The sequence below is a fragment of the Harpia harpyja genome, chromosome 2, assembly GCF_026419915.1.
Source record: "Harpia harpyja isolate bHarHar1 chromosome 2, bHarHar1 primary haplotype, whole genome shotgun sequence".
Classification (NCBI taxonomy): Eukaryota; Metazoa; Chordata; class Aves; order Accipitriformes; family Accipitridae; genus Harpia; species Harpia harpyja.
The window spans coordinates 84382700-84526211 of record NC_068941.1 but is presented as its reverse complement, the minus strand read 5'-3'; the positions used below and the strand labels follow the sequence as shown (position 1 = coordinate 84526211).

The following is a 143512-nucleotide window of genomic DNA, read 5'->3' as shown; positions in this document are numbered from 1 at the left end:
ATCCAAGCAATGTCAACATGAATTGGTACAGAGCACGGCTCCTGGTCCTCATTCACTGCTCCCAGTTATTTTATGAGACTCTTCTGCCCACTGACACAGCTCCATGGGAAACGCACCCACTTACAAAGTGATCTGGTGGTGGAAATAGCAAAAGGCACTCCTTCAGTCCAAGAGGAGTCCAGAGTCACCTTCAGTCTCCAGGAAAATGCTGTAAAAACCACTCACGAAAAGCACAAACATCTTCCCTAGCTGTTCACAGTTGAAATCACTGTAGACCAAACACGGAGAAGCACGGCTGCCTCTCTGCCCACGTCTGGGCTACGTTTTAGGTGCCTACCAGGTGGAGCTTTCTCATTTTGTACAGGAATTTATGGTTCTGATAAATGGAGGTGCAATTACCTATAAGAGCCTTCAGCAGGAGACACAGTTGGTGATGGGTCAGCACAAGCTGAAAGCAAAGTAACCAGAAAGGTCAAGAACATCTTGTTCATTGACCTCATTCATCCAAAAGGAGATGCATGAAAGACCAGCCTGCTGAGGGACATCTCCCAGGGTGATATTTAGCATGATGCATCAACCAAAGGAACAAAGCAGGTGATGAGGGGTCCCCCCAGCATCCTTACAAAGTCCTCTGTGCTCTTGCCAATATTATTACAGTCCATTTAGTGCTTGTTGTACAAGGACTTCCTTGCAAAAAAAGCAAAAGTGGAATTCTCACATTTAAGAATATCTGTAAATATTAATGTGCAAATATACATGTATTATCTCAAACAGCACAGCTGTTCTCTAACAGCTTCCCTCAGCACCAGTTACCAAATTCCATTCTCTTGAGTTATACGAAAGGCAGAGAAATTTTGTAATCGCTGATGAGCTGTTTAGAGCTCTGCTTTCCAGAGCCATTGAGATGACAAGGGGAGATGTTCTCCGCTGGGACTGCTACTATTTATCCTGAGCCATGAAAGGTATATAGGTGAAATAGCAGCACAAGGGAGGCTTATACACCTCTTTAAGTCTTCAACCACTCTTGAAAAAGCATGAGCAGCTTGGGAAGGTACAGATTTGCTCTGCAGTACCAGAGCAAGTCATCTCAGCATAGATATAAGGAGAGAAGAGGAGGGTACATTGATACTCCTCACAGTATTTAACCCACACTACATCCAGCCAGACATGTTTTCTGAACCCCCTTATGACTGATCTGTTTAAAGCTGCTTTTACACTGAGCAGCAGCTGCACTTTTGGGTGAGCCCTACAGCCCGGTCGCTGGTGACACAGGCTGTAGCACCCTTCCAAGGTCATTAGTGTAGTACGTATGAGAGGAGGATGGGGCATATTCAGATATTTCCCCAGTATGAAGGGAACACAGCCGAGATGCACGAGAGGCAAGACCCCAGAAGACCTTGGTCTGACAGCATATGCTTTGCCTGGACACGTGGAAATCAGACTTCAAGTACAGCATCACACCTCGGTGCAGCGCAGAACTTTTGAGCATTTAATCGCAGACAAATGTTCTTCTGCACCCAAACAACTATTGCTATTAAATCATCTTTAAACAATGCAGCAGCTAGTGCTTGCACACAGCAAGCCCTGCCACACACGGACTGCAGCAGGGAGGGGCCAAGCCTGCTTTCAATTTAAGTGCTTGCTATCAATCTGGTTTTCCAAAAAACACTGAAAAATAGCTTCTGCTAGCCTGATGGAAGATTTTCTGTGTAATACACTACCCTCTGCTGCTCATACATGCTAATTACAATGCAGTGTCAATATTCCTGGGTTTCTGAGCAGGAGAGACCTGGTGTTTGGTGTTAATCCTGGCATTAAACTCAAAGGGTGTGATATATTAATTACTGCAATCTAAAGAAAGCGGTGGCTTGTCTGTTTGTGATAACTGGATTTATTTAAAAGGCATATTTGGATCCTATCTGAACTTTGAGAGTTCTTTTCCTACACCTACACTGAACCAGAATTTGTTCTGCACAGAAATTAAGGCTAAAGACTTTCTGCAGCAGAGTTTTACTGGGAGGCTAATGGAGCCACAAACAGCAATACTTGCAAAATGTGTTTCCAAAGTGGTTGTTCAGTCAGTCCACCGCTTTTGCTGCAGTACAGGAATTGAAGTTCATCACACCAACTACAAAAAAAGCAGCTTTATTCCAACAAATAACAAAATGATGATAGTTTAAAGACCACTGGCAACTGGCAGTTCTGGATCACACCCTCATAGATTTACTTGATTTAATTTGTCCAAGAAGAGGCACACAGACTCATTTACCCCAGGTCCCTTCTTGCTCCCTCTCTGCGCCCTGCCCAGTTCGGGCAGGCTGGAATCACCGCTGCCTGCTCCCACGCACCAGGGTGAGGGCAAAGAAAAGATGGGATCGTTGCTCTTTCTCAGGGATGGAGGAGAGCTTGCTCATACATCTCCTCTGTGTTAGGACCTGCAGAGCATTCCACATGAGCCTCCTCTCACCTGAAAACGATCCCGTCTGAGCAGCTGTAAGCAAATGGATATTTCTGTGGAAATTAATTGCTGGAATTGTATTTCCATCTTCCCTAATGCTGCACTAAACCAAACGGCACCAAATCCTCCTGCCTCTCAGGAGCCATCCATAAGCTTTTGGCAGGGATGGGAAGGAATAAAAATAAACCCCAAAGCTAAGTCTAGCCCACCAGTCTGATAATACAGAGGATGAAATCAATGTATCAACATCTTCTGATTGCTAAGTGCCTCTACAGTCATTGCTCCCAACTACACTGGTACGGATCATACAAAGAGACTGAGGGAACTTGTTTGGTTCAGTACATTAAACAGTTCTTTAGTAGATGTTTCTGGTTTTTCAGACCCATAAAAACTTAATGACCTTCTTTCTTACTGCTTTACCTCCCACCACAGACCCAGAATCAATTCCCAGCAAAGTATTTTAATGGCATCTCCTTACTGCAAGGAGAAAGATAACTCTTGCTAGACTGGACAGCTACTCCAGAAGGCGAGATATACACTTCTGCTCCTCTAACAATCCTCAAAAATTTCCCCAGAACCACAGAAGAGCTGACCCAGAAGAAGGAGCTGAAGGAGGGGGGATTTCAGCTCAACACATTCAGGGATATGATCTCTCCAGTTCCAATTCCTCTTGGCTATTGCAGCCACCCTTAGTTAGACATATTTTTGCAAAGCTTCAGTGACACGTGATTAACTTTATGCTCTGGGCAAAGTCTCCTTGAAGGCAAATGTGCTTTAAATGCACAGGCAGCAGAAATTTATTCTGTTCGCAAAGCCAGGTACGTGCATAAGTCTTTGTTGATTCAGGATGATGTTCACAAGAAAAAAAGCAACTGAACGAGTACTCTTTGTGTGACCCTGCTCAGAAGAACTTGTGAGATATTTCCTTCTAAATTTCTTGAATTGGCTACAATCAACTTTCATTCCATCTAACTGTTTTATCCTAATTTCTGCATAACAGCTCAACACCTTGTACTTAATGTGAATAGAAACTGCAAAGTCCCTGGCAAACTGAGTGTCTGGTATGTATTACTTGTGGGAATTGATTTCTTCTTAGTGCAATATTGATGGTTTTATGAGGATTTTTTTGTTGCAAGAGGTAGGAAAGATTACAAGTTGGTGTCTAATTGGTTATAGTGTCATTCTTTTATGCAACAATCTCTTCCTCTTACAAGATAAAATTGCTCAATGCAGGTAACAAAGCAGGCAAAAATATTTCTTTTAATTACTCAGTAGGCATCAAACACAACACGCTGATCAGAAACTATGAGCTACAGAAGCAGGAGGAGAGTCTTCAAGTAGATCTTATCTCTCAACCTTCACTGGAGGCACTTGAGCTTCTCTGAGGAACAGCAGCAGCAGCATGTAGAGGAAGCAGGAACTGAGGAAACCTACAGAAAAGCACTGAAAAGGACTTCCCCAGGTCATCTAGTCTGTTTTCTGGGGAGAACCTGGATCACCCAAAATCTTCCTAACATGCTGCCAAAGATTTTTGGCCCCAGATGTAATGGAGGGCAGGTCTTAGGTGCAATGAACATGAAGTGAAGGAGGATGATCCATGCCCCCCACAGGAGGCATGAGATGTTTGACATAACAGGGATCAACAGTATTCAGCGCACAACCGAAATGGCTCAGGAAAAGGCTTAAAATACAGCAGGACATGGTGCAAGATCAGGGTGGAAGCCCCTTGGTGGGTTGGAGTACTTGGGCGGTATGCCTCTATGTGGATTTGCCCAGGGATACTCAAAGAAGTCCTCACATTGCTGTTTTTCTTCCCTTTTGGAGACTAGAAATAAGTTCTCATCTCTAACTGGACACTTCTTATGTCTCTTTCGGTACCATTCCTAGTCAATTTTTGGTTTAAAATTTAATGGTAAGACACACACACACAGCTAGCAAACTTTGTTTCCTTAGGAAATCAGGCTAAAAATTCAATTAACAAACTTAGCAGTGTCAAACTCTACCTTGAAACTTCAGTTACTTCTTAACTTTGCCTTTGCAGGTGCTGAAGACAATAAAATTCCCAACATTGAAGCCCTAGTCAGATATTGAAAGGCAGCCAAGCTCCTAAGGCTGGGGCACTGGAAATAATCAGTTTCCCTGCCAAAACCAGAAGAAAGTTAACAAGCAATTTAAGTTTCAAGGCAAGCCGTTTTCACATGTGTTGTTCATTTATTTATCTTTGCTAGATAGGTTTTTGTTTCCTTTCGGTCCTTAACTTTTAACTGTACGAGGCTGCCAGGGAGGAGAATGATGTGTTGTGGGGAGGAATTGGAAGAAGACTCAAACAACCTTAAAGTGCTTGTTTTAGAGGCAGAGGGGCTGAATCAGGTCAGCTCTGCTAGATCACAACAGCCGGATAAACACATAGGACTAAGATGATACCACAAAGTCATCAGCCCACCTAACCCAGGGACAAGCCACAACATAAATCAGGCTGCTCAGATTCACTGGTGATGTTGTATTGATTGTGTCTTGTGGTTGCATTGCCTGAGAAGAAATTCAGATTTAGCTGTGCCAGCTCTGCCACCCTCAGCCATGAAAGCCACAGGCTCCTGCGCTGGAAAAATCCATCTGTAAAGGCAGAAACAAGATGCAAGCTCCGAGCAGACTGCCCTGCAAAGGTCTAGTGAATAAGCCTGCTATAACAATGGTTGTCTAATAACCTCCTGTTTAAGGAAAAACTCAAACTATTGCAACCATTTACCCTGGTGAGAGTCCTAGAAGGTTCACAACCCTTCCCACTCCCCATGAAACCCTTTAACTCAGTCCCAGAGCATGATTACTCAAGTCCTCTTTAAGTCCCTCTAATTCAGGTGCTGCTGCTTTTCCTTACGGGCGAGCTGAGACTCTCCACTGACTGATTCTGCTATTCTGCCATCTGAGCAGACTCCAGAGGAGGGGCCATGGAAGTCTTTTTGCTGCTAAATCCACCTCAGCAAAGGTCTTTGGAGCAAAGTACACTTTAGAGTGATTAAAAGGTAACTCATTAGTCATTTGCACTTCAGCTCCCAGAATTTTTTTTTTTCTGAATTCAGTGACTGAGGAGGATTAATTCCAGACACGTATGTCCATGTATTCCCCCCTTTCCTTCCACCACCACTTTCGAACCCTCCTGGATCTCAAAACTTAGATGATTATGTCCTTCCCATCATGGTAGAGCATGTCTTAGGACTGAGGCATGAGAGCTACCCAAAGAGCAGGGCTACAAGGAACAAGGTTGGAAACACTAAGAGGAGACCCAGGCATCTCAAGGCCACCAAGTCTCAGCACAGAGGGTGAGGACTTAGAAGATCTGCAGAGAAACCCTTTGAAGATGCACGGACAGGCGTCTGACAAATGGACCAGAAGGAAAGACCAGCTCAGTTCTGCACCAGAGTAGTTCTTCTGGCCACAGTAGCAGGAGCTCACCCAACGTTTATTGGATGCTGATTCATCATCAAAGTACTGTGATTTCCTACAAGTTCCCCTTCCTACTCAAGCCCACATCCTTGCCTTACCTTCAGCTGTCTCCTCTTGCTCTTTCTTCCTTCCATTCCCACTCACAACCTCATAAGCCACACGCTGACGGACGGCAGCTTGGCCAGGCAGTGAGCAAAACGCTGATTCTGGAGTCAGGGCAGCTGCCAGAACAACCCAGGAGCAAAAACCACTTCAGCCTTTGGAAGAGGAACAAATGGGAAAGGAGCATCAAAGGCACTAGTACTACCAAGGTCACACAGAGTCAAGGAGAGGGAGCCCTAATATATCTCAGATGCCTGATGGGCTGGAGGAACAAGCGGCTGCTGAGGCTTTTTGCAGGGCAGGGGATGACTGTGAACGAAGGTTGCCATCTGTGGTAGTTTCAGAAGGTATCGCTCCACAGCTCTCTGTTCCTCTGCCAAAGGGATGAGGTGGACAGACAGAAGCAGTAAGGTTTTGGATCATCTGCTTTAAGACACAGAGCTCACTTGTTGGAGCCTCATGGTTCAGTTTTGCACCTAACCCACCCACTCGGTCAAGAGGCCAAGTAACAATTGGAAAGTCTGACCAATTTTTGCAGATCAGTTGTTATCCACAGAAATTTGTCACCTTGGGGTTTTCTTTTCTCAGAGATGTAATTCCAGCTGGGATGGGATTTCTCAAAAAATTCACAATTCTTTCCAGCTGTGCAGTCTGTGAACATGTCATTGTGCTCCAATATTAGCATATGTCTTTGAAACATTTCTAATTAATATTAATTGTTTGGGTGTTGTTTATTTATAGAGTTCAGGATCATCATGACAGACCCATTTAACCACAGAACCTCCAGTCAACAAGTATATTCTTCACAATTAAAAGCCTTCTCCCAAACCAAACACCTGTTTCTAATCCTTTAATTTGTATCTACATGTCAAACACTGATGTACTGAAAATGAGCAGTACAGCGCTAGACAACCACCTCTTCATTGGTCCTTCTAGAAGAGCAGCTCCCTGTCTCAAAGGCCACCTTGGAGAAATAAGCCCCGACACAGGTCATGTGTCCTGTAGGGAGAAGCAGCTGGTCTGCAAGATCTGGTGGCAGGGAAAGGCCACTGCAATGAGAGTTTAAGCGGCTCCTTAGAGTGGTTCTTCATTCTCTGTTTTGAGATCCCTTTTGAGCACGAAGCCATGTGTGTACCACTGACAAGCAGCATGCAGTTTTCCAAGGTTTCATGGACAACAAGCAGTTCACAGATCGTGATTCAGGTTCTGCTGCTTTGTACATTTGCATAGTTGTGTACATCTCCAGCCAAACTAACTATATTTTGGAGAAAAATAACTTTCCCTTGCTGAGGGACTAACCGCAACATCCTTATCCACACTGATTAACCTCTCTCTGTTCTTTCATCCCTTACTGCATTGCTCCAGTGACGACTTCAGAAGATGACTTAAACTTCAAGGGACTGCCCTAATCTTGCCCACAGGGAACAGAGTTGATGATGCCTCAAAATACTTGCTCTAGCAGTAGCTATGGAGTTGTCACAGCTACAATACACTCTATGGGTATAAGGCTTTAGGCACTGACTTTGTAGACTCATACATGTATTAGTTCCAGATTTTCTATGCATTAAATTAGGCCATGAAAGTACTTACACCTCAGAGTAAAATCACCGTAGACACTGAAAAGTACCTGAGCATTCATAATTAGCAGGGAATTTGCAAACCCCCTTGTAGCCAAAGTCTTAGGCAAGTCTACAGGAGCTGCCTGTAGTCTGGAGTATTCCACATATCAGGACCACAGACTTGAAGCTTTACCCTTTCATACAACAGCTTTTGCCATCACTCTTCACTGTGGTCAGCAGCTACCACATGAGCCATGCTGCCCTAGTTCACACGCTATAATAAACGTGGCTGGGATCAGACATGCTGATACCACACTTATTTCTATCATGCCTCAGGACCCCACATTAGCAGATAACGTACGTACACACATACTGCCCAGAGATTGTTCAACACTCAAAAAAGTAAAGAAAGGGGACAGAGTGGGACAGAGATATTGAGAAAGGTCTTCCTGAATCCCACCAAACTTCAGGAAGTTAACCGCAGTGACTGGGAAGCCTGCTCACCCACCGGTAAGTCGGGCATCTCCAGCAGGTGATTTGCCCCTTCTGAGGGACATGAATTACACCTGCAGTCTCCAGGGGCTCAGGTGCAAGAGGCCATCAGTTATTTACTTCAGGCAGGATTCATCTGACTAAACACAGATGTCTACGCCGAAGGCACCTCCACCTCAGCCCACCTCCCCAGGCTCTTCATCAGCAGTGGAGAGAAAGCACTTCAGGCGTGGGTCTTCTCATCCTCACATTGATGGCCCAAATAGAGCCGGTGCATTACCCACCATTTAAACACTCCTGTTTCTCTCCACTGTATAAGCACAGTCTTTGGCAGGGGTAGCTCAGCAAACATCCCCGCTGCAGACACTGTGTTCCCATGAGATGAAGCCTGTCCTAGCCTAGCCTAGCCTAAGCGTGTTCCCTGCCCAAATTCCCAAAAACGACAGTTCTGCAAAGGCTGAGGTGCTGCTAACCCAATCTTGAGGCAGTGAAGATGAATATGATGATCTCTCAGGCATTTTTCCAGCCTTGCTTTCTAAGACCACATGCTTAAATCATCCACAGTGTTATTAACCTGCTTTAAATACCCGTGTACTGGCACCTAAGGGACACCTGTCCTGCAAGAGAAATGTTCAGAGTTTTGCTGAAATCAGTTATTATAAACACACTGGGATTTCTCAGGGTGTAAAGGCTGTATTTAATTCCTATTTACAAAGTGACGAGAAGCAAGACTCAGCAAATGGAAAGCATTATTTAAACCAAAGGTGCAAAGGTCAAGCCATATACATTGCTTCGTGTACAGATTTACACTGGAAATGAGGTGCAGCCAGATAACAGAGCACCAATCTAGTAGAGCCAGTGGAGGAAAAAACTGAGGCTGAATTTAGACCTTGGTGGGTTTCTGAAGGGATTAACTGGTTTCGATGGCTATGAAAGTAGAGAGCTGACTTCACAGCTTGGGCAATCCCTTCCCACACCGCATGCCCACAAGGAGCTACAACATTCAGGCACTTTCCATGAGCAGGTTGCTTACAGCATTTTAAAAAAGTCCCTGCTCCTGCCCAGCACTCCTGCAGAGATTGATCTCCTTGCTGCAAGATAAATGTTCTCTCTGCAGCTATTGCCACTGCATTAAAAGACTGATTAGGTCATTAAGCCTATCTCAGGGCCAATGCAAGATTTTCCCTAACGTATACTTTCTAGTTCTTTGTCCAGGCTGATTTTAATGACTTCTCCACTACTGAGGTTGGCTGCGTGGCATAAAATCACCTTGAAATGATGGGGGTAACAATGTTTCTGCCAAGGTAAGCTGCTGTTTGCAATTTTTTTTTTTTTTTTCCCCTGACTCCTTCAGATTTTACAACATTTTTCAGGGTCTGGAAACAGCTGAAGTGCTGTCATTAGCAGTAAGCAGCCAAAGCAAAGGAAGGAGAAAAAAATGGAAGCATTCTTCTAACCATATGTCTGTTCCCCATGTCTGTCTAGAGAGTGCAATTAGCAATAGATAATCACTCAGTTTAGAAATGCTAGACCCCGTAGGCAGCTTTTGTGACTGAACACAAGGGATATGCAGTATTAAGTAGTTACTCTGCCTCAAGAGATAATTCTCAGTAACACTTAGTGGGTCAGAAATCATGACTGCGATCAAATTTAGCTATTACATCTTGGTCCAATAAAAATATATCAGGTGCAATTTAGAAACAGAATAAGAAACTTGCATAAAAGCAAACATAAAAGAGGAACTTTCCTGTCACATTTCCCTGCCTATCTTTTTTAGGTTTGCTCTACGTTAGAGAAACAGGAGGTCGAGACCTTTTGCCTCTTTGCCACATTGAATTTGTTGCAAGGTGGGTCTTCCTCCCAGCTCAACCAGCTGGTGAGCTCTGTGGGCAGAGGAGAGGGAGAAAGAAGTTCAAGCTCTCCCCTTGGAAGCTTTCCCTATCTACAGAGAGGTGTCCTGCTTCTTCCCAGGTACCTCCTTCCTCTCCTCCCCTTACTGCTTCTTGGATGGAGTTACTGCAACTGTCACAGACCTATAGACCCATTGCTGGGAAGCCCTGGCAGCAGATGCCAGGGGGAGGAAAGCCCCAAGGCTGGCCCTGAGGCTGAGCCCAAGAAGCTCATTACACAGATGACTTCCCTATTGAGCAAAGTTTGCTGCTAGGGAGGCCAGAGAGATGGTTCCTGTTTTCCAGTCTGCTAAGACAGACGGTGTGACCAAAAGCAACTCTTCTGTTTCTTGTCCCATTGCTCTGTGCCTTTGGAGCAGGGCCAGCACCAGCACTAGATGTCTAAGCCTTGGTCGCTGCAAGCGGATCTTGCCGACAATTTATATCTTTAAGCACCACTACAACACAAGCTCACTAATCCTCTCCTGGCTGTAAGAGCAAACAGCATGGATTTTTCCAAAGTGCTGAAAGAAGCTTCTGCAAACCAACTCAGTTTCTTGAGATAGGAAGATACATAACTGCAAGGAAGAGCAGTTTCCCTCGCCCCCATCCAGGAAGCTTTATTTATGTTCTTGGTAGTTCTGTAACGATGCCCTTGACTAACGTACAAAGTACTCGTGGCCAGATAGCAAGGTACCAGGTAACAAAACTAAAAAACCCTAGTCTCAGTTTTAACAGGTGACACTACCATCCCAGATCCATCATTACTGCTGCTTCTGAGAATGAAAGTGGGCTGGCTACAAGAAGCCAAGAGAGGGCAAGGGCCTGCTTCCCCAAAGCCATAAAAAAAACCCCAAACCTCAGTCTCCTACCAAGACCCCTGAGAAGTTCAAATGAAAGAGCTTAGGCTCAGGAAGCAAAGGCAAAGTTGGGTAAAGCTTGGGAACACCAAGGGCCATTCCCAGGATGCTCCCACCTTGACTTTCCAGGCAACCAACTTGTTTTGCCCCAGATAAATCCCCCTGAAGTGCTCACCCTGGCATTGCGTTACCGACAGCCTTAGAATTCGAGCAGTATTGCACAACCCCAAAACTGCTATCCATGGTCTTGCAGTACCTGGCATGCTCCAGCCAGACTCAGGGGATTACACACACATTTCTCCTGCTCTACGCCCTCCACCTTCTTCCGAAAACCAAGGCAGATGGATCTATTTCAACTCTGATGTATTTTATTTTGGTGTGTTGCCCACCTGGAAGGGCTTTCATTTGAGGAGTTTTATTAGAAGACATATGAGAAGCAAGCTTTGGTGATACAGACAGCAATGTACGAATGACTTGCCTTCAACAAATGTTATTTGGGCTTTCCTTAATAAGGCAATAGGGTAAAAAGCCTTGAGATGTGTTTATCGTTTAAGTCTGGAATAAGTTTTTATCAAGGAAACTATTTGGCATCTGCAACTCTTCGTTGGTTCATATGACAACCTGTTTCGACTTGATATTGTTAGAAATCAATGTGCAAGGTTAAATATGACATTATAACTCAATGTTTTAGTGCCATAAATGCGACTGTAGTTATGCTAAATCAATAGAATACGGTAGCCCAAATTTACTGCAGAGTCACAGCATAAATAGTTAATTCATGGATATTGCTTTACCTGGTTTAGAGGTAAAAGGGTTGTTAAGAACAACGCTCTGGAGCTGTTCCCCAAGGCTGTATTGCAACAGCTGTCATTCATCTTCCATCCAGCCTGCCAGGCTTCTGAGTATGTTGAAAGAGACTTTGATTTTAGCAATAAAAATAGGTAGCTCAAATTTTGCTTGTTTTGTTGCTGTGCAAGCACAACTCCCCTAGAATAATTTCCTGTGTTTCTGTTTAAAGGGACGAGCCTTTCAAAACTAACAGCTTAGCAAACGTGTTTTTAACTTCATGAAAGAAATGGAACTTACTTGCTTCTCAAAAAGCATCTCACTTTGTTGTTTAACTTTTTATTACTGCTTATACAAAAGTCATTCATATTAAAGCAATTAGCATTAATATGCATGCAACCGGTTTTGCAAGCAGTATGCCTTACATCTGCAGCTGCCTTCCCTCTTGTGTCTTGGTAAAAATACCTCCCATAAGTCCCTGTGTCTTTGGAAACCATCTTCCATATATGTTACTGTGTTAAGAAAGATGAGAAGAGGTTGGAAGTCAGATACCCTATTAGCTCACCAATGCTATGTGCCTTGTAAATGTTAGAAAGTATGATATAAAGCCTACCTTAAAGGGAGATCATTGCGGTATGTTGTTTTAATTTTTTAATTTTTTTTTTTTTTTAATCAAAGCTAATTTGAAACAACTCAGATGAGTTACACAAGAAAAAAAAAAAAATCTATCTTTTCACAACTACTATCTCTGTGCCTTTTGGAAAGGGGATTTTCCAGGTTTTTGTTTGTGTAGATCAGTGAGATTTGTAGGCACCTGGATGTTAAAAAAGAAGTGGGTTTGTGCTTGCTTGATAGTTTCCATGAAAATCTTGCTTTGGGTCTTTATGAAGGTCTTGCCATGTTAATTCTTCTGGAATGGCTGAGAAAACTCATCTCTGAAATCAACTTTATATGAAAGATTATGCAACTTCACTGCAATGTTTGGAGGTAGACTAGATTATGCAGGGGTTTCTTTCTGCTGGAAAACAGGTTTTTGTCAAAAGTAATTTCTATTCTACAATGAAATCTTTTTTGTAGTAACCTTTAAATCCTTTTGCAGCAGGGAATTTCCAAATAAAGCAAATATTTGAATCTACTTTGCTTTTCAAAGAACAGATTGCAGAGTGAAAGCAGAAGTCGAACGGAAACAAAATTTTTTTTACTTAAATTAAAAGTACATGTTGGTTTACTTTTATACTTTCCTCAGGGGGTTAGAAAATAAATAGCTATATAATAAAATGAATTAAAACAACATCAGTAGGATTCCTGACATGTTCCTTAAAAAGAAAAATGAAATATACTTGTGTGTGTAGAGCTGCATTTATAGATTTTTTTTTGTTACGGTCATTTATTTTGAGAGAGAGGAGGGTTGTTTGTATGGTTATGGCTTCTTACCAGGATTATGGTTTCTCATAAGATGGTATTGCTCCATCATACAGGGCTCTGGGTTACTTCAATAGGTTTTGATATAACTTCGAATTTCACAGGAGGGGGCAGGGGAAACTGGAATAGAAAACTTCAGCCGACTTTTCTTTTCCCCTTTCAGTCCTCCGTTCCTGTTCACATATGTTTACAGCCACTTCCAAGGATGATAACTTCTTTGAAAGGGTTGCAATTTAAGCATTTTTATACACCCCAAGTGTATTGCACCTATATAACTCTTATTACCATATAACTCTTTCTAACTACAAAACTCCTTTAGGGAACATAATATTGTTTGCATTAACTCAGGAGCTAGGAGCCAGCAGGCAGGATCTGGGACACCTCGTGCAGGGCATTGCACATGTCTACATCCTTTATTCTGGGATGAAACAGGCCCAAGAGCCCTTTTATTCCTCTTAATGGCCAAATAGATTATAAAAACATTTCTTCACAGGAGTGGCTCTAGAGATAAGAAATGTTTATCAGGATTCAACAGGAGTGAATTTAATTTCAGTAAGTGTTATCTCTAACTTTGCTATTGTGCACCTGATGCCTTCTCACACTTGGCTTTGAAGGAAATAACGTAACGCCATTACTGACGATGAAAAACCAATAGCAGGAGATGAGAGACTGAAAGCTTGTTGCGCAGATGAATATTTATAGCTACATTGTGAGCATCTATTTTCTTGGATTACACTAGAAGATATGAGAACAACACCGAAGGAAATTACTTCATTAATTTAATACCCATATATTTTCTGTACTGATTTCATTCATCTAGGTTTGGTAGCATTTTATGTGGATGGTAAACTCCATTCTATCATTATTCTTATTATGGCTAATAATAATCATTATTGTTATTGTAATTAATTGCCAATTTCCTCCTAAAAATCTTCTATAAAAACAACCATGGGAAAGATACAGTAACAATAGAAATAGATATACGGGGCATTTAGAAATTGCTTAAGCGGTCACACTGCCTAAGATCTCGTGCTAAGGACTTTCTACAGCTAAAATATGTCTCTGACTTTCTTAATGGCATTCCGCTCAGCACTGAAGTGATGAGATTACATTCAAATTAGGAACTTGTGTCCTTTTTTTAAAAAAAGAACATAGAGATCCTGCCTCAATTGCCTTGAAAACCTCTTAAAACTGCTCCAGGAGGGAAGAGAGGACTTAGCTGTAATGAAAGGGAAACTGATTGCATGAGCACTGGACACAGATTTTGGTGGGTCTATCCAGCTCCCAAACTGTTTAATGGGAAGCAGAGTGCAGATCCCCCATCTGAGGTACAGAAGACAAAGAGACATATACGGGCATGATTCAATGCCCAGAATTGGTACCTTGGCCCATCTGGGATGCACTGGGGTATCAGACAGCCTCCTAGAGCGGGCACAAACCACGCAGGACCTACAGGAGCCCAGTGCCCTTCTGTCTAATGGGACATTTGGGGCACCTCAGATAGCACCTGGTCTCTCCTTTAAAGTCACTGGACCCTCCAGGGAGTTTTCCTTGATCAATGTCTCCTCAATCCATGCCACAGCCAGGCCCATCTCTCTCCCATGAAGGTGGGTCTAGAAAGCAGAAATACCTTCTACTGTAGTCAAAGTTTGGTTCTCCTGATGCTTAAAATGCCATTTTAGCTGCAGGCCCTACCCAAGCTCCTGTTGGTAACCTGATGTCTCCTGGAGCTGGACCATGGCACGCTACCCTGACCCATCTCTGCCCTGAGAAGTCATGGCTCTTGCCCTCACCTGTGCAGGGCTGCCCATGCTCTTTCCTACAGCTTTTCTGTTGCCCACCAGCACCTAAGTTGGAAATATTTAAAGGATACTAACAGTTACTCAGTTTGCTAGTTTTCAGCAACACGTTCCTCATAGCCTGCCTCACTTTCCACTATAAACTGTGATTCAGCCTTCAGTGTCATGTCAGTACTAAAGTCTGTTGACTAATTATGCAGTTTTTACAGATTTTGCCCTAACTCTCTAGTTGGACAATCCCCATGCTCAGCACAAGTAAATAACATGGCACAGAACATTAGCAGGGGACAAGTTATCTCCCTGTTGTTTTTATCACTACACAAACACAAGAAGTGATATCAGCTAGAAATAATGTCTTTTAAAACATTACGCTGAGAGGTGTCTTTGAAGGGGTCTGGAGTACGCAGACAGTCCCAAAATTCAGCAAAACCAATGGGTTCTCCAAAGGTTCTCCTCTTAACAAAAGGAGCAGTTAAGGTCCTTGTTTCCCTAAAGACACCATGGAAATGGGGTTGCGTTGAACCTGACCCATCTCACTGATGGAGCAGGGAGCTGCAGCAGCACAGGGAAACAAACACCTGGATTAGGTGGTCTCACTGCCAAGAAAACCATGTCTTGAAAGAAGTAGACACAAGTCACAAGGAAGTGATTTTGAGCTTAATACATGATGAAGCAGAAGGAATGGGCTCTGATTATTGGCTGGCTGCCAGGCTGGGCAACCCAAATAAGATACCAGAGAGCAAAAGGCAGGGGCAGGGTCTGGGTGCCCTGAAAGGCTGCACCAAGCTCACCATGAAACAGCCAAGTTTCTCTATGTTTTCGTATACAAGAAAACCACTGGTGACCACTTCAGTGCGTGGGAGAGGTGTCACTGCCTGGGACAGGTCCTACTGTGCCAGTGTCTCTCGTTTTTCCACTGGTGCTTCAGACAGCGACCAGTCCCACCACCCCCACCATATTGCTTGGCTCTCAGGTCACCATGGAAATCCCCCAGTCTCATCCACGACCTTCCTCAGCTGGCTTTTCTCTCACCTCAGTTGGTGTGTGCTCTAAGATGTAACCATATTTTAGACATGTCTGTGGGGAGACTGAATTACCATTACTTCTGTTACAGGACCACATAGACACACTGCAGTATTTACAGCCCCATTTCTCAAGGCACCATACAGATGGGTTTGAAGAGACAGTCCCTTTCCTGAGCTGGATACAGATGAAGGAGGCAAAAAAAAGACCCAGGAAATTTATTATAGTTACTCAGCAGCAGAGCAAGGAAAAAAAAAATGCCAGTCCTAAGCTTGGTGTTCTGCCCAGACAATTTTACCATTCCTGCCTTTTAAGACATTTAACTTTCCCTTTAGCTGGCATTTTGTTGAAACAAACTTTGTGGCCCATAGCAGCAATGGTACTAAAATATGACAATTAATCACAGTCAGCCACCAAGTTTCCACTGAGTTCAAGCATTTAAGTCACAATTAGCAGACACAATATTTCAGGATATCAGTTTAGTCGAAACATTGAAATGCTGAACCAAATTTGATCTATGACATTGGCAGAGATGCAACCAGCCCATTATCATACAGCTGTATTCATCATAATTTATCTAGTCTCCATCAAACACCGCTGTGTTCACCAGGCCATGAAGGAAAGGACTACGATCCCTGAATCTCCAGTGATGATGGTTCAAGCCTAGTTTGCACAGCAAATTTTACCATCCTGTTTCACACATGCACAGCCAGTAAAATTCCTAAGAATAAGAACTTTAGGGCCAAAAAGGTCAAGTTTTACAGTAACAGGCTCCGGTAGTGCCAGACCAGCTGTACATTCAGCTGCCAAAGGTGCTGCCAAAGCAATAGCAACCAGCTCTGGAGCAAGGTGGATCTCACCCGCAGCTTTCTTACAGGTGAGATACTGCTCTGCTATTTACACCATTCCTCACTAGCAGGATAAACAGCCACTAAACATGAAAAAAACAGGGGAAAAAAAATACCTTTAACTGTCAGGGAGCACCCTTTCTCCTTTCACTTCTGTCCCTGCAAGACCAATATAGCATTTCATAGAGGGGCTGCTAGAGGACAAAGATGATATTCAAGAGATGTTACTGGGTGATAGAATAACTGTTGAGGGCTCAGACTCTTAAATCAGCTCACCAGCACATCACAGCTCCTTCAGGATCAGCTTCAGGTGCAGCTGAAAGACTGGCACAGGTGAAGCAGATGGGGCTAAAACTGCCTGTCGAGATGCACGTCCTGCTTGGGCTGCAATTGTACCTGTCTCCACAAACACAGAGGTAAGGGGGTCCTCACCTCTGAGCTACACGCTCCTCCTGAGTCCTCCTAATTGCACCTCACAGCTGGCCGAGGCATGAAGCTGCCCTCTCCTCCCCATCTGATTCCCTGGGCTTTATTCAGCATCACCACCAACTTCATAATGCATTTCAGATCAAGTCATCAGAGAGAAATAAAAGCAATCTGGCACATCTGCTATAGCACTTGTGTCACCATGTCTATCTTAGCCCACACTAACACTGGACTCTTGCAGCCTGAAAGGTACTACTGGAATTATAGGTGTTATACACTTGGCATGGCACCCGCAAAAAGAGAACTATAAACAGACTATTCTCACAAGAGCATCTCATGACAAGAAGCATTTCCCCCTCTCCCTGAAACAAAAAAATTAACTAAATGCTTGAAAGGAGAGAAATAGAAAGGCAAATCAAATAAAAAACATCAAAAAAATACTAGGACTGGTTCGTCGTCTGGCAGTCACCGGTGAATAACAGGGTAGAGGAAGAAAAACTAACCCCAAAGCATGCATGACGATGTGCCCAGTGAGACTAAAGTGTTGCTTACAAATAAGCTGCATATAAAGACACATAGCTGCATTGCACCGAGCAGATCACGTGAAGCAAATTTATTCCCTTCATCTTCCCATCCTCATGGGCCTCCACATGCCTGCTGAGCCTTGCCACTCCTTTGTCCATGAGGTCTGAGCAAGGTCATGGACAAGAGGCAAAGCCAAGACTGCTGGGTCTCTCTTCTTCTCGGTCCCCTATGATTTAGCCCAAAAAGGCAGCACATCATTGTCCCCTGCTTGGTTACCCCATTGGGGCTGGCTGGCCGGCCAACCACTGCTGTCATTCTCCATCTACCCGCACCTACCTCCTGAAACGGAAAAGAGATCTTGAAGCCAAGCTGTTCATCCTGCCATATGGTGTTGTAGATGTTTGCCTCTCGTGTGAGCCTTCACTGACCCTCTTCCACACTGGGTGAGAAGATGTCTGCAGCCTGAACCCAGGCTGCTTAGTATCCATCAACACGCTCTGCCTCTGAGCTGTGCCATTCCCTGCTGGGCATGAGCCATCTGGACTGTGACATCTTCACGGTGTTGATATGGATGTCTCCGAGCTCTCAAAGCAATGGATACCCCATCCAAGTCTCTACATGTGACCAAAATGACCTACTTTCCCCACTTGTCTGGATTTAAAAGTCTTGTAAACAGGTTGCACAGAGCCTATTTCTGGCTTGGCAAACGCATGCTCTTCTCCACAGCGGATTTTTTTAACTGATGATGCTTAAGATGATTTATGGGTTTCCAAGAGCCGAAGTCAAATCACATCACTGGGTTATTTTTGTATTATTATCCATGAAGCCCATTCAAAGCTCCATTCAAAGGGCATCTGTAAGCAGTTGGTGAAGAGCTGGAACCCCTACTGTAATAAATGAGTCATTTCTCAGTGGAAAACAAAAAACTTACCATGTCAGCAAGATGACTGTGCGTGGTAGACCATTGAGAGAAAGATGAAACGGGATTAAGGGAATGGAAATACAAGGAAATATTAAGGGAAACGGAGAGAGCAAAACATATGGGTGGAAAGAGCCTCAGATGGAGTTGTATAAGGAATTGTTCTTATGAAGCTCTTGAAAAACTCCAGAGCTTCAGAATGAGAGAAAATGATCCTGTTTATAAAACTACTTTGCACCTCCCTTCCCACCAAGCTTGCTTCACAGACTGAATGGCCAGGTGCAGAAGAGGTGGTGCAAGGAGTCTTAAAGGGAGACAGCCCTTGATAGACATATTGATCCCTGCATAGGGCAAACTTGCCAAGTCAGGACATTATTTTTGAGAAAGTACTTGGCTCGGAGCAGACTGGATGGCAGATGGGGCAGGTTTCCACGTGAAGTTCAGTCCACCAGCCTACTAGCATGGTTCTCCAAGGAGAGAGCAAGGATCCAGGTAGGAGCATCCAAAGTACATATGCCAGGGAAAGCAGTCAGGAATATTTTTATTTTCTTGCTGCACTGTCCATAACAAATTTTTGATCCTTAAGGACAAAAATTACTCTTGCACTGGGCACTGTCAGCCTTTCCTAAGCCACCTAGCACTCCTGCCTGATTTTTGGTTAGCAAAGTACAAAGTGGCTTTAGCTTTGCGTGAGCTAAATCTGACCTAGGCTACATCCGTGTCTATGCGGTCAGGGGAGTAACTGTTCTACATGGGTTGCCAAATCAGAGCCAGGCAATCATCTGCCTAACACGCAGTCCTAACAGCATCCAGGATGAAGGCAGACAACCTTCACAGCTGGCAGTCACACACTGTTGCTCACAGAAGGAAAGATTTCCTTCCAGGACAAACCAAAGCTTGCTAACTTAGAAGCCGAGGCACAAAGGTTCATCTGACTCTCGAGCAGGGCTCAGCTGGAGGTAGTTCAGTCTAATTTAAAATAACGAGGTGTTAAAATTACCACTGGCTCCTAGCCTGTTAAAAAATATTCTTGGGCTCACTAAAACTTTCTCCACCTCAAAGAGGAGGTCTTACCTGTGTCCACTTTTGCAGCTGGTTCCTTCCTCTCCAGCTGTCCCCAACCCAGGCATTTCTACCAGCCCTCCTGCTGTCCCCTTCCCACGTGATGACTATACATTTGGAAGCATGCTCCCTACTTTTATTTTCAGGCCAGAGAAACCACTGACATTTTGTTGTTCTTAAAAGTATCCGTTCCTTTAATTCACTGTGCTTTTCTCAAGAAAATCTCCTGGCTGAAGTTTTTCCAGGTACTTCTATCTGTTCAGAGGTGTTTGCTTTCATCACTTCAAAATGTGTTTCATTAGGAGGATCCTTGCTCTAGTATGACAAGGAAAGCCTGAATGATAGACTCACCTTTTACAGCATCATCTTGTATTCATTTCTTTTAACAGAGGCTTTTTCATAGGGCTGATTATTTTAATTTCCCTTCTCTGAGCTCTTCTTATTGCTACCCATTGCCTTCCCCAACAAGGTGTTCAAAGTTACACTGGCCTCATGGTATGGGTCTCAAATTGACACAATGCTAACTGTGACATTTGCAAATCTGTTCTTAATGTAATCTACCATCTTGTTTGCTTTTGGACCTTTTGTTGCCCACTTTTTGTTGCCAAAAATGATGACAGAGGCTTTTCCCCTACGTGGTGGCTGCTGCTGTAAAGCCCACTGCTCCATGTGGGTAGCAGGAATGGCTCTTTCCGAAGCAGGGAGCCCAGCAGATCAGTACCCAGCTCCGCAAACACAGCATTTTTAAATTTAACACCTCAGCTCTTTTGCAATGATCATGGATGTAATCCTTCACAATTACCTCAAAGTGGCACTTCTCCCATTCAAATGATTAATCTTGTGCAGGGACTGCCAGGAATGCATCAAAGGAGGGAAAAAAAAGGAGGGATAAAAGAAGAAACAGATAACTAAAAGGAAAGAGAATACAAAGGAACTTCTGCACTATCTCTTTTGTGTCTCTGCCTCCCTTATTTTTCCTCTCAGAATTATACATATGGCCCAAAACATGCAGGTTGTTTACAGAAAATGCTGAAATAGTTTGCAACAGCAAAGGTGATGAATAGGTCCCAGGAAGGTGGAGCATAGGAGTGAAGGACAGTTCAAGGCCACCGAGCTATGGTTCATGCTACTTTCCACATCACGTTGTTTTGGCTTCTTGCTCCTCCTTTCTCATTTCCCACTGTAGAGTGGCACAGAACATGAATGATTTTTCATATTTCTGGTTTCAGTATCCCCATGTCCAGCCTCTACCCACCTGTCCTTGCATCACTATTGTCACTTCAGAAGCTCTTTCCCTTCCTCCTTCATCCCTGTCAATGATCTCCAAATAACTTGGACCAATGGTCCGCAGTCAAGATCAGGGTTCTTCTCACAGACAACCACTCACCTCCATCCTCACACCTAGAGCAGAAAACACTGTGGATGTTGCTGCGTCAATGATTCTGCAGGTTTAGTGCTCTGCACTAGCAGGCTGGTCATGGTCTGGAGCAGCATTTTGAAAGCTTTTCCCTAGACGACAGCACTCAAACTTCACATCCTCTCTCAAATGCTTGGCGTTCCAAAGCAAACTCTTTTGGCCACCTTGCAGACAATCCATTCTCCTTTCCTGCAGCCATCCTAGCTGACATTCTCTACATGTCTTCAGTTTAGTGTCATCTCCTCTGAGCATGAGTACTTTAGTCATGGTAAGAACTCACCATACCGCTTACAAGGGCATTTATGCTCCCTCTCCTGGAAGCACAGCTTGGGAACACTAGTGTCCTCTTTATGGCTGCATCATACCAATGGCCCAGCTAGATGCTGCCATTAACCTAGTTATGCCATTAACCACTCCTGTACCTCTTTCTGTGCCATAGCATTTGGGTTTTGAGAAGGTTGGTCCTTGTCCATGGAGAGAACTGCTGAATAAATCTTTATCCCACCTGTGCTCTTTGTTCCCCTTACCTAATACCAAAGACTTGTCTTCACAATGTAGCTGTGATTTAAACAATAGGTATCAGAATAAACTTGCTGTACAAGTTTCTTATATATTGGCATATGGGCAATCTTCCATGCTTCTCGGTGAGGTGCCTGGGTAAACTTTTCAGGAATGAAGAGATGTGGCAACAAATAAATCAGGTGCAGAAGTACCAGGGTGAAGGGAGAAGGTGAAGAACTTTGTGTCTCCTTGCTAGCGTGACCTGTTGTGACACATGTATTTCATATCCCATGACATGATTGCACACCTGGACAGTTCCTGAAAATTGACAGTATGGACAGATCCAGCCCTGCCTAAATCTGACTGTCTTCGTGCAGCTGTCCTGGCGGGAACAAGCACCTACAGAGAAGGCAAGATGGCAGCATGGTATTGATAAGGAATGGAAATTTTAACACCAAACTGGTCCGAAGCCAGCATGAATTAGGGAGGAATGCAAAGTCCTTACCCAAGACAGGAGGGAGACCGCTGATGCAGACTCTCACAGAGAAGAGAAAGGTGAACTCTTCCAAAAACATGTAAAAACCCACCACAACCAGCGGCCATCCAGTTATCCCACAGCGCCTGCTTCTCTGTCCTGTTTGCTGCAAGGTCCCGTCTTGCTGTGCCAGCCTTGTAGGTGTGCACAAAGATAGCTGTGTCCTCGCTAACTTGGTGTTTGGAAGATTACCAAGTCCCCTGCGCTGGTTCAGGGTGCTTCAGCAGACAGAGAATATGGTAGGGTCTTACCAGTCTCTCACACTTGGGAAATGAGCTGAAATATAGGAGCTCCTGGAACTCATGTTTTATTGGGAGCTTGGCACACACAGCTTTGCAGTACTCCAGCCAACGGGCTCTGAAGGGCTGGATCACTCCAGATGAGATAACCTGGTAAGATGTGACCACAGTCCTTCCTAGCTAACTGTGGGAAATAGCTTTTCTGGTCATTGATGTGATTTCACTCTGCGTCCAGAACATGTGCAGAGCTCATCAGGAGCGAACAGAACATGAAGCCCTCACTTTATCTGTGCCTCAGCAAAGTGTGCTGAGCTGGCTGCCCTCGTTGATGACAGGCAAACAAAGGAATATGATTGTCCAGTTCTGGTCCAGTCTAGTGGTGGACATCATCCCCCAAACCTCTGAAGTCAATGGGAACATTTCCCATAACATCAATCCTTTGGTCCCCTTTGGGCACTGTATGGACAGCTTGTTTCATGAAACACTGCAGTGTGTCAAACACATACAAAAAGGGACAAGCCTTTTAATATCCCATTTATATCTTCCTCAGGTGTGGAGTTAACCAATGAAAGAAAAGCCAAGAAATTCACTGGACATACTTTTGCAAGTGCCACCTTCAGAGAGGATGGGCCTAGGGAGTAAAACTGGTTGTGAAGAAGCAGAAGCACAACTTTGATATTAAGTGTGATAGGCAAGAGCAGTAAGATTTTTTTTTTCTTCTCTTTTGACACAGCTTGAAGATGAGTCACACCACTTCTAGATCAGGCAATGAGTACTGAAGAACAATCAAGCTCTACCAAAAGAGACAATTCAATTGTCCATATAGACAAAGAGCTTAAAATACCTAAACTCTATTGAAGGTGCTACAGAATCAGGCTGAAAACAGGAAACTGAAGTGCAGGATTACAGTGGGGATAGAGAGCAGAGAAAAGCAGCTACACTTTCAAATAGCAACTTTCTGAAATGAATGCTGCCGCCAGCCTGGGTTCACTGCAGTGACCACATAGCTGACCCTGCTTTGAGCAGGAGACTGAGCTAGAGGCCTCCTGAGGTCCCCTCCCAACTTGTATTATCCTGCGATCCCCCAGGCACCCACCTCCTGCCATCTGGGTTGTGTACTTAGTTTGAGTTTCTCTGGGATAAAGTGTTGGTAGACTTTTGTTAAAACCCTCCAAGAACAGTTATCCATGTTACAAATCCAGACCGCTATTATGCACGCTTCACAGGCTCAAACAAAACAAAGCACACATCAGGAGTGAGCCCTGGGATGATATATTGAAGTCTGCAGAATAGAAATAATTTAACAGGTGTGTGAGTGTTGAAAAAGAGAGAATCATCACGGCCATTGATTGTGACCTCCTGAACACATGGGCCAAATCTTTTTAGCTGCTGATCTGCAGCAAACACTTCTTTGCTATGAACACTTTGCTCATAAATGCAGAAGCATTACAAAAACCTTCAGAAGTTGAGATACCTTAAGATCTTAACCCCTTAGGAGGATGCCAATGTAGGAAAGAGGCACTGTAATCCTTTTGCAGACCCAGATGCTTGCTTATTAACCACAAAAGGAAAAAGGAGGCCCCAACTACAATTTAGGACCTCAGAGAAAAGCCTTTTCTTCTCCAGCCATCCCTGTTCTCTCCACAAGGCTCACAACCTGCAATTAAGTCTGGATCTGGAGTTCACATCAAACTGAATAGGGCCGTGAGACTGACCCAGACTCAAATAACTTTGTAAATCTCTTGGTGATGAAAAGTGACACAACCTACCCTTTATGTCACAGGCTCAGGAGGAATTTGAAAACACTTCTAATGTTTTGCTGATTGAACAAATATATTAATAGCTGAACACTTGGATTCATATCACAAAAAGCCAGACTGATCACACTGGTCTGGCAGCACAGACCTCCTGAACAGAAGTAGAGCACAGAAACTCAGATGCTGGTCACTTTGATCAGACAGGCAGCTTGCCAGACAGACAGACAGACTCACAAAGGAGGAAGCTAGTTAACGAACGCAGCCTTCTCTTCATCAAAATTCACACGCACGCCCCTTTTATTTTTAATTCAGTAACATTAAAAATGGGATTCGGCTCCAGAGACACCTACATTTTGGCATCCAGATACAGGAGTTAGCTGGTTGTTTAAGCTAAGTCTCAATGGAGATCTAAGGGTCAAGTCACCAACCAGCTGGTGCCAGTTTGGATGTCCCAGGCTTCCCTCCCTGCCCTCCATCTGCTCTCCTTTAGCCTGTAAGTCTTCCACAGATGCTGTATCATATTCACAAGCCCCATGTGGAAGTTTTGGCTACTTGGTATCTCCACATGAAGGAAGTTGAATCCCACTCCTACATTTGGCAAAAGCTGGATTTTTAGGTGCCTGAATCTGCAGCTGAGAAAAACTATTCTCTTCCCCTTCTGTGCCAACTGTTTGCACCATCAGATGTCTCTTCCCCTTCTGCTCCATCTTACTGCTTCCTAAAATCCCATCTAAGGAATCATTTGCTAGTTGGTAATGTTTCTAAAGAGTTTTCAGGCTCTTTGGGGGGGATGGGGGAGGTGGAAATCAATTACTAGCTAAGTCATTAATAACCAGGATACCAATATCCTTATACCTGATGAGCAGGATTTAAGCTGTCCCATCTGTGGAAGCAGTGGTTCAAATCTAGGTCTACTTCTTTAATATTTCGTATGGGAGGGCTTCACTGGGCCATAAGAAAGAGAGCAGGAATGGTTTGATGCAAACAGTGGGTGAACCAGAGGTCATCGATGGTTCAAATGACTCACCAGACTTTGTAGACTTCTGCCCTTGAGGGACCTTCTGCTACCCGGGATAATTGGCATTTATTAGCTGTTCTTTAGAGCCCCATCTGTGGAGAACATCATTTTCAAATCCTAAGGCTGGAATCCACTTCTCTAATCAGAAAAAGGGACACATAAAACAAATAAGTGAACAGGATAAAAACATTCACAAATCAAATGCCAACAAGCTGCTAATCTCACCCCCTCTTTTATCACCTGGTTCATTAGGCAAGTCAAACAATGCTTTCACTGGAAAGAGTCCAGGCTGCTGGGTCTTTGCAAAATCTCCGCAAACCCAAGCTCTCAGGCTACACAGTGTTGGTATTTCTGCAGGGTGTTTTATAGGCCTGAAAGGAGACAGAAACTTGGGTGTGCTTTTCACACGGGCTCACGGCCAAGAAGATCCTGCCCTACACCACCTTTCCCTCCCCAGGAAGCTTCCAGCTAAGCATCCCCTTCATCTGTGAAAGACTGATGTGGGGGAATTACCGGGTGAGGAGAAAAGCTTTTAAACTTGGAATGCTTTCTTTGCCCAGAAGGATGTGTGCGGGTTATTGCTTTCCCCTGTTACAGTGCAGGCAGAGAAGCAGATCAGAAAGCAACAAAATGCAGCTCTCCACTGTCCTCCTACGGACCACGTGGAAACCATCTCTTGCCATCATGTAACCCCCAGACCTGAGGTAGCTGACTCGCATCGACTGAAGAGGTTTGGTCAGGAAAGTGAGTTTTCAGTTTCTTCCATGTTCAGATCCTCTCTGGGAACTTTGGCCAGGTTGCTTAATGGCTTCAAAGACGGGAAACTGCTGCAAGGGGTAGAAGGGTCCTCAAACCTCCAGCTCTTTAACCCTCTAAAAAATGGTTTGCTTGCTTATTCTTTCGCCAGAAGGAACTCTTCAAAAGGATTTTATGGCTATGCCTATCTCCAGAGTATGCAATGTAGTTCCCCTGATTTCAGTTTCTGAGCTCTTAGGTTGCAGGCAAGTCAGGTTTTCGAGATTTTCTCCACAGCCCTGGGGTAAGAACTACCAAACTGCCACTCCCAATGAAGGTATAGTCATTGCAATAGGCTGGCAACCTCGCAGGGACATTTGCCTCCTGGAGCTGGGCATTTAAGGAGCAGAATTAAATGACAAGGTACACAACAAGAGCTTGAGAGATGGCAGTACAGCTTTTGGTCTAAACTTTAGGCATCAACTTCCTCTAATCCAAACCATTTTCAAGCTTCTGCATGACTGACATTCAGGTAATCCTTATAGTCAAGAGAAATGAAACAAACCCCAGTTCATTACAACTATCCTCTGAAAAAAATAGTTTCAGGCTGTAAATCCCAGCACACAGACTCTAACAACATAAAAACAATCTATCCAGAAGATGTTCTCCCCATCCTGCTAGCATTATTCACACATTAAATCAGAACTGACAACGCAATCTTTTCAGCTGAGCTGTTCTCATTCTTCTTTTTTTATCATGATGAAATAATTTCCCTTTTTAACAACTTCCAAATGTCCATACTGGCGCATTATTGAAATGACAATGCAGGTTTCCAAGAGAATGATGTGTTTGATTTTTTTCAAGGCAATAAATAGACAAGATGTTAATGAATTGGAGAAGTATTAAACATTTGTTTTGCAAAAGGAAATGTTTTTAACTATATAAACCGTTGCAACAACTATTGATTGTATTTCTACCACAACAAGGCAGGCGGAGGCTGATTTATGACAGCAACCCACCCTAACTATCTAACCAGATTTAATATAGTTGCCATCCCATGACACAATGATGTATATTTTTGTGGCAATCTAGAAAATAATTTGCAAGGCGTAACAGTTTGTTCTTCAGCCATCAGCCATAAAGCTGTCAGGGGAGGGTCTCCAGCGCTGTCTGTGGGACAGTGATGTAGCGAGGAGGACTGCAAAACCTCATGGGCTGGGGGGAGAACGGGGGGATCTCAAATTTATGGATATGAGCATTTTCAAGAGACTGTGTTGTTACTGGTTTTATTTTAACCATAAACCAAAGGTAACAAAGTCTCCATAAGAATATGCAGTGTTTACCAAACCTCACTTTTCACTGTCTGACAAGAAAAAAAAAAAAATTCAAATGGGGCCTTACTGTGTAAGTTGACAACGTAGTGTTTAGTTGTCTGGAGATAGCTGGAAACAGCTTTCCCTCTGGGAACACTGAGGTCAAGGTTAAGGAGAGGAGGGTGGAGTTCCTTAAGTGCCTCAAGGAAGAACACCCACATTCACAGGCTGCTGAGACACAAAAAATTGTGCAGGAGATGCCCTGAGATACCTATAGAGCTTTGCAGATCCAGCCACCACCTTCACTCTTGGGCTGGCCAGGTTATAAGGAAGTTCCCACTGGATGAGAAGCCTGTTTTCTACCCAGTCCTCATTAAGTGCCTCACACAAGAGAATTTCCACCTGTTTATCATAAGCAGAGCTAATAAATACCTTGACAAGCATTTGTTTTCTGTGCTCCAGCCCGGACTGAGTTGAATAGGTGAGCAGTAAATACAGACAACCCCCCTTCCCCTCCACCATTCCTCTGCTGCCTTCCCTCTTCTGTCTCTGAGGCTCGCCAACACCCCCGTTTCATGATGGCTTGGGGTTTTTTCTTTCATTTTTGCACATTGCTGTATCACCCCCACTTAGGGTACCCTGGCTTCTCCACCAAATCTCAAAGCAAATCTGATCCACAGGAGCACTAATATATCCAAGGATGCTCCAAGCAAACTTCAAGGTGGAAAGCAAAGAGGACAGGAGGACTGCAGGTACCTACTTCAGGCTGAGGGACTGGCACTGCAGCAGGTTTCCCTAGGGAAAAATCCATGTTTGCAGCCTCTAAGGATGCCCTATTTGCCAGGAGCAAAAAAAAAAAAAAAAGAACAAACAACAGCAACAACCCCTAAAGGTAACCACAGAACACAGCCCCTGCTGGAAACAAGCCGAACATATTTTTCTTTAGTTGACTAATTCTTGTTTATTTTTTGAAGGCTGCTGCTATAAAATTCACAATCCAATTACAATTTCCAGGCTGAAAGAATGGCTTCTAATTACATTGTTTTCCGTCATTGCTAGAATCATTGCAAGAAAGAGTGGATTAATGCTGTATGATTTTGTTCCCTGTACAAGAATCAGATCTCAGCATTCTCAAATGATTTATAAAAGACACGTTAAATAACCTATTAACAGTGTTTTTGCAACAAAAATGGGCTATACAATAAACAGGACAAATTGAAAAATACGGATTTGCTGCTGTGTTTCAATGCATCAGAAATGAGGATAACATAGCGCGTACCAAGTAAAATAGTATAAACTTGAAAATGGAAGGAAAACTCAGGTGACTTTTGAAATGTGGGACTGGGCTTCAGGAGAGCTGGCTTGTCTGGCCTGGCAGAAACTTTCAACATGACTTTGGATAAGTCACTTGGCCAAGGGGAGGAGGACCGCAGCTCCGGATAGAGCCAACCTAGTTGTCCTGCCAGTGTAGCTGTCTCCATGTAGGTGTGAACGTGTGTGCCTTGGGTGTCTAAGTTTCTGTTATAATCAGTAGAGATCAATGATCAAACGTGGATCAATGATCAAACATGTCTACGTGACCATTTCGGAGGTTCTGTTGTCCTTGCCTTGTTTCTCATATGCATTCCCCAAGCACTCAATTCTGCCATGTGTCTAAACTTCAGGAGATGGACATGGATCTTGCCCCAAATTCCATGTTTGAGGACAGGGCTGAACCAGTGCCTAGGCTGGCATCTATAAAGCTTTCACAGGATTTACTCCCAATTCATCTATACCGTGGGAAAGAAAAAAAATTTAGTGCCTGTCTTGAACAAACATAACAGTTGCCTACAGAAAGATAAATAAAATATATCCAGTTAAATGACTGAAATGATTGGAGTTAAATCTCCTGCCTATTGGTTCTCCTCTTTGCAGCTAGAGCTATGGTTAATAGTAAGACTTGCAGTCTGAAAGCAGAAGAGGAAAGGAGAGGGTGACCTTGAGCAAGACACAGTCCTTCAGGCCGTGAACCTTCAGAGACACTTTTACACGCCGGTGCATACACACATCTGTCATACACAGCACATACACAGCAGCTGTTTTCAAACACGGGTCCTAGCCCACAAGACGCTTTGCAGCCTCTTCCATGCAAGGGCTGACACCAAGGACCCTGAACCAAATCGGTCTCATCCTACAGCTCGCACTCGGAGAAGCGGGACCGGTCCAATCCCTAATGGCACCGCTCACCCACTGCCCTGGGCACCTTCAGCGTGTAGAGCCTGGTGGACATAGCAGTGTGGAAGATGCTTTTCTTCCCAGGAGCTCAATCTCCTCCTGCTTCTCTCTAAGGAGTCAGCAGTTGGCGACTATTTCATAGAGATTTTTATTACACACTGGTTGGGTTTGTTCTTTTTTTTTTTTTTCCTGTTGTAAATAGTAAATTAGTCCTGACAATTCATTTTTCTCCTCCCTAACAGCCCTACCTCTTCTCCCCCTCTTCTGCCCTCCAGCCTTGGGCAATTGAATAAAAGCAAAAAAAGAAAAGTCAGAATTGCTAAGCCCTTGAAGAAACAGTCTAAGCCATTTCTTGTCCACTTCAAAATGAAGACAGGTATTTCTCTAAGGCAGGTCCCATTTGACTGCCAAAGCCACACGGTTCAGACAACATTACTCATACCAGCTTGAAAAACAAGAAGAAATTTCAACATTACGGGCGTACTGAGAACACAGGGAGGAAACCAGCTAGGTTCTTTACCACATCTCTCCAACTCGCATAAAAGGATATGATCATAAATCAATATAACATCCAGAAAGGATAAAGTAGTAGTGTTTTGTTTTCATCTTCTATTTCTCCAGCACATTTTAAGCCCCTGAGTTCAGAGCGGGAAACAAAACCATGTTTTAGTGTCAGAACCTGCCACCTAGAGAGCAAAACGGCAAATGAAAAGAGGTTTGTAGGCTGTTTTGTTTTTTTTTAAAGCAACTATCTCATAACATTACAGATGTGCTGAAAACTATAAATTTGCTGTGCTGTCTTTTACAGCAACAAAACAGATTTTAGGAGACCCTTAATTATGTATCTGCACAGCACAGACATTGTTATAGGCTGTTGTGCCTACTCCCAGCACAAACACTGCTGTATGCGGTTTAGTGATTATAGGACAGAAAAACATTTCTTCTCCCAGTTCTATAAATTTATGTGGTTTGTGTAAACAGAGAGTGATCTCTTTCCTTTTCTTTTGAGATCACATAACTGTTGCAGAAAGCAAGTCAGTTTTTAATGAGAAGTTTTGGGTGCTTTGAGTGGCAGCAAACTGTCAGGGTCTGAGTCCTACTAGTGAGCTATGGATGCTCAGCAGGTCTGACAAGTATCAGGCCGAAGATCTCATGTGCCAGAAAGCCTAGACTGTAATCACCAAAAAAAAAAAAAAAGGGGGGGGGGGAGAAAAACACACAGCCCCAGTGCACTTCTGAGAAAGTTTCCTGAGGTTTTTAACTGAAGCAAAACTCTCAGACTTCCATTTCTAGGGAAATATCCTGTTTGCATCTCAAATTCAAATGGGACAAGTTGTCAACTTCCTTTTGAAAACTGAAAGTGTTTCAGCATTTCTGAGTCAAGAAATTTTCCAAAATTGGTAAACTTTGATTCCAGGTCAATTCAACACTAAACCGTATTCTCACAGATACGAGGAAAGGTGATATATTGAAGTAACCTCTCCCTAAAAATGGTACCTATCAGGTTTTAATTCCTGTATGAATCATCTCCATTACACACTCAGTCGCAGGGCTCCCATGCTTCATTATACAGACCAGGCAGGAGGAGAGGAAGAGAGGCAGATGAGCCGTTGCTATCAATTCAGAATAGTGCATTACTTACTCTTCATCGTGAATTACCTTACTTAGCTTCCACTGCCACCCATCTCAGTCAACCCCCTGTGAAAGCTCCTTAGTGCTTTGGGCTACACAGAGCAAAGGTTAGATGCAAGTTAAACAGGAATTCCTGTATGTTCTGCTGCCTACAGCAACTCACACGCCTTAACTACAGGAGACCCATGTACCACCCAGCGCCGGGATGTATCTCTGATAGAGAAATACAGTTTAACCCCTCTTTAAATAATTCAGAAGAACCAATTATTTAACAATATGGCTAAAGACATGTAGCATAAACCCCATTTAATTGCTAGTGGGGTACTGCAAGTTGATGTCCAAGAGACTTTTTTTTTTTGTTTGGTGCTAGAATTCCTGCAGAAAACATCAAACCTGGACTCTTCCCTCTTCACCAGGTATTTCTAGTCACCATGAAGCCAGGGGCTGCCTCAGCATTCACAGATGCTCTGGGAAGAACAGCCCACTGCGTAAAACACCCTGAATCTGCTACGGCCAGGTGTCCAGAGCAGCACAACTCCTCCTATTGCTGCCTTCAGAAATCACCAGGAGGCTCCTGCCCGTATTATCAGGCTTCCACATAGCCCTTCTTAGGAAAAGCTTTTATCTAATCCTGACCAGTGACAGGCAGTGGGAAAGGGAGGGTAAAGCTGATGGTTAACTGAGCAAATGATTATGTTAGTGCAGGTAATACTAATTCCACAGTTTCAACACAATTAAGAGCTTATTCTTTGGGCATCACAAGTTGGCCACTACTTTGAAGCCATCAGCACAGAAGCCAGCCCCCGAAGTTCTTCTTGAAACCACTATTGTGTCTCTCAGGGCTCAGATCCTGGCATTTTCTGACCCAATTTGCTCTGCCCTCACCCCTCACTTGGCTGCTACCAGGGGATCCAACCACTAGACCTGCTGGGGACCAGTGCCCAAATCTGAGCGGAGGTCAGTCACCACCCGAGGCCGAAGGACAACATGACTTCGTAGGTACTTTCAGTCTACCTAATTAGTAGCCATATACCAGAGTGCAGCCTCTAATCCACTCGTCACCAGTGAGGCCCATTAGTGAGCGCTCCTCTCCTCACCTTAAAGCTTGAAATCTATCATTTGATCTGCAAAGAATTAAGTTGCATCTTTGATTCAACTAAAACCACCTAGATCATCTCAATACAGCAGCCAAGTCATTTTAATTAGCACTGTGCTATGGCCCTGTGGAATTTCAATCCACCACAAAAGGAAGCAGGTAAGCAAGAAGATAAAGTAGCACATCCAAAAAATGGGACAGCTTGAAGGGCTGTGGTGAACTTCAGAAACTATGACAATAGCTATTGAGAAATCCACCACTAGTCATCTCAATAATCCCATACAGTTTTAAGAACATCTTGACACTGGAGTATAGAGCTGGCCATCTTTCAGCAGCCTCTCCTTCCCTCCCCACCTCCAGTGCACAGAAGAGACCTTATTTGACCAAATGAATTGGCGTCAATGTTTTCTTTTGGTTTAACTGGTGAGCTTCAATAAAGTGAAACTTAAGAAATCCCCTTGCTAGAATCTCACGTCAGAGCATCATTTTAAGTACAAAGGTACAGAGAGTAACTCACCACTGTCTTCCCCCAAAATACTACATAACAAAACATACATCCTGGAAAACAGCATAAACACAGCAGAAAAAAAATCAGGCAGGAATACATTCTAAAAAACACAAAAGGCGTCGTATTCATTAGGTGTGACAGACCTCTCTAACCAACCTCAAAAAGATTATTACCATCATCAAACTCAAGGAGCACCTACTAGTGAGAGTGTTAGGTACCATTCGAAGACAGATACTGCCCCGTAAGAGGAAAAAAAAAGCATTAAGTGGATCTACATCTTCTTCTCTTTGTTCAAGAATATCAGCATGGCAATGAATTCCCCTGCCCAAAATGAACATCTAGAATTTATGCCTCAAAAGTGCAAGTGATTTCTGGACAGACACCATTGCCAAGTCTAGATCAAGGAAAAAAAAGGACTATTTCAAAAACCTTAATGAGAACTCAAACAGTAACATTAGCAATGTTTCTCTTGCACATAAAAACTACTTACTAAGTTGTAAATTAGCAAGAGGTGTAAGGCTCAACCCTAACTTAACTTCTGCCTTTAAAAAAAAAAAAATAAATGAACAATTTCCCAAATCAGATTACTCAAAATATTTATTCACAAGTACATATGGTATTAAACAGATGTGAACACGTTTTCCAAAGAGACATGGTCATCAGCAATGCAAGAGGCTCTGATGGTATTTGTCAAGTGCACATTTTCAGGCAGCAAGAGAAAACTGCGAAAACTAAGCCTTTCTATCAGGCAAGGTCAAAGTTTCTTCCCCATCCTTAAGTGATGGTCAGCTCCAGGCTAGCACAGACTGCTTCCCCAGGTTTGAACAGAACCAGGCAGCTACCAAAGCGCAGCACCAGATGACTGCTGCAAACATTAGAATCAAGGTCACATTTTTAAACCCATCCTCAAATTTCAAGATACAAGGAAACACTTTCTCAAGGGACAACAGTCATTGGAGTTCGTGGCCGCCTTCTTAAATAGCTGGTGCCTCTAACAGAGCTTCCACAGAGCAACCCTAGCAGGAAACTTACTACACCTCAGTTGTCCTGGAAGGTCATCTGTTATAACACTGGTGGCAATGATGAAATTCAGGCAGTTCACCAAGAAGCATTACCCATCTCAAAAGACATGTTGTGGAGAAGCCCACCACTACGATGAGTTACTTTGATTAGCAGGCTCATAAGAAGACAGGCTGCAATAACCTGACATTCATTGGTGAAGAATTGCACTCTTACACAGACCGAGACATGTTAGCACTGGTATTTCTCTAGTTAAAGGGCACCGTTCGGTCTTTTTGCTCCACATTAAATCAGGCACCACCAGAAAACTGAGCAGATCTAGTAAGAAAATTCCTATCTGTTGTCATAGGCTTTATCAAATGATTTACCACTCAATACTGCTTTCAGCCGTCTAGTGACAGGTTGTCAGGTTCATTTTAGTAAATCATACCAAGGTGAATAATACAGCATCTGGTCTCTGTGTCCTACGGCCTGTATCATCTGACTGATGCCTGACCATATATGAAGCGTATTAATACACATTCAGTGCAGTGGAGATATGACCTGTCCTTTTATGCATTTCATCAGGGCTTAGGTCTAGGAACTGTAAGTGTCAGTATCAAGATACCTGCCTACTGCTTGCATTAGGAAGAGAAATTCCACAGGCATTTCAGTAAGAAAACTAAGAAGAGTTTTAAACAAATAACAACACAAGTTTTCGTAACAGCACCTTTATGGAACACAAGGTTTTCTTTAGACAAGTGCCACGTTACATGAACTTTCAGTCCTCTATATGACGAGAGCAATCTTGGGTTTAGTCCATCCTGATAAAACTTGCAACATTCATTTATAGGCACAGTGCTTGGGCTATTTCCAAAGTAAAAAAAAGGCTTTCCATTACAGTGCTGGGAGTGGTTAACAAGAAAGTTACCTTATTATATTCTTTTCCAGAGAATAATAATTCTCCTCCATTATGTCCCAATGTTATTAGGATTTCAGAACACACAAGCAATGCAATCCTAGTTAAGATAAAGAGGAAATTAAGGTAATGTAAGCTAAAGAACAAATCATTTTCATAGTTACAGACAATTTTGAATATATATTTGCACGGGAAATTAGATTCATTTTAGTGAATAAAAAGTCCATCTCTCCAAACAACAAACAGAATTCCTTGCCAGTAGATGACTACACTGTGCATGTGTAGTCACGTCAAGGCTCATCAGCCTCGAAAAGAAAGTCTGGACTTCAGGTATATCCAGCTACATGGATCAACAAGCAAACCCTTCAGATCCAGCAGCTTTGGTTTAATGGACGGAAACTTTGGCCTATTGTTCAAACGTACTTGCCAGGAACGAACACACAAGACTGGATTTTTTAAAAATAAAGCAAAGTGTGATATGTGCATAAAGTCAGTGCCTTGATCCTTAAAAGCATCTCTATAAGCAACTTTACCTTAAAAATGGGCAGTGCTTAAGTTACAAAAGATTATTTTGTTTATGATGAAGAAATGGCTCTGCTTCAGGAATTCAAAAGATGAATCAGATTTAGTAGTAGATTTATTAATTTCTGTGATTTACAATGAGGTGGTCATGTCTGAACCAAGGAGACATCAAAACAGGTTTAGCCAGGAGGTTTATGGCTTCCAAGTCAAATTCATAGACCAGTGTCAGTCATTTGAGCAACTGAAGAGTAGCAGACAAAAGATAAGCGGAGGTCAGGTGCTGCACTGATGTTTTGGAGACAGTATTCCAAAGTGTCTTCTCTTACAGCAATTTCCTTTTCTCAAACTCCTGCAAGTAGCACACAGACATTACCAGTGGGGAAAAAAAGAAAATGCTTCTATTACTATTTAATTTAAATTACTTTGTATTTATCTTAGCAAATCTGATTTTAGGAATTAAAAACTGGAATTAAAAATTAAAATATAAAATGCATAATGTGTGCAAGATAGGGGAAAGGAGAATAAGTATTCTCCCACCTCACATTAACAAACCAGCTATGAAAAACCAGCAGTGCTAGACTGCAGTCAGTGCACTATGTTCAGATTGCAATGCTGTCAAGGTACCATTTGCTCCCAGCCGTAGCATAACAGGCTTCAAAACCACTTAATTCTGCACAAGAACTGCAGCAGAATCCTTACAGTAAAGGACTCAAGCCAAGGAAGCAATGAAGTCAAGATTTTCACTTTAGTAAATGAAAAAACACAACAGAAGAAGGGAAGAATCCCACAGCAGCCTGTGAAGATGCTATACTATAGGGTCACCACAGGAAAAAAAAAAAATACCTAGCACAGCTGAATCATGCATTTCCTCTAGCTGTGAAGCAATGCCTTTTTCTGGATATGAATTAAGAAAAATGCAAATAATCCTATTCCATACATAAATTTTTCAGCTGTATGCATTCAACCGTAATTCTGAATTAGTACTTTAAATAGACAGACCTGTATGCCAAGGCTTTCCTTCCTCAAATATCCTACTTTCAAAGAATGTTCTCATATTTTAAATTAATTCAGGTTCTTTGCATCCACAAAACACAATTCAACAAGTTGCTACACTTGAAAGCAAAAGTCATCTCTTCTCTATTTCGCTGTGTTTACTTTTCTATAAAGGCAACATTATATAAAACTACATGCACGTATTATCTAGGTAATAACTGCAGCTCCTTCTGTCTATAGAGTTCTTATGTTTAAGCAAGTTCAGAGCAACAGAATATTTGGGTAAGAGAGGTACTCCCAACTCATATTCCCTCAGAAGTAGCTTCTTGCTGTGGATGAGTATGTATACCAATTTCTGAGCAACGAACCTTGTAGATGGTGCTACCTAGCTGAGCAGGAGACATGCTGACAACAACTCCAGCGCTCTGAAGAGCCGCTATCTTCTCTTTAGCTCCACCCTTTCCCCCAGCAATGATTGCTCCGGCATGACCCATCCGCCTGCCTGGAGGAGCAGTCAGACCAGCTATGAATGACACTACCGGCTTGGCATTTGGACCCTGTGAAGAAAGAAAAGATACTGTGTTACGTGGGGAAGGGTAAGATGAAAAGCAATTCCAGATGGCAGATTTTTTTTTTTTTTTTTAAACATCAACTAGCCAGGCAAAGCTATTAAACATCTAGAAACCTCAAACAACATGGAACCAAGAGTCTGAAAAGTGTGGAATACTTTTTCTCCTGATAAGCATCATAAACCAGAAGCAACCAGAAACTTTAAAACATCTCTCTACAGAGCCATGTATATTAAAAAAACCAGAATGTTCACTACAAATATCATTACAGGACTAAAAATCTAAAGTTGACACTGCTCTCCAGTTAGATTTAATCTGCATAAAGCTCCTAATTTCAACTCTGTCTCTTTTTAATAAAAGTATGACTGTTTGGGGTTTTTTTGTAAATAGAGATTAGAGATTGAACTGAGTTTTCCTTGACATGGCAAAAGAAGATGGCTAACTACCAAGGTGTCTGGAAGCAAGCTGTTTAAGACTTACAGTATTATTTTCTTTCAAAAATGCTGCTGCATCTTCTTCAGCATTTCCTCCAATTTCCCCAATCAATATGATCCCCTCAGTATGAGGATCCTTCAAGAAGACATCAAGGCAGTCAATAAAATTAGTTCCATTGAAGGGATCACCTCCAATCCCTGAAAAAAAATTAAAACCACAAAAAAAAAAAAGACTAACTCAAGATAATGATATTGCATTTACAGTGAAATTTCAAAGTAAACTTCAGCAGGAAGAGTATTCCCAAAGGCTCGTAAGAGGGGCAGCTCTGAAGGCTCTTCCCAAATTCCTGCTCCAAATATCTCCCCCACAATTTACAGAAAGCTTTGATATCTGTATAATCACCTTTCAAACCATAAACAAAATACTATGCCTTATACAGAGGCTCTGCATAAGACACAGCAGTACCAAGACCCCAGCTCTAGAATTTTGCTGTAAGAAAACTGAATTTACTTAACATACCCAACTAAATGTCTAAGAATGCCCTATCCCTTTATAATAACAAACTTCTCAGGAAAATGTGTTTTCAAATTGACATCGTATTTGCTGGCAGTTCTCTGTTCAAAGCTGGGTTTTAGGCTTTTTTAAATCTGATGTGGAAATGATAACAGAGAAGGGTTATACTCTTCACAGCACATAGGGATCTCATTTCTCAACATAATTGCCATTCAGCAACTTCTATGCTTGCGAAAAGAAATTACTTTGGATTTCTTCTTGTAAAAAAAAAAAACAAAAAAACCAACCAACCAAACAAACAAAAAACCAACAGATTAGTATAGCTGTTTCTGAGGAAACCTACCAATGCAGAAAGACTGCCCCAATCCAACTTGCGTTGTCTGATGAACAGCTTCGTACGTCAGGGTTCCAGATCTTGACACAATACCTTTAGGAAAGAAAAGGAGATAACCTTAACACTAACATAGCTAAGCGCATGACTGGAGGCAGCTGTCCATATATACATGAAAATCACCTTAATAAACCAAACATGAGATGCCAGGTTTTCCAGCTATCTTTGCCAAAACATGAAAATTCTGTATCAGATTCTATCTGTACTATTTCTTCATTGTCATTTTTTGACACTTAATTGTCAAGACAACCTGCCCAGAAAGTCAGTAATATTGACTGAGACAGCATTCCTCATGCTATAGCTTTACCAAGAAAGAAAACTGAAAATGAAATAGAAGACAAAATAGAAGAATATGCTTCTTGTCTTGTATGCTAGTAGCTGATGCACTGAACTTGAAACAGAGTTGCATCTCAACAGTTAACAAAAGAATTTGGTATTAATCACATCTCCAGTATGGCCAGGCACATGAGAGATCCTCCAGAAGAGAAATACGCTGCACAAATGCAAGTTATCACCATTATGGTATTTGTTGCTGCAGCTCACCGCTCTACAACACACATTCAGCATTTACATTGCAATATTAGAAGAGACCATAACCCTAGTTTTAAACTCAGGATGGAAGGTAATACAGAGCCTAAATCAGGGGCAAAATATTTGCAAAGTTTTTTTGTTCATTTTTCCAAGTCAAGATTTCTGTTAATACTAGAGAGGGAAGGTTTCCAGGAAAAACAGACATCATCTTCCATCTACTTCAAGCCATCCAACAAGGAATATAGTAAGTACATCGCACGAACAGAGGAAAAATACACCACTAGACTAACAACTTTCGTTTTATTAACTGTTTATACTGTTGGACAGCTCAAATGTCTACCAGCAAAGGTTTTTTTCTTGCTATGTTTGCAAAGAGCTTCCTGTTTACTATTAAGATCAGATTGCCTCAGAGAAGCTACAGATAAAGGTCCAAAGACTGTGGCTATTTTTATAGCTTGCATCCCAAAATTATCAACTGATTCTTGGATGCCTCACAGTAATAGAAAGCTGGGGAGCATATCACCAAAGGTCATAAGTGTTAGACGAAGCTGGGAGGATGGCAAAGTTACATTTTTATTCCCTGATCCTTGGATCACCACTGAAAAGGTTTGCAGCAACGGTGGGGCAACTGGATTCATGCATTTGATGTGCCTTGCATTCAGATTCTAGTATCTTGGGACTACAAGACATTTCATATAGATATTTAGAAAATCTTAACAGAACTTTGATCAGAAGGGAGCTCAGGGCTACATTGGTTGACGTTACCTTTTACAGTCATAGAGCAATGTCTTAATGGCATCTACAAAGGGCATAATTGCAGTCATCTGATTTTTCAATTCCAGGTTTATAGGTACTTCTGAAAGCTGGAGGTGTAACATGAGTGTTAATGCATCCTCCAGCATTCCCTAGGTACAGCTTATTCTCAAGTCAGAAGTGGTTAAATAGCAGAGATAGTTTCTTGTGCTAGAAAAACTGCAGAGTCCACATAGTTCAAGAGCACTGAACAGGTTTTCCCCACAGTAAACACACTTTTCATCAAAAAAAACGGTAACGTTGAGAAGGGTACTGTGCTCCAGTTAAACTGGTTACCCCACTGACAGATAACAGCAGCGTATGCCGTCTACAACAATGTTTTTGAAGCTCTATTTAAGTATGAATGCGTATTTTGGAAGAATTTTCTTTATAGCTCCTGAAAGGCATTGTTTTAGAAACAATCAAGTTGTTATTTCTAAAGTTTAGAACAAGGAACCAACAGAACTCAGGACAAGAGCAACAGGCTGCGTAACTAACACATGAACAAGTCACTGCCTTTCTGACCTTAATTCCACTGTCTGAGAAGTCGGTCTATTTGTCACTTCCATTCGCCATGGGACAGTTGTCTAAATTATCATGTTATAAACTTGCCTGCAATCTCTTCTCTTTGCTATAATACTGAGCTCACTATAGGTGTGGGATCCTAGTCCTCAGGAGCCAAGCTGTTGGAGGGAATAGAGCTGGAGAACTTAGTGCTCTCAAATCCCAAGATAAATAGAGGTATCCTCAAAGGAGAGTGTTAAAGAAACTAAATCAACCACATTACCTAAGGAAACTTCCAACTGCTTTGCCTCTACCACCAGTACTCAGTGTCTGTTATGGCAGACTGACTGATTTTGGCCTTCAGAACTGATAATGGCAAAGTTCACTTACAAACTGAAGGACAGACAAGCTGTTATACAGCATGTCAACTGTCTTCAGGGCAGGATGTGACTAGCCTCATGAATAAGAAAACTAAAGTACCAAACTTTAGTTTTAGATGACGCATAAATATTCAAAAACTCACCAATTCTTCCCTTCTTGTGAATGTGACCAGGCATGATACCAATTTTACATTCTCCAGGCTAAGGAAAGAGCAGGAGAAGTCAGATGGAACATTCAAACCATCACTAAGAATGGTTCAGCCTTGGAACAAATCCAGAAGTCACTTACATTGATGACTCCAGGGCAGTTCGGGCCCACTAGTCGAGTCTTATCCTGCCGAAGCAGTCTGTGTTTAACCCGAACCATGTCCTGCTGGGGAATACCTTCAGTAATGCATACAACTAACGGCATTTCTGCATCGATTGCTTCATTGATCGCAGCAGCAGCAAATGGAGGAGGTACATATATAACAGTGGCAGAAGCACCAGTTTGTTCTTTGGCCTACAACGGATGTAACAAAAAAAGATATCGAGTATTTAGTGGGGGTGAAGAGAACATTTGACCACTAGTCATTTAAAATATGTCCATTCACAGGCATAAATGAATTAAATGTATATGTATTAATTTACTATCATCAAAGCAAGTGTTAAATTCACTGAAGATGGGACACATGCAGCACAACGAGGGAACTGAGAACTAACTACTGTCTGGAAAGGATCTGCCCCATGAACACCATCATAAATACCCTCAGATAATAGTTTGCTAAAAATTCATCATACACACCAGAATCAATCAGAAACTAGTTGCATGCATAAAGTAAGTGTATCCAGACTCTGTGAACTTCACAGTGGAAGCCAAACTCATGGTTGACCACACAGAATGCTCCCTCTTTTACAAGCCTTCTATTTCACTCCTTGCACAGTGACATCCGTGGCTCAAGTGTTTGTTTCTTCAGTGTGAGCAATGGAATAAGGAGCAGCAGCATTAAATTGTCTGCCCTCCAGTCACTGCTGCAAATTACCTCCTTCACAGAATTAAACACAGGTAGACCCAGATGAGTTTGTCCCCCTTTCCCTGGAGAAATTCCTCCAACTAGATTGGTGCCATAGTCCAACGCCTGCTGGCTGTGAAAGGTGCCCTATGAGAGAGGAAAACAAGTAAAGTTAAAAGGCATGTAATAGCAAATAAAATGATCCCCAAAAAGTTGACATTATCTGTAATTCTGAAGGCAATTTATGGTACTTAAATTTACAATGAGAAGGGAAGTTTTCACTACATATATACAATCACCTATTTTGAAGAGTGCATCAACATCTTTTTGATGCATTCAGAATATACTATGCTTTTTCTTTTATATCAGAGCACTGTGGTTGCACACTAAAGGATATTTTGTTGTGTGGTGCCAATACACCTGCAAACATTGCAGACACATTTTATTTTCCACATCAAGTCTGGCAGATGACAGACACTATAATGAAATAGAAGAAATTAGCATTCTCATCCATGACTAGCTGATAGTTTTAGCAAAAGCAGTCTTCTCCCCTTGCAAATGTGTAAAAGAGTGAATGTGAGAAAATTATTAAATATCCTGAAATAAAAACAGAAATTTCATTCATAAGCATTGACATTCAAAGGCATTTGTGAAAGAGGCACTTCTAAAATGGTAAGGTTTTTGTAGGTTTTTTGCACATCTCCCTTTACTAAAAAACCCTTTCAGTTGTATACAATAAAAAGGCCTGCTTGAGACCAAAACGAATAACAAAAATCAAAAGTAATATAATAGAGATGACTCAAAATAAGTTTTAAGCTTCTGCACAAGTGAAAAAAAAAAAATCTAGTCTATTGAATTTAAGAAAAAAAAAGTCTATTTGGACCAAAGAAAGGAAACTACAGTGCTGAAGGGACCTTCCTGATCATGAAGTCCAGCTTCCTATCAACACAGACAAAGCCAGTATATAATCCCTTTTATACTTTATTATGGTTTTTGGCCAACTAACTTTCTGAACTGAAAGGACGATAGAAGAAATAGTTCAAATACATACCTGTTTGCCTGTAAAACCCTGACAGATAACCTTTGTATTTTTGTTAATATACAGATTTTTCCTTGATGCCGAGTAGGAGCAGTGTCGTACTCCATTCTGTTGCACTACAGAAAAAAAGAAAAGAGAGTGCAAACCATTAATCCACTGCTTTGTTAGACTCCAAGTCAAGAAACGTCCACGTGCATATATATTAATGCTTATATCAAAAGATTAATTGATCCAGTAGGTCATGTTTTCAAAAGTAGCTCTGAAAGCTGTAATTAGTACTTGTCATTCCAAGACATTAAACACTTGTAGTTCACTCCGTCAGTGTGATTACTCAGTTTGCTAGGAGTCAGGCTAGGTATTTCTCATATTGAGTATTTAATATCAGAATTCCTCATGGCAAACAACAGACAGAAACAACATCTTAACCACTATTTTCATTTGCAAATGAACATGTCTCTGTCCTCTAAGAAATTCTGCAAAGTGACAAAGCAGAACTAAAAATCCCGATATCCCAGAGGCTGTTACAACATAGGTACTATGTTATACCTCCTGTGAACATAGCACAGTCCGTACTAGACAATGAGAGATACTGAAGAGGTCGATGGTTCCTCAGCCCAGGTGAAACCTAATGCCAAGCAAGACATACAGCAAGAGACCTCCTTCCAAAAGATGCCTAGCTACAGGAGCCCAGGCATCACTGCTTGAAACACCCTTGAGCTTGTGAGGAAATACAGCTCTCCAGATACTCCACTAGAAAGATTTTCAATTTAGTTCTCACAACTCTGGTACTGAAAAAACAAAACAACACAATTATAAAGAAAAACAGCACAGCGCATGCTGGTATCAAAAAGACAAGGAGAACGACTGCATCTCTGCTGAAGGGAAAGATGTGTTGACTTCAAATTATTAAAACAGAAATGCACAGAATGTTACCATGCAAGAAAGCTTGAGATGAGGAGGAAAAAGAGGTCTTCTGGTATGAAAAGGATGCACGCATTTGCCTATATTCATTGCCATATGCTTTTTTCAAATACCAGAGCTTTGATGGGATCAGAACCAATTTACGCCCTGTGTTTCAGATTCACTCTAAGCACAAAATACGGTTTTTATATGGGAGGCTACAATCTTAATACAGAAACTGACACCAGTATGTTACTATATAGCTCTTTAGCTCTTTTAACGCTTTACCACTTAGGATTTGAGGAAGTAAAAAGTGAAGCTGAAATAAAAATAAGAGGTCCTGAATCATGGCCCCTGGAATGCTCCACATACTTATTTACTCAGGCATGCCTGAAGAAGGGAGGGATTTTTTTTTTTCTTTTTCTATTTTTAGGAAGGAAGTAAAAGCTATTAAGTGGAAAAAAGGAGAAAGGGATTCTTCAATATAAACTGCTAATGCACAGAATTTATTAAGATGCATTATTGTCTTGTAATAACACTATTTCTATGGGGTACAAAAAAAGTGCAGAAAATTTAAGATCCACGTATATACACATTTCTATCATAGAGCTACGTAGGACTCTCTCACAAGTATTTTTGCCAACTAAATTTTAGTGATACGCTGCTTTTATGCTTTACTTCCATTCAAAAAAAGTGAGAAGAAAAATAAAGCCATGCCAGAAGAAGCCTACAGACATCATTACTATTGCTAAATCTAAAGTTCTTACTCTGTTCTTAAAAAGTGCTGACAGAAACACAGGACTTCAACTCCAACCACCTCCTGCCATTCCCTAAGGAGCTGTGGCAGCACCTCATCTTCAGACCAACATCAAGTAAAATTCAGCTAGATTTTAAAAAGAAACGTACAGACTAGCATGCAGTAAACTTGTAAGAAAAGTGGTAAAAGTACATGTCAGCTTACTGACCTGCAGGGTTTTAACCTAAATCACGTCTTTATCCACAAGTACTGTTACAGAACTTGTTACGCCAGAAAGAAACACAAAGCAGTAATGCACAAAATACGTCTGAAGCTAAGATTTAATGAATAGGGTTACAAGGCTGTCTGTGGAAGGGTAGAGAAACGTCTTGCTGTTCAGTGCCACAGCTACAGAAGACAGCACAGTATGGTCTTCGTACTTGGCCAACAGCTTAGCCTTCCTAGGCAAGGCTGCAACACCCTGCAGGCTGCACCCGACCTGCAACACCAAGTCACTCAAACGCACAACTGGCAAACAGCAGCCTGCCTCCAGCAAAAGAGAGGCAAAATAAGCAGAGAAACAGCTGGCCTGCTGGTTAGAACAGGGCATCAGTCTACCTGATCCCAGCCATTCAGGCAATCCCTCACAGGCACAGGGTATGACTGGGTGAAACCCAACCTTCAGAAAAGCAGAGGACGATCACCCTGTGAAGAAGCTGTTACAGTCAAGACCTACCACCAGCAATGCCTTGTGGAAAATGGTCTGGACTTCCAGAAGTATGGGAGTGCATGTTCAGCAAGCCCTCTGATGGGCCTGCAAGGGTAAAGAGTAAACAGGCAACACTAAACTAATTCAAATCTAAGCTTTACACATATTGTATGTGCTACAACACTGACAAATCCACCTGCAAAATAAGAGAGGGCAGCTTGCCAGACACAGAGCACACACACAGTGATTTCAGTATTCTTAAAAAAAAAAAAAAAAAAAAATTGACAAATAGTCACTCCTTTCTCTATACCATAAAAGCAATTCTACAGTCCCAGTTCAGCTGTCCATTCCATATCTATTTTCAGATATTTATAACCTTGCAAAAAAATGGTTTTGAAAGCTTAAGTTTGTCAATTCTCAGTTTTGAGAAGACTGTATAGATATATTTTTCAAGGATAAGAAGCTTTCGAGCATTTTCCAAGCTATCAAAGTACCAAAAAAAAAAAAAAAAAAATTTAGGCCCTGATAACTAAGACAGCTTAAAGTCCAAGCTTTGTATGGATTTACTCTTGAAAACTGTATGTGCTTCTTACATTACTGAAGAGCCCTGGTTCAGAGAAAATACAGCTGGTTCAAAAAAGCCTGGCTATAGGCTTAAGCCATTTGCTGTCCTCAGAGAGAGGCAGCTTAGCATGGGGACGTCTGGGGAGCGATACATTTTTGAAGAAATTGGAAAAAAAAAAAAAGTCACCTTGCACTTTCTGGGATGGATGAGTCTGAGTTTTGGGGGGTATTTAAACTGACATGATACAGTTCTGTATTTCTGTCCATGGCCCTGTCTGAAGCAGAAAAGTTTGCCCCAGTTATCAGCACAGTAGGAGCAGCAGGTGCATCGGTCAAGATGAGGTTCTGCTATACGTGGCACAAACAGCAACTCCCGGGTACAAACAGCTGGCAATTTAAATAGTTAAGACAGATATAAAACAAGAAGGAAACAGGTGGAAAATGGAAATGGCATACCTCAGTTCACAGCAGGTAAGAGTCAGAAAGAGAATCCAAGTCTCAGTTTCCACTCAGGACCTTCATTCACTAGCTCATACTGCTTCACAACTTCCAACACCCACTCAGGCAATTAGTTTTACTAGAACAAATTAGGGTGCCCACGTGTAAAAGCATGCTGCTTCAAGAATACAGGAGAAAAAAAAAAAAAAAAAAAAGAAAGTTTGCTCTTCAGCCGTGAACCAGTAAAAGCCAAACTCATTGGTGATGCTATTTTAATGCACACGTCTAAATTGCAGGCCAAGTTACAAAGGTACAGGCTCCAGATGACGTCCTAGAGCGTAAGGACAAGTCTTACCAAATCCAAATCTTACCAAAAGCACAGTGGAAATACTGTATTTTGTCAAATCAGAGTTCTAACATAGCATTGCTGTGTCCAGCAAAGGCCCGTAATACACCTTTGGAAAAGACTATTAAAAACAAAATAAGAAACTGGGTAATATTTCCCAGGCAATGCTTTCATTTCTGCCCCATGCCTGTTCTGCTTTGTATAGCCTATGGCTTAAAAAAAAAAAAAAAAAAAAAGTTATACAAATAACAAGATGCACTTATTTTGGCTTTCCAGTACTTTAGCTTCTACATAGCTAAAAAGAGACATACTGTGGCAAGAACCTATTTTAGTCCATTGTACAGGACGACCAAGTAGTTATGAAAAGTGCTCAAATACCAAAACCCTGCTGTCCCCAGATAGATTTGAAAAGTAAGATCTAAATTTAGCAGAGGGGTATAAGCCTGTATATAAAACGTCAGTTGTTTTACAGTAAAGAAACGTTACTAGAAACTAAGGGACAGAGTTAATTCCAACACACACGCCGCTGGGCAGAGGCCAGAACTCACTGCAGTTCAAGTAACAGGAAAACCCAGCTACATTTACTTCTTAAAAGAAAACTCACCATCTGTAGCCTCGAGCAGGGCCTTAAGCTCACTTGTGTATTACAATTAACAAGCCTTTCTAGAAATACACCCTATTATTTATCATGAAGTCCAAACATGAATTTACACGTTAAAAAGAAAACTGACCCACTTGCAAGGTATTTTAAAGCTCACATGGAACGTAAATACTGTTTACATGAGCTTTCAGGCACTCCTTGAGCAGCAACACCTCCCAAGCACAAATCTCACTTAAAACGATACAACCCAAGCCACATTTGCCCAGCTTATTTGGGTTGTGCAAGCCAGCTGACAGTACGGATACTAAGGGCTTAATCTCTTCCTTACTCAAACTATACTAAGCTGAAAAATTGTTATTTTCAAGACTTCTTGCAAGATTTCCTAGAGCTACGGACAGGAATCCAATCAAAGTGCCTCCCTCTTACCCACATTTATCCCAGACAAAAAAAATAAAGTTTGGAAGCTAAGGTAGCATCTGAGGGTGCTCATAAAATGAGCACAATGTAAAAGCAAGGTGAAACAGCAGAAATTCCATTCTAGAAGGACCTGAGCAGATACCTACATTGCCAGAAGACTGAAAAGTAATAAGTGAAATTCTTCCTCTATTACTCCTTGAAATAGCCAGAGAACTTGAAGATGAAAGAAAACATTCCTTTTCCTTTCTACTACCTATATAAGGAAAGAAGAAAGCCTTAGAAATCACATGGGCTCCAATACAAATGGGGAAGGTGGAGGCCAGTGCGGGGGAAACTTGGGGAAGGATTGAAGTACAAAGGAGCGCTATTTAAAATGCTAAGAAGTTTTTTTCCACACACACATCCCACCACCCCCCCTTATTTTCTATCAGTTACAGACCTGCAGTTTGTTTCTGAGAAATCCTTTCAATATTTTGTACATTTTTAATTTGCATTTTTATGATCATCTCCTTTCTCCTTCCTCTGCCTACAAATGCATGGCCTGAAGAGGACAGCACAGAAACAGTTCTAGACAGCTTCTTACATTACAGAAGAGCATAGACATTAAAAAAAGTTTGGCAAAGACCAAAGTGCTGCAGCAAATTTCAGAGTTTACTGACTAGAAGCTTGATATTAACAAGAATACTCCACACACAGTTTCCCGCCCTAGTTCTTTATTAGGTTTTAGTCTTCATTATCAGGCTGTATGTATATATTCACACACACAATTACATTTGGATAATTCTCTCCCCTCCCCAAACCCATCTACAGAATTAACCCTTAAAGATATCAGTTACATTAGTAGAAGATGATTCTTATTGACAAAGACCTTTCCACGCTATTGAGGTACTGCTCAAAATATCTTACTCCTTTGTTTAAGAGGATTATGCACTCAGAGGATTTCTAGGTATCACTCCCCAGCCTCTCTTCTCTCACCCTTCCCTTGCCAAATTCCTGTTAATTATGGAAACCCCAATCTATGAACATGGTATAGGAGCTGAGGAATTAAGTAAATTAATCAGCCTGTAAAGGACAGATGCAATGACTATGCTATACCTACCACTTTAAAACAAAACCAGGACTCGTGGGAAATGACATTCAGAAAAATGTCAGTCCTTTCAACACACATCTCTTTCCTAATCAAAATCCCCACTCATTGCAATGGACATTACTGGCTATAGCGGGCCACGGTATACACGATGGCATTTGAAAGAAAAGCTTTCTCCTGAATTTATGAAGCTGAAACAAAGTGAAGCACCTCAGTGAAACTGCAGGCCCTTGAAGAAACAAGCGTGTTCTCCTCAGCACAAATCAACTATTTCTCGTAAGCCAACAAACAGTTTTTCCCCATGTATACTCCACTAAAAACATGTGCAGCTAAAGGTTTGTGAGCTTTCCTCCCTCCACACTGTTGACATAAAACCAACTAATGAATTCTTCAGTTTGGATTGTTATTTCTGCAGCAATTATTTGCCAGGGCTATTCACATAATTTACTGTAATCTTTTAATCTAAGAGCTCTCCAAAGCCTTCTAACATGCCCAGAACATAAGATCCCTAATCCTGACACTCCGACCACAGTTAAGGTGCCTACAAAGACTCTCTTCAAAGTGTGGTATAGACCAGCATAGGTCTTTCTTGACTCTGTCCATATACAAACAGTGCTTTGAGCTGAACTTTGAGCAAGCACTTGCCATTCATTGATATATTTCATGCTATGTTTTCACAACTTCCTGAACTGAACCTTACGGATACATGCCCTGCATGTTTGCTTCAGCAATGCACCAACAAGAATAGATACTGCATCTCTTTTGCAACAGAGCACAGTAGAAACTCATGATTTTAAATCACCGAGAGAAGCAGATGTTAATTATTTGTTACTGAAAACGTATGTACAAAGTCCAAATTTCAGGTTTCAGCAGCCTTTTAACATTTTGTAAAGAGTATCAAACCAAATGAAGAAAGGTTTCCAGTGAAGGACTGTTTCATCTTGCAGGAGTTTCTTTGAAAGATTTCATGAACTGTTGCAAACAGAACACTTCTTGAGCTGCTTAGACCACTTCTTCCCCTCTACCCCCCAAAATCATTTTAAGCACTCTTTCCTGAATCTCTTACTACTATTTGTAAAGGGAACAACATGGGCTTTTAACACGTAAAACTGCACCCAAGAGTAGCTTTGCTGGGAGTATAAATTAGGCTAAATGGGAGATGCTATATTCCCATCTGTTCCCCTCCATCAGAACCAATTCTCATTGGGCTCAGGGGAGCCAATTCAAAGAGCTGAACTAGCAGAAATTAAGGGTACAGTAAGAAAATAGTTTTCTGTTCCTGCTCATGGAGAACAAGAGGTAGGAACGGATACCTGAGAGGATAGCGGGTGTGCCACAGGAACAACTTGGACCAGCTTGAAATGTTGTGGGATCACGTTACTAGACCCTGACCTGCAAGTTACCACCACCCTGAGACAAAAAAACTTTGTGTGCAGTGAAACGAGGTAGGTTTACATCTGCCCATTCATTCTCAGCTGCAAGAACCAAGAGTAATGCACCAATTCCTCAGTTTAGATCCCAAGAAACTGCTCTTGTGCCTAGGCATACCCATACCGATTTCAGTAGAGGATGCAGTGTTAACTGTACAAAAAAAGCACACTGAAAAGAAAGAAAGAAAAAAAAAAAGGCACTTTATTTTTTATTGTGATCTTCAGAACAACACATATAAAAACTTTTAAGCTGAAGTATTAGTCTCAGACTGCTTGTGCTCTCCAACAATTAAAGGCCAATAATCTTTCTCTTGACACCAAAAACAACTTTACCAACTTGTGTTGAAATCACAGGATGATTTAGGGACCTCAGGAGGTCTCTAGTCCAAACCACTGGTGACTCAAAGTGACTAGATCCAACTCCATCAGCTTCCTCTAGGCCTTGCCGAGTTTTTTTAGTATTTCCGGGGGATTACAACGGAGAGAACAGCTTTTCTGGGTACCCATACCTGCGGCCGACCACGCTTAGTCCCAGAACTTCCCCTAACTTTTGAAAACGGTTTTCCTCGCAGCCACGCGTGCCCCCTGCCCCGCACCTCCGCCGAGAGCCCGCCTCCCTCTTCCCTCCCACCTAACGATCCCGAAGAGGGCCTGCCGCCACCGGAGAACACCGCTCTGCTCCCACCTCGGCCCTGCCGCGCTGAGGCTGAGCGGCCCCAGCTCCGCCAGCAGACCGAGGCCCAGGGAGAAGGGTTTCCTCGCCGCACCCAGAGGCCTGGCGATACCCCCGGGGACAGGCGGTGACCTTGCCCGGCCCCCTTCCCCTCCAGTGACGGGAGGAGGAGGAAGAGGACGAGGAGGAGGAGGAGGAGGAGGAGGAAGCGGCGGCGGACCGGGCCCCGGCGGCGGACCGGGCCCCGGCGGCGGGCCCACCTCCCTCAGGCCCCGCGGCCCTACTACGGAAGGGCGCCGCGGGCGAAGCAGGCCGCGGCGGAGAGCGGTTGCCAGGCAGCGGGGAGGGCCCCGCGGCCCGGCGCCGGGGGTTAGTGTGCCGGCGGCTCGGTACTCACGGCGGAGGAAGCGGCCCAGGAGGCGGGCGGCGGCGCGGCTGCAGTGAGACATCGTCCCCTTCGGTAAATGACACCGAGCCGGCGGAGCGGAGCGGAGCGGAGCGCGGCGGGGCGGGCGGGCGGGAGGCCCTGCGCGGCGCCTGAGCACTGCCCACCCCGGCGCGGCGTTGGGCAGCCCCGCCAGCCGATTGGCTCAGCTCAAGGCCCCCCCCCCGGGCGGCAGCCAGTCAGAGATGAGGCGGCGGGGTGGGACCGGAGGAAGCGCCGCGGGGCATTGTGGGTGTTGTAGTCCGAGGTGGCCTCAGGGGGAGGCGTGGGGGACGAGGCCGCGCTGTGACAGGCCTGCGGGCGACACCGCAGGGCGGGAGGAAGGCGACAGCCAGCCCTGGTAGCTCCTCACTGTGCTAAATTCAGGCCAAGACCGGTTTTCGATGGGAGTGGGCTGTGGCTGCCCATGAAAAGCCACCCTGGTACAGGCATAGGTTGTGGGTAAAGGTGAGGAGAAGCGTTGCCAGACAAAGCCGAATGGGGGGCTGCACGGCGTGGTGTGGCTGCGGGGGCATGCAGATGCCAAAAAAAGTCACATTTTTCAGGGAAGGGTTGGTGTCTTCTAATTGAGTAACTGATACGTAAACCCATATACAAGTTAACTGGTTGACCAAATGAAATATATTACCTCTCTTAAAGAGGGTAGATTCAGGCTAGACATAAGGAAGAAATGTTTTACGATGAGGGTGGTGAGGCACTGGCACAGGTTGCCCGGAGAGCTGGTCGATGCCCCATCCCTGGAAACATCCAAGGTCAGGCTGGACGGGGCTCTGAGCAACCTGATCGAGTTGAAGATGTCCCTGCTCATGGCAGGGGGGTTGGACTAGATGACCTTTAAAAGCTCCTTCCAACTCAAACCATTCTATGATACCTGACCTCATTTGTTAGTAATTTGCTTGAAGCAATGTAGAAAGAGAGCAAAACCCCCATCCCAACTGTGCCAAGCGAGCGCTAAGTAAATGCTGCGAGACGCGAGGACGACCCAAGGAGGACACAGGCAATGGTCGCGGGAAGAGCAACTCGGCTGTAATGGTCAGCCTGATAAGCAGCAGTTCTGAGCACCCACCGCTTTACTGGGGCTAAATGGTTTGAGATGCAATTGTTTAAAAAAAGTGAAAGAGAACTGCCAATCCTCCTTCTCATTCACCATGGACAGTTTACTTACCTGGCTGGTCCTGGGGCAGGAAGAAGAGTGTATTTGAATAAATCAAACAACACAGTTCTTAAACAGTAATTAGTGTTTTCTTTCCTCCCTACAGAGATTCTTAACAGCAGCATTTTCTTTCTGCTAAACTTCAGGGGACATTTGTTCTGGAAGAGAAAATGGTTAATGAACCACAAGAAAGGCTCAGCTCCTATTTTTTGACAAGGGAGTTTAGGCAAACATTCACAAGAAGAGCATGTGTCAGGGACAGTGATTACCCGAGAGGCATCTCCGGAGCAAACAGAGGATGTGTCTGTACCTGGGACTTCTAGGAAAGTTAGAAAAACCAAGAAAAGCTGTGAAGTCTGCTCACTTAAAAAATGTGCAATTCTTTCAGCCACGAGTAAATTGACCTTAGATCAGTGTCACAAGAAACCACTGAACTCTACAATGAGGCTTCCCACAAGGGATTTTAAAATGCTTTAACTTCTACACATGAGCTTCAGACACAGGTCAGTTCATCACCTATGCCATCAGCTGCCTTCAGAAACAACCCATGCATAGATTTGTGTATCTGTGGGCATAGATGGAGCAAGGGGGACCCTGTGGGAGGGGGGCAAGAAGAGACAAAGTATTCCTTCAGGACAAAAATAAACTTGCAAAGTCATACTCTGATTTCATCCTGATTATTTCATTCACTTCATGTCCATAAAACTGAGGCCGGAATGAGCCTGTACTAAATAAATGAAGCATCCAAATGTTCAGCTTCTTATGAGGTATATATGATCCCGCTAGGAGGACATACACACTGATTTTATAAGGAACCCGCTCACTAAAAGATTTATACCTGGATCCATTTCCAAATCAATTTTTCCTTGACTTGCGGCTTTCACTAAGACTCTTGTGGGGATTACAGAATTGGAGTTAGATGCCACTGTATTATCATTCTGTATACAGGAAGATTTTGCTTTTAGCGGTTTCTCAACAAAACCCTTTTTTCAGGAGGGGGAGAGAGAGAAGCTGATCTAGAAAATAACACACAGAAGAAATGAGTGAGACTGGATAGCAGAAAGCCAAATGGCACAATAAGAACTACAACTGTTTCCAAGTGATCCCCCTCACCTTGGTTCATAGGTGACAGTGACAGGCAGGACTGTCCCACTGCCAAGGGTCAGAGAAGAGTCCCACTCCTGTCAACAGGGATATCTGGAGCTTTTGACCGCAGCTGAATTATACAGCGGGTTGTTCTTTCTCTCCTTTTTATGTTGAGCTGTGTAGTGTCAGAAGTCCATCTGTTGCATATCAAATGCACTTAAAATAATTCAGGCATGAAGTCAAACAATATGACCAAATAAGGACAACTGCAATTTTTTAGTGTTTTTAGTAGGATTGTGTAAGATGAGGGTTTGGGGTTTTTTTCCAAATCTCGGTAGCAGAAACGACTCTTTAGTCATTTGCATTCAAAACCTAAATGCATATAGAGTCTTTTGAATCTTAATATTGATGCAAGTCATTATCACCCTAACTAAAAGTTTCAGGGAAACCAGCTGTACAATATATAATTGGCCAGACATACATGGAATTGAGAAAAATTAAACCTATTTTCATTTGTGCTAAGGCAGTGGTTTGGTTCCTGTCAGAGAACACTCTGTCCCACCAGCATTAATTTAGCTGATTTAATCAACTGCCTAGAAAGAAACCATTCGGCCCAGGGAGAAACAATAGAGCAATTAGCAACACTCAGGTAGCAATGACAGGGGTGCGTTGCAAAGTTCAGGGCAAACCCAGTTCTAGTGGGGTAGCCAAAGGATTAAGAAAGATTTTAGAATTTCATCTAAGAACAATAATTTTCAACCACTGCAGAAAGCCCAAAGGTCAGATAAGGGGTGGAGTCTCTCCCGATGCATTTTTAAGTAAGCAACTTCATTTTAAGAGCAACACAGATCCTGCAGCTGAACCTTATGAAAATCACACACGCAGGAACAAGCTGAATTCTAGTGAAAACATTTTTCTTGCTTTCTTACTCATAGTTGGGCTTTAATGCTGTGTGAAAGCAGATCTTCCCGATAGTAAACACAGGACTTTCTGCTTAGTATCCCTCTGCAGAGGACTTGACCTTCTGCTAGCAAAAAACCCAAAGGAGCATCATGTTAATGTTTACCTATCCCAGGAGTTCCAGCTCTAGCAGAAGACAAAAGCACACCATCTGCTAACATTTTTCCCTTTCATAGAACTTTAAATGAAAGGGGGATTCACTGCATGCAACTTCTTTTGGTACTTCCTTAAAACTAGTGGTAAAACATTTCTCTTTTCTTCTTTTAGATACTGGCTGGGCAGCTGAGGGACCTGGGTGTGGTGCTTGGCTGGCTGCACACTTCCTCTGGATCATCACTGAAATCACTCAATCTCTCCCAGCCTTGGTTTCTTCTCCATAAGAGAAGTTATTGCTAATCCTTTGTTTACTTGCACCATCAGCCAAAAATGCGCAATGCAAATAAATTGCCAACCCCTGAAATGTCTGGATTTACCAACACTGAGAGCAGCAAAAACAATTTAGACATCTGGGTTTTTCAGGGTGTCCTGTTTACAGCCCAGAGTCCAGGTTTGATGTTATACTGCAGAATAAAAACTGACTGTGCTCTAGGCACTGGCACTTAGAAACATCAAGATATAGTTGTCACCTGCACCAGCCCTTCCCCGTGTCTCTCTTCTCCACGAGGCCTTGATGGATACAGCAAGTGCCTGCCAGTCTCAGCCTTTATCTGCACGAGGAACTCACCCCTTAACTCGCACAGCATCCTCTTTTCCATGTGCACATTTCCATATGTGAATCCACGTATCTCCACTTCTGGATTTCATACTGACCTTGGTCTTGCTGCAGATTAACACAGGAGACGTGTTTGAACTGCAGCTCCATACACTTGCTTGTGGACTGGCATCTAGTACAGCTTGAGCTGCCCTGCAGCACCCTGTCCTGCTTCCTTCTGCCTCTCCAGGAAAACTTGGGTTTCCCGTAAGTCCTGTATCCCATTAACCAGTCCTCCACCAGAAGTCTCAGATACCCTAGGGCACCCCACATGGCACTAGACACCTATATTTAGACACCTAATAAGAGTCTTTGCTGTCTGAACAGTATGCAGCTAAGGCTGAAATTCAGGTCCAGCTTCAACCACCTGAAAGTGTCTGCATGGCAGGTGTGTACGTGTGTGCCGTCCCAGCTCTCGTTGTGCCAGTGGAAACCTAGTCCACGCAGTCAGCAGAGACGAGAGAAGTTCACGTGCTGTCTACAGGTGTCTGCTGCAAGAAGAAGGTTCAACTGCTCTTTTGGAGCCCTTGGAGTGCTGGACGATCTCCACTGGTTGCAACAAGAGCTTAGAAACCCACCCACGTGGAGGCAGCCCACGGTGGATCTGTCTGCTGGAGGTGTTTGAAGCTGGACCTGACTCCCACCCAAAAGTATTTTGAACCCAGTGAAATGTGTTGCTAAATAAGAGAGGCAGGGACAGGCAGGCTAATGTGGAGGTTGGGGAAAGGTTCAGTTCCAAACTTCTGAAGTAATGGGACCTGCAGACCATCTGGAGCGGTCTGTTATAGCACGAAACTGAAAAGCGTGGTTTCTTTTCTTGAATAAAGCATTTAACACTTTTTTCTACCTCACAGTCATGACAAATGACTTGGAGCCCCGTTACTGCTTTGCCAGAGAGTGACAATGTAAAATGATCAGGGGAATCCCGCTGCCAGCACGTATCACAGGGTATTTGCTGTTCATGTTTACATTTGCACAGCCAGAGGTTAAATGCTGCCACCAGTTATCTTAGGGATTTGAGCCTTGCTTTTGACTGACAGCTTCAGTAGATGCTGTTTCCATAGCTGGCCCATCAATACATTCACATCTCTGTTAAATGTTATCGTAAGAGAGCGGCAGAAAGCAAGATGCCACCTTCTTTGCTCCGGTCCAGTAGTTCCTCCTGCCTTTTCTGTAATACTGATCTGTTTGGGTACTTGTAGGACTCCATCAACCTCTTGCCACTTCCTGAAAAGGAATCTCAAAACCGAAACAAGTTTCTTGCACCCCAAGGTCTTCAGCGTTCACTACAGCACAGCTTCCCAGGAATATGAAGAGCCTGGACTGTCAGCACCTATCTCTGAGCAGGAGGAAATGCTGGTCAGGAATGTCGTGCTCCTGCAGACCTCTCTGTAACAGGACATGCAGCCTCATCATGGTATAAAGACAGCAAACCTCAAAGTTTTCTAAATAGTGATTGCATATTAAATGGGAAATAAGAAGTGTCATTTCCCTTCTGTGTAGCAAGGAGAAAAGGTCTGTTTGGAGCTCTGTTCAAGGATGTTTTGGTGCCAGCAAGAGACTTGCTCCATCATTTCCCACCCAGCTGCTCACTGCCCTTGGACTGCAGCCCCTTACACCACAAACTTTGTGGTGAACTTCACGCCAGGCAGAAATCCTTTGGGATGATGGCAGAAGTCACATGCTTGATCCGTATGGTAAACTCAGACATATTAAAAAACTTACGGTTGTATTTAGCCTAGCAGCTGTACAAACAACACAGTTGGTAGAGCCACAAAATGGACTTTAATATATTTAATATATTTAATAGCATAAAATATACCCCAGACTTCCTACTCAGAAGCAGGTTTGTCTCCTGGTGCTGGCCAGAGCTAAAAGACATCCCTTTGACAAATGCAGGTTCTAGCAGGGAGGGTTTAGCAGGAAGGCCATCCTTCAAGGGAAAGCCTGTATTTAGGAGATGATTGCTAAACCAGGGACAAACTCTTCAGCTGGTTTAGCCCTTACATCAGCGTTGACTCCGGACCTATGCTCCTGGCACCAGCTGATGTTTGATCACTGTCTCCCATTCTTACCCTCGCTGAAACAACCCTGCAGCTTGAAATGCTTGTGCATCTTGTTAGCTTTAGTGGAATCATCACCTCCTATCACTGGAAGTTAGGAATGTGCAAACAAATCGGTCGTTCCCCCCCATCTCCCTAGGATCAAGGCAGGGACCCAAGCGTGAAGCTAAACCCTGGCCTCACCTGTACCCAGCTTCCAGCAGCTAAATGCGCTGACCCTTCTAAAAACAGGCTAGTTTGTGGTTTTCTGTACTTTAATTTACGGGTTGTAAGAAAAAATCGTCCCAGCATCTCAGCCCTGGGAGAGTCACCAGGAAGAGCTGGACCACTGCTCTCCTTTCCTTTGTAAAGAGCACTGAGAAAATCAGAGGTGAGGATTCCCTCTGGAGGGATTAGCCACACTTGTGCTTTAACCTGCTTTATTTTTTCCCTACTGCCTGTTATTTTGCAGTAACAGAGCTACGGCTGAGAGCATCTGCTAAGGAACTAGTTAGAAATGGGCTTACTGGGACTTCTGGTGTAACTCCAGATAGCAGAGATAAGGACCAGTTGAGAGTTTATGGCTGGGAGGGAAAGGTGGGTGTTGGTGGCATCATCTCGCTCCTTTTTTGTGCAGTCCCCATACTGCTTTCAGCAAATGAATTTTATATTCTGTTCTCTGCTTCTGAAACAGCATGCAAACTTTTATGCTATTGCTATTAGTATAGGGTTTGGGTTTTTTCAGCATTAGTAGTGCCAAATGAAAATAAATAAGCACACAAACACTATCCGCTTCTTCCCTAAGCAGTGCCATGGCTTGGTATTTCTAAAGAGCCTGACATTTCTACGGTGCTTCACAAACAGGAGGTCAAATTTCAGCTTGGCACCAATCGGTGTCACAACATCAACATCAGAAGCACTTTAGGGGGAAATCCCCAAGGATGGACACCCAAGTGGTACCTGCAGCCTGCCAGCTCCAGACTGACCCTTTCAGTTTCATCACAGCTTGGATTTCTCCAGGAAGGAAGATGCTGCTGAACACCTGTGGTCATCTTCATCTAAATACTATTTTTTTCCCCTTTGCTGTGTGATCTGAAGCAAGTCTGGCTCTGTCACATATCAGGGGCTTATCGGAGCTTACTCGTTTTATTCAGTAAATTTTGCTAGAAATGCTTCAGCAACTCCAGGTCTTAAAGAAAAGCTTGACATTTGATGGGCTTTTGTAGCAGTTCACTGGGCTGCAGCCGGAGCAGCCGTACATGTCCCACTGCCTTTCTCCCTCCTGGAGACGGGGCAGCCGAGCACAACGATCCAGTTTATTAAAAACACAGGTGTCAGAACTGCAACTGCCCCACGGTCCTGGGAAATGTTCATGTCTTGGAGACCTGCTCTTCCAGATGATCAGGTTGTCCTGCTGGTCATGAGGAGTGGAGCAGATCTCAAGATGGGAGGGGTTCACAAAAGGAAAACAGGCGTTGACGGCAAATTCTGCTCTCAACGACCCTGCATGGAGTTCTCCTGGTGTTGGAGCAGGATACAGGATCCTGCGGAGCCTCTGCCATCCAGGAAGAAGCGGGAGCAAAATGGGATGTAGGTTCCTTGAAATGTGTACCCCAGAAAAGCCTCTCCTCATGGCTTGTCCACCTGTCGTAAGGAATTGGGGTTAGCTGTTAATTCTTTGCCCTGAAAGAGACTTCCACTGAATAACGATGAATCCCTGTGCGATAAATAAACTCAACTCTCCTTCCCTGGAGGCCATGCTGGTTTTTAAGGCTTCAGGATTGTGGGGTGCAGCTCAGCATGAGCTAAGCTCAAAGTGGATGTAACCCTGATGTCTAAGGGCCAGAGCTGCAGCGGTGGAAATGGGCACCTACCCTTTGACCTCAGCAGCCCTGAAACACTTTGGTTCCTCTGCCTAATTAGGCATGGAGCAATTTTATGTTTTTTATCCCTGTGGGGTTTAAGAAAGCTGTACTTCTGAAAATCAGCATCAAAAAACAAGAGAGTGGTAAGGAGTGGGAACAACCTCCTTCTGCGTGCCCAAAAGTCACATCGAAGAAGAAGGTCTCAACCTAGTTAAATCTAGCACAGCCTGTAACAGATCAGGTCTGGTCCTGTGTCCCCAGAGGTCACAAGACACATGGAACAAGCTCCTTCACCACGCAAAGCAGCAGATCCAGCTACTTCCATCTTTTCTTGTTCCCCCATCATTTTCATCATTTGCTATTTCATGGGGAAGGTGCTAGGACAGCTACAGGAGGACCACTGGGCTGGGCTGTGTGGTCCTGGAGCAGGAACTGGTGGCTTTTATTACCCCCCAGCTGATAAACCTCTGCCTCTAGCAGTTTCATGGGGATATTCCCTTAGTTTCAGTGATGTTCACCTACCTCCCCTGGGGACACACGTATGAAAGCACAAAGCAAAGCTTAGTTGCGCTCTTATTTAATTTGGAGTATATGTTGAAGCCTTAAGAAATGCTGAGCTGACAAATTATGCCTTTTTACTTTCTTTTATTGGATGTCATCAGATCATTTGAAGTAGTCGGACAGGTCACCTGCGCAGTCTGGAGATCCCACTGTTGGCTACAGCAACTTCACAAACACATCTGTTGAACTTTTTCATACTAAAATTGCTTTTGTTTTCAGGCATTGTGGAATTGTGAGGAGTAGAAGTTCTGGCCAGCATTTTTCTGGAGGCTTAACAAACCCAGAATAAAATGCAAATATAAATTTATCCCATAGCAGGATTTGTCTTGCACCTAAAGAAAAAAGTATTTTGCTCAAATTGGAGTTTTTTTGTACTGAAGTCACCTTTGTCCTTGCAAAAATAACTGACAACATAAAAAGTACCCAGCTTCTTCGTAAAGTGAAGATTTTTCTTTGAGGTTTTTCCATCTGCTGAAATCTTGCCAAGTCAGCAATTTCACCTTGCGGTGTTCTGCAGGACCAAGTTAATGTTCTACTGAAATTCTTTGCTTTGGGATTAGTTCTTAAAATTGAATGTCTACAAAATGTAGACAAATGTCTAAACTAAATAGACAGGCGCTAATCCTCGTTCCACATACTTGCAGTTAAATTTGGAGCACCAGCAGTGAAGGTACTCCAATTACAGCACTTGAGACCTTATGGTCTCTGTGAGATCCCTCCGGCTATATATCCTTAAAAACTGCAGACACATCTTCAGCTATCATATTTCACACACACAAAATCAGTTTTGACTAAATATACCTATTCTTATATTCTTAACATTGTTTAATATATATTTTCCTATTCATCTCTAAAGTTGCCTTGGCACTGGTGAAAAACCCACAGAATTAATGAAATTCAAATCTCTCTTTTACAGCAATTTCTTCTATTCTTATATTCTGGAAAACCTTTCCAACAGTTGCAGTGGAGAAAAGCAAGGGATGGCTGACCAGCCCTGCTCCTCCATGGACAGTATAGTCACCACATGACTCAAATGATGAGGGTTTTTTTTTTCCTGCAGCCCCATCGTAGAGAAAAAGTGCACGTTGGTCATGAAGGCTTCGCCTTTTAGTCATAGGGTGGTCATATATATATATATATGGTCATATTTATAGTGTGTATTTTTCTCTATACTGAAATAGCCACAAGCACCACTAGATGTCACAATTGCTTCACTGTTTGACTTTCTCCCAGAGCTGTTTCACTGCACAGCCTTGGCTGGAGAAGGACCTTTGCAGGTTTAGCTGAAGTGCAAAAAACGAGGGCCATGCAACTAAGCAGAACCAAGTTTTTGTCCTCAGAAAGGGCAGGATGCTTTAGGACAGACCTTTCTTGAGCAAAGACTTCATGCGCTTCTGAAATCCTCTGGTTTCAGGCACAAAAAGACTCTGCAGCTTGGTCTATCTGAAGGAAACTATCTATCTCAAGCCTGCGGGACCTCCCTGACTCTTTGAAGCTACAGCAGAAAATCAGGGAGGAGAAGAAGTTTGAAGAGGGACACAGAAAACTTTCCTGAAGGCAGGGATGCAAAGTGACCACAAGGATATGATTTTTCTGCTTTATTCTGATAATTTCAGTGTTGGAAGTAACTTTTCTGTACTTTCTCTAGAGTTAGGGTATGGCATGTGTGTTGTTGCTGTGGCTATTGATGCTTTCTGGTCCTGGAATGCATGAGCACCTGCCTCCTCCTACTGAACTAGTTAAGAACAATAACATCAACTGAACATAATTAGGCCAAACTCAGGGCATTTTCTGTCGAAGGGAGCTAATTATAGTGTCAAACTGCTACAGAGGTTGGCTGTATCTCTGCCCTATTTTAACAACTTCTGGCAGAGAGGCAAATGATTGCAATGTGAAGGAGCGAGCACAGTTGCTTTAGCCCATGTGAAGCTCAGGGGAAGAATATTCTTCCTCCCTTCCCAGGGTAGTCTGATTTCTGTCTCCTCTGGTGTCATCCCTAGGAACCTCTTCATCTTCAGGACTTAGCACTAAGGTTACCACAAAACTAAAATACACCTTTTTTGGAGGGAGGCTCAAACTAATTACCTCCCACAGGCCTTCGGAGATTTTTTCTTCCTCCTCTAAACACACTGTAGTCAGTGCGCCAGCCTGTGTCATCATTATGCACATGAAAATAATAACAAAGCTGAAGATAATTAATTCCTTTATTCACTCTGTTGTGACCAGTATTTGCTCCTGTGGATTCCTTTTTCACTCCAATGACAACATTTATTACAAACAAAACCAAAACTGAATTCCTGTGAAATTGCTATTAAAGCATTCCCTGAAGGTAAAAAAAAAAAAAAAAAAAAAGACTAAAAAAAGTTTAAAAAAGTAAAAAGAGAAAAAAAGAAGGCAAAAGTGATCATCAGAACAACTGCACCTTATGAAAAGCAGTGGACACGTTTGGTGGGAGTGTTCTCACTGTGCTGAATTTGTACAATATACATCAACCTTGCACAGCTTCTACTTTCTGTCATTTCCACAGCATCACATCTGCTTTCTCAACAAATGCCACCCAGAGCCTCGCATCCCTGCCCAGCGCCACTGCACGTGTTGCTTCACAGCAGCGACCGGCTGCTTTTTATTGAGTTCATCTTAGAGAGCCCGAGGCTGAGGAATGTTAATTCCTGTTGCTGTTTCCACACAGAGAAGGGAAGCTCCCGTGTGTCCACCAGGATAACTTGCAGGCATCTCCTCTCCAGCCCAGTGCTGAGGAATTTTTGTGCAAACCAGACGTGCACAGCTCACACGTGCGCAGTGCCACGTTGCCACCCACATAGACCTGCTATAAGCTTTCCACGTTGCTTTTCATACACCGTCTATCAGCATCCAGCCTAGTGTACACACCAGAATGGTCTTTCAGGCTTGACTCATTTGGCTGCTCCTACTCTGCATCCAAGGCAAGGCTTAAACCAAGGAAAAACCTGGTTTAATTTCATCCCTAAAATGGAGGTGAAATGGACAAGTCCAGGAACTTTCTGTCCCACGCCTTAAATTATTCAGCTAAATTCATTCATATCCTGAGCGTCCTTTTCTGAAAGCTGAGGGCATTTAACAGGAAAAAGATTTAAATTCCCACAAAAATAAATGGTACTTTTACCTTGAATGAGCTTTGGATCAGACCTCCAGTGGGTAGCAGAGGAAACCCACTGGAAGCTCTCCCACCTCTCTGGGAGGTGTCCCACCACAGAGCATGGGAAGCACACAGGCACAGAGTGCTTTTCCTGAGCAAGGGGCATTTTTCGGCTCAGTAGGGTTTCCGCTTGGTTACACCACTTCAGTGGGTACTGCAGAAGATTATTAGCTGTCTGCTCTCGCACTCCACTGAAACACCCTGGGACATTTACCATCAAACAGAAATATTTGTGTTACTGAAAATAGCTTGGATTATTCACAGGTTTAGAATTAGACCAGCCCAAGTCCTGAAGAAGGCCACAGCGAAACACTGCTCATCATACATCTGGAGGTGACAAAATATGATTTTGATTGGATATGCTTGTGCAGTAGTAAGAATATCATACCTTCTGTGGTGATACACACAAAGACATTCAGAAGATAAGTTTTAAAATGACCAATTTCTCAGTTATTTACACCATCTTTGTGACCAAAGAGATTAGGGAAATATCGTATAAAGGAGAGCTAGGGTTGTAATCTGATCTCAGGTAGTCATCATCTTAAAAGTCTTAACGACTCAAAGATGCCAAGTAAATTATAACATGTGAAAAGGCACATGTAGCCACAGCGGAGACCTTGAACACGTTATCTGAGAGTGCAGGAGGCCAAAGCCACCAAGACTCCTAGCTGCAGGGACCGAGTCATCTGCTCACTAGATATACCCATCCAACACCTTTATCCCCACAAGCTGGAGCAATGCCCTTGTATTCCCCTTGGCTCTAGTTCCCCACATCCATCTCCTGTGCACTTGCCTGTTGCCTTCAGCGGCAGCCTGGTGTCCCCTTCTCATCCACAGTGGCCTTCTCCCATGCTGGCTCTGCTTCCTCCACGTTGGGGTGGACCGCAGAGGAGGAGATGGACCACGGGTTAGGAGATGGCACGTGGGGGAGGAGGTGGCCCACGGCTCTCCACTGATGGGCTGCAACGTGAACCCAGAGTGGCACGAAGGTGGCTGAACTGCCTCACCCATCTCGAAGCTTGGCCAGATGGTTCCCACCCTGTTTGTCTACATTCGCCTAATTTGCATGACTTGCCTGTCATGAGATTATTTATTACGGAGGCTTTAGTCAAATTCCTCTTCCGCACTTTAAAGCAATGCTTTTTTTGTCTGTCTGACTTCAGATGCAGACTAAAACCAACTGAGGCCAATAGGTCTACTCATGCTTACACGCTTTGCTAAATGAGCATTCTTGTTAGGGCCAGTGACACATTCTTCTGAGATAATACCAAATCACAGCTCACCCAAGCCTGGTGCCAACTGCCCTTCATGTCCAGAGGGAAAAGAAACTCAGGCCATAATTTACCCCAGGTAGGATATAAAGAAGAGAAAAGGAAAAGGAAAAGGAAAAAAAAGAAAAAGAAAAAGAAAAAGAAAAAGAAGAAAAATAAAAAGACAGAAAAAAGACAAAAACAAACCCAAACTTTTTTCCCCCCTCCTATCCTCAATTTGTAGCCCAGCTTTTCCTAAGTCAGTCTAGCAATTCCTAAATGAAAACATTAATAATCATAGCTATAGATATAGCCCATCTCCTGCCCCATGTCAGCCTGGAGAAGCACCATGAGAGACCCAGGGAGGCTTACTCCCCTCTGCGTACTGCCCAAGCTGTGCCACATGGACCAGCCTGTCTTCAGGGCATGGAGGGATGGAGCTGTATCAGAGATGCCCTAGGTGATCATCTTCAAGACACCAAAGGTTCATGGTGTATTTTGCCTCCACTGTGTGGACTGGCCTCCCCAAGCATTGCATATATTTGTCTGGAGAGTCCTTGCCCCTCTCCAGAAAAACAGGATGGTTTCAAACCATCTGTTTATCAACAGGGGTGACGACTAGTATTGCCAGGTGAAAACTGAGAGCTCTCCTTTCTTTTGTCTTCTTGTATTGCAAAAAACCAAACCTATGGCTGGTCAGGTTTGGTCACAACCCAGCAATGCTCTTTAGCAACCTGGCTGCTGCCATCCAAGTGCATTAAATCAGACCTTCATGGGTGGTGAAGGCAATGGCAGGACTGATAGGGTGGCAAGAACTGGATGTAGGGAGCGACTGGCTGTCTGGCAAGCAGCCCCATCCCCAGCACAGCCACATTTCACCATCCATCTGATGGGGAGATAAACAACATAAATTTGAGTGTGTTGCCCTCCGTCTTACTCTACAATTACCATCTGGCATTTCTGCCGTGCCCTGGCCTGTTCCCAGAAAGCATCCCCAGCTCCCACCCAGGTTTTGTGGGACTTTTCAGCTCATCAATCTCCATATCCTCCCCCTGAGCACACCTTGGTGTAGAACAAGCCCAGTAAATATGTCCCATCAGGGGTTTTTCTATGTATTACCTAGATTTTTAAAACCACATCTGACTCAAAATTTCAAAACATCTTCCTTCTCCATCTTTGGCTCCATCTGCAGCTAACACTGGTTTCTTGTTCATTAGCTTCACCCATGTCACTGGAGTTGTTCCTGCTTTGCGTGGAGGTGAGGAACTGTGGGTCATCGCCCTCTGATCAGTACAAGCCTTTTACTAGACCACACTTTCCTAGCAAGTAAGCAACAGCTTGGACTGACGTGAAGTACTCTGTGTATTTTCTGGGGTAGATCTGAAAAAAATCTCTCTGCATCCTCCGTTGAATATTCTGAATGCGGGAAAATTTTGTATCCATCCTTTTCACTTTGACCTATCTGTACTAAAATTGTATTTTCTGCTTCAGGTAATGCAATACTTTGCTAAAGGGTTATCATGGTTCTCTGATGTTGAGAGATTGCGAGGCAGGAGGGGATGTGGGTTGCATTTATCTGGAGTAGACACTCTCAGGACGTGATGGGTCCTGCCTAAAATAGACAGGGTGAATCCATTTGGCTCTTTCCATAGGGCTCCACGTTTCCTCAAGCTAACTGCTCACGTAGCTTTGGAGTGGGAAGTTATGTGAGACAAATCCTGTTACTGATGCAGTAAAACTAGGAATATGTTGCTCCTGGTCTTGCTATAGCTGTCTGTTTGATCAGCAAAACGGGTATAGAGATAGATCGATAGACAGATAAATGTATTATAGCAGACAATATTTGTCCATGCTTGGCCAGCCGTCTGGCTAAATAGCAATATTGATCCTGTAAAAAATGACATCCCTAAAATATCTAACTTACTCCTCAAGCAGTAAATACAGGCCTTAGGGCATGGATTTCTCCACTGAATTTTTCTTGGGAAAGGCAGCCATCCACCACAGAGTAACTGCATAATGTGGACCCTCTCTCACACTGGGTGTTTCTTGTGTATTTCTCTGAAATCAGTCAAATGAAGACCAGAAAGGTATCACGTTTCTTTTCCCTCTCATTTACTGAATATTCAGTTTGGAACTTTGAGTATTATTTAATCCAGAAAAGTTCAAGTTTTCTAAGTGGTCATTGACCGAACGAAGCTTATTTGTTCCTTTATAACCAAAATGTTCCTAATCTGGATGATTGAAATAAGCTACAAGAACTCACATTAAGTATTTTGTGACTGCACCACTTTTATGAAGCTGAGTACGCGAGCTGTGTTAAAACACAAAACGCATATAGAAATGGCATATGAACCCCCATGTGAAATGCTGCCTGCCTGGGAGCTTAAAAACTTGTCCATCTGACTTCCAGAAAAGAAACATCATATCTTTCCAATTTTTTTACAGGACCCCAAACTAATTTGGTTGAAAAACAGTAAAGGGAAGAAATTTCCCAGGCAGGATAGGTTAAAAAATACCAATTCTTCTATAGTTCTTCTACAACTGAGGGTGTTCAAACTGCTAAAAGTTTCTTGCTGACTTGTTTTTAAAAGCGATAAAAAGGGGACAGCCCTTGACCAGCTGCTGAGACAACGGTGTCAGTCGGGCAGAGCATCCGAGGAACTGGAAATGAAGCCCGACGGGCACCTGTGGGCATCGGAGGTACCGACACGCCAACCCAACCTGTCCCATGAGCTGGTGTCCCTGTGGACAGGGTGAAGGAGCTGGGCTGGAGAGCGTGCAGCTCTCTGCTCTCCCAGAATAACCACGATGGAGATCCGTGCTGGAAAACACACACACGCACCCACCCCCCGCCCCGTACAACAAACCTATGGATTAAAAGTTAATTTTTTAATGGTCTTCAGCAATTTTTCTGACCTGGAGGAAAGGGGTGCTGCAAGGAGGGAGGAGACCCTTCATGGGGCCCCGGTTCTGTAGTTAGCAGGGATGAACGCAGAAAATACTGCTGCAGGGGCTTCGTCGCAGGCAGAGCCTCATGGAGTATGAATTACAGCAATAGCTATCGCAGAGAAACACAATAATAAGAAGGATCTAGTTCTTCTGAAACACTCATTCCTACTCAAGTTGAAAACTAAATTTTTTTTAGTAAAAAGCCATCTCTCCAGCCCCACATTAAGCTGTCTGATACCCTTCCACTTCCGATATGCAAGAGATATGGCTAAGTAAATAAGGGATTAATCAGTTTTATAACACAACGTTCAAAACAAAGTAATTTGTGAAGCATCTTTTGCACTGCCTGGGCTTCTCTGCTTTCCCAGCTAGTGCAAATGCCCAAATGCCACCTCGAGTTTCAAATATTCCAGTAAAGTAAAACTCAAGTGGATTCTCTGCAGATACCTACTGACATTATTGCCAAATCAGTTAAGTAATAACTACAGAGATAATTCTCTATATTCCAAATTACTATTCCCCAATTTGTTTTCCAGGATAATCCTTTCCTTAGATAGAAAGGTCACTGCTAATGAGATATTAATACCTTTAAAGGATCTGTAGATGCTTTTCACTTCCTTTAATCCCTCCATTGCCCTCCAACAGAAATGGGCTCCATCCCTGGCAGAATGACCAATGCCTTGTTCCAAACTTAGCGCACGGAGCTGAACCTATCTGTGGTATCCAGATGCATACAAGCAACACTGTCAAAATCCTGGATCAGGGCAATGATTTTGTTGAAGATCCTGCCCTGGGCTCCTAGGATGAGTCCCTGCATCCGAAGATACAATTGGAGGCTCGGCTGGCCACAGCCATGCTTGTTTTACCGCCAGCTACTGCTAGTCACCATGTTGAAGGCACGATGGGCTGGGTTACAGAAGACCAACCCAAATACAAAAGCCCCATCCTTGGGGACCTCATGCTGTTTATGGGGAAGCCAGTGCCGTTTTGACTTCACTACCATGCGTGGAGAAACACTGTTAACTACGGGCTATACAACGGAATGCCACCAGTTCCCTGGTGAACGTTTGTCCAGGTCACTGCAGGAGAGCACAGAAGGAGGGTAGTTCAGCGGTGAATCCTTCCAGCCCAGGTATCCCTCCCAAAGCTTGGTAGATCCATGGGACACATGGACCTCTGTGCAATAATACCTCCTGTCCCCCAGCAAGCCTTTGCCAAGCTTCCAAAGATCAGGTGAGGGAGCGACAGCGGCCTTGGGCTGCTGGGGACCCTCCTGCCCAGGAGAGTCCAAGGAGGGGGCTTGACAAGGCTGTAGGTAGCCAGGGCTAGTCACATCAGCAAATTCACAGGAAAAATGTAGAGCCTCAGCAAAAACATGCAGTGCAGACCTCAAAACCCTGGCCAGAGTCAACACGTGTTGCTTGAGCTCTCAAATGAGGATGGAGGAAACTTGTCATAAATGATAAACCATGACCCCAGGAGCTTTCTGCACACAGCTGAGAAACCTGCAAGTAACCTGTCAAAAAAGTAAGTGGGGGTCTGCAGCAAAGTGGCTGAGTTTTCTCAAGATGCTCAGATAGTGGATCATATCCTGAAGCCCCATGACCATCTCAGGAGAGAGAAGCAGTGAATATCTACTTGCTCTTCAATTACACAAGATTTTTGGTACTTTAGTTATGAGCTGTTGGATTTGAGTCTTCACTGATCTGGTCCAGCCCTCAGTAAGCTATACATAAAAGTAAAGAAGAGAATGATAATCTCCCCTTCAAAAAACAATGCTCATGTAAGGATTAGAGGAAGGCAAGACTGTCTCTTTTTCAGCAAGGAATTAAGGTAGTAAGAAAAGCATCACAGTGTACCATCTAGATTTACAGCAGGGTTTTTCAATTTAATTTGTCATTACCAAATACATTACGTTGGGATTAAACTGTACAGGTTATTAAATACTGATTACAAGAAGACAGTGCACTGTGGCAGGCAAATAACTTACAAGTTACTGAAATTAAGGCTTTGAAAATGTTTTAAGGGAATTAATGTTTAATTAATGATTTTGATCTATAAGGCATTCCAGTAATAGCTTCAGTAAGAGATTACACAAGCCTGTGAGACATTCATAAGTAGAAAGGATACTTGATGTTAGTATTTTTTTTAATTAATCCTGCACTGGAAGACCACGACGAAGGAATTTAGAGTTTGGTGCACAATAAAAGGACCATTCCGGTTAGCAGGCACTTCAGCTTCTGTGATTTTTTTTTGTATGATCAAACTTACATGCACATTTTTTTAACAATACAGCATGAGATGAACGTAGAATGTAGCGTGATTAAGAATATTCCTAATTCAACACCCCAAGTGAACTTGGATATTAAAGTGTAGGGAGGTTTACAGATATGAGATGGTTGACTTAATTGTCACTTTTTTTCTTCCACTGAATTTCATCTTTCTGCTACTGACTTCCAGAAACAACATAAATCAGTAGCAGCATTTAACTTTCCAACATGATTGATGATTTGTTAGAAAACTTATCTTACGCTAAGACATTCTTGCACAGAGTCTTTTCTTCTTTCATTAGAAAAAGTAGTTTATGTAATTTCTTATAGTCAAACCCAAGTCACTGATCCTTTACTGTTTTGCTCACTACATTCACCTCAATAATCTGACATTATTTTCACAAGGCTGTAAGTGTAATTAAGGGGGTTTAAAAGATGTTTGTGTCAGTAGCTGTAAAAATACAAACAGGAAAATCTACTGAACTGAAAACAATAAATATCTGGTATCAGTTTTCCTACAGAGATGATGTTACAAAAACTCTTCTACAGAAAAATTTTCATTAGGGAATTTCATGGTAATTTATAGTGCCCTGTCAGGAGATAAATCCCACACGAGATTCAAGCTATCTAAATAGCGGATCTGTCAAGTTCTGTAATTATATAGGGGCTTTTTAACTCTTCTGATCCTGATGGGTTATGGAGATACGGGGGTGATACAACTCCCATTAAAGTTACTGGAAGGGGAAATGAATAAACTTTAGAAGTTTCAGGTACCAAAAAATGGCAGTTTATAGGTCTTTAAGATCATCTTCAAGCTGAAACGCATCACCTTTTTGCTGATGTACTAAGCAAAATAAAACTGCAAAGAGGTTTTGGAGGATTCACAAGGCTTGATAAATTTGAAAAATCACTTTGAAAATGAGGATTTCTTTCCTTTTCCTCCTTCTCTCCTGGTGCAGCTGGACCAAAGCCAACGTCACTACGCAATTTTTGGTTAAATCCACCTGGTTACTAAATGGATGTGGCTTTATGTTTAAAAGATATTAATACTCGTTACAGCTTACTAATATTCATTACAGCTAATTTTTATCACTGGTTATAATATGCTTATTTGCTCCTTATCACTTTGGCTATAATTGGTTTAGTACACAGAGCACACATCTTCTATGCTGCCTGCTTAATTATTTTTCATCTCTTTTTATGTCACATTTCTCAGAACAATAATTATGTCAGATCATAAATCCCGTCCTACAGTGACAATCATAAAAACCTGACAGACAGTAATAGTTGCTTTATAACATGGAACAGGGTGATTCACTTTAACTAAACTCTTCATTTCTTTCTACTTAGTTTAATTAATTCAGCTTAATTATTTAACCTATTAACCAAAGGTTAATTAAATTGAATCTGAAGCACTCTCTTACTATACTTATATTGCTTATTTTTTTGGAACGGGACTAGTGTTTCATTACCTCTCATGCTCATTAATTTTAGTGCTGCTGTTGCTCTTTCTTGAAACATTTGTTTTCTCCAGGGCCAAGTTAATCCATAATTTAGCACTAATGGTAAATCAGTTGTGCATTTCCCGCTGTGCACAGTCCAAAAGGCGACGCCAGGGTTTGTGTGCAGGGGCTGGATTGCATCGTCTCACTGTGGTTAGCAGCGGGTAACAGGACCCCCTGCGGGAACGCACCCTAAATAAATGCACCCAACCAACACACCTTGGGCTTTAAGAGGACACCTCCTTCCACTTGCTTTTGATTATTTTTTTTTTTTCCAATGCCATCTTCTAAAAATACATCCCTGCAAGGGAGCAGGGTGGGATAGAGGTGGCAGCCCCATTTCTAAAGGCTTCTTAAGGCTCTTTTGAAGAGCACCTTGAAAAATGAAAGCCCAAAGCAAATGCCACAGTGCAAACCAGCCAAGGTGTTAAAATCAAATTCAACCAACTCAAGCCCAAGAGCTGTTGGGAGCAGCCCACTGGTATGGCCACAGCTGAACTGCCCCTACCCAGGGAGGTCGTGGGTACCTGCCCCTACCTGAAGTTCTACCATGGCATGCTCACCTATAAACCGTTCTCTCTCCAAAAAACATACATAATGATAACGGTGATAGTCTAGAAAAGCAAGGACCAGGCACCAGAAATACCTCTGCTGCCTGTACAGTTAATTTTCATCAAACATGCTCACAGCTAGGCAGCTAAGCATCAGCGTAAGCAGGCTGTGTCGGTGACAGGGCAGAGCCACGGCACGCCAAAGCCACCCCGGGAGGGGACGGACTCCCTGCGCCCCATCTAGATGTGCCCCACACATGCTGGCAGACAAAGATGTGGATGGTCATGACAGGTCAGGGAGCCTCGCAGCTTCCGAGGGAAAGGACCAGACCATTCTTAAGAGCCCCTTAACTGAAAAATCCATCCACTGACTCGGGAAATCTGAGCTGGGGCAGTTTACACATAGGAAATCTGCGCAAAGGCTCCAGTACTGGTTCAGACATCACATTTGCTCCAGCACTTCAGGGATTTTAATTCCATCCTGAGATTTTAATTCTACCTCTTTAGTACAGTGAACTCTGTACCCATACCCCGCAGCCCAAGACCCACTCAAAGTCCCACCCCAGCAGGGGCATCCATTGCAAAAGCACCCACCAGCACTACCTGCATCCCAAGGGCCCAGAGAAACTCAAGAATCAGACCTGCCACCTTCAGGCTTAGATTTAACAAGCCCTTGCTAAGCACAAAGCTGAATGAGATCACATCTGGTCCAGGGCCAGAAAGTAATGGTGCGGTAATGGTTTTATTAGCTTTTTGAGAAGGAGCTGTTTGATTTGAGAGAGAGAGAGAAGACAGTCAACAGCAACATTCGCTCCTGCTAATCTCATTTCCAGAAGCATGCTGAGTGAGGAGGCGCTTGGGCACAAAGCTTTGCTCAATTGCTCTCTGTGTATCTAGGATTACATTAGGAGCCCAAGACACATCTGAAAACAGCCCATGGCAAGAACTAGGGCTTTGCAAATGGCTTCTGCAGCATCGGGTTTGCGGGAAGAGATATTCCAGTGTTTCCACCAAGCTGTTGGCTGGATGGCAGCCAGTTTGCTCAGTACAAGTGCTTCAGAATTAACAGAAGAGATGCACAGGAAGGGGAAGATTTAAAGAAGTAGCTCCTTTGGAGCTGTATTTAGATGCACAGGTTTTAGACAGGCAAATTTAAGACAGTCTCAAGGTAAGCACTGCAGCTAACAAGCATTGATTAGATAATCTGGTAATTTAAAATAATGTATTTACCTTAAGCAAAAGGAAATCAAATGCAGAAGGGTGAATTTCACCTGGGTGAAGAGCCCTTGTAAGGGGAAAACTACAGCAGAAGTTAGTCTGACAACAATCTGCCCCGTTGTCCACGAAATACTTTAAGAACCGAATTACCACTAAATCTGGTGTAACAGTTCTTTATTTCAGTGTCTACAACACAAAGAGAGGGCTTGCATTTTGACATCAGAACCATGCAAAGCACCTATACACCAAGAACAAGATATTGAACGAGTGTCTCTCTCCTGCTACATGTGGGAAATTTAGGCAGGAAGACTCGGTTTTCCTGTGCGTTCCGCTCTATCCTTCCACAAATCAACCAGCTGTGAGGGGTGATAATCAACCTTCATTCCTAATCAAATAATTTGCCACTGAACGGTATTCCACACTGCCCTAAGCTGCTCAAACGTGCTTCTGTAAACTTTATCAAGGACCCAGTTCTGCTCTCGGTTTACAAGGACGAAGTCCCAAACACCTCCAGCTAAAGGAACAGATTTTAATCAGAGGTACTGGATTAATGGAGAGCAGAATTTGGCTCAAAGGATGAACATCTCCTCCATACAGAGGCCCAAAAAAGGCCCTTATTAATGTTCCAGACAGAGGGATGTAGAGACCACCCTAGGCTCAGAGAATTGTCATGTGCACAGAGGACAACTAGACATCCTGAACTATTAAAAAACAGTGGTATAGAAAAATAAAAGGCATAAAATACCGAACCAAAAAGGTTCCAAATAAGGCATCAGCAGGTCCCGACTGGATGCGCTCCTGTTACGTGCACTACCCTCCCAGCCAGGGGGGTTAGGATGATGCATTAGGATTGTATTTTTGACCTCGATCACTAAGCACTATGAGCAACCAGAAGGGTTCAAGTTCTGTTCAAAAAACGAAAAAAAAAACCAAAAAAACCCAAAACACAAAACAAGGAGTATTCTTTTTGGTAAGTATTTCTTAGAAAATAAAATAAAAACATTAAAGCAATTTGTTTAAATGATTCTTTAAAAAAAGACAACATTCCTGTAAAGTAAAAATATATATATATATATAGAAATAGAATATAATTTTTGTTTTGTTTTTAAAAAAGACATTCAGTATCACGTCAGCGGATTCTGATCAACTTCCCGTCCGTCTTCTGCAATAACCGCTGCTCGTTAAGGCAAAACGTCAGGTTGGCACCATTACAACAGCTGAATCAAACTGGCCGAAGGCGAAGCAGAGCAGGCAGCGTGCTGGCATCAGCGAGGCTGCTTCTCCCGCACGCTGACCGAGCCGTCCTCCATGCCAAAGTACACCACCTCTGCCATGTCGATGAAGAGTCCCGTCTCCACCACACCTGGGGAACAAGAGTTCACGTGCCGGTTAATGCCACAGCCACCCCATTGCTTGAATCCTCTGCTCCGCCCATGTTTTTGTTCATTAAAAGGCGCTAATGCCTCCATCAGAGGTTTGGAGAGAGGTGTCCAACCTGGGTGATGTTGAATCAGCCGCACAGGGAGCCTGCGAGGTCTTTTCCATGCTGCCACCCCCAGAAGAAACTCTCTCCAGAAAGTGAGAAACAACTCCCAAAGCTCCCCCTGACATTCACACCACACCAGCCACCACCATTACACTAACATAATCATGAGCATGGCATTTTCAGCCATCTGATGATCCACAGGAGCAAGAGGAAGCTACACGCAGCCACAGGTTTACTCACTTTGCCTTTAAACAAATCTAAAAAAGTATCCTGTTAGAGAACACCTGGATAACACTTGTTCAAATGTTAAGACTCAGCAGATCTGATGCTACCTTTGCAATTTGTAGCCCATTTGCAAATGTACTTTTGGTTGCATTTAATTATGGGGTGCTCCTAACTTCACAGTGATCACTGAGCCACAGCCAGAGGCCAGAAAGGTGGAAAGAAATGGAGAACAAGGGCTACTGCAAGTGCAAGGTGGCCAGAGCCCTGCTATCACCACTGTATTTAGGCTTTAAGAGTTCTGCTGATCCACTTCTTGGTAGGGAAGATGCTCTTCTCCCCATAGCGAGTCCATTTCTGAGCAGCAAATGGTGCTGAGACCATCTCCACGCCAACACAATGGAGCAGGTCCCATCGTTTACCATTCATCTTCCTTGCAGAGACGCAAGGAAGAAGTCCTTGCTGTTTTGTTTGCAAACAGCGTAAATGGCCACTGTTTTTCTCTTGCACAGAAACAGCTCTAGTGATGTAGACATTTGTACAGCCACGGGCAGAAACTGCATTAGGATACGGAGCACTGCACCTGGGACAGCCCAGACAGGCAGTGGTCACTGGTTCATTTAGATTGGTCACTGGTTCGGTTAAATCTGCTCCTGCCAAAGGTCCAAACCTGCCAACTACTGCTGTCTGCAAGCAAGCGCCAGGTAATTATTCAGATTGGAAAGACACCGGGACAAGTCAAGGCAGAGGTAGCATCCTAGCAGTTTGCTCCTAGAGCAGGAAAAAAAGAAAACGGGTGTATTTTCAGTAAACCACCCTTCTAAGAAGCATTGAGGGAAGCAAAGCCACCAAACAGAAGCAACTGGAAGTTACTGGCAACTCTTCACCCAGCCTACACCCATGGCCTCTGCCTGCTCCTGTATTTTAATTGTGGTGCCAGGACAATATATTGCTGCTTTGTTGGGACTTTGAGCTTTGTGCAACAAGATCCCAACCTATTCCTGCATGTTCTGACAATCCACAGTCAGCGAAGGCAGTTGTGTTACAGACTTCAGGGGCAGGCAGGTATCTGAGATAAACTCAGAGATAAAGAGATACAACAACATGTACTCGAAAGCTGACCAGATTCAAGAGCAGACTTTGCCAACATAACCAGAGAGACATCCAGATGTGGCTGAGCCAGTCTATCTGCTGATTCACTGAAGTCCAGAGGGTGCCACTGCCCCTGGGCAGACCTGGATCATCCAGAAGCAGCTCTGGCCTGGGCAGCAGGTCTTCATGCAAGGCAGGAGTCCTTGCAGAGAGGCTGTTTCATTTGCAAACAGTGCGATCAGTCACTGCTTCTCTCTTGCACAGCAATAGCTAGGATACGCTGCACTCCCACAGCAAGGTGAGCCCATAGGGCTACACAATGGTAATGGGATGCAGAGCTGTAAGCAGCTCCTCAAAAATACTGTAACCCAGTGCAAACCCTCCCTCCAGAGTCCACCAGTGTTTCCATTAAAAGTCCCTCTCCAAACAGGCACAAAGAGAGTAAGGAAGAACACAGGACTCAGGATGCTGTTTCCCATTAGGCACACAAGTCACCCAGCATCACCCCAGGTTTTTACCACCATATGGAAATGCCACATGGGTACCATTGCAGTAATTCAGCAGATAGATCTCTCGAGTAGAAACAAATGTAGGGACCCATAAGAGGGCAGTGAATGAACACACACACACATTTCCTCCTATCCAGTGGAGAACTCCCACAGTCAGGGTTATCTAGCACAGACCAAGCCTTAGCCAGCTTTGGGGTTTTTTTAAATCATAAACATTACCTGGTATCATTTTTATAGCGGTGTTCACTTCACTCCATTCATGAACTTTGTCAAACTTCCAGTCCAGGATGAAGTTCCCGTTGTCTGTCACCACAGGGCCCTGAGAAGCAAACCCATTTGTCACCACCATGAGCTCCTTGTCTACCGAGCCCAGCCAGGGACTGTCACAGCCCTCACCGGGACCAGCCATCTCCACTGCAACAGTTTAGAGAGAGTCATCATTCAAGTAAATCAGGGCAGTCCACAATAAGCCTGTAAGTAAAACCATCACCCAAGGCAACTGCTCGTTCCTCATTCTCCTGCGTACAGATAATCATGCAGAGGTTGGAAACATCACTGCAACAGGGGAGCCTCTTCACAAGAGCAAAGCTAGATAAATGTCCTACAAAGGCTATTACAGGCGATTGAAGCCGAAGTAAGACCCCTCTGCCCCAGCGCTAACAGCATGCTGCTGGATGCCACGGGGAGTTGAAGAACTGCTGGACTTAAGCATCCCAGATGTGCCCAGCACTCCCTCAAGCCCAACAGAAGGAGCAATTGGTTCCTTTCAACAGAGGAGAGACAGCTGGGGTTGAGGACAAGGTGTTTCAGCAGCGCTGAGCAGGGTGTGCAACCATACATCCCAGGAGGGACCAGCATCCTTCAAGGACAGGGCTCATGCTGGAGCAGCACTGATGTGCATTCCCCGAGCGACACTGGTCTCAAGTTCACAGAGAACGACTGGTTTGCTCTTCTCAGGCACCCAAATGCAATCCCTAGAGCCTCTTGGGATTAGACACATTAAAAACAAATACTCAGCCTTCAGGCATTAACTCCAGTCATTACTGCAGACAGCCCTCCTTTTCCCTTGCCATGCAACGTGGGCTGGCAAAGCCCCGCTGCCCAAGCCAGGATAGGACAGTGGCAGCGGAGACAAAGCAGCTTCAGTTTTAATTTAGTCTGGCTCCGTGTGGAACAGAGAGGCCTGGGATGGAGCATGAGCTGCCCCCACAACTCAAGACCCTCTTTCGTAGTGCAGACTGCCTTCCAGCCCCCCAGTATCCCCACAGAGCAGGAGGTCAGACCCAGACTGGCAATCCCTCTTCTCCCTGCTCAGGGATGCTTGCTTTAGGAGACGTAAGCCAGAGAGGCTTTCAATGAGCAGCCTGAACACCTAAACACACAGTTCATTAACTGTGTATATCATTAGGAGGAATTACACAAGATGCCACTCGTGGGAGTGAAAGCCCAGATTTACTTAGGTGAAAGGCCAGAACTCTGGTCCTCCATTTGCCCACGTTCAGGTGGCTCCTCTGGGGATGCAGGGCTGATCAGGGACACGTACCGCTTTGCTAACAGCCATCCGCAGCTCTGCGGCACCTCCAAAGTTTTTGGTCAGGGCCCTGGTGACGGGGACATAAGCCATGGGGATGACTTCGATAGGAATTCCCTTCTTCCATCGCTCCCCGAGACTCTCTGATTTTTTCCTGAGGGCACAGTTTGAGGTGGGGTTAGCATCAGACATGACATTGCTAACCCCATTAACATTATCACATTCCCTCTTGCAAACCCCTCAGGCATAAGGCCCTGGAGAGCACTGCGGTCAGTTCACACGTGCACACGTGTAGGAAGAACCAGTTTAATACATGATGCTCTATTCACTCATAAGCCCTGTTTTGACATGTTTTGGACAAGCAGGACACGAGTTGTTTTTAATACAGCCCCGCAGCTGTATGTACAGAAGGGGAAATTTATTCCATGCTGACAATCACTGAGCTCAAAAAGCAGAGCAGCCATCTCCCCACAAGCTCTGCTGACTCCTAAGCAGGCCTGCTGAGTTGAAAATTAAGAAAAAAAGCTAAATTGAATTGCTAAAGCACTGGGAGCCAGGCTCATTTCCATCTATTCCTGCTCCCCTGACCCACTGGAAGGACAATAATGGCCTAACACAGAACCATCCAAATCCTCCCATGGGACAGAGAGGTATAATGAACAGTAATATTTTCACCTGTAATCGGCAATAACGATGAAGCATTTTGCATATCCTGCAACTATCTTCTCCTGCGTCAGGCAGCCACTGAAAGGGGGAAAAAATAAAAAAGTCAGAGAACGTCAGACTGCTCCTCAATGTGCCTGATGACCTTGAAGTCCAGTCCCCTCCATCATGTTCTTGCTGGTTCTGGTGCTGCCGCTGCCCCACACCAGGCCTCCTTCCCCTGCCCCATCACTTTATCCTCCTTGTCCCTTGCACACACTCCCGGTCAAGAGCCACCTCCCACTGCAGGTGCACGCACGGCCCTGCACGGGGTCCCATCAGCCTCTCCAGCCCACCCCAGAGACATCCGTAGCCAGAAAAGGATGCTCAGAGGCCACCGCCACCAGTGCCGCACGCAGACGGACAGACAGCAAGGCTCACCCGCCACCTTTGATAAGGTTGAGATCAGAGTCCACTTCATCTGCTCCATCGATGGCAACATCGAGCTGTAGGAAGAGGAGAAACTTGGTGTGGAAACCCCTCCTGCGCAGCATCCAGGCATGGCTCTTGGTGCAGCTCGAGGGGGTGTCAGGTCCCAAGCAGCAGCCAGAAATGTCACTAGAGCTGGGACCACCTTGATGCCAGCCTGACCAGAGATGAGTGTCTGATCAGCCACCCAAGGATACCAGCCCCCGCTAAACCACAAGTATGTGAGAGCAGGAGAAAGGAAAACCAAAACCAACTGCTGGCCTGCAAGGCACATCACTTTAGCCTCTAGTGTCACTTAAGGACCAGCATGCAAGCGAGGGACTCCCGGGGGAAATCTCGGTGGCAGTTCAGCAACATAACACTCCTGTCTCGGGCCAGCAAGCCTCAGCCTGGAAGAGATGCCAAACACCTAGAGGAAACACAACTTGGCAGCCTACTTGCCATCTAAAGGGACAAGCACTAAGCCAAGTCTAAGGCTTGGGGAAAAAAATAAACTAAGCTAGTTCTTGCTCGTGTTCTGCAGTGTGGCTGCCTGAACTCTCGTCCTCGGGGGAGGACAAAGGAGCCTGATGCGTTACGAAGGACCAGGTCAGAGGAAGGTCAGGTGAGGTCTCACCTCCGCAGTCCCACTTACCTCTGGATGTCGGTCCAAGTCACTTAGCGTTAAGCCGTTCTGCAGGATCAGCTGTCGGGCCTGTGCACCAAGAACACAGCAAACACCATTTACTGGCGGCAGGAAAGGAAAACAAGACTTGTGGTGTCATTCCCCTGGCTGCGGCAAGGATGGAGTCTCCCTGGGAGAGCTCCACTGCTCCACCCGGAGCTGGTGGAGAGGCTGCAGTCAGCAGCAGGAACGCACGGCAAGGAGAAAAAGACGCTTCCAGACCAGATTATTTTAATCAAATGAAAACCCTGCTGCTGATTTGAACTAAAACACTCAGATGGTGCAACAGGACTCCTGGGTTCAGGTCTCTTCAGACTAAAGAGCAGGAGGCCCCACCAGCTCGGTGGGAATCACTTGCATTTAAACATTAGAGCAGATGTGGGATTTTTGAGTCCTGTGTTGTTTCAGCTTGGACATCATTCTCCCTTGCACCCATCCAGCCCCTCTGATTTCCTTCAGCTGAAAAATGGAAAATGAAATATTTACACCATAGCAATGCAGCACTAACAAAAAGGCAAAAAAGAAAAGCACAACTCATAGAAGTGTGGGAAGCCTCCCAAAACAGCTGTTTGGTGGCTCCAACCTACTTTTACTGAAGTGGCCGTGTATTTCCCTCTAGTGGCAGTACAACACAGAGCACCTGGAGTTACCCTCCACTTGGTCCATCAGTTTAAACAGAAGTTGAAGCTTAGAGAACCTTGAATTGGTTGAATTTTCTGTGTTACAAATCATCACCTGAGTGAGAATCCCACCTTGCACGGACTCTGCTCAAGTCTGAACTTCCTACCATGCGGTAGCTAGACCAAGAAACAACAGTGCGGTAGCCTGGATCAACTCATTCCCCTGAATTTTACCCACTAATGCTAACAAAGTGCATCAGTCACATGTATTGGCATCCCAGAAACAATAAGATGACTTAGCAGGCGGTACTCCTGGCAATGAGATATGATTTGAATTGTTTATTGTGGTGTTTCGTAGCATGCAATTTTAACACCCATGGGCTGTGGGCTCTTCACCTTCACATTGGGATTGCCCTAAGCACTCACAAAATAAAAAGAATAAAAATCAGTGGGTTTACGTTCATTACATGGTGTCCACATAAAGAGATTTCAGGGATCTGGGAATTGAAAGCATTGAAAAACACTGTGCTGCACATGCAGGCCAGATCCTGAACAGGCTTAGAATCAGCAATGTGGAAACGAGGTGGCTGTCTTCAGGCTCTCTGCTTGCAAGGCAATGGGAGCAGACCAGCAGGAATCAAAAGCGAGAGCTCCCACAACTGGGGGAAAAGCGTTGGTAACTGCGCAGCACTTGCCAAGAACGGTCTCGCTCTGTGCTCTCGGCACACATCCAGGCGAAAAGAACAACGCAAAAGCCAAGGGACAGATACTTACCCCGGCTCTAGCTTTACTGATGGCGACGGAATAACCCAACCTGACAACAGGGAAGGGAGGACAATAAAAGCCTACTGAAACCAATTCTTCCTTGCCAGTGACCTCAGGTAGCCATTTACACCTGTACGTAGTGAAAATAAGATGCTGTTTTGCTGACCTGGGAACGCTTCACTCGGAAGTGGTTGAGGTCTAAGGGACCGCAAAAGATACAAGGCGGCCCCACGTCTGGGGGATTTTGGCTCCTGCAGGTATACAATCGATCTCTTCCCTTTAACAGCAACCTTTTTGTTTTACTGGTAAGAAACTCTGCAGTGCTACATGAACTATCCCAACATTTCAAGGCAGGACATGCTCCAGCCCAAATTCACTACAAGAGCTTTATCAGTATTTTCTGTAAGACCTAATGACTGAACTCAGCACTTTTCCTAGGTTCAAATGGGACATGGTATCTCAGGATGGGGATCATTTTAGACAGATCAAAGACAGACTCTCACCACAGTCTATATATGCAACAGAAGTACTGATATAGGTTAAAAAAAGAAAAAAAAAAATCTAGTTTTCACTTTTTGCCCTTTGCAGCAGTTTGTATTATACCCCAGTTGGCCACTGGTGGTTTGCAACAGCTAGGAAAAAAGAGAGTCCCATCGCCCCACACTCACACTTAAAAAGCATCTGCAGGGTAAGAGGATGTTAAGTTTTCATAAGATTTTTGAATAATTCAGGTTGGTCTCTATCCAATCTCCAGGTCAAAGCAGGGTCAGCTACCAGGTTGCTCAGGGCTTTACCCACTCAGGTCTTGAAAACCTTGAAGGGCAGACTCTGCACAGCCTGCCTCACTGCTTGATTGTCCTCACAGTGAAAAAGTTGTGACAAAAGTACAATCCCAAGGTCCACACCAGGACCGTGAGAAGGACACGTGCCCAATTCCTAGACCGGGAAATTGCCACCCAGCCTTGAAAACCCCACGGGTGGTCCCCATCACGTCACCTCTCCCTGCAGAAAGGGGACAGGGTGACAGCTGCTCCTCTGCAGCACGTTCCCACCTCAGGGTATAGAGGCAGAGAGACCAATGCCAGTTGCCTGAAGGCATGGAAGCAGCTCAGAAGCTTCCCAGCAGCTCTGCATTTCACCACCAAGCCGTGTTCTCCCTCTCCCTGCAAACCTCTCAACAGCTAGTTTGGTATGAACCAATCCCTGCAAAAGCTGCACATGAAAGGAAAGAGTAAGCTGATTTCTCTTCTGCAAATTCGTTATAAAAGCCAGTTGATGCATTTCAAGTTCCTCCTGAAAACACATGAGCTTGCTATTATTGCTTGCAGCGTGATTTTCACAGCTTTCAGGGCTTGATACAGAATCAAAGGAGACTAAGTGTCTCTAATGAGTTTTGCATTATGAGTCTGGTTCACCACTAAAGAGCATCTTTCTGTAAGCAGGACCCAGAGCAAGCCACGCACCAACACGGACATAACCAGCGTTACCGCACTGGTTCAAAACACACCTCCTAGCACTATGGCATCCCTGCAGCTCAGGTCAGGGTAACACAGCACCATCACCGCTGGCTTCATGAGGTCCATCTGCAGGCTGCATCACGACTGCTTTCACCGGTTAACTCACACCGCAGCGAGCCAGTCCAGAGAGCGGCGTGGTTGCCTCCCGCAGCCAAAGGGAAGATCCCCTGCGTGAGTGTTTGGACTAGCAGAAAGCAAAGGAGGAAAGCGCTTACCTGAAAAGATGTAGGGATGCAGACAATTGTCAGGTTCTCCTCTTTAACCCGCTCGGCTGTAGGAAAAAAAGCAGAAGCCTCTGTTTGTTCATTGCAGAAGGAAGAAAACCATCAACTTTCACTTTAATAAATCTCAGTTCAGAGCAGCCCCTTTGAATCACTGCAATTACTTGCTTGGCTTGCAAATAACTCAGTCATGCTCAAAATGCAAACAGGTGCCACCCTGCATAGGCTAAGGCTCAGTTTCTACAGTCAGAAATGTTTAAACACCCACCATGGCTCAGCCCAAGACACCACGAGCCATTAACCTTTGTGTCTCCAGCAGCAGAGGAGCCTTGTCAGCAAATCGTCACCTGGGAAATTAGCCCCATTCCCCTCTCACTCCATTAGACAGGTTTTGCTGCGCTCCTTGTAAACAGACAGCTTCAGCAGCTGTCTGAAAGGTTTTCTGGCTTGTTGCCTTCGGGACATCACATTCATTTATTATAGAACATTTAAATATATGGCAGAGAAAGGACTAATAAAATACAGTATTCCATTAAATGGAAGGAAATATTACCTCCCCCAGGTTAACCTCAAATGACTAAAATCTATTACTAAGATATGATTATGGACAAAATGTTATTTTAGTAATTACAATACTTAGGCATAAGCCAACAGCCCGAGAGTCAGCAACAGCTCTCGCGCCAGAGCAAGCACACGGGCTACGTGCTTCAAGGTAACACTGCTGCTGGAAGGATTGAAGATGCAATACGTGAGGCCGTATGTTGTTACGGCCCACATCCCAGCGCTAACACATTCAGTAGACATGAAAAGTCAGAATTCACAGCCTGGAACAGGCACTCTACTTTAAATACTATACCCATTTATTTAGAGACTAATTCTCTGTTAAGAATCAGGAGTGGTTGCAATACTGAGCCAAACCCAGAAAGCTGAACCGCAGCTCCCAGACAAATAAGCGTATCACACACACAGCGTGGGGTGAGGCGGGTGCCACGGGGCAGGCACAGCACCTTCTCTGCTGTTTCCCCGCAAAGACCTCAGCCCCGCTCGCCTGCGGTGGGCTGGGGGACGGCTCTGCCCCAGGGAGCTGGAGGTCACACGGGGACTTCCCAGCCACGCAGAGCCACCCAGGTGGGACACACCGAGCTCTGCTTCTGAGCAGGAGCCCCAGCTCCGTGTCCGAGCAAGACCCCTATGAACAACAGGGCTGACGCCACGCTTCCCACCCGTCACACACGGCTGCTCTGTTTTGCATCCAAGGACAGCGAAGCAGGACAAGGTACGGCACCTCCACAAGCAGGTCTGCCCTAGGGCTGTGAGTGCCCTGCGAAGACAACTTTAAACCTCTGCACCCTCTGTAATGAGGCGTGAGGATAATTACCCTCACATTCGCTTTGCAAAAATGTATTTGCCTCACTTGAGTATTTTGCTGAAATTTTCTGAATCACAACTTGAGCAAACTTGCACCTGGGGCAAGCAGATAAACCTAGCTGTAGGGTATAAAAAAAAAAAAAAAGCAGCAGGATTTCACATTCCTCGTTTTCATGACATCTCAGCAGGACCCTCAACGTGAATAATGTGATGTGAGCAAGCAGCGTCAGCCACATACAAACGGGTTAATGGAAGCAGAGCAGCTGCATGGCCCACAGCCACAAAGCAAGTCAGGACTGGGCAGAGCTGGAATGAAACGGAGGGGTTTAGCTCCAGTTTGTGGCAGGTGCCAGTAAAGCGCTTTGCCTGGCTGTATGGGGAGAACAGGTGGCAAATCATTACCTCCTCAGGGCTCTCTATGCCATAAATTTGGAGCTCAAGACCCAGTTTTAACCTTCAGCTTCGAGGAGGACACAGCAGTCAGTGAACAGACCCGACACATCAGCAATAAGTCGGCATCCAGACGATTTAGCATGTTTTTCAAGTAGTTGGGCAGCCGGACAAGGGTACTTTCTGCGGTGGGAGGGACACGAAGGGGAGCATCCTACCTAATCGATGCACCGCGTGGACAATCGTAGAACCACTTCCAATCCCAAGAACTTGATTGTTCTGCAAATCAAAGAGAGACAGAGGAGAGCTGTTACTGGGGGCTTGGAACAAGGGCTGTCCACTTTTCCCAGTGAACTTGACATCATAAACACATGCAAGAGGAACCTTGCCCAGAGATGCATGCTGACACACGTCGTAGCACGCTGCAGGCAAGGAAGGGAACACGCTGTGCCAGCGAGGGCACGACCACTGTCTGAGGCTAAGGGATTTTAAGCAACTTGCCCTCTCCTCAAAGGACATGTGCTTGCTAAACACCACCACGGTCTGACTCTCAGGGTGTTCAATGCACACTCATTGCTGTTTGCTGGCACTCCATGCACCCTCTCCTGCCGGAAAGCTGGGAGTTTCAGACAATACCACAAAGGAAGAAGCTGAAACAACCCCAAGATAACATCTCCCAAGGAAGCCGCACAGTAAAAGCATGGGTTTGCTGCCAACGGTATTGTTAGTAAACAGTACGGATGCACCAGCGGCCAAAGCAAAGAGCACAGCAGCCGTTCCTAGAGAATAATAAAAACCGCTCTCCAAAACAGAGTCTATAACTGCCTATATGAGAGTCCAGCAACACATTTGAAAGGTGGGTGAGCCTGGCAGCATATGCTGAAGAGGATCGTATTTTAACCACAGCTCAGCCCTAGCCTTTCTCTGCATATGGTCTGGCTTAAGAAGGATCACTACTGCCTCATCAGTAATACAGTTCTCAATACGGTTAGACACGGTTCTAAAAGGTGCTGCAGGCTGAGGGTGGATGGGTGCAACTGTGTTACCTCCGCAAGAGGATGCTCTGCAATGTAAATCACTATTATCAGCTCAGTCTCCCATCCTCTGAGAGCTACCTGCAGCCTCTTGCACATTTCCAATTTTCAATGTACTTCCCCTTCTTTGGATGGGATCCAAAGCTTAAATTGACTTAAGGAGGCCCACTATAACTACAGAGACTTCAGATGAGAGAGACTTCAAGCCAGCCAGAGATGCAGGCACAGAGCTGTTGTGCATTATCTCTTGGACACTAGACAGGTCTGGAGCTCCTTCTCCATGTGCAGCAAATCCAGAGTTCAGCAGCTGTGGAAAAAGCCACACCTGCAGCATTTCAACCAGCTAAAATCCTACCAGCATGCAAGCTTGCCTGGAAAGGTGGAGCTCAAGGCAGGTCACGCTCCCCTAGGATTAATGATTCCCCTTGCTTCTGCAGGTTACAAGTTTAAAAACCCAAAACTTCTCCAAAACCCAGTGTACAACCAGAGACTCAGCTTATACCCCGGCCCTCACTAATCACCGTGACTCTGCAAAAGATGGGGAAAGCAACAGATCGCAGCTGCACGCCTGCACCATTGCCAGCAGAAACCCAATAGCTCCCGAGGTTTCTCGGTGTCACCTGCCTGGCAGGCAGAGCCAAGCGCGGCCAGCCAAGGAAGCAAGGGGCAAGCAAAGCTGTGCAGAGGCTGGCAGGACACGGGCAGTACCGGTGTTCCCAAGAGACTTGTTTCGACCTGGGAAGAGGCAGTTTCTTCTCTTTGCCCTCATTTCTAGAGGGTGGGACAACGTCTTGGAGCAGCAGCCCTAAAGGGATGGGGAAAGCCTCAGCATCAGCCACTCCACTGTAATGAAGTGGGAAGAGCTCACAAGGGTCACAGCCCATCTCTGGCAATAATTTTGAAGGCATTTATCAGTAATGACAGGTGAAGCACCCTCCCTTAGGCAGTGGCAAGACCTTGCGCTAACTGGGTTTCCCAGAAAAACAGTTTAAGCCAGTCTAAACCGGTGCTGTCACAACCCCTGCCTTACTGCGGCTCCCACCTCCTCAGCTCCAACGCCAGCCGGACCAGATGCAAAACGAGCCAAAAAACATCCACTTTTAAAAACAGGGACAGGGCGAACATTGGCGAGAAGCAGAGCACAAGGTCAGTGTGCAAGGGGCAGGTCCAGGTCACAGCACTGAGGAGCAGCACCCCATGCAAAAAAAAAGAAAAAAAAAAAAAAAAAGACTTTTCAGCTTGTTTACTAAAACCCGAGCAAGCAGAACCAAGGCACTGAGCCACAGCACAGCTGAGGACCCACATATGGACTCCACGAGCGGAGTCAGCAGTGACCAGAGCGTTGTCCCTGCTAACCCAGGGGCCGAGGGATGCTGCCCAACATTGGAGATGCCAACAAGGCAACGCACATCGAGTGGCCGTCAGCAGCACCACAGGGGCTGGCCGGTCCAACATAAGTTTCCAAGACTAGGATTTACATGGGCAAAGAGCAGGAGATAAACATTGCGTAAAGCCCAGTTTCCTCTTATGAATCCTCAGCCCTCTGGGGCAGCAGGACCTATGGTTCTCACCCATCTTTCCATTTCTAACAGAGACGCTAACAGGGCCTGCCTTCGGAGGTGTTGTATAAATGCAAAGCCAGCTCTCCCCAAGCAGCTTATGGCTCTAAAGCCCCAAGCCCCATGCCTGCCCCGCTCCTCCAAGCCATCATGGCATCACAGCCCGTGGCTTCTGAGGTTGGTCATCTCAGTGTCCGCTCCAGTACTGGGGAACTCTGCTCCTACAGCTGCCCAGGGACAAGTGCTGTGGGTAAACACACCAGTGTGGCTTTAATTTAAAAAAATAAAGAGAAAAAATCCTAATCCCCCTCACACCCCCAGGTTTACAACTGCCACAGGCTGCGTGAGGAGCTGCTGTGATGGCACCGACAGGGATGGGTGCGAAGGAGGATGCCAAGCGAGGAGCCTGATCCAGTACCAAGCCCCTGGTGCCACGATTTATGGCACAGTTAAGCGGAAGAGATTTGCCCAGCATAACCAAACCCTGAAGTCAGTGGCATCTCCCACATGTCCCTGCCATGCAAGGGAGGGATTCTGCAGCTTTGCTTTCGGAGACTATGTTGCTCCCTCCGTTAACAGCAATTAACGGCCAAACACAAAACTATCCCTTACAAACAGCGGCTGCGCCCTCCCAGTGCAAACTGAAGGGGACAGGGGTTTTCTCTGACAGCTGAGACCATCCAACTCCTTGGCGGTGGCTCTAATCTGCTTCACCATCACTTCAAACCAACTTGCATGGCAAGCATTGCAATATTACCCCAGCCGCTGGATATTTTACTTAATCAGCCTCGCTAGCCAGGCCCAAAACTTTAATCAGCTGGGACACGGCCAGAAACATTACCCTAAGTTTGCCTGACCATAAAACAGCACAAAGGCCAGCTGTTTCACTACGAAAAGTCCAAAATTAAGAGTCATGTTTTAGCCCAAATCAAAGGCACCCAGCTCGTGACAACCCGCTGCAGCAGTCATGCCTCAGCTCCACACCTTGCGACACAAAGTCCTTCCTCCTGCAACCCCTCAATGTGCAACTGTGGGGCTTGCTTTGGGTAAGAAAGGGGGGTTTTATGCAATCATCGTTCCATCCCCCAGGCTTCCCCACCCCACAGACCGCTTTTTTGCTCGTTGGCCTGGCAGAGGGGTAGGACTCCAATAGCACGTGGCTGTGCTCTCTGCAGGCAGGTACAGCCTGCTCAGAGGAAAGGGAGGCTGCAAAACAAGTGAAACATTTACGGGACATCAGGGAAGCCATCAGCAACTGAACCTCAAGATGCCAACCCAGTGGAGGGGAGAGGGAAGGAAAATGGAATTTTTTTCCCCTGTGACTGCTAACATCTACCTCCTTGGCAGCGACTCTACGCCCGTTTGATCACTGCTGTTGCAAAAGGGCCTGCACAGCAAACATTTCGATAAGCCACTGCGCGACTTTAACCGTTGCTCTTCCAAGCATTCGCGATCAGGCTGTGCCAAACCTCAAGCAGCTCCGGTCCTATCTGACCTTCAAGGAGTTGATTAAAGCCCCTTGCTGCACGTCCCTCCCTGCAGAGGACAGGACACGACCCCCTGGTCAGGGGCTGTCGCTCCTCGCTGGGGTGCTCAGAAATAGGGTGCAGCAGCAGAGCACCCCGGACTTGGAGAAAAGAGCAGGACGCCGCGTTAGCCTGAACTCCCACCGCAGCCCAGCTCGCAGGAGGGTGCACCGTGAAAGTTTGGAGGTGCAAGGCACGGAGCCGCTGCCTGGGAGGTGCGTGCTGGGCGAGCGCAGAGACGGGAAGGGAAAAGTAGTTTTCTCCCTTCTCTCCGGGCTAAAGGAGCGCAGTCCAAAGCGGAGGAGGAGGAAGAGGCTCGGCGTCTGTTCACCCCAGGGTCCCTCCTTGCACCCCGCGACTGTCCATGCCGCAGCCGGGGGGGGTGGGTTGTCCGTGCACCCCGCAACCCGTCCGTGGATCTCGGGGCTGCTCCGTGCAACCCGAAGTCCGTCCGTGGGAGGCTCCGTACACCCCACGGCCGCTCCGTGCACTGAGGGGGGGGTCCCTGCACCCCAGAGCCCGTCCCTGCACCCCGGGGCCACTCCGTGTACCGGGGGGGGGGGGCCGTGCACCCCGAAGCCCGTCCATGCACTGGGAGGCTCCGAGCACCCCACGGCCGCTCCGTGCATTGAGGGGGGGGTGGTGTCCCGGCACCCCAAAGCCCCCCGGAGCCGCTCCGCGCACCCCGGGGTCCGTCCGCCCGTGCAGTGGGAGGCTCCGCGCAGCGGTGGCTCCGGCGCCACGCCGTGCCCCCGCGTGGGGCCGGGGTCCGGGCCGTCTCACCTGGACGTGCTTGTCCACGGCCGCGCAGGCGGCCAGCCTCTTGGCCTCCTCTGCCATGGTGCCGCCGAGCCGCCCGCGGGCCGAGGCGCGTCTCCCCGCCGCCGGCCCCGCTCTGACCCTCCCCGGCGGCCGGGCAGCCAGGGGCGTGCTGCGGAGCGGGCCGAGCCGGCCGGGGAGCCGCATGCCGCCGCGGCCCGCCCCCGGGGGGCTCTCCCGCACGGGCTGGAGGCCTGGGCCGAGCCCGCTCCCTTCCTCCTCCTCCTTCTTCACCTTCTCCTCCTCCTCCTCCGGGAGGCTGGGACTTGTAGTGCTGCGAGCCGCGAACTACAGCTCCCACAATGCACGACCGGGCTCGGCGCGGGGAGAGGGGTTGCCCGCTGCGCCCAGCCGACCCGCAAGCCCGAAGCAACTTGTGTTATCGATGGATATACACGCATATAGACCGATATACGGGGTCTGCCGGGGATGGAGGGGTTGAGGCTTTGCCCTAAAGTGCAGAGGAAGGGGAAATGTTCCACCTGGAAGTGCGGGGGGAAGCCCCTGCACGGTGCCAGGCGGTGCGGTGAGCTCAGGGGGGTTGCACCTCCCAGAGGTGTTAAGGAAGAGCCTTTCTGGCACTTTCACTCAAAACTTCGGAGCACGATCTCGCTGGGAAGTTTTTATGCGTGTTGGGGGGGGTTAAGGACTGGCGAGGCAGAGCCTGCCCCAGCTGGGAGCGGTGCCGTGTCGCAGGACTCACAACTCCGAACGTGGACATGACCAAAGATGCCGGCCCTTGGAGCGTGCGGTTATCAACCAGCACTCACTCGGCCTTACCCCAGCCTGCAGCAGGGTCAGGATAAAGCCCGACGGAGGTTTTCTGTCAGGGAGCACACAGAGCCTTTTTGTTGTTGTTGTTCCCCTCCATCCTGGGTTGGCATCTGCTGAAACAGTTTCTGAAAAATTGGTATTGGAGAGGCAAGTCAACCTTCAAGTACCTGTGCACCAGCATTTTGAGTCCTGGGAGCCACATTAAGACCATGCACCGGCATCTCGGTTTCTCTCCAGGCTGCAATCCCACCAAGATGGATGAGAATTGCAGGTATTTACCCCTTACTACTCACTCCAAGGTCAGACCACAATGCACAGAGAATAATCTTTTTTTTTTATTATTTGCACAACAGGAAAGCCGCTGTTGGCTTTTTTTTTTTTTTTAATTCTGGGCATGACTGACTTGCTTTGTTGCCAACCTCTGTGATTCTGCTGTGATTTTTAAGGGCTAGAAACGTTTCCTTTTGTTTTCCCGGTGTCGGCACACCAGTCTTTGAACAATGGGGTGGTATTTCAACAAAGACTCTATTATCATTACCCAGGCTTATCTCAGTGCGGTAAGGCCTTACCTTTCTGCACAGAGCAGGTGACTTGCTATTAAGAGCAGCACGTGATTGCTGTACAGTCGCCCAGTGTTTTCTGCTAGCTGGCAACGATCTTTCCTGCAAGTTACACATTTTAAAGTGTAAATATGCACATCTAGTGGGATATATATTTCAGAAAGAATCAGACCTAAGTACTGTGTTCTTCCATGATGCATTAATGGTAAAAGTGAAGGAGCAGCTGACAGGGTTTGGGGTTATTCTGTTCAGTATCCTAAATGTTTGACTGCTGCTGAAACAAAAAACAGTCATTGGGGTTTTACACTGATCCAGGAAGCCCATCCTTACATGTGGGCATCTCTCAAATCCCACTGGAGCGGGGAGCGTTAGCCCAGAAGTTAACTATGGGGTGATAAACCTGTTTGTATCCTCACAGCAATGGCTGATGGCTTTGGCTTGAAACACATCTTGTGGTGCGTCTGCCTGGAGGAACACAAACGTTTCCACTTATAGATAATGGGGCTTTCTGTTAGCAATTTATCAGAATCTGCTGGTGAGTTACAGTTTCAGTGTATGCAGGAAAATCCTTCACTTATGGTGTGCTGAGCCTTGCCTATGCACAAAAAGGCAGTGTCGGACATTTTAGAAATTGATTGTCTTTAAGTTTCAGCAACAACCAGCTCTGCAAACAGCTCAAAGTCCTTTTGTACAAGCCTGTGTTTGTCCCGTGTCAAAGCCTCTCCGGGAGCCAACTCTCATCCTTCTCTGCTTCAGTACGGAGGGAGGTGTTTGAAACTGCTTTGTTTGAACAGACGTTTTGCTTGTCGAACAGGGCGGTAACTGTGAGGTGTTAACCCGAGCTAGGTGCCACACTGACGAACAGAGTAGCCTGGGCCATCAGGCTGGTAAGGGTGGCTGCATGATTATGGGTGCTGGATTCTGCATCTGAGGCTGAAATTACATGTTAGGAAATTACACGGTAGCTGAGATAACAGCTTGCTGTTGACAAAAAGGGAAGATCCTGCTCTTTACTCCCTTCACCCACCATACACTCTCAAGCCGGGTACAGAGTTTATGCTGGCTCTGGCAGTCCTGTGGCCCTGTGCAGATTCACCTTGCCGCACAGGCAAAAAAAGGCAGTTTCTTTTTGCCTCTTCTTGCTGTTTTTTCTGATATGTAAAGCAACGAAGAAAATCAAGGTCAGCTTTCCTTGACCTTTCCTGAGGAAGGCAGCAAGATCAATCAGCTGGGAGTGGGAAAGCTGTTAAGACCATCTTCTGTGGCAGATTTAGCCCAGGTTAAACCTGTTGGAAAAGCACACGCTAACCTGAGTGAAATCCTAGTGAAGGCACAGCAGCCTCTGGGCATCGGGTGTGTTTATCAAATTATCTGTACGTCCCTGTCATTTGGTAAGGCATGAAACAGCTAAAAACCAACAATACCTATGAAAGTAAAACTTCACCAACACACTGGAGAAACCAAGTGGAAGATGGAGCATTTCTAACTCATCTTTCCAGGTAAACTCTCTTTCTGGTTGGCAGTGGCTCTCCAAGCCTGTCATGTTCCAGCAGTTACATTCTTGCTACCTAATTTTTTATCCTGCAAACTCCAGTTCAGTGACCTTTCTTCTGAATAACACCTGCTTCACTGCTTGTCTCTGGTTTGGTCTGTTGGATGAAGAATTGCTTGGTTTTATTCTGCTTGTGAAAAGACATCAGCAGGGGTGCTGGTATACTAATTGCAACATACGCAGCTTTTTGGTGGTCTGAATTCTCCTGGGGGAAAAGGCAGGCTATAAATGATCATTTTGCAGGGGACTACGACTGGCCCTTGGTACAGGGAAGCCGTGAGGTGGCACGCTGGGCTTTTGCCGCTGCGCCTCGCCGCTCTGAGAGCAAGTTATTCAAGAAAAGCAGGCAGATCTTCAGCAGTGTTATGTAAAACACCATTCCTATTAACATCCATCCATCCTGCAAGAACAGGCTTTGATTTCCACATAAATGGCTGGTCAAATTTAAAGTTATTGTCATATGATTGAAATAGATCTCTTATGTCAGTCAGTCAAAACAGAATGGAGAATGAGTCATGCTTTGCAAAAAGCAGGAAGTTTGGTTTTGTTGGCACAAATTTTTAATACAGAGAGAAAATTACACGGCTGTATTGCAGTGTTTGTCTTAGGGATTTGTGATTAACATTGTCCATGCCTTAGAGAATGTTTCCAAAACAGAAAAGTAAAAGCTTTTAGATAATGATAGTTATTCCTTATGCCTCAGTGGTAGGGCATCTAGGAGGAGCCTAGAAGAAAAAGTGTACTCTCGTGAAAACCGTTAGAGCCCTCCTAAAATAAAAGGCTGCAATTGGAAGACTGCTGATCTGGGGCAGGGGGTGGGAGGAAATAGAAGAAAATGAGGTAATACTCATGGGTGTGATAGGAACACTTGCACAAGGCTGTTACTGCTTTGCCTTAAGTGTAATAAACCTTCATGAACCAGCACAAAGGTAGAAGTGCAAGTCTACTTGTGAAGTATTCCGATATTCTGAAACTTGCTGGGGTCTGTGGTCTCTAAGCCCCTTGAATAACTAGTGGGACAAGAGATAAGTTACTGTAAAAACCATGGCACAGAACTAGTTTTTCTGCATGGTCTATAAATATAATGGAGTTTAAAATTTAAATACATTAGAGTTACCCTTCAACATGACTGTTCAAAACATCGCTATGCAAGAAAGATTAATTTAATGGGAACAGGTGCAGGGGAGGGCTAGTGAGATGAACGGGGGGAGCAGAGAGCTAAAAGCTTAAGGGAAGAATAAAAGCCTTTGGCTTGGTTTGCCTAGCAAAACAGAAGGAATTTGATTACTCTTTATAAACATATGAAAGGGTAGACACTCAAGAGAGAGGAGTTATCTAAATAAAGAAAATATTAGCACAAGACCATATGGGTACAATAATAAAATGTCATTTAAGTTACTAAAAGTGACATGAGCCATTTGGCATGTGGCACAAGGTAAACTCTTTCGGACTTTGTTATAATGAAGTAAGTTAAAAAAAACTCCAAACCTCTGGACTGCAATTCAGTGGTTGTCTGGAGAGCAGTGTTCATGACCTGACTTTGCATACATCTGGTGCTTTAACAGAGCCGTATTTCCAACTCATCAGAAAATAAGAGTGCAAGCAGGAAGAAGAATTTAGGTAGAAGTCTAAAAATGACAAATACAAGCTCTTTAAACACAGTTCACTGAGCGAGCAAAGAGCCACAATTTCAAAATCAAGAGAGAAAATACATTGACAATTCCTGGTTTATTAGTGGACTGGAGAGAGTGATTAAAAATGAAAAATAAATAGCCAAAATGGGGAAAGCGGGAAATAAAAAAGTGTTGGTATAAATAAGAAGTTATGAGAAGCAGAGTAGTTATTGGAAGTGAAGCACATCAAAGGAAATCCATAGCTGGCAAGGCTAAATCCCAGAAAACCCTAGTAATGCTACAGGCCCATTACTAGATGGACATGATTAAAATGTCAATAATGATGCAGAAGTGTTCATTGAACATTTATGATCTATGTTTGTAAAGAAGCAGGAAGATATGTGGGTGGATTACTTAACAGTGATGTGATAAATTTCAGTCCATTAGTAACCAATGAAGCTCTTGTCTTCTAGGGTAACTGTGGCCCAGTAGCTCTGAAACAGCTGGCTGTGGACACCCCTTGTCTGTTGACAGTCATCTTTGGTAAACCTTGATATACTAGGGCAATCCTAGAAAGCTAAAAAAGTGCCAGGTTGGTATCTGTCTTCAGAAACGACAGTTGTATCATATGTAGTAAATGTAGATGGAAGAACAGTTCCTGGATAAGGACCACAGAAAGTTCGTATGTGACTCAGATTAAAGAATTAGTAATGCCAGTCAGAGGTCAAATAGAAATCTCATTTCATGCTTCAAGAAGACAACAAATAATTCAATTTCCTCTGGAAGGTGTAATAAACTTTTTAAAGGATTTTTACTTAGAATGGCACAATATTTTAATTAAAAAAACAGGGTAATAAAGCATCAGTTAAGAATATATTAAACACTGGCCACATAGATTATTTTTTTTTTTAGAACTGGCTATGAATCATTACTGAATAAGGCTACTTCTAATGGGATCCCTCCAGGATCATGTATGCTATAATACGCATGTCCATAATCAATATTTTCATTAGTCATCTGGAAGTAAATACAAAATCACTCCTAATAAAATTTGCAGATGACATCCGCATCAGCAGGGTGGTACAATCAGGATGACAAGGGCCATTGTTCAAAACATGGCAAACTCGGTCTGGATAAAGGGACTGCCACGTAAGACAGTCAAATGCGAAGCCATGCATCTCAGGTATGCGTATGTATGTGGAGGAAGAAAAGCATCGTGCTGTGTGCTCTCTAATGGCCTACAGTCAGTCTTTGGAGGCACACCTAGGGATATACTAGAGCCTTTTCTAGCCCTGGATACAGATGAACACAGCACCCTAATCTCCATATTCTGAAATGGAATGCTGAAAAATAAAGGAAAAGGGGAGGGACAGAGATCTGTAATTTAAGGGCTGGGGGAGATGCCAGAATTGAAGAGTTTGTAACTAATTTGCTTTGTTACCAAGAAGATAAAGGCGTGGCTTGATAACTACATACCTACCTCTACAGGGATGAACACTGACACAAAAAGACTCATGGTAGCAGCACAAGTCACGGCATGATCGATCGCAGGCCACGGGCATGCAGTTGGTGTGGGCAACAGCCTGCCTCGGAGATGGGAGCTGAGGGAGCTGCCCCTCCTGCTCTCCAGAGCAAAGGAGAAAATGGTAACTGCTGGAAGGGGTGGAAAAATGGCCCCTGAAGGATGCAGAAGTGTTACCCGCTTGATCGTCAAAATCTGTAAATACATGAAGGAAACATGAGTTGAATGTACCACAGATGGCCGGCGAGGCTGTGGCGACGCTTGGCCAACATGCTGGGGCAGCCGTTCTTGGGCCTACCGGTCACCATGTTGTGTCAGGTGCGTACCGACCCGGCCAAGCTCGTCCACCACAGCCAGGCCAGCCGGGGCAGCCATTAACTGGGGAACGAGCTCCTGAGGGGAGCGGTTGATCCCGCCATGCCCTTTCCTGAAGGAGACAGGGCCCTCGGCCCGAGAAGGTGCCTGAGGCAATCTAAACCGCCGACCTCGGGAGGGGGATGACGGCTACGGGCACCTCAGCGGAGCCTCTATGTGTTGGTGTGGGTATCGAGCAACGTATGCGGGCCCTCGCCGGTGCCGGCCGTCCCCTCAGCCCGCCCGGGGGGACACCGGGGGCCGCGCGGCCGGGCGCCCTCCGCCGTTCCCGCCCGACGAGTCCATTCCGCCCCGGAGGGGGCCTTCACTCGCCCCCCCGTCCCCCGCGCCGGGTGGTGCGCGCCGCTGGCCCCGCCCTGCCGACACGGGGGAACAGCCACGTCTCCAGCCCGGCGGAGGGCCGGCCGGGAAGGGGCGGGGCCGCACCGCCCGGCGCTCCAGTCAGCAGCACGTGTGGCGCGCCGGCTCCGCCAATCCCAGAGCAGGTCGGTGAATCATGCGCTTTCGACTGGTCGGAGCAGCGGGTAGAGGGGAGGGGGAGAGAGCGGCGTGACTCCGATTGGCCCGGCGGCCGTGTTGACAAACACCGCTCCCTCCCTCCCTCCCTCGCCGGCGGCCGCGCCAATCAAGGGGAAGCGTCGGGCGGAGCGGCGTGGCGCCGGCCCAATGGGCTCCCTCCCCGCCGCGAAGGGGCTGGGCGGCGGTGTCGAGGGGCGGTTGCGCGCGGAGTGCCGGTACGTGGCGGGCGAGCGGGGCGGGGCGGGGTGCCGGGCGGGGCGGGGAGGGCTGCGGCGGGCGCCCATTCTGTGGCGGCGGCGGCGTTGGCAGCGGCGGCAGCGTTCATGTCCTAACGGCTGGTTGGCGGCGGGCGAGGCGGGGCCCCTCCATGCGGGGGCCGCGGTGCCGCAGCGCTCTGGCCGCCTTCGCTTTGCTGGTGCTGTTAGGGGTGGCGGCGGGCGGCCCGGAGCCGCCGCCGCCGGGCGATGCCGCGGCCGTGGAGGCCGTTTTCGGGTTGGGGGCGGCCGCCGCTCCCGCCGCTTTGCCGGCAGGTTCGGCTGACGTGACGGTGGAGGACGATGAGGCCGGCGTGGCCCCGGCGGCGCCCGGCGAGCAGGAGCCTGAGGAGAGCGGAGAGGCCCGGACCGGCGGCAGGTGGGCGGGGGGGGTGGGTGACTGGGATGAGGGTCGGTGACTGGGACTGCTGGGGGGGGGGGGTGTCGGTGCCTGGGGCTGCTGTGAGGCGTTCGTCCCTCTGGGCGGGGGGGTCAGTGCGTGGAGATGTTAGGGGGGGTCAGCGCCCGGTTTGGGGGTGATTGGGGGGGGCCCGGTAGCCGGGGCGGGGGTCAGTGCCTCAGGGGAGAAGGAGGCAGGGTCCGGGGCTGGGGGGGGTCCCGGGGATCGTGTGTGGGGAAGGGGTCGTGCAGGAGGAGGTTGCGCTGCGGGGGGAATAGCACTCGGTCGGGTCAGAAGGGTTGGAGTGGGAAGAGAGGTGGGAGAGTTGGGCTGTGGGTTGTTCGTGGAGGGAGCGGTGCGTTGGGGGGGGGGGGGCACGGAGAAATGAGGGTGCTGGGAGGTATGCGTGGGGTTGAGCTGTAGGGACGCGCAGGGAAGTATCGGAAGGTGGGAGGAGAGGGGAAGGGGGGGAAGAGATGAATCTCGTGATGCGGCTGGACGTAGCGCTGCAGTGATGGACAGGCTGGACCGAGGGGCGAGGGAAAGGCTGTGGCAGTGAGGAGAGGGTATGTCAGGACCTCACCATCGCTAAGGTACTTGTGGTTTTCTGTGGTTGTTAGTAAGAAGAAAGCGTGCCTTAATTCTTAGACAAATAAGCTGGCGGATGTCATGCTATGTGACATCTGGCCGGTCTGCTTAGCCTGGTAATATCAAGTCTCGATCCCTTCCTTGCCTTGTTACCGGGTGCCGGTGCTGTGCCTGCAGGAAGGAGACCCAAAAGCACCGCATCTGTACTCTAAACTCTTTCCAACACCTGCAACTCACAGTTGTTCAGAGCATCATACCCCTTCCTGTCATCTTTTCTCTTTCTTTTAAAGAAAATGCAGTTCTCCTGTTTACTTAATTGTTTGTTAAACACAGACACTGATGTAGGCTTGCAGGGAAGCCAAACACGCAAGACAAATTGCCGAACAAGTTTCAGAATATAACGAGGGGGAATAACCGCATGTGGCAAGAAGCTCTGGCAAAAGGAAGATTTTAATGAATGACTCAAGTGCAGAAATGTTACTGAGCTGTTTCCAGTCTCTGAATTGGCTGAGAAAGATGAGGTGATAAGCCACAGCCAGAGTTTAAAGGAAGAAGCGCATGACTAAGTGCCTACTATATTTGAGGACCTGTTCTAAAAATGAAAAGCCCAAAGCTTTTTGCTAGTTTACCTGAGCATTCACTTAGAGCAAGAAACAGGCTGATAACTTGGCACCGTCTTTTCTTTCAGGAAAATCTATTCACGTATTAGCAACAGGATCGTTCTTTTGTGTATCAGGTCATCAAAATCCTACCTAGTTTATTACAATTCTACTGTATTCAGTTTTCAATAAGACCTTCATTTATTTAGCCCTGAAAATATTTAAAAATGAATTTTCTGTTTGACTACTAGAACTAAGTAAAATAAACTAAAGATGTTCAATTTAGTAATTTAAGCCTGAGATTAAATGTAGCTGTTCTCTAATTGATTAGTGCATAGGAATAGATTTGCTGTCATCAAATAAAATAGAGTGGCTGCCTGGCCATAGTATTTGCTTGCATTTCTTTATTTTTTTCATCTGTATTTGCAAGATCTATATTCACCTCAGCTAATTGTTCTTCAGCAATAAAATATCCATATAATATAGCAGGTCAGTGTAATCTGAAAAAAAAAACCCAACCCAAACCTCAGCTGTTTTTGCTCTAGGCAAATGAATGTAATCATCTTGGTTTTGAGGATTTTTTAATTTCCTGGAAGAAAATGTGAGGGTTAGTGAATTACCGTGTTCTTTACATACAAACATGCAGGTTTTGAAATTGGAATAGCTGTTTAGAGTTCCAGTTTGACAAACAACCGTATTTGCAATGTCCCAAATGGTTTTTGAGGGTTGAGGTTATTAGGGTTTTGGTTTTTTAATTGAAACAGCAGTAGTGGTAAATGTTGATGATAAGTTCTGCTTTGTTTTTCGAACAAAACCAACTTATTTGAATAAATACAAAGTTTTTCTGTAGTGGAAGGGTGTAGGTGAGCTAAATAAGTGTTCATCCCCTATCCTGTTTACATCTTCCCTTGCAATCTTAGCCCTTTTCTTCTGTTTGTAGGTAAATCAGATACCTTCACTTCTGTAAAGTAGAACAGAGCTGTGCTTAGACCACCTGATCTCAAAAAGTGGGCTGTGTTCATGATGGGATATAAACAATGGTTTTAAGGCCCAGGACTGGCCTTTTGTCAATATATGTGGAAGTTTGTAGTAGGTATTTTGCATAGTTTCAAGGGGGAACATTATAACTGCACTTCAATAACAAGCTTGTGTCTGTGAGTGAAAGAGGATAGGAAATGGTAGGAAAACATTTTCATTTAACTGTAGAGGCTGTTTGTACATGGTCGGGATGGGGGAAGTACGTCCAGATGTGTTTTCGTATTGACAAAGTGCAAATAAAATCGTGGCTATGTAGTATTAGCTTAGTCTCTGCCAGCTGCTGTGATTACAGATACCTTTGTATGCACTATGTTGTACTGGCCCCTTGCTTTAGTCCTTCTGCAGGCCATCTGCAAGGGCCCAGAAGGGATTTTCTTCTCCATCACTTGGTTCATAATATGTTCTGGAGCAGCAGCTAGAGGCAAGGTGAAATGCGTAAGTGTCGTCTTCATTTTACTGATGTTCGTTGTTCAGGTGCCTGGTTGATGGATCCTGGGATTTAAGTAATTGCCTAGTTTGGAGTGATTCCTTTCTGTATCTTTTTTTGTTCTGGTCCAGGCTTATAGAGACTATTGCAATTCTGGTTTTGCGTTGGTGGGGTTTTTTCCCTCTCTATATCTGTGGGATGTGATTCACTCCTTAGTGTAGCCAGTGATTTACTGCAACAAATGTCTTGCTGTTTCAAGAGTTTGCAGCCTGGGTGCTGTTTGTCTCTATCCTCCTCGCTTCCTTGGCATTATAGTTGTGACTTTTGCCCTTTTAACCTTTGACCTTAAGTTGGGTAATATTTTGTGTTTTGTGTGGGATGGTATGCAGAATTGAGGTCTAGTTTGGTAGTGTTCTTGGAAAACTTGTATGTTGTTGGAAGCTGACTTCTTTGGTCAAGGTAGTCTTTAAGCTTTACCCCCAGTCAGGAGGTAGTGTTGATAAAGCCAGTGATAAGGTATCGTTTTGCAGAGAATAACAGAGTTTATCAGGTTTAACCGAAATAGAAGCTAACACAGGAATTCCTTTTCCTTGCAACTTGTCAGTTAGGTATCCCAAAGATGCACCCAGAATATCGTTATTTCAGTTTAACGTAATGGAGTTGCAGGTACCTCTAACCTCTTCAGCCAGCAAAGGCTTGCAAAGAGATGGTTAAAAGGACAGCTCTTTATTCTTGAATCGTGGCCATATTCTACTGGTGTTTATAAGAATTTGCCGTAAGAATTGGGCACAATATGCTACGGTAAACTTACGATAGCACTGTGGGGTGACAAAGAGCAAGTTGCCTGCCTGTTTTTAAGCTCTGAAATAGTTTCTTGAAGTAGTTGCCTAAATTGCTTTTATCAGAATGTGTTAATCTAGTGCTTGACTAGACTACCTGAAAGATGGGAAGATCTCTTGTTACTACCTCATACTCTCAGTATGCAAAGCTGCAAGCAGTGAAATCTCACAGAGAAAGGCAGGAAGCTTGAAAAAAGGAAAATCTGATAGTGAGAATGTGTAACACTAGCATGGGTCTGGGGCACATGTAGACAAATTGCAGGTCTTATACCAATTAGAGTTCAAGTGACAGGATTTTAACTCACTGGAGTCGGTCAGAGATGGGGAGAACAGGTATTAAGATTTTAATTTATAGAAAAATAGAGTAAGTAACGCAAGGAATTTGTTACAAGAGTAAGGATTTTTAGCAGTTTTTTTCTGACGCGCAGGATTATTGTTGAAGAGCAACATGAAGATGGGACCGGAAGCATGATTGTTTAGTTCAAAATGAGTCAGTCAGTCACTCATTAAAAAAGCAGAGAGAAATGTATGCTTTTCTTGCGCCTAGTTCCAGTTCTAAAGGTAGCCACATGCAAGATTTAGGTACAGCTGAGCTGGTCCTGTTCCTATGTCTCACCAAAGTGTTTGCTCAGTAGGTGGAGTTTGTGAAACGAAGTCCATTATAGAGCTGGTGGCCAAGGGCACTAATAAAGAGTACCGTTGCACCCAGGAAAAGTAAGGATTTTTAGGGTATGGAGAAGCGGTTGGTTAAACCAGTTTCTCAAAGTGTGTGCTATTGGTACAAAGGTTCCCTTTGAAGGCATGTTTCGTGCCCCCCCCCCCCCCCCTTCCCTAATCAGCTAAACTTAAAACGTAAGTGTGGTTACACCATGATTTGGGTGACCACAGGTCATGATGGAGGTACAGATTCCAAAACTACCGTCTGGGTGGCAGTGGTGAGGCTTTAATAATGAGAACTCTTGGGGAGGGTTGAGGTTTGCATCTTGTGGGGAAAGATGCGCGAAGGTAAGATACAAAGGCATAAAACATTTGGTACTTGAGGGAGAAGTCAAGCAGGAGGAATTAGATAAAGGAAAACAATGGGGGTAGATGGGAAGGAAACATTTCACAGTACGATTTTAGGATTTTTCTTCTCTACAGTGTTACTGCCAAAATTCCCTCCATTCTAGCTACGTTTCTACCTTTTTTATAACCTAGTTGTCAGCTGGATCAACATAAAATTTAAATAGACCCACTTGGAATAATATTTTTATGCAGTGCTAGAGGACTTCAGATAAATTATTGTACCATAAAGCAAACAGATTCTGTTAAATGTGTGTCCAAGGCCTTTAGTGTGTGAGCACTTGTTTACGGTGCTTGAATAGTCTCCTACAATCCAGTTTATTATTAACCCGGTCTTGGTTTCTGTACAGTTGGAATAATTGTATGTACTCAGCTTATAAAAACTCATGTATCCTACTGTTCAAATATTTGCACAATTGGTATTTTTCTAACAGTTTCTTAAACTAAGCTTTTGGGGGAATGTGGTGCTTGGCCACCTTCAGAAGTAGGAGCTGCTATATTATTTTTGGTACAGGTGAAAGGTGTATTTAATTTTCTCTTTAACAATGTAGTGCTGTAGTACAGTATAAGGTCCTGTAAAATGTGTGGGTTACTTTTATGTGTAAAACAGCAATGTTTTACATGACCTTTGTTATAGGTGATGTAATAAGCCAGTATCCTTGAACATGTTTTTATCATCATGATTTTACTTTTTCCCTCTTCAAAGAAAAACAATAGCCCCCATCATTTCCTCCCTACTTCAGCTTACTACACTGGTGGCTTTGGACAAGTGAATATATTTGGCTTCAGTGCTACACAACAATCTAGTGTCCCTTACTGTTTAAAGTAATGATTCATATACATGTCTGTGTGTGCACTACCTCCCCCCGCCGCTCTTTCACACCCTACCCCCCCCCCCCCCCCCCCCCCCCCCCCCGAAAATAGTTAATCTACCCATCAGGTTTATTTGCACAGTTCCTTATTCTCATTGAAACCAATGTCTATAAAGGTCTTTCTGGGTCACTAGATCCAGCCCCCCTCAGTGCAAGCAGTGTATAAAGTGATCAAGCTTTACTCCCACAGCCTTTGAAGATTCGTGAGCCTGCTGCAAGCCAAAACTGCCAACACATCCCAGCTTTTTCAGGTCAGAGTGAAACAATCAATCGTCAAGAAAAAAAGGCCCTTCAAAAATGCCTTGTCAGTGTTTTGTCTCTGATGTGTTGTTCAGTTTTTTGGTTGGGTTTTTTTTTTTGCTTGTTTTTTATTTTAATGCTTGAATTCTAGCCCAGCCAGAAAAGCTTATTTTAATTGTACACTGCTGTGTAAGAAACAAGATTTACTAAAAATCATGAGCTTCAGGCGCTGTAGAAATTAACAGCTAGCCTGCCATTACCATGTATCCCCAGACAGATAGGCTACTTAAAGCCTAAGCTGCATAAGGCAGTTTGCTTGCTTTGTTGTCTGAAGACGTTGGAGGTTGTTTCTAGTGTCCCGTGTATGCTTTAGGCGAGACTTGTTTTATTCTAAGACTCGACAAATCTCCAGGATTTCCATGTTTCCTCCAGAGGTACTGAAAACTTAGTTGCGACTTAATATTTCTTACATACTGATTTGCTGGGTTAGTAGTTTTGGGTTTAGGGTGTTTTGAAAGGATGTATTAAAGATTAGTGTGGAAGGGACTGGAAAAAATAGGATCTATACTGTTTGTGTAAATATCTCAAAAGAAAATAATTTCATTCAGTGTCGTAGTGGTAACACCTGCATGTGGGAGCAAAAAGTCAACTATCTTCCCCTGAAAGTGTCTTATAGCATGTAAATTAGTTTATGACATCCATCCAAAGACTTCAACTTTTCTACTCTCTCTTGTTGGTCTAGGTAGAGCTACCAAGTTAAATTGCTCTTTTGCGGACTATATAGACTTAACTTTAAAGTTGGAGGTGCACTCTATTAAATATAGAAAGCAGCTAATAGATAAACTCCATATGGCTGTAGTTTTGACTGTGAATGCTTCCAACTTGCAGATCTCTAGTAATTATCAGCACTTTGGATGGACGAATTGCTGCACTGGATCCAGAAAACAGTGGGAGAAAACAGTGGGATCTGGATGTGGGATCAGGTTCTCTTGTGTCATCCAGTCTCAGTAAACCAGAGGTAAGGCTAAAGCTTTTTCCTGATTAAGTCTTTAAAACCAGAATTTTCTGTAATAAAATGAAGGCAACTTTCTCTGTATTTGATAGATGTTAAATAATGCAGCAAAGTTAGTATGGATAAAGTTTAACAGCTATTCTCAAACTTTTATTTGGAGTGCTTACATCATGTTGCCATTTCAAACTAGAGTGTGTCAGCATTTTAGTCTTGCAGTTGACGTATGTGATAACTATCAAACTAGATGATGTAACTGAGTTTGGGAATTGTATGTAATTGCTGATTGAAAACAAGTTACTTGCAATTTGAAGCAAATGAAAGGATCATCTGCTTTGTATTACTAGAGTGTGTTTTGGCAAGTACTGGCTGTTTCCTTTTTTCCCCCCCTTAAGAAAAGCAAAAGTCCTTGTGACTTAATAAAGAAAGAATTGGGGTTTTTTATCCCAGATAAGCAGGCTGCCTATGAAATAGAATGTGTTAGCAATGAAATAGTGCTGAAGGTCACCCTGAAGTACTGAGTGGTAAAGGGTTGCATCAATTCTTGCTGATGAACTGTAAGAAGGAAATCTAAAGAATTAAATTTCTTGTTTGGTGCTATTTCCACCATCAGTTTGAATAAACTTAGGCTAGAAATTAGAAGGAAGTTTTTTGCCTTTTTTTTTTTTTTCTGCACTGAAAAAGTGAGAACCGTGAGTCATTCTCTCCTAGGATTAGGAGGAATAAATATACCAACTAAGAGGTACTTTGTGGTGATGACAAAGTGCACGGTCCTTCTCTGTCGTGGATGGTTGGATTTGATGACCAGTCCTATATCGTGCTTTTGCATGACGACCATTGGAGAATGAAAGTTGAATTCAGGGGTGTTCGGACTGTATGAGCTTCCTGCTTGTGGTTCTTTGCTGCTGTCTGTTTACATGACCTCTGTTTTGGTATAAAGAAGTCTAAGGAAAGATTTGGTCTGTTGCTGTGGTAGTGTAAGTATGAGAGCTAGTAATAGGTATCTTGGATTGCAAAAGTAATGTGAGTGTTAACTTGTGTTCCTTTGTTTCTGAGAGAGAATTTTATTTACGGATGCAACTTTCTGAGAGTTGTTCAGATGTATTTTTGTGTTTAAGAAAAAACACTGTAGGAAAGAAGAAATTCCCCCAAAAAATATGTTCTAGAGCAGAATTGAAAAGAATACAAAAACTGTAAAGAGCTCTGTAAAGAGGAAGGTGTCAGTTATAAACTGTGGTCCTTCACAAATGTTTTCAATGCTAGATACTTAAAAAAATTGGTCTGTTATCTGTTGCTGCAAATAGTTTCTGATGACCACAGTGAAAATAGAACCACTGGTTATAAAACACACATTTGAAATCTGTGCAAATATAAACTTCATTTTTCACTACAAATCAAGACATGAGCCCAGGTTTTAAAAGATTTCAAGAATGCAAGCATTTAATACTATAGAAGTGGTTTTGCAAATCTAGATTTTGTCACTCAACTGGTCTGTCCAGAGTTTTGATCTTTTTCCAATGTGGTATGACTGTAGAAACTAAAGGTTGGTGCTTAGACAACAGAAATTGTAGTTTGTCCGTGCAATATTTAATTCCCTTTTGTGGCTACAAGTTAGTAGGTTGTGGGTGTCATAAGAATACACTTTTAAAGAGCGTTTGTTATGCATAGAGAAAGTTTTCAGATGGATTTTCAAATTGTTTCATTTCTACAACTGTGGCCAAAGAGACTGATGGATTTTGGCAGTTAAGATGCAGAGCCTGTGAGAGAACTAATTTTGGAAGTAAAACTTCATTCTGGCCTTTTAGAAGCCGTTAAGTGTTATGAATATAGACTTACTGTCATGTAAACAAATGCTGTTAAGATAAGACAGAATTTAACAAGAAACAAAAGTGATGAATACTCCAAATAAACTACACTTAAACATTTAAATATTTAAATGTTTAAAATAAATATTTAAATGTTTAATCTGCTGTCAGTATCAGCTGGAAGACTTCATGCAGTGAATCTAGACACTACTTGAGTGAGTAATTGGCCTCATTAAAATTGTTGGGACAATTTTGGTTTGGGTCAAAATATTAAATTTATTGAAGTCTCAGAGTCTGTCATCTCCCCACTCTACGGTATTTCCTTTCTGATTTGGGCATGTGGCATGCTGAGTTTTACCCTTTCAAACTAACTATGGAGGCTTTTTCTTCCTCTTCCAACATTTTGAGGTGAAAAAGGTCTCTGTGCTTTCAACCACAGTATTATCTTCATCATAGAACAATATCATTATGTAAGCTGTTAACATACATCTTGAGAGAAACGGTAGATGAGAAACTTTTTGCGTTACACTTGCAGTGTTAAAAGGTTTGTGTTCTTTCAGAGTGAGGAAAGTGTGTGCTGCTGTGTCTCAATTGTTTTGATGAGGTTTTTTTACCTATCTTGGGTGAGAGTGCAATGAACTGTAGTTCCAGGTCCTGGTGCGAAAGCATCAATTTAATTTCCAAGTGCCTTTTAAGAAAAGACATTAGATCTTCAAACTTTCAGTGTTTAATAGAACTGTAGTTACTTTGTTTGCCTAACTGTAAAATGTGAACTTGGCTGTCTGGAGCTCATGTGTTAATTAGGAAAGCGAGGTAGTAAAATTTCAAATGTTCCAGCAGCTCTGTCAAACACTTCAGATCTTGAAACTACTGCTTAAGACACTGACAAGTGAGATGTTCATCATTTGTCATGTGAACGGATCAATTAGAAAGGAAAGGCTGCTGAACTACTGATTGTGTGTCTGGGTAAGTAAAATGGTAAAATTCATTCCTTGGCTCTAAACTCCAACAAACAATCATGGTCAGGGTGCCAATGCTGAAAAGGTATGACTTTGCATTTTGGTCTTGCGTATAAGAATTTAAAAAATTTGTTTCCCTGTCCATTGTGTTAAAATGAAAAGCCCTTCTCTATAAAAGCTGTATGTTTACAACTCCAAGATTTCTTGTTACTTGCACATAAAGATTGCCTGTTGAAGTTCAGGGTAAGGTCATTGAATCTCAACTTTTCTAAAAGGGAGCTTACTTTTAATGAAAACACTTTAATTTACTCTTTAATATTTAGCTTTGTAATAGATGTATCGTCTGTACTTAGACAAAAGAGAATACTTTTGGGAGAATCAGCCTTTTAAAATAATGATGCTTAATCATAGTGAAAATAGAGAACTGCCTCTCAAGCAGTGGAAATGGTTCATAGCCCATCATTATGAGACTGTTGTCATTTACTAATGAGGGTGATGCGTTCTTTTACCTTCACACCTTTATACTAAATTACTTAATGGGCTTCTGCATCTTTCTTTTATGAGAATCTATTAATGAGAGAAATGAAAGCGTGAGCTTGCCTATATATTCAAAAGACTGGCCAATAGTGGCTAGCATGACTGATGGGACGGTGGGAGGCTGGAGAAGAGACGGAGACAGAAAAAAAAGCCTACCGTGGGCTGGATAAATGGTAGAGATACTCCTGTGAAAAAGCTGGTAGCTGATGTTTGATGGGAAAGGGGAGAATAAGTGGGAGACTTGGTGGTGGTGATGATGTGAGACTAACAGCTTAAAAATACATTGACGACTGTGACGCAATTTTTCTTTGCACTGTCAGGAACGCTGCAGGGAGTTCAGCCTGACAGGGCAGCTCCAGTTGTAGTAGTTTCAGTGCTCTGACCAGATGCTACACTGGGATGTACTCGATAAAAGTAACTGATTTGGCTGTTACAGACTAATCCCTAAGTAAGCATCTTATTTCCTTATTTGAGAGACTGGGGATCATGGGACAAAATGAGTTTCAGTCCACAAGGCTGACGTTTATAGCAGTCATAGTAAACATACCACTGTATCCTGGAAAAATGAAATAATTGGGTTATGCTGTGTCACAAAATCTGTCAACATTCTTATCCCTCTAAAGGGTCTCAGTGTCTTTGAATTGCATTGTATATATTTTAAATTCTTACCATTTTTTATTGTTATAGCCACATAAAATAAACTTTTCTACAAACTTAGACATCTGTGTGATCTTTTTTGGACGTAAAAATGGCATGTTTTTGTGGAATAGCCCAGTATTATATTTTTTTCCTCCAGAGAAATGTGGAGATGCAAAGTTTTATACTGAAGTCAGCTGAAAACTAATTGCATTGTAGGCAAAGTGAACCCATACATATCTCTAGCAGATTGTTCCTTTTTTGCCCTTTGGAGAGGATAGGCTGATGCTTAGAGCAGTGAGTTGGGAGAGGATTTTTGAAATTTCCAAGGCTCTACTAGTGACAGGATTTAATGTACAGTATGGATGTATCTTTTTTGTTTCTTTTTTTTTTTCTTCCCTTTATCAGCATCATAAACATTTTCAAATTTTCGGTGCTTTGGTTCCCCAAAAGAAATACTAAGTTCCAGGCACCTGGGAGTCACTTTAAGGTGCTGACTGCCTGCACTTCCCCGCGCATTGGAAAAGGTAATCTCTGTACCTAGTCAAGCCCGAGAAGAGCCAAAAGCTGTCCTGGGTTGCTTTGGGAATGCAGGAAGAAATTCAGCAGCTCTCATCCTTTGGCCTCTTACGCTGTGGTGTAGAAGAAATTGCAAAACCCACACTGAAGAAGGTCAGGGCAAGACAAGAGGTCAGAACGCCTTCTGAGGGGCTTAAATCGTGATTTCTGGATTCTTTTATGTGCCCTCCCAGAGGTTAAGGGAGAGTAAACAGTTTAACAGTCTCTTTGAATCTTGTGACATCAGGTTTAGGACAATCATACCCACCACTTAGGGCACCCCTGCAGCAGCATTTTGTTAGCCTGGATAAAAATGAGGTTTTTGTTTGGTCCATGGCTTTCTACTTTAGTTATTTTTCAGTTAAGTCACTGCCTGTAAATATCATCCAATGAGAAGCTGAGATATGTTTGTTTTGGGCATGGGTGGGGAATACTTAAGACTGTCAGTCAGACTTGTTTGAGGATTTTCACTTAAAAGGTTATTATAGCAGCTGTTGAATACAGTGCTGAATATTATCAATTTCTATTAAACCTGTATACGTCTGCTCTGACTCTGCTAACAGTCACTGGACAAACAAAAAGGAGATTTGTTTCGAACTACACAAACATTTTGAACAAATGGCTTTCTCTTGGGATTCTGCTTAAAAACAACTGGCTCTGTCTAGCTCACTAGTGTTAATCTTAACTTTTAATGTATTTGTGCATCTTAAAACATCTGGCATGAGGCACAACAGCAACAGAAGCAATCTTTCCTGCTTAGCACTTCGAAGAGTCTTTGTGCAATGTACAGGCTGCTTACAGGAGCAAATCCTGTGCAATGGGGTCAGACTTCCATATACAGAGAATAACAAGTTGGTTCTCTTAAGCCTTTGAGTGTGTATGAAACTTTCTAAATCAAAGTTTTACTCAACAAAATGAAGAATAAAATTTTAAAAATTTCTGTTAATGCTGTAAAATTACTTTCCAGCTCTAATATGTTGTGACCAGTTGTAAAGCTCCGAATTGCAACTCTGTTCAAGCAGGCAGAGTATAAACCAGTGGACTTGTTATTGAGATGACTAATCTGAGGAAACTCTGTTTCCTTGCAGGTATGGTGGTGTAATTTTAGTTGCCTGGAAGAGTATTCTAGTAGAGTTCTTTGTGTTCTGTAGGTGATCCTTATTTTTGTGTACTACTGAGACAGATATAGGACCACCAGATACCAAATGCTTTGATAGCTGAAGGTATCACTCCTGTAGAGGAGGACTAGAGCATTATCCAGTTCTCTGTTGTACAGGTTTTCAGTAATAGAACTGGAATTAAATTGTACTAAATGAAATACAAGATGTGGGGATTGATAACAACAATTTTGTTGAAGGTTGGAGGTGACCAGTTTCAAACTGAGAATACTGCGTACTAAGAGATCCCATGACAGGTTATCAGCTGCCATCTCGATTCCTCTGCAGGGGAAGGAAATGTGATCCTGTGCTGCCTGTGGGTAGAGAGAGAGATATTAGTGTCTTAAATGCTCCTGGCAAAGCTCATAATGAATAAGAAGTGAGTGTCCAGAATTGTACTTCAAAGGAAGATAAATTCTAATTGCAATTGAGGCAGAGAAGGCTTATTAGGGCTATCAAGGGGAGTGGAGCCTGTGTTTTGCAAGAAGAGAATAGATGTGACTGCTCTTTAACTACATTGATATATTATGATTCCTGGTGGCATAAGCGGTTCTTTCCATTTCTGTTGCTGGAAACATGCACAGTGTTCATGGGCACAAATAGGTGACAGGCTTGGGAGAATTGCTAGAGAGACCTGTGGATTTCTGAGTACAGATCTTTGCTGCTTTCTTGGTGAAACTAAAAAATATAATTTATAATTCTCCTGAAAATAAACTTCTAATGATGTTTAGTGGACAAAAAGTCATCAGCAAAAGACTAATTGTTTTAAAATATTTGGATAGCCAGAAATTGTGCTCTTCTAGGAAATGCAACCAAACTTTTTAACGTGAAGTGGTAAATGTGTGGAGAAGGGGAATTGCTGATGGATGCCCAAGCTGAATTAGTGGTTAGTATGATGCAGCATCATGATTTTTGTCAAGGTGACAAGTAGGGCTATTGCTTAGACAAGTGGTCTTATGTATCTATCGAAACTGCACATCTTCAGTCATCTTAGTCCAATGTCTTGTTCAGTTAAAAAAACAAAAGACTTCCTATAACTGCAGTTTGGTGGCTTTCTTGCTGACACTTGATGTAGTTAGCACTGATAAAGCTCTGATAAAGTGCTGACATGTGTCCTCTCACTCGTACTGTAAGGATGTTTGGGGGCATGACAACTTCCGTTATGAGACACATGGGAAGCTACGGAATGAGATCTTGTGGCTTGTGTCATATCAGAGCTCTCAACCCCACTCCTCACAAGTGATGCTCTGCCTCGAACAAAGCCAGGAAAGTTTCTCAGAGTCACTCTCGGCTAGTGTTTGTCACCAGCTTTCTTCTGCTCACAGACATGGTCAAAGTGCTGCAAATCTTGGAAAGGACGTTTACCATCAGCTCACTGTCTCTGATGTTTAGTTATCTGTATAGTAGCTTGTAATTTAATTACATACGGTACACTGAATGTTTTGTATTGGCTGTTAAGCAGTTCTAGTGTTTACAGATATTAAAATGGATCAAATCTAGTAATGTCTAGACAAATACCTATTTCAGCACAGGGAATGGATAACTTGGATATTTGGAGCTCAGCTGCCCAATATACAACAAAGTGATTTACTCTGCCCTAAAGCCTTTTTGAACTTCCAGCTTACAGCTTTTTCTGTAAAAGAAATTGCCTGTTTCAAGTGCTAAGCATTTTAGTTTAGCAAATCATTCTTCTAGCAGCACAGCCACTGACATCTAATTTCCGAATTTCTTCTGGACTTTGTCCTCCATACGCAGGTAACTATTAATCTATCTGTCAGAGTCACTGCATGTTTCATGCACTCTACTTTCTTTGCATCCTTGAAAGAGGAGACAGTGCATTTGCCGTGTTCTGTTCTCCTCCGGTATTGGGCTCTTTTTCCATAGGAGTTGCTCTGTGACTTAATTTTTCAAGACACATGGACTCTGTGTCCTTATCTAAAAAACCACCCTGTCCAGGCAGGGCCAGGGGAAGAAACACACAAGGTCTGGCAGAGATCAGCTTAAATCCCGAAGTGACATGGGCTTCTGCTATTGCCTGTTCTCCCCACTTCTGAAGAGAAGCATGTTGCTTAGCTCCCAGCTGGTGCTCTAGGAGCCTGGGTAGTCTGCAACAGAGGTTGGAGCAGGGCGGGTAGAGGTGGTGGTGGAGTTAAAACACCATCTTCAAACATCCCAATACTGGCACAGTACTGATTTTGATGTGGTGGCTAATGAGCTTCTGTATAGGGCCTGTTTCTGTAGAGGCAAGGTTTTGGGTAATTTTAATTTTCTTCACTGATCTTCTCCCTAATGTGCTATTAGTTTTAAGGAGCTCAGTGATGGGCTCAGTAGCAGCAGCTCTGGTTTGTCTCAGAAAGGACTGCTCTTAAGTTCCAGAAGACTGTTGCAGTCTTTTCTTGTTAATAAAACTTGCGATGTTAGAGGGGGATGGAATAGTGTCAAAATAAAGTCTTTCTTAAAGCACCGTGCTTTTTTTTTTTTTTTTTTTTATTATTAAGGAGAACAGTTTTTAAAAGTCTGTTACCATGGCAGCAAAGCAGGCTGGCATCTCTGTAGTCAAAATCCCAAGTCTTGTTTGACTATGATTAAAGTAACAGTGGTGGTTTAGTTTTCTAGCCTTCAGAAGAAGGGTCTGTTTGATTGCACAGCAAACAGTACTGGGGCCCTGATCTCTTTTGAAGGTGGGGTGGTCTGGTTAACACACTGAGGTTCCTCCGTTTCCCTGCATGGCTGCTCAAGGGAGGGCAGAGGCCAGAGTAGGACTAATTCTTTTAATGGCAAACTCAAGACGAACAAGATGCTGTACCCCTGACACTGGAAAGGAGAGTATAATTCTCAAGCTACTGGGCTGCTGTCATCTGTTGCTTTCTGCACTGTTTGTGTAAAAGGCAGTTTTGTCAGGACCCTGGTAGCTTACACGCGATCAGATTTTAAGATCTGAAATGTAGAATCACGACAGAGGTACCAACTATAGTAATTTAATGAAGCTGTTGGAAGGACGTTGCAGGTGCTGCTTTGAGGAGAGAGAAAAAGGAGTGTTCAAACAAGTTCTTTAGTACTCATCCAGCACAGGATTACAGCATCACTTCGTGTACTTATCATACGCAAAACACAGGGCCGTGAAAGTTGTTTATGACTTGGTGCAGTCTTCTCTAACCAACAAAAAATGAAATAGAAACTACCAGCTTGTGGAGTATGAGGGTTAGTGGAAGGAGAAGAAAGACCGTAATAGATACAAACTTGTCATACGGGTCTTGATGTGGGCAGGAGCAGGGGACCAGGTTTGGTCACTTGACTGATCCCGTGAACTGTTTCTGGGTGAGCTATACAGCCTGATGGTGAAAGTCATCGTGAGGTCTGAGGAACATCCACGCTCACTGTTGCTGTGCAGAGCTGGTGTGCCCTTTGGGTCTGTCACACCCCAGCTGAGACGAAACCTATTTCCATGGCTTCTCTGATGTGCCGCTCTGGCACAGGCTGGCTCTTACCTCTTCAGAGGAGGAAGGCCACGTAATCCTGCCTCCATAAACTGCTCCATAAAATACTGATTCATCAGATGTCCAAGTGCAGCCTTTCTCACGGTCCTGGTCTCGAAGATGGTCTGGGCACTTACGCTGGTTAACGGAAACAGGAGGTGGTCAGGAACAGGTACGCACTTTGTAAACAAGTGTAGTGCTGAGATCAGAAGTGATGGCATTCACAAGAAGGAAAGTTTTTCTAGACAAAACAACCACCTGTCTGTTGGTGTTTCCTGCTTCAGCTTCCTCATTGCCCTTGAACATGTCTAAGAAGGTCATTTTACTGATGTAAATCATGGACTCCCCTTTGCAGTCAATTTTCTTCTTCCTTGGCTGGTTAAACAGCACTGTATGCTCTGAAGAATACTCTGCTCTTTTACCAGTGCTTTAGGCAGTGGAGTAGCTTAGCTCAACAGCCTTTGTTTTTCAAAAGATTGTACTAGTGCCTGGGTCTTTGTTCTCTTCTTAAGGAAGCGGTGATGTTCTGCGCCTTGCAGAAAGTTTGAAGAAAAATATCTCCTTAGACTCTAGCTGGCCCCTTCATCCCAGTGTACGCGTGTTTGATTAGGGTTTGCCTGCTGGAAACAGCATGCTGTCATCCTTGTAGTGCCCTGTGCTTCAGGATTTCTGCAGGTAGGTAAAGGGAAAACAGATGAATCAACATCCTGAAATCCAAGCTGAAGAGGAGAAATAACCTCTTATACTGGAAGGAAGTCATAAACCAGTGATACCTCCCTGCATGCATACCAAAAAGAGCAGACGATAAATCAGTTCCAGATCAGCCTGAACTAGGGACATCTCAGGACCTTGCCCAGTGTGTGTGTGTGTGTGTTTAGAGAGAGAGAGAGAGATATCTCCTGAAAATACTGTAAACATTTATAGTATGGATACCTGTATTACTGTACACCCATGAATTTAAAAAAAAAATGTGGAACACATAATGATTGCTTTCTCTTTCCCAGATTTGTTTGTGTAGACTCTTGTTTCTACCCTTTAGAGTGAAGCTGCCGTATATGGCTTTTAATATGTTACCTAGATTAATTTTAAAGGGGCTTAAAAGACATAGTTCTTGCTGAGAAGTAGCTTTCTTAAGAACATGCCTGATGTTGACTTTGATCCTTTTTGTTACAGTGATCCTATTGTAGAGGTAACTGTAGAGGAAAAAAAATTGTTACCAGTATCGTTTAAGATCATATAGGTTAGTCTTAGTTAATTAGTAACTGGAATTAAGCTCTTGCAGTTTATGTAAGAGTAAGGTTTGAAAAGCAAAAGCTGAAGTGTTAGAAAAAGAGAAAGACATAACATTTCCTGTTCTAAGGAAAAGATTTTACCTGTGCTTAGTTATTTCCTCAGAGTTACTGGAAAGTCCAGCCCATCTGAAAATGATAATATTGACTGTTTTGGCACCAGACTTGTCTCAGATGTGCCTGCATCTGAGCAGGCTTGATTTTTGCTTCTTGTGATAAAGAGTGTTAGGCATGGGAAATGAATGTCACACTTACTGTTAAACAGCTCATGGAAGCTTTAGTACTTCAGCTTGTTTTGATCTCTGTTTACACGATATTTTCTTTCTTTTTTTCTTTTCTCCACTGCTACAAATCAGCAGCTTTCTTCCTGCACCGATCAACCTGCTGTGGAACCTCGTGTGCAGTGCCCTCCTTTCCAGTAAAGAGTCTAGACAGCAAATTCCCTGGTAGCGTATGCCATTTCGGATCGTTATGCTTTTTTGCTTTTTTGTGAAGGCTTTTTAGAAACTGCATTACCTCACCCGTCGGCCTGGAGATTGAGCAGCCAGCGCCGCTGATAGGGCTGCGGCACCCTGCGCCGAACCAATGGAGAACTTCAGCTTCAAACTCTTAATGAGCAAAAGAGCAGCGTCTCAGTTAGGGCTCGATAGTTAATGTGGGGGGTTTTTTTAAGTGTTACTTCTGAAAGACAAGCCACTTAACAATTATGTGCCATATTGCTGACCAGTGAAGCTGAACAAATAGCTATTTACATTGACAGATCAGAGGAATGTGTAAGTGCATCTTGGTAACCTACATTTTCTGTGCCAAGAGATTTGCAGCTGACTGCCTGGGTGACTCACTCCTTGGATTAGGAGATGAGGTAATGCTTTTGAGATACAGGGTGATGTCATTCCTTTACCTGAGCTGCATGCCGATGCTCGTTGCTAGTACTTTCAAGGAAAGTCCCTTTGCTGTTACTGATGTACTAGAGAATGAGCTGCATAACTCGTATAGGAGTTGTTATTATTAATGTCCTTCTAAAGCCTCTGGCTAAACTGCTCTTTTAAAAGATGTCTTTTAAAAGCGCAAGTGGACACAAATGCCTTTTGTTACATGTGTATGTGGGCACCTGCAAGTATGCACATTTGCATACCTGCCCCATTCTTCAAATAAAGCTATTTTAGTAGAAGACGACCTTTGTGGTAATCAGGTGCAGTCCCTGGTCAGCACTATGGCATCTAATCCCATTTATAGATAGATTCATCTTAAAAGAAGGTGATTTTTTTTTTTTCCCCTCTCTTCTCAGTTTCTGTTGTGAAATACCACGTTTGTGATGGTTAGTAGCCTAAATGTCTGGCTTGCGCTTACATCTGCTCGTACTCTGGCATTGTCCTTCAACAATAGCTCTTTCTGCTGCCTGTGCTCCCTTTCCTGATGTGTTCACCAGCAGCAGCTGTGTCTTTTCTCAGCCTTCCTTTCCCAATGTCACGCAGGTCGTGCTGCTCCTGTAGGCACCCTCAAGGTTGGGAGCACAGGCAGGTGATCAGCAGAGATGACCGAAACAGTCTCGTCTGTCCTCTGCAGCTTATGGGGACCGAGGTTTTAACAGAGGAGCAGACAGTGCCCCACTGTTGGGGAATTTTTGAAGGCACACAAGCCATGACCTGATTTGACCCATGCCTTGGGAGTATACAAGTGCGTGTTGCTGAGTGAGCTTCATGCGTGTTGAGAATTTGGGTGTGTGGTTCCCAGAAACGGCCAAAAAACCGTTTTGCCTGTTGTTCGCTAGTGGAAAATTTCCTATTCAGGCCCTGGAGCAAGAGCTTCAGGACAAGGGAAGCACTTAAGGTGACGTGTGTCATGCTGTCCCCAGAGCTTGCAGAGTTACCCACCAAGAGTCTTCCTTGCTCAGCAGTGATTCCTGGGCAGTTTGCACCGCAGCCTGCTCTATTCACAAACCGAGGGGATGGTCTGCAGCCCTTGGAGCATGCTGCGTGACAAAGCCATTGCGGTTCTGGATTCCAGCAAGTGTATCTGAAGGTCTGAACTTGCAAGTGGCTGTCTAGCTGCCAGTGGCACACATCTAGTTTGATTGTGCTATATGAATTCAGCTGACTGATGGCCAGTAGAATTTCTTCAGGATCTGACTTGAAGTCTGTTGATGGCTAGGTTTGCCGGGCTTGGGCTGTGTGTGCTGAAACAGTAGTACAGGAGCTGGTTTGGCTTTTGTATGCTTGGAAAACTGCTTGTAAAAAGAAACTTTGCTGTTCATTCTTATTTATGTATGGAATATCTCATATTGCTGGAGGTGAGTGTGGGCCTCCAAACTACTTACAGGTATCTGGACCACGTGCAGGAAGAAACCTTAGAGAGGATTTATTAATGCAAAGTAACAGCTGCACAGTCTAAAAGTTGTCATCAAAATTATTATGCATTTCTGAAATTATATATTACAAAAACATTTTATGATCTTTTCTGTGCTGAATGTTTTAACAGGATACTCTAACATGGTTACAGCTGCAACTTTGGCACTGGCATCTTTTGTTTTTAAAAAGGTGTTTTTCAAAATCTGCATGCCTTTGTTTCTCAAGATCACAAGGCTGCTCTTGAATATAAGTGTTTATGTAAACCTTATTTGCTTTATTTTTCCACTGATCAGGTGATTTCTACAAATGACCCCTCCCTGCAAAATTTTTGCTTTTTTTTTTATTTCTGTAAACATATGTATAGACCTGTGTGTGTGTGTGTATGTTTCCTGCCCAATGGTAGGCCATAATGCAACATTTCTTGTGCATCACAGATCTCACGCAATGTTTCTTCCACGATGTTTGGCCTGTTTTGCCATAAGGTGAATATCTGGGAGGGAAAGAACATAACTCATTTTGCTTTGTAAAGCGCTTCACAGCTACTCTCGGCGGTTTACTTTTACCATCCCTTCAATTACACATTGTGCTCCTGAGAGGAGTTTTTATTTTAATTGTCAGTCATCATGAGGATTTTCAAACCCAGAAAGCATCAGTGTTGGATCCTTTAGGGATCTTAAATAAGTCGCCAGCATTGTTGGGTAACTCACCTAAATTTTCTCTCTGAATGAGGTGTGTCAAACAGTCATGACATGCACGCATTTACAAGATCTGTCTTTCCCTTCCTGTTTAGGTGAATCCCAGCTTTGCTTAATGCACTTTGCTTGTCTGTGACCCAATTAGTACAAATAAAAAGTCTCATGTTATAGAGAATTTTAATCATGAAGGAGAAGTGGTTTCAGATCCTCACAGTGGTTCCAGAAATAATAACCAGAAACCTTCTGGATCTTTTGTGTGGCTTCGTAATACGCATCTGTGCCTTGGAGTCTGAGCAGGAACACTTTGTTTGAAGTGACTAATATACATGTACCAGAAGTAGTCTTTAAATCCTAATGTGTAAAGTGTCTGAATTTAATGTAATTATGTTGTAGGATACTGCCCAAATGGACAGAGGTTCTGAAAAAGCATTAAAATCTTCCATGTAAATCCATATACTCAAAAGCTAAGATTATGTGGACTACGGTTTCTCACTGTTCTTGATGGGCACAGCCACTGTGGCTCCACAGTATTAGTTACGGTCTATCATGCTGATAATGAGTTTCTTAATAAGTCCCTTAGTACTCATTGACAATGACTCATACTTCCGAACTAGGATCTCCTTGAAAATCTCAGTGTTAATGGCTGAAAAGCCGTATCCTGGTGAAGACTTTTTTTTTTTTTTTTGACTTGTGTGTTTAAACAAAAAGCCAGGCAAATTTTAAAGGCATGGTATCCTAAAACATAAGAAATTCTGGGGAGGAGAAGTTAGATTTAACTGTCTGGGAAGGCAAAGGTGAAATACGAGCTCTGATCTCAGTGATAATTGTGCTCTCTGCTTTACAGGATGGTAGATGTTCTGGAGTAGTCATTAATTGCAAAAGAGCCTCAGCTTTTCTTTTAAAACCAAATTCAGTCTTCTGATCTAGAGAGAGTGATTGATTCTGTGTTTAGCAGTAAACTAGCTCTAGAAAAAAACCAATGAAGTAGAACTTTACCTACAATGCCACTGTCTTGAAACTACCACAAATAATCTGCAAAACTTGCACTTTAACCAGTGACTGTCTCTTCAAGAATGCTTCTGCCAGTATTATATTTTCTACAGTTTGGATTAATACTAATCTATCAACTGATTGAGCTTTAAAATATTTTGCTTAAAGTGGAAGAAGTGTCACATGCTGAACTGTTTTTTAGTTAAGAATACTGAAATACGGATTTGATTTGAATGCCTTAAAGTTTTCTGTCTTCAGTATAACTTTGAAAAATAAGACTCTGGGATACAAAAACATAAAATAGGATACTGGAATATAATGCACTGTACTTGTTTATACAGCATTTCTGTTTCCATTTGTGATCTGTGTGTTTTGATAAAATTGTGGTTAAATGGTAGCTAACCTTCAATTCAATTATTTTAGGTATTTGGAAATAAGATGATAATCCCTTCCTTGGATGGGGACCTTTTCCAGTGGGATCGGGATCGAGAGAGCATGGAAGCAGTTCCTTTCACAGTTGAATCTCTTCTTGAGTCATCCTACAAATTTGGCGAGGACGTTGTCTTAGTCGGGGGAAAGTCTTTGACGACCTATGGGCTGAGCTCATACTCAGGGAAGGTAAGAGCCTGAAAAGTTGCCTTCTGGGTGTGTGTTTCAAGCGCTGTCTTACAAATGGGTTGCTCTTGAGATTGAAACTGCAGTACAGCTCAAGTGTACAACTGCATGGCACAAAAGAGCAGAATCTGAGCTGCCTGGGCAACAGCTGCAGCGGGCTGGAGTAAGGCTAACAGCTGGTGCAGTTAGATGGTATGGCTGAGCCCCCACTGCAATCTTCTCCTGCCTGTGAGCTCCTGCTGTATCCCCTGTGCTGGCTTTAACACTTGTCTCCCACTTTGCTAAGCTGATTCAACTTGCTAACCCAACAGAAAACTGTTCACTTTTTATTGGATTAGTTTTGTGCTGGGTTAGCTGTAGCCAGCTCAGCAAGGGGTTGGGGAGTGCCAGAGCTAGCACAAGGGAAGGGACGGGGCGGTTGTGACCAGAGGTGAGTGAGGGGAAAAAAGAGGGATGACCCCTTTCTCTACCGAGCTGGGAGAGGAGTTCAGCTTGATCATATAGCTCTGCTTGAACTTTGCTGTTCAGCTTACTGCATATCAAAGAAAGCTTTAGGTGACACGCTTTTTTCACAACTAATTTCAGATTTTTCACAACTAATGAGAGATATCTGGATGAAAACAAGAAAAACATTCAACATATGCAAAAGTTTAAGACTTGTAGTTGTTTTCAGTGAGTTTACTATCTCCAAAAGTTAAGTTGAAAACTACTTGCTATCTGACTAGTTCAGAATGTATTTTTCTTCCAAAATCCATTGGTTAAAAGGTGTATATTTTGAAAAAACACAGAAGAAAAAAAGGCTAGAAAAAGCACAAGAATTAACTGCGTTATTCGGAGTCCTAGAATTGACATCTCTCCCCCTCCTTAGTGTCAGATGTCATTAAAATGCTTGTAGATACTTTGTGTAGTGAAGAACAGAGATTTGCTAAATCAGAAACATTGGTGCATTTCAAAACAAGTTAAAAAAAAAAAGTTTAAGAATTTTAAACTTCCAATGTTTGTTTTCCACAAAATCAGGTTTTTCATTTTGACCATAGATTTTAATGTAGAACACTTCTGTGGCATGGTGTAGAGTAGTCAGTAGTGATAAAGAGCATAGATCCAAAACAAGAGTTCATGAAATCATTTTGATTTCCTCATTGATAGCAGAGGGCACTATGCACCAACAGACTGCTCCTCCCCCAGTGTTCAGGAAGTGGAAATTTCGGTTTCTGCTTTGATTCCTGGCTTATGCTCACAGTAACGAAGGTGCTTCATACAAAAAATAGTGCCTTACTCTTCCTCATTGAGAGTTTGGGCAGTCTGTTGTCTTTGGCAGTATGATGTTGATCCAGACTTTCTGAAGGTGTGTTCAACTCCCTTTTCAAAATGCAGTTGCCCATATAATCCAAATTCTGTTTGAGATTGGGACTCTTGCAAAGTCTGTGTCACTGTGAGAGTTAAATAAGGTCTTCTTTCCCCTTTAATAGCTGACAAGGCAAAGGTGGAAGGCTCTGCACTATTTTATATAAATCAATAGTACTTCATTTGAAGCTAATAGAGTTATGCTGAGACAAATATGGCACAAAAGCAGAATTATGCTGTGGGTCTTGTAGGAATGTTCTCTCGATGTCCATAGAAATGGTGGAAAAAGAGAGAGTTAAGATTTCTTTCTGTTAGAAGTAGACATACGTGCAAAATACAGTCAAAAGGTAGTCAAAATAGCCCAAACTGTAGACTTACTAGAATCTTTTGAAAATTCTAGTTCTGAAAAGCCCTTATCTCTTAAACCAGGCTTTTCAATATCCCTCAAGTTGAGCATCTAAAATCACAGAGCTCCAAATAGCCTGTGAGCCAAAAATATGTTGTAAGGATTGTTAGCTTTGAATATTGCTGTTGATTACATTTGTTTGTCTTGAAGTTCTTCAGAATTTCAAAGCATGTGCAAGTCTCTTGCCTTGTCCCTTAGGTGAAGTACATCTGCTCAGCTATGGGCTGTCGCCGGTGGGATGACGATGAAACAGAACAGGAAGAGACGCTCCTATTACACCGAACCCAGAAAACAGTCCGTGCGGTTGGACCACGCAGTGGCAATGAAAAGTAAGCATAAGAATTGTTCAGAAACAGTCCAATAGAGATAAGTTCTTAATACGTAACGTTTTAAGGGTTTTACCTTCTTTTTGCTCTCATTAGTCTAGGAATTGCACAAGGGAGTTTAGATTGTTAACGAAAGGAATGCACCAGGCTGTTGGCTAGGATCTAACCCCTTTGCTCTTCATTGCTTTTGAAAAATGTCTTGAACTTCAGTTTTATAGATGATTAGGCAGAAAAGATGTGCACATATGTATTCCCTCTAAATCAAATGAAAATTGTTTTCCTTGTCCTTGCATACGTCAAAAGAGTTTGTCACTGCTCTACTGCACAAGGCGAATGTCACTAATGTTTGTTCCAACTGTTGATTTTTGTACAAAAGGAGACAGTTTAAAAGTCTTCTTATGACCTACTGATTCACTTTTAAGCTCTTTACCTACTCACGGTAACTGTCACTGTTTTTTCATACTTGATGTCTTTAGCTTTCATTTTAAGTTGATATTTTAAAGTCTTCAGTCTTATTTTTTTAAAAGTCCCATTCTTAAATCTACTTTGTTCTTTTCATAACGTAGGTGGTCTGTTCTTTACAAGCTGTAGAAACTGGTTCAGTCTGTGACTTTCCTAATGCTGTCACATTGAAGTTTTAATACATCAAGATTTCTATAAAAACACAGACATGTATTCTACTAAAAAAAACCCAAACAACTCCCACTTCATAAAATACAAGTCTAAAAGGCTGGTTGCCATACATAGATACAATAACTGCCCAACAATTTAGTGGAGAACTAGTTATTCCCTGTTCCCCTGCTCCCTCTTCTGTTTGCAGCAGGATTTGACAGGTTGTGCATCCGTAGTCTATCAGAGAGAACCTAATTAGAACTCCAATAGATTAGCAGATCAGATGTCTGAAAAGAGAAATCTTGGGTTCCGCGGTTCTTGGAGACTGATACTGGCAGGGAGAGGTATGTCATAAAAACATAGTTTTTCCTTCATACATCTCTTTCAAAAATATAGTATGGCATCTTGTGCACCAGAATCTTCCTGTCTTTGTAGTCAGAAACAGAGGTGCTTTCCTGGTGACACGGTATGGCTGCTGTGGAGTTTACAGGACAGATCTGGGTTTTTAATCCAGAGAAAGAAAAATTTTTAATAGATCAACTGAGTATATAAAATATGCCAAATTTTTACCATAAGGTTGTAAATTCTTTAAGGAGACAGTTTGGGCTCCTGGTGGTTACCAGACTGGTCCTAAGAAACTTTGGGTACCAAACATACTGCTCAGGAAATGTTTTCCCCCTTCTTGCTGTTGAAGACACAAACTTGCAATCCTTTCCCATCTGTATCTTCTCTACAGCGTTGGTCTATATCATGGAAAAAAGAAAATAATTATCCTTTCTCTTTCTGAAAACGATTTTCATTTTCTGCCCTAATTTGTTGGTTTACAAAAATTAAAGAGCTTTTGGCTCTGCAAGACAATTCTGTGTTACTTATTCAGTTGTCTTTTTTTGGTGTTAACCTATGGGACATGAGCAGTCCTGGTTTCATGAAATAACAGTCAAAGAAATCCTGTGTTACGTTGTGTGTGGGATTAAAAAAAAGGAAAAAAAAAAAAAGGCATTGTCCCTCCCTCAGCTTGAAAAACCTTATGTTTCAAATTAAATCCACGTTATTAATGAAGAGATACATGTCTTGTGTAGAATGCTGCTTCCTAAATGCTTTATACTTGTTGCTTTCATCAGCTAAATAACGTTTTCCTACTAAACAGACCCAGCTGTACTACTTGATGATTTTAATTGTCCTTTCCGTATACTAAACCTCTAATGCCATTGGCCCTATTTCACCAGTTGTTTTCTCAACTCACCCATCATCATGTTGGATAAGACTTCTCAGCTTGTTTGGTTTGTATTCTGGTGTAGCACTCCCCCTCCTGGTACAGTTGTGTTCATCTGACAATCTTGAGAGTTTACTGTGAAAATGTGGGCCGAATATAGGTAATTCAGTTTAAGAATCTTCTGGACAAGGGATTTGGGACTTCCTTGGAATATGTAAGTTGTTTCTATAAAGTTTTTCTCTTTTTCTTTAAGGTGGAATTTCAGTGTTGGTCACTTTGAGCTGCGCTATGTCCCAGATATTGAAACTAGAGCAGGATATATTGAGAGCAATTTTAAATCAAATATGAACAAGGAAGAAACAAAAATTATTTCGGATGTGGATGAGCAGGAAGCCATGATGAAAGATACAGTGATAAAGGTCTCAGTAGCTGACTGGAAGGTGATGGCTTTTAACAAACAAGGAGGACATCTGGAATGGGAATACCAGGTAGGGGAAAAGACAGAATATTAAATGTTACAAAAGTAGAAGTTTTGCAGCATCATAGATGAGGTCTTTCATCTTGGGTTTCAGGTGCTGTCTTTGTAAAGAAGCACACATCTGCTTGTAATTTTTTTTAACTGAAGTTCTGACTTTGAGCTGCTACATCTGTTACAAAAACTAAACCAAGGAATTTAAGCACATTGTTTAGCATTATTCTTACATAATATCTAGTTAATACAACATTAATTTTCCAGTTTCCTCTCTCTTCTTCAGTTTTGCACTCCAATTGCTTCTGCATGGCTGGTTAAGGATGGCAAAGTAATTCCAATCAGTCTATTTGATGACACAAGTTACACTGCGAACAATGAAGTATTGGAAGATGAGGAAGATCTTGTGGAAGCTGCCAGAGGGGCCACAGAATCCAGTGTCTATTTGGGTGAGACACCACCTGCAGCATTTTCTGTAGTAAATGTTATTCTTTTCTCTGTTGAGGTCATAATAAAGCAGATCTTTCTGTACTGGTAGATTACAGTTAAGAGTTGCTGTAACATGTCCCGTCTGATATTCTGCATAATGAAAGCTGTTAAATTCAACCCACATTGCTTTATATAGCCCCAAAATTGAGGCTTCAATACCATATATCCTAAAAAGGCACCTTGACTTGATTTAAAGACTTTCAAAAGGTAGAGATATATTCTCATATCTTCCTAGCCTGCTCTGGTCATCTTTGCTGTTGTCATTCACAGTCGGAGTTCTGTGTACCCATCTTAGAAATTCTGACAATTACAGAAGGTACAGCATGCCTTTGGCTATGGCAGAATTTAGTATCTATGACTGTTTAGCCTAAACAGTGATAGTTAAGATTGATTTTTTTTTTTTTTTCCTTTTTTATTTTTCAAAACCAAAACATTTCAAAACCATAAATCTTTCCCATTTTGATTCTGAAACATTCACTGCTTTGTAGTTTCAGTACATTGGAGATGATTGCAAGTCTTAAAACTTTTAAAGATAGGTTTATAGTTAACAAGGCAGTCTTACTGCTCTGTAAGCAATAAGCAAGATCTCCCTTCAGCATGCTAATTTGTTGCATTCATTTTTTCCTCTACACTGATTATGGTAACTTACCATGAAGAAATTTCAGTTAAGATTTTATGTGACTAAGTTTTCATCCAGCTGTCAGAATTCATTTGATGTGGTTTGTGACAATTTGAAAGAGAGTGGTCCGAGGTCCTTCTTCCTCTCAGCTGTCTGTCTGTCTCTGGGAGGTAAACGTGCTTTGGTTTTCTAAGACTTTGTTTGCCTTAGCCTTTTTCTTTAAGTCTTTACACCTTGCAGCTTTCCTGTTAGTGGTTACACAGATAAAGAATAACACTAGGAAGAAGCCAGATTGTTCCAGCCTTCCTGGTAATGGCTGTTGAGGAGTAATCTGTACCAGCATTAACAAGGGTAGGAAGTTTGAAAGACGTCTTACCTATGCAAAGCCCAAGCTCTTTATAGCTCTTAAAAACTGCTGGCATTTTTCTGTAGCACCAGCTCTCCAACAGTGAAAATGAGATGTCCTGGTCTCTTGCTTTTCTAGAACAGAGGGAACATATTACTGGAATTCGTCCAGCCTAGCAATCAGAATCAGTATCTCAGATTCTCAGAATATAAAGAAACATTTTCAGAAATGTTTTTAACCATGTATTTTAACTGGGCAATTTTATTCAGGAGTGAAGAGAACGAAATCTTAAGACTAATACGCTCTCTGGTTTATTACTTAGGTATGTACAGGGGCCAGTTGTATCTTCAGTCATCAGTCAGAATTTCTGAGAAATTCCCAACCAACCCAAAGGCTCTGGAATCCAGGAACGATAATGCAATTATTCCTCTCCCCAAAATCAAATGGAAACCTTTAATTCGTAAGTAACAATTCAGAGTTTCATTTACTGTCTTAGCTCTGAAAAGACAGGACATCTTTCTGATTTCCAATATGTTTCGAACTAGTCTAATGTTTCCAGCTGTAAACCAGTTCAGGAACTATCTCTGTGCTTTATTAATTGTTTAATTTTTTTCTAATTAAATGTTTAATGTCTGCTTTCTTTTAGTATGGATTTGACAGGGTCTTTTTTAGTAATGAAATGTTGGGTCTTCTAAATAAAATTTTTCAACAAAAAGAAGTATTTTTTGCAGCGATGTGAATACGAGTGAATTGACTTGTCCAAAACTAGTATTTTGGCAAGGGGGAGAGGTGTTAAGTAACTGTTACCTTAAAATACCCTTCTTAATGTTTCCTTGGATTAATTTCGGTTCTCATGATCTGATCCAAGAGACGTTTTCTAAGATTATGCAATTGGAGTTCTCAAATTAATACAAGAACAGAATTTTTATAACAATTCAGCTCAGAAAATTGTGTCATTTGTATGCTTAGATTCTCCTTCCAGGACTCCAGTGTTGGTGGGGTCTGATGAGTTTGATAAGTGTCTCAGCAATGACAAGTATTCTCATGAAGAGTACAGTAATGGAGCACTTTCAGTTCTGCAGTATCCGTATGGTAGGTGGAAGTTCCAAATTTTGAACTGTTTCAAATAGCCAGGTTTGCCCATTTATTATCTGTGAAATTCAATAAATGGCCATATGTTTGATCTTAAATATGTGTATTTTTTTAACATTTAATGAACTGGGAAATTATTGCCCAAACTAGGATTTCCAAATTGCGGTGTATGTACAATTAGTGCTACACAGAGCACTTCTGAGTGCCAGAAATTCCTACTGCAGAGGTATTGTGTGTACTGCCATTGCCACTGATAGTTGGTCCGAGCAGAAAAAGCTTGTGAATTATTTTTTTCAGAATTTGCTAACAGTGCTAGAGACTTAGCCTGGAGGTATAAAGTTTTCCATACGGAAGGTACTCTGGTTTAAAGCTATCAGTGGTCAGGCCTTCTGAAGTAGTAAACTTTGATGGGAGGCCTAGCTGCCATGGAGTCCACAACGTTGATTAACTGAATTTACTTATGTGCCATTTAAAATCATGGGGCATGCAAACAAAAATACCATGTATCTCTTGAGGAAACCTATTAATGAGAAGACAAAATTGTTTTGTAATTACCTGCAAGTAAACCTATGCCCTCTTTCTGTCTTTTATACACAGATAATGGTTATTACTTACCCTACTACAAGAGAGAGAGAAATAAACGTAGCACCCAGATCACTGTCAGATTTTTTGATGATACAAATTACAAAAACATTCGCAAAAAAGATCCTGTTCTTCTGCTTCACTGGTGGAAAGAAATTGTTGGCACCATTATATTTTGCATTGTGGCCACAACTTTTATTGTACGCAAACTCTTCCATCCGCATCCTTACAGCAGAGTAAGTATTTTTTTCTGAATACAGAAGGTATTATTCTAGCCTTTTCTTTTGGTTTTGAGTCTGCAATGAGTAGTATTAATAAGTTAATAACTAATGAGATAACAAAATCAAAAGTCTAAATTTATTCTTTAATCTATCTGTGAAGGCTGTCAGCTGCCATGTACAATTTGCTTAACTGCTTCAGCAGGCAGATTAGACTGCTTCAACCTTATCTGACGTCTCTGGAGATATTTACACTGAAATTATTGAATGTCATATCTAGGGGTACAAACTGGTCTCAAGTACTCAAGGAGTTGAATTTTTTTGTTTGTTTGGTTTTTGTTCTTGTTTTGGTAACCTTTGTTAGCTGCGGAAGGAATCTGAAACACAGTGTCAGACTGATAGTAAATATGAGCCCACTTGTGGAGATGTTAAAGACAGCAGCTGGAGTGATGTCAAGAACTCTGGATATGTGTCAAGGTGAGCTCAGTTCAACGCAACATGTACAGGGTTTTCAGTCAGTGTGACAACTAATACTATCTGCAGGAAAAAATAGGTGTTCACTTGTTCTTACCTGTCCTAGTCCTCTGATTTCACAGGATAATCGGCAACTGACACAAATAACCCTGTCACCCCATTACTGATGGGAGATTGCAGTTACGATTAGTCTAAGCAGTCTTGGAGAGTCTACAGGATACCTGTGATCAGGAACGTTGCTCTCGTATTTCCTGCTGATATGTGAAATGGAGATTGATTCTTGAAGGTCTTAATAGTCTTTACTCCCTCTGTTTCTGTGTTTATGGATTAAAGCAGAGAAAGGCAATTGCAGATGGAAACTGATGATGTTTTATATACTCTGCAGAAAAAGCAGACTGTATTTGGAACAAACCTTTGTTGCTGTTATGAAGGAGTTGGCTAAGACAGAAGGGTGTGTAGAGCCATGTCATGATACTCTGAAGAAAATGTGACTATTTCCTGTACATTTGTAACTCCCTGAAAGTAAGAACTAGAGTATTTAAAATGAGGAAGATAGTGAGATTTAAGAACAGTGATGTTTCGGAAGGGATGCTTAGAGGGACTAGTTGCAAAAGTAGTTATTTGGGGTGGGGTTAAAGGCAAATCATGACTTAGAAAATACTTAGCTGTCACCACCTAGTTTGGGTATAGAAACTTGGGCTACAGATTCAAGGTCCATGATCCAGTAAGCATGCAACCTGATATTCTGAAAAACTTCCTCGGTTTGTTGTGTGCATGCATAATGGATCTTGCTGGGTTGTGATACACACTGCATAATCAGCAACTGTCCATTTTATAAACAGGTAACCATCTGATTGCCTCAGTGGGTGAGCAGGGAAAAAAGATAAGAAATGCTCTGAGTTGTTCATTGTGTTTTGCCTGTACAGAAATATTTTACTCTTAGTCATAAATGACTTTATTTTTTAAATGACTTTATTTTCTATCTATACTAATGCATTTTTCTCCTCTATCCTCCCTCCATTCTTCTGTCCCTTCCTCACACCCTTCTCCTCCCAGATACCTGACAGATTTTGAACCAATTCAATGTCTGGGTCGTGGAGGTTTTGGAGTAGTTTTTGAAGCCAGAAATAAAGTGGATGACTGCAACTATGCTATCAAACGTATCCGTTTACCTAACAGGTAATGAATGAGCTTGTTGCAATATAGGAGCAGTAATGAATTGAATGGTGGGATCCCATCCTACACTGAACCATCTGTTCCTGAACTGATTTCCCAGATACTACATTAGGATGAATGACATACTTTTTAATGGGGGGGGCTGACTTAGTTTTGGCATCAAGAATTTGGCATATGTAATCGCAGCAGAAGGGTGACCTGCTTGGCTAAAATACTTGCATAGCAGGACCCTTGTGAGGATGCTGTGGCTACATGGGAACTCCTTTGATTTCCTTGATGAATAGAGCCTTTGATAACAGGACCAGTTATTTGTAGCGCTGTTAATTTGCCTCTCTCCTTCCTCTCCTTACCTCTCCTACTCCACCTTCTCTTTCTTTTCTCTCTCCTTCACCAGCTTTTCTGACTCCATTTGTCCATTTGTTTCATTTTCTGGTCCCACAACCCCTACCTTTTCTTTCAGTCATAGGTGGTCAAGCCATGCTGCTGAATTACCCTACACAGAGCTTGCAGCAGTTCCTTTTAGTGGGAGATGGGAGACACTGCTTCTGGAAATCTCAAGTTAGAACAGCAACAGGCAGGCCAGTAGAGGGAGGGGTAAAGCTATGAAATCTAGAATTACTATTTTTTTGAATGTGTTAAATAAGCGTGACTATTTAAGATTAAAGGTTTTGTTCAGACATTTAAGGTAGCCTAAATTCTTCTTTTTCAAGCATATTCAAACCCATTAAATAAAACCATCTGACTTCATTTGATCCAGTTACGGTCATATGAAGAGAGATTATTTACTTCAATAACATACCAGGCTACCTGCTTTCCTGTCCGTAGAACGGAGATAGTATTTATGCAGTCTCCTTACATTATGCCAATTAAAAAAGAAATACTAAGGTATTACTGTCTGTCTTCTTTTGTGTCAGTGTCTTCTACATCCCTGTAGAATATTGCTGTTAGTGGTCTTTTTTCTATCCTTGTAAACAGTTGAGAGCAAGATGAACCTTTTCTTCTCAGTTTTGCTGCCTGTAATTGTTAGAAAAGGGACAACTGAATACTTAGCCGTTATGAGCATGTACTGCTCCTCCACACTTCTAACCTAAAGGAGTTACTCTGGGGAATTTAAGACATATCTGTCTTTTGTTGTGAAGAGCAATACTACTGGCCTGGTTTATACTGGGCTAGCTTTGATTAAATTCCTTTGCAGAAATTTCTGTACTATGCTGTTGCTTTATGTGACCATGTCTCTGTCGTTCTCCTCACCCCAAATTGTAGGGAGCTGGCTCGTGAAAAGGTGATGCGGGAAGTCAAAGCGTTAGCTAAACTTGAGCATCCGGGTATTGTTCGGTATTTTAACGCGTGGCTGGAAGCTCCACCTGAGAGATGGCAGGAAAAGATGGATGAACAGTGGTTAAAAGATGAAAGGTAACTCATGTTTTTTTTTAACAACTGAATTTGAGATTGTACATCAACGGAACGGGAGAACTGGTAGATGATCCAGGAAGATGGAGAGACTATGTAGGAAAGAGATGGTTATTAACTTAGCTTGTCAACTTTTCAGTTGAACAAGGTAAAAATGTATCACACTTGTGCATGGCGTCTCTTGATTTTTTGAGTCCTCTGTTGTGTTAAGGTCCTTCTTTCACTTAGGAAACATCTTGTACTTCTTAATTTAACTTCTGTAATTGAATCTTTGGGTGGTTGGAAGGTTGGAGCATTGCTACTGTGATTCAATTTTAAACTTTGGCATCTTTGTCCTCTTTGTTCCTTTCCACTGCTTTCCTCCTCTTTGTTGTCTTGGTTTAGATGGATCTGATTCAGTACTGCAATGCTTCAATGAATTTATTTCAGCAGAAATATGTGAGGGATAATCAGAGTGACGATTTATAAAGCTTGGTAGAAGTAGATTAAAAATGGAAAATTAGATAAAGGAGTTAGAGGATGTTAAGAGAAAGGAAAAAGTGGGTGTATGTTAGCATTTAAAGAATGAGGCCTAATACAAGACTATTTAGTGGTCTCATAATAACATCTTAACATGCCTAACAATTTTTAGTATATAGCGACCTTTATATTTCAGGCATCAAATTACCATTTCACAGCTGTAATTCTTCCAAGGCACTTTAAATAGTTATTGCAATGCATGTTCTAAAGGACTGAATTTTTTCAAGCTGAAGATGAGCCTGATTGCACATTGGGAATCCAGGCAGTAGAGCTTGCTAAATTTTCGTTTTATCAACACTCTTGTCTCAGTGAGAAAACATCATCCTTGCTAAGAAAAATGGATGCTAAATCCTGGTTATTAGTGATTCCCACACTTGGGTAGTCATTTACGGTTATAGTATGACACGGTTCTCAGAGATAGCAGTTGTTAATACCTGGGCTTCTGAAAATGCATTTCTGGTGGAATGAAGTTCTGTAGTATTGATCTCTTGATTTTGTTCTTCTAGCACTGATTGGCCACTCAGTTCTCCCAGTCCGATGGATGTCCCATCATTTAAGATCAGAACAGAGCCATTTTCTACAAAGGAGCACATTGAAGTTATTGCCACTTCATCGGAGAGGGTAAGGTCCGTGGGAATACCCTGTGGTCAGTCTGATTCATCCGGAAGCCAGTTTTCTCCTCTGGAATTTTCTGCCATGGACAACAGGGACAACCAGTCAGAAGATCTGCTATTAAACCTTCAGGACAGCGTCCTTACAGGCTGTGATGTAGAAGACAGTACTATCAACAATAATGAGCTGGATCACTCCTTGGAAATTTGCTCTTCAGCTGTTCCTGTTGTACACCTGAGGGAAGGGACCTCCTCTTCTATTGTGTTTGAGGATTCTGGGTGTGGAAATGCTTCTAGTAAGGAGGATAAAGTTGATGTTTCGCATGATGAGAGTCTTTCTGAGGTTAAGGCAAAAAGTACAAAGGAATCTGATAACAAGAAGTCTGCTTCAGGAAGTCCCCTCTCTGTTTCTCCACCAAGGCCAACAAGTTTAAGCCTGGACCTTTCTAAAAATACTGTAGAAAAAGTCAAGCCCACCTCTCCAAAGGTGTATCTTTACATCCAGATGCAGCTCTGCCGGAAAGAGAACCTTAAAGACTGGATGAGCAGAAGATGCATGATAGAGGAGAGGGAAAGGACAGAGTGTCTGCAGATATTTCTGCAGATAGCTGAAGCAGTTGACTTTCTGCATAGCAAAGGATTAATGCACAGGGATCTCAAGGTTTGTATTCTTAGTTTACTGTAGGAAACGTGTTGTGGTTTTTTGTTGTTTTTTTTTTAATTTATTTATTGGCATGATCATCACTGAATGCCTGAGCTTTCCAAATTCTGGTTGTAACTGGTTAGTTATCTCACTGGCTGTGTCTTATAGGCAAATTTTTTCTGGTTTAGTACTGTGAGATTATCTTTGGAGCTATCGTAACTTGAATTATTTGTGCCCAAAGTATCATACAAAAGTCTCTGGTGCTGTAAAATTCCTGAAACACATGGACTGACTCAAATGTCATCACAGGGTAACTGTCCCTCCACTGCATTACAAACTTGAGCATCAGCAATTCCACATTTGGCTGCTCCTAATACAGCAGTGCCAGGCTGTTTTAGCTCAATGTCAAGTTCTGCTTCAAACTGACAGATCATAAGTGTGTGGATACAGGTAAAATTTTTTTGTGGGGGGGAGTAATATGGCACTGGAGACAAATCCTGCTAAAATAGTTGACTCTTATCAGTGACCTCAACATGGGTGTTAAAAACGCTGAGTTAACATATCTACAATAATCTGGAAGTGCAGTGCTCCAGGAAATAAACATTAATCACTCATTATTGCAATTAAAGTTTTTCTTACAGCAAGACTTCTTGTACCTGGCACAGATCAGTTGCATTTGTTTTATGGCATTTTTAATTCAGGTTCTTCATACAGGGTTGTTCATTGCTGAACTGTGTGGCAGAGAAAGCTATTTTGGATCCTGTTCTACAGTTTCAAGTGAAGCAGATAATTGGCAGTGTTAAGTTTACAGGTGGAATTGATGATCTTAAAGGTCTTTTCCAAACTAAATGATTCTATGATTCTAATTCTGGTATTTTCCTCCTTCTTTCTATAGCAATACTGCCTAGGAGCGGTGGCGTTACTCCTGGTTGGAGGAAGTAAAAATTAAGTTATTACTGCTCTAGGATTGAAATGTAAACTGTCCTGGAGCTGAATTCCAAGTCAGTGCCAACTATCCCAATGTAGCTTTCTGAAGAATTCATAATCTTTTTAACATCTGATAACATCCAGACAGTTAAGACTGGGAAAGGTGATTTTCACCTCCTGGCATTTAACATTAACTGAAGTCAGGAGTAACTTTTCGTAGCTTTTCTTTCGTTTTTGCTTCAGATACTATGTTAGTGCCTAATATTGCTGGAACTTTTAGCACTGGAAGTGTCAGTATGTGTTACCAAATACCAGAATTTAATTAAAGAGCCCAGGCGAAGTTAGTCTTAGTATTATAAGCTTTGAGAAATGGATTGCTTTTGCCAAACAGTGGAGAGGCAGTTCCTGTTTCTCTTTGCTTATTTGAGGAGGCATTAATACCTACCTCAATGGAGTTAAATACTGAAATGATTATAACCGTTGTTGTAGCTTCTCGGATGGTAATCATTTGGTATCAGTAGAAACAAAAGATGAAAATGCCATCTCAGATGTGGCAGTAAAAGGGGTCTCAAATTCAGTAACACTGAAGGCATATGTCAAAGTTGGAAAAACTCATGAACCCATCCACGTATTTTCTTTCCCATCAGCATTAAGCAATTACCTTGAACCAGTTATCTAAAAAATCTTCAGTGCTTGAGAAACTGACCAGAAAAGTAATTAAATCCCTATACTAATATGTTGCTAGACATGTTAATTAATAACCTTTCTTAACAATACTGTCAGTTGTAACTCTCTACAGTCTTTACTGAGATCACTGTTCAGTAAAGCTTACGTAGATCTTCCCTTAAAGCTGTATTAGTCTTAATCAGCGGTTGTGTAGCGTTTTGTTGGAACATCTTAAAAGTTCAATATTGGCAGCTATTTGAACAAGAGATTTCATTTTGTTTACTTGGTATAAACAACTTGGAAAGGCTCTCCCTGAACGAACAACTTCCTGCTTCAGAAAACTTCCTACACACTTCTATGTGTGTATAGATGTTATTCTTGGATCCTGGAAGTTTATTTGTCTGTTACGTGTTAATCTGGTCAAAACAACAGCCAATATATTTAATGTTTTTCTGTAACTTTCAGAAGCTCCTAGGAACATATCTCACCTAATCTTGTAATTTGTACAAGAGACTGGTCATGCAACTCTAAGCTCGCGCCAGCACTAATAAGCAAATAACCTGCAAAGATGTTTTCTTTGCTAGAGGCAGAGCTACCTGATAGCAGAGGCCAGTTCTTGCTCCCATTGGCACCAGCAAAAACTCATTGACCTATGTGAAAATAAATTTGTATGCATGCATATTAAAAGATTCAAGAAGATCTTTTAAATATTTTATATCAACAGTGCACACTGAGATGCATTGATGAGGCTCCTACTAATCAGAGATACCATAATGACAAGATGGCAGGAATTTAGGTAGGCAAGTGAATAGGTCACAGTTCAAATCCTTTTGGAGAAAATCAAGTACAGAAACAGAAGTCTGTCTGTGAAGTGAATTTACTGTTATTCCCAGGATAAGTTGTCAGTCATGCTTGACAGCTTAAAAGAAATTATGAGTTCCATAGAACTGCAAGAACAGTCTTAGATACATTTCGCAGCATTAATTGAACTAAACAGTAGTCTTCCAGATGTGTGAGTAGCTTATTCATATCTGTGAAGAAAATGGGAATTCTTATTCTGATTGAAGAATCTGGAGAGAAATTTCTTTGTGCAAGTGGCAAGATAACTAAACTAGAGAGTGGTTGTATTCTTCTGATTTAAATCAAAACTGTGCATCTGCCTTAGACTTCCTCTTTCCGAATGTGGACTTGATGGCTTATTTTTGCTGACAGTTTCCGATAGCAGAGAGGCCATTCTCTTTAATTTGTAGAAACTATATGCCAGCCCATTCAGAGACAGTCTGTTTTCAGCCAGAGAAGTACAAGAAATAAAACTTTCTGTTAAGAAGCGTTTTGCTCTGTAAAGCAAGACAGATCTTGTTGACTTCTTGTATGTTTATTCGAGGAGGAGGGGAATGGAGATCAAGGCAATGGGATACAAATCCCTAATGGAGATGTTTGTGCCTTGAGCATTAAAAATCTGATACAGAGATTTTTGACAACGTGGGTGTGCAATCAGAGGGTGGGTGCCATATAAATGCCTCAGAGAGAGCCTGGAGACGCCGTTGGTTTGCAGGGTAGTAGTTTTTGTGCACTAAATGAGCAGTGACTCCAAAGGGCATGACGTTCATTACAGGAAAATATAGCGGGAGATAAGACCTGGCTCAGAAGGCAGTTTTAGAGGCAGGATGTGGGCACTGTGGAACTAACAAGTTATATCTAACTGTTTCTGTAGTGCTTATCTCAGAGCTGTCCGTTGCTTAAAAAAAAAAACAAGAAGCCTTTTTTCTGTCTTATTTCTCTCTTGCACAGAGTGGGTTTGTCCTTAAATGAGGAAGTCAGGTGGACTTTGAAATAGGTCAGCTTTGTAGTCCTTTAATCTTGTGGAAAAATATTGCCCTCTATCTGTCTGCTTCCTCCTGTTCCAGGACTTACGTCAACAAAGCACGGACCATGTTCTCCCAGCCTTGAAGGTCCAGGAGCTCTGAGAGGAGCTTGCCCAGCACCACCTGCCTCTTTACCATGCGTCAGCCCTTTCCCTGTACATAATCCTGCTGCTTCTTCCCCCTTGCAGGATCGGTCTGTTCTTCCCCCAAAACTGTGTGTCTGCCTGTATTTGTAACTGAGGTGGAGCAATACTACTGGTCTGGTTTATACTGGGCTATGTTTCAAAGAAATAATCATTCGCTTGGTGTGTGCTATTCTATCAGCCAGGTATTCTATCAAGAGATGCAAATCTCTTGAAAAACCATCTGAGATAGGTACCTTTAGCAAGGGGGCATCTCAGTTCCAGCCTCTTTTATCAGTAGGTTAAGCCAGGGATGGCGGTACATGGCAAACAAGCAAAAGGAGAGTTAAGCCAAATGGTCACTGGTGCTGCTCTTGTGAATTGCAAAGTTCTTAAACTTCTGTCAAAAATAAACTTTTAATTCTGTTATGCAAACAGCTATTCCCACAGTTAAACTGCAAAGTACCAAATGAAAAGCAGATCTTGTTCCCAGACTTCTGATGTATCTATAACCTAACATTAAGATGATGTGCTACATGCTGGTTAATAATATGGTGAATGAGTTTAGTACTCGGAGATTAGAATAAAAAAGACTAGGAGTCAGAACTCCAGCATCTGGTGTGAATTTGCCATGTGATGGAGAATTGGATAACTTAGCTGTGCTGTTCCCAACAGCTGCTGACTTTTGTCTGTGTTACTCAGCAGACCTATGTAGTGCTAGTAAACCTCTACTGGATGACAAGAAATGAGCAGTTTGTGTTTCAGGAAGGGAGACTGTTTAATGCAGGAGTAATTCCTTTTTCCTGAAGAGCTAAGATTCTTAGCTGGTTCTGCTAACCTGATGTTTAATGAGCGTTTTTAGCCTTGACAGCATGGTTTATCTGAGTTAGAACAAAGTGTTGTGTTTACTGAAACACAGAGACTTGTTTATTACTTATGTGGTTTTTTTCTTTTCGCCTGTTTGTTTTCTTAGCCTTCCAATATATTTTTCACAATGGATGACATAGTAAAGGTTGGGGATTTTGGACTGGTAACTGCTATGGACCAAGATGAGGAGGAGGAATCAGTACTTACCCCAATGCCAGCTTATGCCAGGCACACAGGACAAGTAGGGACCAAACTCTACATGAGCCCAGAACAGGTTTGTGCTCTCTGCTCTACAGCTGTATCTGGCAGTGCCTGGAAGATGCCTGAATTCCCAGGAGCTCAAAGATCAGGCACTCTTTCTAGTAAATTGGTGCAATCAAGTTACTTAAATTCTTTATCACCAAAGTAGAGTTTTGAGCTAAATTGAATTCCAAAATCAATACTTATACATATATATATATATATATATATAGCAAAAAAGTGGCTAATGATTTGTACTTAGATGCATTCATTTATCATGCTTTTAATGTAGTAGAAAGATAACTGTATAATATTCAAGTTAATTGAGCAAGGACACGCTGTTGTGCATGAGGTTTAAGTAAGTTGAAACATTTTGCTTTGAAGTTGGGTCTGCAAAGAGCAGCTGAGGTTCAGGACCTTGCTCACCCATGCTCATTTGATGAAGTTTGCCAATGTGCCTGTCCTGTAGTTTTCAGCTCTGCACAGGGCTAATCCCTTCCATATGTTGACTTGAAAGGGTGTTGTTTACGTTGTACATAATTACATACAGTGTGTAGCTTGATTGACCTAACCCTTATTTTGAATTTTCAGATCTGTGGGAACACCTATTCACACAAAGTGGATATCTTTTCTCTGGGACTCATTCTCTTTGAGCTGCTTTACCCTTTCAGCACACAGATGGAGAGAGTCAGGGTATGTATGGTATTGGATTATCCTCAGTTTGATCATTTGTTTAAAATAGCTATTCGCTTGGTGAAACACTTGCAAGAGGTTCTTTTCAGTTTTGAAAAAGCCTTGCAATTAGGAGCACAACTTCTTTATCAGCCTTGTACAGACCCCCTGAATCATTGAAAATAAATTGCAGGCTTCCTAATGTGTGCGGTTGAATTGAGGCCTTAATTTCTTTACAAAGCTCCTCTGTTGTCAAGCCAAGTAAGAGAAACTATTGAACTAGGATATCCAAGAACTGAAGCAACAAATATAGCTTGTGACTTTAAGCCTGCCAGCTTGTTTTTCGTTCAAGAATTGGAACCATGCTGTGCATTTTTATGATTTCTTCCTTCATTTGCATCTGCAGTGCTTCTTTACCCAAAGCATTTAGTGAAAAATCGCTTTCCTTTTCCTATAGTAATTCTTAGCTGTGAGTCTCACTTGACTTCAAGCACAATTTTCCCAGTAATTGATGACCTTCATTGCATCAGATGTGAATTTGGGAGGTTTGATGGTGCGTTACGACTCTTCCTTGCTGTTAAAATGCATGTAAGGTCCATCTTGCTGAGGAGCAAGTTCACAGAGAACAGGGACTACAGCCAGAAAGGTTTTTCCTCTTGTATATGGTGACCAGTGGCCTATGCAGGAAAGAAGGAGTCATTATAGCTTGTGTTTATCATTTATATGTGTTTGGGGGGTTTAAATTCTCACGTGAAGATGGATTCCTTTTAGCAGAGATGTAAGAAGCAACTTGAACCACACCATGAATGCCGCCTGACCAAATGTTTCACCTATGCTGCTATTGCATTCTCTTGCTTAAAATGCACTGACTTTTTATGGTACATAAGAGCGTAGTCTAGAGGAGGAATGACAGTGCTTAATTTGAACCCCTTGCACTGAAACCAATTTCAGTTTCCCTAAATAGAATCAGTTTTACTGAGACACATAGCTGCTAAAGAGTTATCCTGGATTCTTAAGATCTCCTGCAGCAGTGATTATAAGCTTTGCCCTTCCAGTTTCTGTCCTAAGCGTAGAAGCAAAGCAAGTAATCAGAGTGAATCCTAAATTGCATCTAACTCTGATGCTTTACTTCATAAGAGGGTAAAAAGAGTCCCCTAACTTCCTGTGATTTTTCATACCACTCTTTTTGATAAAATCAAAAGAAAGCCCCACCCCTTTATTGTCAAGTTCTGGAGTTTACCTACTTTAGTAGTTGTTTCCAAGTTGTTACACTGAAGTTTTCATAGGCATCAGCATGCGCAGCAAGCATTAGCACTTCTTGCTGAAGCAAAACATGCTCTGCCTGACCAGGTAACCCAGCAAATTCTAGGACTCTGTGACAAAGGGCTGGAACAACCCCCAGAGGATGAGGAGTGTGAGCCCTGCCTCTGCGTCAGGCTGTTAGCAGTCAGTCTATGGCAGTGCAATTTATTTCCAAATTAGATGTTTGAAAACAGATCACTAGATGGAGACTGAATTGTTAGAGAAGGAGAACACTTTTTTGAAGCATTTTATTGTCATAAAACTCAGTTCTCTTGAACAGGAGTTTCACTATTGCCCATCACTATTAACTGGTCAGTTTATACTTTCAGTGGAGTGATAGTGAATTGAATCTTGTTTTAATTTTAGAATTCTTATATTTTGTGCTCAAACTTTTGCAAAAGGAGTGTCTTCCTAAAAGAAATTAAGTGCTAAATATTGCGCTAAAAACATGCTAAAATGGGTCATGGGTTGCTGGCAATTACAGAACTTAAATTCATAAGGTAGCCTGCTGCAAATAATTGTGTGCCTGAACATGGGAAAATTACTGTCACTAGATGGAGCCAATGTGCTTGTTATGGAAGAAACACTAAAGGAGACCAGCTACCTTGTGAGGACACAGAAATACACAACATGAGCTGCTTTCGGAACTGCTATTAAATAGGCTCCTTAGTCCATAGACGTTAAATAAAGACTGGTGCTTACGCTGTTAAGACAGAGCCAGTCATTTCATGTGTCTTACTACTGGTGTAGATGATCTTGGGGATTATGGGTGGTACACAGATGTGTTGACTTTGTTGAGCCAAAGTGAGAAAGTACAAGTTTGTGTATCTGGCTGACTTAAAACTGCAGAGATCAGAATTCTTGCACCATGACTCCTATTGCAGTCTGTATACCTAGGAAAGCAGTAACTTGCTCATTTAAGTATGTTGTGATTTTTAATCACTAAAGCAAGACTTTAAACCAAGTATTTTTTTCCATCAGGCTGATTTGTTTGCATAGTTTGCATATTTTTTGAAGAGTAATAGAGTAATACTGCCAAAGAATGGTATTTTGGAAAAGTTACATGTGTTTCTTAATATTTTTGCAGACCTTAAGCGATGTTAGAAATTTGAAGTTTCCACCATTGTTCACTCAGAAATATGCACAAGAGGTAAGTATATCTGATGCTGTTAATTGTAGCTTTTTCTTTAATAATTGTAGCTTTCTTTTCTTTGCTTTCCAATTGCTTTGCAGGTAAAAATGGAGGAAAAAAAAAAAGTACCTTTTGTGTTATTAAGATGCATTTCTCTATCCCTGTACTTTTCTACATTTCAAAGCTATAACATTACAATAATGTGGATGATGATAACTTTTTGTCACACAGTTTACCTCCAGTAACTATACAATATTACCTGGCTTCCCTTTGTCACTTGCAGTCACTCATTTCACATACATTCTGATGTGATTTCTTGCAGCAAATCCATATTCACAAAGACAAAGCGCAGAGTTCTAGACAGGTAAAGGGGAGACCGGACTGCAGGTAGCACCATGGCCACATGGGATCTCACTCCAGGAACTGGATCTCTCAAGTGGGAAACCAAATGAGCAAACTGTGCTGTGTTCTTACTAGTCAGATCTTTAAAGTGGTACGGTTGCAGATGAAGAGGAGGTGATGTACAAAACCTCCAAGCTGAGATGTTTTCAGGTGTTCATGGTAGCTTCAGACCAACAGCTAAAGGAGAATAGCCTTTCTTGCTTCACAGCTGTAGGCTGCCTGGGGGAATGTGATGTGCTGTACTCAGCTGGAGCAGGACGCTAATTCTGATTAAATTTGAGACAAATATTCATACTACCTGTATATTTAAAGGAGGTCTAATTCACCGTGAAGAATTATTGCATGGCTTAAAACATGGCAGCTTAAACATGGAGCTGAAAATTACTCATAAATTACTTCACATGTTTTAAAAATTTTTTCGTTGCAAATAATGTAAAGGTTTTATAACTCTATTGAATCCTCGGTCAGATTTGACTTGCCAAATTGATTGGAGTCCTTGACAGTAAAGACAGTCTAACAGATGCACAGTGATACATTTTCAAATATTTAATGCAATTCTAGCTACTGTGCCAAAGCAGTAATACCCAAATTACTTAGAAAGCAGCTGGGGACATTTTCCACTTGTTCATACAGCCACAATTGAAGTCAGAACATTAAATAAGAAAGAATTTGTGAACTGGTTCATGTAACACTTGTTTTCTTTTAGTACACCATGGTGAAGGACATGCTTTCTCCAAGTCCCACTGAAAGACCAGAGGCTGCAGCAATCATTGAAAATCCTGTATTTGAAGACTTGGAACTCCCACCAAAACCAGTGCTTAGGCAGAGGTCACGGACAATGAGTTTATCAGGAAATAAGCATTCCAGACAACCAAGCAAATAACTATCCTCAGGATGACTTCTTCCACTCGGCAGGTTTTACAGGGATTGTTCAGCAGAAGGATCCTATGATGCAGAATGTCTATCTTGGAAATAGTTTACTTAAACTTTTTTTGCCATGTTTAATGTATAAGACGTGTTGGACAGATTTTCATTTACTTTGACAGCCAACGAAAGCCAGTAACCACACTTTTCACATTCCATTTTTCTTACCTTAGCTCTCCTAGGTGGATGGGTTCGGCTACTGTGCTTACCAATGCTGTGCTCCATTATAGGTTTTTTGGGTTTATTGGGTTTTTTAGAAGCTTGTAAATGTCAGCTTGCTGGGTAAGTGAGAGATCTGTAACATGTAAATAGAATTAAAATACTGTATTTTTATAGAGCAAATTACAGTCTCTAAGCCTAGTGAGTATCTATCTGGATCACTTGCTCTTTGGTGAAATTAAGATGATTTTGAAATGAACTATGACTCCATTTTTGTCCCTGGTGGGTAAACTGGGAATCTGCACTATTTTTAAAGCAAAAAATTACCACAGTTGTACATACTGTCACTCTCCATAGCCAGTCATTAGAGGAAATCGTTTCATACTTCTGCACTATAGTAGATCTTAGGGAATGCATTTTATACAGATAAACCTGTAGAGAAAGAAAAGGAGCTTTTTGCCATTAAAAAAGGGGGTTTTATAGGCAGTGGTTGGAAGAGCCATAGTAAAAATTATGTACGAAAATGTTGTGATTCTGAAAATTTAAACCTAATGAAGTCATACGTGTCGTATGTAATCTTGTAGATTTGTACTTTTTAAAAAAATCAACTGGTAGGCATTTGTGTAATCTGCTAATTTAACTGCCTAATGCCATGCTTTTATTTCTCATTGTAAATATGTTAATTTTTATTTATAAAATACAGAATCAATCCATTTGGGTTGGTGGTGTACAGAATGCACTTGCTATAATTGTTGAGTGCATTAATTATTGTGACTTCTTTCAAGTCTAAATGATTTAATAAACTTTTTTTATTTATAAAAAAAAAATAGTAGTAGCCTCTGTTCAAAGCCTGCATCAGTGCATGCTGCAGATGGCAGCCTTGTGCAGTTGGAACAGGAGGACGGGCACTGCGTTTCTGTAACTTGCTTTGCTTTCCTGTCTCGTACTTGCCACAGCGCACGTGGTGATGCAGAGATGCGTATGCTGCTTGGAAGTGAGATACTATCTGAAGAAAGAAGGGAATTGAGCTCTTCTAAACTGAGTGGATTATAGAGGCAATCTCAACCGTTAACAGGGAGGAAGTCTTGAAGGGATAATTCTTACACTGTTAGAACTGTTTTTGCATAAATGCATTTTCCTGTTTTACAGGCTTAAATTTTTGAAGTTGTAAGGCTCTGACACCAGTTTTTAGAAAAGACGCTGGATTCAGATCCTTCTGGGGATCACTGTACTGTGGTGTGACACTACGATTGGCAGTTAAACCAGCTGACACTGTGCAGCTTTATGATAAAGCAAAAGTGGATTACAAAGATTGTCTTCCTTCTGCTCTTGGATAACTCTCCTAGATACCGGCTTGTCCAGTTGAAGCCAGAATGCTGCAGTGAATATTTGGTCAGAAACAGAACTTTATTGAGTTTAGCTGGGTTAAAACAGAAGACACTTAAGTGCATCCTCTTGCCTTGGATTTCCCTGTTAGCGTCAGCTATAAACGCGCAGTTAAATGGCCACGTTTGAAGCCTGTCTAGCTTCCCTGCCAGTTCAGTGATTACAGGTGGAGCACAGGAAATTAAGAATAAGGTATTTTTAACTTGCTGTATATCTGTGCTGGATGTAAGTAGCAGCCTATTCCAAGGGCCCTGCAGCATTTCATTACCAAAAATGGCATACGTGTTCACAGTAGGTGTGTCTGCGTATTCAGGGGTGTTACAGTTATCCTCAAAGGCATGTATGAATCCTACCCTGTGTGGTGCATGCCCAGCCACAAAAGCACCTGGCCACGCTTAGCTCTTAACTGCCTGTGTCAGTGAGTCTTTGCTTCTCTTAGCACTGGATGCTGGAGTGTGTTGCCCCTGTCTTTGCTCCTTTTTGCTCCAGGGTTTGACTAAGAAGGTCTTTAACCAGAGAGGTTTTCTTCTGACCTCAGGTCATGCCTTCAAGCACTCATTTCCTTGCCTCTGGCAGCTCCACTTGCTCTGCCCCACCAGTGGGGAAGAGGACACTTTGTGCTATGAAATATCCACCCGGGCTTCAACACCCCCATCAGCTCCAGGACTATTTTACCAGCCCTTCAGAACCAGGCTAACCAGAGGGATGCACCTCCCGTGTTGTTTTCCTCCTTTAAGTCATGTTTTAATTATACTACACTTCCATGTTCTATCCCTGTCCTTCTGCCAGAGGATGTTCTTCGGTCAACTCAGACCAAATGGTCAAACATGACTGAAAGACCAAAGGCCTTTGGTCTAATGTGCATTGCTCTATGCTCACATCCTGGAAGGGAAAGCAGTGAAGGCAGGCTTTTCTCCGCTCTGTACAGATGACAGCAGCAGCTTTCCACCTTGTCTGTGAGATCCCAGTCTTTGCCTGACAGCCCTGGTGGCAGGAACATCTGATGGCTCATAGACAAGTTTATTTGCCTTCTGTTAGTTTAACATCTAGAAACCAACTATCTGACTGTCTCAGGTCTCCCTGCGGCCACGAAAATCAGTGTGTACCTTCCTGCCAACTTTTTTTGGAGAGGAATGCCTGAACACAGAGGCTAGCACAGCTGCCAGCTTACAGCCTTGCAAAAGGGAGCACTGGTCTCAGGCTCTGCTGCACCGCGCAGCACTGCGGTCCTAGTCTGTTCTTGCAGAGGATGTTGCCTATCCCTCAGCTCCCTCTCCTGTAGCTCTTAGGGCTGAAACACAGTTCCTTGTCCTGGTTTATCAAAATGAACTGGGTAGCAGAAGCAAGAATCCTGCCCCAGCCACCTTTGTGCCCACCGGACCTAAGTGCTTCCCCTCCCAGTAAGGGCAGGATTGTGTAGTTATTCTCCTTACTGCTTCTGTGTTATTGGAGTCGTAGGAGCTGGGAGACCTAACCCACTCCATGAAGAGTCATTTGACAGGAGTACCAGTGTTGCAACCCCAGGTCAGGGCTGTTTCTTCTACCAGGCTCCTGAGAGAGAGCTTCAGACCCTTGTACCAGTGTCTTCAGTAGCTGAGCTGCTCCAGGTACTAGCTAATTGCTTTTTGCTATGCCTCTGAGGACAATCCTCTGCTACCTTTGAGCTGGAAGAGTAGAAGGACTCAGGACTTTTACTAACCCTGCCCTTTATTTATTAACAAAGTGACATTCTTAACCCTTCTGAGTGCCTCAGTCCAGTAGTTTTAGCATTAAATGTTAGCCTGGATGTCTTTCTGCTGTGTTTGCTCTGCTTCCCAGGCTGCAGAAGCCTTGCCTGTCCCAAGTAGGTGACTGAGCACTCAGAAAAAGCTATTTTAGAAACCATCCTTGAAGTGTGTCATGTCCATAGAAGACCGATCTAAGAGCAGGCTCTGAGTGCAGTGACTGTCCTGTGTAAACCAGCGTGAGACCCCACCAGAACCGTGCTGGGGGAAGTGATGGCTGTTGCCTGAGCGGTCACCAGCCTTCACGTGACCCTGCTACAGAAAAGCTGTGGTCCTGGGGGCTCAGCTCCTCCTTTTACTCACTGTTACGATGCTGCAGAGACGCTGGGGAGCAGTCCTGCCTTTTCAGGGTAATTCTTCAGTGAGCTACTCCATGGCCCTCCTGAGGGGAGCTGGTGCTCTTTGATGCTGGTTGAAGTCCGGACAAGCACTTGGGAGTGGTAAAAATAATCATTCCCATTTATCATCTTTTCTTTGTTTATGGCTGTGTGGTCCAGCAATACTCTATAGCTACGCTCCTAACATCAAGGCATAGACATCACAGTGCAAAACACATAAGTAAGTAATAATTCACAGCCCCTCTTTGGCTGGTGTCGGTCACCTGTAGCCCCCTTTGAACCCCCTGGGCACTAGGTGCTCTCAGTGTTAGAGCAAGTCTCGCTCGTCTCCTGGGGTCTGCCACATAGGATATTCCCTTCCAAAATTAATGAGGAGACTCACAGATGGTTCACTGAAAGCTCTGAACCTCTCGATATTTCAGAAGCAAGCGAGTTGAACCCTGAGCAACAGCCTGGACTGCAGAGTGGTGCCTTTGCAAAGAAGTGACCTCTGCTCTTTGACCACATCCCTCCTAACTCCCATACACAGATTGACACACGTGGAGTTACCAAAACTGGTCAAATTTGTAATGTAAGCTGCA

At 43.3% G+C, this 143512-nt stretch overlaps 3 protein-coding genes and 2 long non-coding RNA genes across 6 annotated transcripts; 2 read left to right on the top strand and 3 right to left on the bottom strand.

The window, feature by feature from the left end:
* Positions 1-5699: 5699 nt before the first annotated feature.
* LOC128152703 (uncharacterized) lies at positions 5700-13131 on the bottom strand. Its single transcript, XR_008238733.1, has 3 exons — positions 13022-13131; positions 12013-12099; positions 5700-6156 (listed from the first exon to the last, which is right to left on the bottom strand). It is a non-coding gene; the product is annotated as an uncharacterized LOC128152703 (long non-coding RNA).
* A 20024-nt stretch (positions 13132-33155) lies between these two features.
* SUCLG1 (succinate-CoA ligase GDP/ADP-forming subunit alpha) lies at positions 33156-50611 on the bottom strand. The gene is made up of 9 exons (XM_052780795.1): positions 50454-50611; positions 42168-42271; positions 41147-41263; positions 40414-40626; positions 40268-40325; positions 37870-37953; positions 37059-37210; positions 36378-36566; positions 33156-35365 (listed from the first exon to the last, which is right to left on the bottom strand). The coding sequence occupies exons 1-9, from the start codon at positions 50503-50505 to the stop codon at positions 35339-35341; spliced, it is 996 nt and encodes a 331-aa protein (XP_052636755.1). The 5' UTR covers positions 50506-50611; the 3' UTR covers positions 33156-35338.
* LOC128138974 (uncharacterized) lies at positions 50380-56171 on the top strand. Its single transcript, XR_008234198.1, has 4 exons — positions 50380-50516; positions 51761-51956; positions 52043-52157; positions 53968-56171. It is a non-coding gene; the product is annotated as an uncharacterized LOC128138974 (long non-coding RNA).
* A 15820-nt stretch (positions 56172-71991) lies between these two features.
* Positions 71992-88527, bottom strand: RPIA (ribose 5-phosphate isomerase A). The gene is made up of 9 exons (XM_052780794.1): positions 88253-88527; positions 83569-83629; positions 81587-81642; positions 78440-78499; positions 77758-77822; positions 77350-77418; positions 76687-76828; positions 75363-75462; positions 71992-73197 (listed from the first exon to the last, which is right to left on the bottom strand). The coding sequence occupies exons 1-9, from the start codon at positions 88433-88435 to the stop codon at positions 73100-73102; spliced, it is 834 nt and encodes a 277-aa protein (XP_052636754.1). The 5' UTR covers positions 88436-88527; the 3' UTR covers positions 71992-73099.
* Positions 88528-95464: 6937 nt separating this feature from the next.
* EIF2AK3 (eukaryotic translation initiation factor 2 alpha kinase 3) lies at positions 95465-140244 on the top strand. 2 transcript variants are annotated; one of them, XM_052780791.1, is made up of 17 exons: positions 95465-95836; positions 102411-102540; positions 117405-117599; positions 119545-119675; positions 121751-121985; positions 122253-122415; positions 123743-123880; positions 124390-124512; positions 125110-125330; positions 125677-125789; positions 126843-126965; positions 128226-128375; positions 129398-130163; positions 134699-134866; positions 135424-135525; positions 137894-137956; positions 139047-140244. In XM_052780791.1, the coding sequence occupies exons 1-17, from the start codon at positions 95571-95573 to the stop codon at positions 139221-139223; spliced, it is 3264 nt and encodes a 1087-aa protein (XP_052636751.1). In that variant the 5' UTR covers positions 95465-95570; the 3' UTR covers positions 139224-140244. The 2 variants fall into 2 exon arrangements, with proteins under 2 accessions (XP_052636751.1, XP_052636752.1); XM_052780792.1 differs by lacking the exon at positions 95465-95836 and adding an exon at positions 101938-101956.
* Positions 140245-143512: the final 3268 nt, after the last annotated feature.

Excerpts from the sequence above, each read along its gene's own strand:
- SUCLG1 (XM_052780795.1), bottom strand. The coding sequence starts at position 50,505 with ATGTCTCACTGCAGCCGCGCCGCCGCCCGCCTCCTGGGCCGCTTCCTC. Across the intron at positions 37,211-37,869 it reads GGGGCAGTCTTTCTGCATTG|GGATTGGAGGTGATCCCTTC; the intron begins GTAGGTTTCCTC and ends ATTTTTTTTCAG. Across the intron at positions 35,366-36,377 it reads TAGGTAGCACCATCTACAAG|GAGTTTGAGAAAAGGAAATT; the intron begins GTTCGTTGCTCA and ends TGCTACTTGCAG.
- RPIA (XM_052780794.1), bottom strand. The coding sequence starts at position 88,435 with ATGCGGCTCCCCGGCCGGCTCGGCCCGCTCCGCAGCACGCCCCTGGCT. Across the intron at positions 75,463-76,686 it reads GGATGGCTGTTAGCAAAGCG|GGCCCTGTGGTGACAGACAA; the intron begins GTACGTGTCCCT and ends TTTGCTTCTCAG. Across the intron at positions 73,198-75,362 it reads CGCTATAAAAATGATACCAG|GTGTGGTGGAGACGGGACTC; the intron begins GTAATGTTTATG and ends CTTGTTCCCCAG.
- EIF2AK3 (XM_052780791.1), top strand. The coding sequence starts at position 95,571 with ATGCGGGGGCCGCGGTGCCGCAGCGCTCTGGCCGCCTTCGCTTTGCTG. Across the intron at positions 135,526-137,893 it reads CACAGATGGAGAGAGTCAGG|ACCTTAAGCGATGTTAGAAA; the intron begins GTATGTATGGTA and ends ATATTTTTGCAG. Across the intron at positions 137,957-139,046 it reads CTCAGAAATATGCACAAGAG|TACACCATGGTGAAGGACAT; the intron begins GTAAGTATATCT and ends GTTTTCTTTTAG.